The following is a 144,179-nucleotide window of genomic DNA, read 5'->3' on the forward strand; positions in this document are numbered from 1 at the left end:
GTGCACACTGTTTTTAAATAGGCTGAGTTCAGAGTCACCATCTGTTGCAGACAGAAGTTTAGCTTGTGTGTCCCTTTGGGAATGAAAGCAAGGAGAGCCCTGTTGGCACTTGCATTGTTGGGTATGAGGTTGTAAGCCCCAGCTAAATGCCACCACTTTGCCATGTACCTCTGTCTTGATTTCACTTTGGTCCATCTTGCGTCTTTTCATCAGTCTTAATGATTGTCATGTCAGCTTATTACCTTAAATATTCTGGAAAATGTGCCACTTTGTAGAATGGACTACTCTTCCATCCTCTATCCCCACATCCAGATATGATTCAGGGTAGATCATCTTGTTTCTCCTTTCTTTTTAATGGAGGTTGCAAATTGTGAGGTGCATCATTATTTACTCTGCCCCATTTATTCCTGCTGCCCACCTCTTCCTCTTGTAGGTGGGAGGGATCAGATTTAAGACCATGTCATATATCCTTTGTGCTCACAGCAGGGTAAGAGTAACACCCTCATTTGGGTTAGGACACCATGTCTCCTGAAGATTCTGGTGAGCTTGGTGGGATTCCAACTGATGACATCATTAGGTGCTGAGGCTGCTTCTCACATCCAGGACAGGCCTTTTTTTCTCCAGGGCTGAAGAAAAGGGTGGGATCCTGTTCATCCAGTTCAGTGATTTATGGAGCTGCCACTACTTTCATCCTTAGCTCCTCCTTTCTACCCACTTAATTCCCATTGGTGAGCAGTAAGAGGCTTCTATCTCCCCGAGAAAGACCAGGAGAAAGGGACTTTGTGCCTCAATGGCCTGCACAGTTACCAGCAGTCCTGGGAAGCTGTAGCATTTCCTCGAGGACTGGGCCTGTGACTGGTGTTATAGTGAGAATTGCTGCAAATGGACTAAGGAGGCTGTGAATAGAAGTGGGACACTGAGGTCTTACCAGCCACACCTTGGAAGAAAGTGAAGTGGGAAAAGGATGAGGGCATGAGAGGTGGACTCGGAAAGAAGCTGCCACTGCAGGTCTTGGGGCATTTTGGGCAGGCACCTGCCTGTCCTTTCTCATCTGGCATGGCAGAGACCATTACCCACAGATCAAGGGTCTCATGCATCCAAGTAACCTCACCTGGGGTGACATTTCGACTTAGCGGGGAGGCTGGACAGGTGGCAGCAAGGCTTATTCCCTTGGTGGCTTTTGTAAATTGGTGGGATTGGCAGCAGTGCGGCAGACAGCTGCTTGAACCTTCCTGGTCCCTTGCTGCTTCTGAGGAGGGTGGAGCCATCCCAGAGGGGGTAATCAAGAGACTCAACATCCAACTATCAAAATCCTCCTCATTCCTTAAGGCTCAGCTCATCTATCAACTCCTGTCTGAAGCCTGCTCTGAATCTCCCTGGTGACTTGGGCTGGTGTTTCCCTTTTGTTTCATTCTGCCATTGGTTGTGTATAACTGTTACTCCCATCAGGCCCAGCTCCCAAGGAGCAGGGCCTGTGTCTCCCACAGTGCCCAGAGCAGAACCAGTTCATTGCCGACTCTTGGTGTGTTTGATATTGAATGACCAACTAGAAGCTGATGTGCTTAGGCAGCTCTCCTTGCCCCGTTGCTCTTGGCAAGCTCCCTGGTGGGGGCTGTGTGCTGTGCATGTGGACAACACCCCGCAGCCCCTGAGCTAGAGGGTCGCCAAGCTTTGAGAGCATGGAGAAGAAGGGGCCTGGATATCCCAGCCCTCACTCCCCTGGTGATTCCTGTTTCTGTAGAGGGAAGGAGACTTGTCCTCACAGGTTCATGGACTCAGTGCCTAGGGCATGCTTCAAAGTTCTTGGAGGGGAAGGAGCTGACATGGGTAGGCTGGAGAATGAGCAGCAAGGGGAACACTCACTGTATGAATTCAAATGCCTCTTCCCCTTCGAGCCACACTTCCAGGGGTGCTTCTCCCTGGTGTGCCCTCCTGCAAGCAGAGTTCCTCACTCTTTTCTTTCTGCTCTCCCTGGGCAATCTGCTCATTCCCCTTACACCTGCCCTTACAGTGCTGTGCTGTGTGTCTGCCCTCCCTCCGCCATTCCCACCACTGGACTGTGAGCCCTTTGGGAGTGAGGACAGGCTGCTCATGTGCTGTGAACCCAGACACAACTCCCCAGTCTGTTTGTCTGTTTTTCTTTCCTTCTTTTTTGAAGATTTTAGTTATTTATTTGAGAGAGTGCACATGAGAGTGCATGAGAGAGAGGGAGAAGCAGGCTCCCCACTGAGCAGGGAGCCCTACACAGGACTCAATCCCAGGAGCCTTGGATCATAACCTGAGCTGAAGGCAGATGCTTAACTGACTGAACCACCCAGGCGCCCCAGTGTTTCTTAAGTGAGTGAAGAGATGAATGAGTGAGGAGGGGTATGCAGGCATGAATGAATGAGCTCCCCACTGCTGCAAAGATTAGGGAGGGAGAGAGTCGTAGAAGGAATTCTCCCTCTGAGTTAGATTCCAGCTCTGTCATACTAGCCAGCTGATAAGCTGTGGGCCTTGGCTTTCTCATCTATAACATGGGGATAATACTATTGACCCCAGAGGGCAAAGTGCCCAGTGCAGCGGCAGGTACATGACAGACACTCAACAGATGGCAGGTTCTAACAGTACTTGAGTCGGAGTGTTGCAGGGACACCAAGCCACTTAAGAAAAGGCCTCTTCTGGCATGCAGCAAGGAGGGAATTTAGGGGTGCCGACTGGCCCTCAAAACCCATAGTTATTTGCTGTGCTACTCTGATCCTAGCTGTGGCTCTCAGGTTGAGGAAGGCAGAGGAATGTACCTCTTTTGTTTAGGAATGAAACTCAAGGCTGAGAAGCCCATCTGCTGCATAGCTGGGGAGAAGTGGTTTCAGGAAATTGGGAAACATTTGATGTCTCAAGAGACATTCATTCATTATTTGGCACCTACTGCAGGCCAAGCCTGTCACTCACTTCTGCAACAGCTGCAGCGCCAGGCTGAGCCAGGCGGGGACTGAGCACAACTCATGGGCTAATCTTCACTGGCTTGGCCCGAGTGGCCGGAGAAGGCAGTGAGTTGCCATGCATCTTTGGCCTTCCAGGGGCAAAGGGCTCAAAGTGCCTGGTCAGGCTTCATCACAAGAGCATCCATGCAGGCAAATGTTCATTTTCCCAGTTTGTTGATGGGGAAACAGAGACAAGACATGAAATGGCTGGACCGAGGCCATTCTGATCAGATGCTGTGGAGGAAGGTTTGGGACCTGGGTGTCAGTCATCTGGGATCCCTGGGTTTCCCCAGAGCTATAAAGGAGGTCTAGAGGTGCCCCCTTCTCTGATGTTACCCAGTCTCATGCGAATATGTGGTTTGGAGGCAGGCTGTTGGAGCAAACAGCTTGACTAGGACAGCTGGTGGCATCTAGCAGAGTTTGCAGGACAGGGCCATGACCTTTCCCACACTCTATCTGTTCTTATCCTGCTCTTTTCTCATTCATTCCTGTCCTCTGCTCACTTTCACTTCTCCTTTACAGGCTGGCCTCTGCCAGAGGGCGCTTCCACATTTTCCCAGCAGCCTGTGGCTTGGCTATCCTCCGTCTCGTCCTCAGACACTGGGCCAAGTGGGCTGGCATGTGCAGAGGGAAATGTCCAGTCCCAACTTCCTTGCCAAGTTCAAAAGGCAGCAGCTGTATCCACTGGGCCCAAGGTGGTGCCACCAGAGCCTGTCACCATCACCGCACTGTCACTCAGTGGGCCTGGTGATGGCAGCTGGGGGTCAGGAGGGGCCAGTGGCTGGTGTGGGAATAGCAGCTGTGGGAAGTGGCCACATCGCTCAGTGGTAAGACTAAGGCAGCCCCCAGAGCACTGATGTACTTTGATCAAGGTGAGGTTGAGGGACTTCGTGCACCACTTTGGAACCTGTGGGCCTAAGTTTAAATCCCAGGTCAACCACTTCCTAGCTTTTTGACCTTGAGCAAGTTAATAAACTCTTGGACTTAGTTTCCCCATCTGTGAAGTGGGGATGATCATAATGTCTACCTGCAAGGAGCCTCTGTGAGGATTAAATGCATTCGTCCAAGTAAAGTGCTCAGTGAGTGTTCAGTAAACCTGACTGCCTTTTCAGGTCCCTCTGTTCCTGGCTCGTCTCCCGCCCTCCACTTGTGCCTCGCAGATACTCTTCAAGGCAATCATTTCTCATTACCAGTCCTGGCTGATTGCCCTAAGATGCTTCTCCTGCTTCTTATGCCTCTCGATGCTTCCACAATTGAATTTGCAATCTGCACTCACATGAGCTGCACGGAACATCTGCTCTAGGTCAAGGATACGTCCATGGAAAACAAGAGTGTGGAAAGCCAGCCACTTCTCAGGCCTGGCTACCATGAGCACGCGAGTGAGACGGGGCTCTGGTGTTCTGGTCCAGGCGCTCAAACCGCCCTCTTGCCCGGAGGCTCTGGGAGCAGAGGATGATGTATGAAATAGTTAAGAACTCAGAGGGGTCCTGGCCAGTGAGAATGGACTCTGGTCATGGTGTTGGAGCATGGCACTCTCAGGCCGGCGGCTCACCACACAGGCTCCTAACCTACTGGCAAGGAAGTGTTTTTAACAATTTGCATTGTTACACATGTTCTGAGTCTATAGTGGCTCTGCCAGTGGGAAGGGCCAGTGCAAGCAGCAGCCTGTGAAGAGTCTGAGTGGAAAGAGAACAAGTCTGTTCTTCCCCTCCTTCCCGTATGCAGGCACACCCTGTGAGCAGATAGAAGTTAGGGGGGCTGGTGCTAGTTGTTGGCTTTGGCATCAAACCATCCACTCATGAGCCCTGGCATCTTGAGCACATTTTTAGCCTCTGAGAACCTTGGTCATCTAATCTATAAAATGGAGGCAATAAAGCTCACAGGGTTGTAAGGATAAGTGTCCTAGATAAGTGTTCTAGAAAGCACAGGACGCAGAATGCTGGGCCTAGCAGAGCAAGTGGGAGCAATCCCTGCCCCTCTTCAGGAGGCCCTGGTGTTCTTTCCATTAGATAGGAATCCTCCCCACTCTAGGGGTTAATGGGGTGCACGTCTCCCCTAAAGTACTCGTGGGTCCCTGCAGCTCAGGCTCATGCTTTCATTCAGGAAACAGGAGTTTACTAAGCATCTGCGCTGTGCCAAGCACCATTTCAGTGGCTGGGGGTGCTCCCACAGTTTACATTTTGGAAGGGGAAGCAGGCAAGGCCAGGCATTTCCTCCTGGTGCAAGCACACAGAAATCCCACCTTCCAGAGGTGACTGACACAGCAGCAGCATCAACCGAACCCATCAGATGAAACAGAGCCAAGCCTGAAATCAAAGAACGAAAACTCCAGAAGCCGTAAACAAAAGAACGTCCTGCAAACCAGAGGCCTGAGTGAAGTTGCCATGGAAGATGTGCAGGGATTCCGGATCTGGGGCTGCGGCTCAGCACCCACTAGTGGGCTTCTAGAGATGTCTGGGGCATATCTCAAATCAATTGCATCAGCGTCCCTGTGAGCAGATCCAGGTACCAGCGGGTCTGAAAACTCGCTCATTGCCTGCAGTAGGATGGGGCTGGGGTTCTTTTTTTTTTTTTAAAGACTTTATTTATTCATGAGAGACAGAGAAAAAGAGAGAGAGAGAGAGAGAGAGAGAGAGAGAGAGAGGCAGAGACCTAGGCAGAGGGAGAAACAGGCTCCATACAAGGAGCCAGATGTGAGACTTGATCTGGGATCACGGGATCACGCCCTGAGCCAAAGGCAGATAGATGCTCAACTGCTGAGCCACCCAGGCATCCCAAAGAGCAGGGGTTCTAATGCCTGCTCAGAACAGGAATGAGTGGGATCCCCAGTACGGCAGGAGTCATGAAGTTCTCTGAATAGGTGCAGAGGGCACTAGAAAAACTCTACCCAGCAGCTCCACTAACAGGGTAAAACACTGGCCATCTACCTGCAGATGCAGGGGACAATATGTCACTCAGGAGAATTCAAAGCTGATCTGTACCTCCTAGGAGTACCAGGGAAGTGGTCTCATTGCCAGACTATTGCCAGAGCCCGGAGCAGATGCATGAACAATAACGTCGAAGGTGACCACTCCGCTGCCTGGGGCACAAAATACTACTGTAAGAAATCAGTTTCCACGGAACATTCTACTAGGGCAGGTGGACAATAAACGGGGAAGCAAACATGTCATTGTTTCTCAGTCTTGGCTGTGCATTAGAAGGAGCTTTTTAAAAGTGTTGATGTCTATACTATATGTTGGCAAACAGAATTTAAAGAAAAAAAATATTTTTAAAGATGTTATTTATTCATTCATGAGAGAGACACAGAGAGAGGCAGAGACATAGGCAGAGAGAGAAGCGATGCAGGACTCGATCCCAGGACCCCAGGATCACAACCTGAACCAAAGGCAGACGCTTAGCCACTGAGCCACCCAGGTGTCCCGAATTTAAATAAAATATTTTAAAAAATACTGATGTCCCTGATCATTTTCCAGAAATACTGATTAAACTTCTGCAGGGTGTGGCCTGGGCATCGAGGTCTTTCATGAAATTTCTCAGGGTTGAGAACTACAAAATAAATGAGGTAATTCAGATAGGTTCTATAGACCACCTGCCTAGCAGGATAATGTGAAAGATAATAGAGAGTAATTAGCTGAGGGAGACCAGGGTTGGACTCCTCAGGAGGTGACACTTAATACAAAACTTGAAAGATGAGCAAGAGACAGCTTGCAAGGAGCAGGGGAAGCGGCTTTCCAGGCAGAGGGAACAGCACGTGCAAAGCCTTGGAGACTGGAATGAAGTTGGAAAGTTTTAGGAGAAGCAAAAGGGCCGTTGTGGCTGGAATGTAGTGAACCAGAAGGGAAGAGGTTTCAAGACCGCATAGACCATGGAATGGTTTGCAGACTTGCAAACCTAAGCATTTTCTTCCAAGAGCAAAGGAAAGCCACTAACATGTTGAAGCAGGGCGATGACATGGGGAGAGCCCTGCAAACTCACAGCTGTATACACTTGATTTGCTTTATGTCCCTAACCTTCTTCCCACCCAGCTTCTCTCTCTCTCTCTCTCCCCCCATTCTTTATTTGCATTTTCACAGTAACTCTGTGAAGGAGGTAGGTAGGTGGCTTCTCCATGTTACTGATGAGATGACACCATGTTGACCGGCTTTCCTCGTGTCCTGCTGCTCTTGAGTGCAGGCTTCTGGATCCTTTGGATCCTCCCCCCCAAGAGCAGGTCCCGGAGCTCTTGAGGGGAGGTGGGTTGCTCCTGAGCACCAGCAGCCTGGTTGTTACTACAGTGAATTACATGTTTGCCAACCCTGGTTGGAAGGAAAAAGCACAAGGCTGGCCCTTCTTGAGCAAAACAGCTCGCCCCAGACTGATCTTCTTTGCAACACCCAACTTCCCTGAAGAGCTAATTATTCTGATTGCCAGTCGTCCCTTCACAGACTCTATCTAGCAGCTCCACTGTGACAACCTCATTTTGGGAATGAAAGTGCTTTGAACCAAATTGAAGGGCTGTTTTGTGGAATCACCTGCTCTGACTCACCTCAGTGTTTGTCACTGGAATCTGCACTGTTAGGATCCGTGCAGGCCTCTGGGCGTCGCCCCACTGCTTGGCTGTGGGCTCTCATTTTCTATTAATTCCCCAAGGACTGGCTGCTCCCAGCTGTTGCTGCTAGGTCAGTTTTGGAAAAACCTCGTTTTTTCTTTCTTTGTTTCTTTCTTTGTTCCTTCTTTCCTACTTTCCTTCCTTCTTCTTATTTTAAGTATTTTATTTATCTATTTAGACATAGAATGAGAGAGAGAAAAAGAGAGAGCACAAGTAGGGGGAGTAGGCAGTGGGAGAGGGAGAAGCAGGCTCCTCACTGAGCAGAGAGCCCAACATAGGGCTTGATCCCAGAACTCTGAGATCATGACCTGAGCTGAAAGCAGATGCTTAACCGACTGAGCAACACAGGCACCCAGGAGAAACCTCTTTAATATTAGAACATGCGGTTGTGGCTGGAGCATTTGGGTCCTTCCTGACACAGCTCTTGGAACCCCTGGAAGACCCGTTTCCCAACCGAGGTTCTGGAGAGGGGAAGGATGTTGTGAGAACAGGAGGGGCCATGAGGAATGTTCAGTGATCTCGTTGGATTGTTCCGTTGGGCTGTGGCTATACACAACTGGGGCGGGATTCTGGAAAATGATGTGGGGCTGGATGGCTCTATGCACAGTATGTGGAAACAGGCCCCACTACCTGGATCACTAAGGATGGAAATGAAACTCCTACCCTCACCATGAAGCCCAAGGGCAACAAAAACATTGCTTCCACATAGTAACCATGGAAACCACTACACTCACCCTCTGTTGTGGAAAACCTGCCATTAGATGAGAGCCCCTTGTGTTTTTGCTTCCTGGAGAGATGGCGTAGACTGCTCCCAATCTCCTCCCTTCCTGCCATCCCACCACATTACCCTAGTCAAGGCTTAGGTACCCAAGAAGAGCTGCAACCTAGGTCACTAGGCTCACCAGGTTCTTGGTAGATGCCAAAGGGAACAGCCTTGGGGAGGGGAAGCAGAAGGAAGGAGATGAAGACAGGAAGGAATGATGACATCTAGCAGTGCTGGTGAGAGACAGGCGGGCTAGGGCAGGCTGTTGGTGTCATTGGGGATGCTATTGAGGGCATTCATGAAGCAGCATGCACGTCTGGAGTCCCATCTGACCGGCATCAACAAATGTCCCTGTTCCATTCATTCTGGAAGGGGAGCTTTAATTAGGCATGAAGAGATTTATCAAACAGCAGCCCCTTGGAGCTGTTGGTCTCTTTGCCATCTGGACGGATGGCTTCGTACCCTGTGACAACAGCAGTGGGAATGATTTATGAGGTCCCACAGCTCCACCCCCTGGGCCTGATAAAACCTGAATGGCTTTTGTCTTCCTCCAAAAGGAGGGAGACTTTGCCTTTGTTGATGGGCACACAAGCTGGGGTTCATGCTGAGGTTTGTCTGACTCTGTGAAGGTAATGCCAGACCCATGACAGCCAAGACTGTGCTTGGGGTCAATTTCCAATTTGCAGTGACCCAGCCACAAGGATTAACAGAAGATGCCATGGAGTGGGGATAGGACCTGGGTGCAAATTCTGCCAGTGAGCCCCCTACAGGGGTTTCCTGTAGGTTTTCTGCCTCAATTTTATGACCCATCCAATAAGAATAATGATCTCTGCATCTGCCCAACTCATAGGATTTTTTGGAGGTTCTTATGACATTCCTGATGCAAAATGACCATTAATTACACAGTCCTCCACAGGCATTCAGGATTTAATCCAACAAACATTTATTGAGCAACTGCTATGTGCTATGCACCACTCCGGGTGCTGTGATGGATACAGATGAATAAAACACAGTCCCTGCCCTTGGCGAGCTTACAATCTAAGAACACTCATAGGACAAGTGCACGATAACTATAATACAAGGCAGAATATGGTAAGTGCCATTAGAAAGGCACAAATAAAGTGCTACGGTGGTTCAGTGGAGGGAGAGATCCCAGTGGTTGGTAGATCAGGGAGGGCTTCATGGAAGATGTGGTTTCTGCATGGGCCTTAAAGGGAACAGAAGAGAGAGTCCCAGGAGATGAAAACAGCAAGACCAAAGGCACAGAGACAGGGAAACCAGGCACCCTTTCCAGAAATGACGATTCCAGATGGACCGGTACAGGATGTAAAGAAGGAACGGGGCCTTATTGGGTGATCTGTAATGTCAGGGTGGAGACTTGTACCTTATTTTGTGGGCCAGGGTGGGGGTGACTTTTAAAGGTTTGTGAATGCCTGAAGATAAATGCCTACGCAGGTGCAGGACAGATGGGGGCTGTGCAAACATGCCCAGAGGGGAAGCAGGGGGGAGGAGAGGGCTGCTAAAATTGTGCAAGCGAGGGAAGCAAGGGCAGTGCTGGTGGGGAGGGGTGACAAGGGAACCCATGGAGAAGAGTCGAAGATGATTTTAGGGTCTCAGACTTGGGGGGTTGAGAGGCTCGCGGGGCTTCTAGCAAGAAGAGGGGGGATCGTGGAGTAAGGGGAGGCAGAGATGATAAACTTGGCTTCGGATATATGGAATCTATGGTGCCATGGGAGCAGGTGGGTAGGGGCACAATGGAAAGCGCCAAAGTAGGGAGTGTCTGTGCAGTGGGGCAAGGTGGAGGGAGGGAAATAATGGTCTGACCCACCTTGGGTCCTTTTTAAGATCAAGGAAAGGGTGGCAATAAATAAATCATAAATACTTAAATAAATAAATACATAAATAAATGATGAAGAGGCTCTGGGAAGGGAAGAGAAACACCAGGAGAACATGGCATCCTGGGCACAGAAGGGCAGGTGTCCAGCAGGTGTCGCTGTGGAGCCCAGCGATGTGGGGAGCTGGGTGACGACAAAGGGTCTTTCCATGTGGCAACATGGAGAGCCCTGAATCGCAGGTCCCCAGAGCAAGGAGGCCAGACAGGTGTAGGGGACGGCAGCGCAAGCACCAGAGACCCCTTCCCAGGGCTGGTGGTGGAGGGAAGGTGAGGGAAGAGGCTGTAGGAGCCGGGATGGGTGGAAGAGTGTGTCCTGGTGGAAGTGAGGACAGAGGTGGCAGAGGAGTGGCTGGGGTGTGTGGCAATATGTCACTGGCCAGAGGAGGATGTCACTTCTTCAGAAATGGGAGGAAGGAGAGGAGTGGGGAGGAAAGGGATCAAGAGATTTGGAGGAGAGTTGGTATTTCAGATGGCTCCCTCTCTTCAGCCAAGGAGGTGGCCGATGGCAAATGGTGGGCATTTGGGGGCTTGAGGAGCATGCAGGTCTCAGAGGCTCCAGGGTGAGTGATGGTGGGGCATTTGGGGACTGACTCATGGTCAATAGGAGGTGACTGAAAGGGTCTCCTGCTCCGAGGATGGCTGTGACCACTGCAGTCACAAGGCGGTGGAGGAGGGTAGCAGGGTGCAGGCTGGGACTCCTCGGGGCCACACAGGCTAGCTGGCCTGTGCAGTTAGCTACTCTCAATGGGCAGAGAGGATGGGCTGCCTCCTGCCTGCACACCCAGGTGGAGGGGCAGGAGGAGGTGGGAAGCCCAGGCCCCTGGAGCTCCTGCCATCAGATGGGAAGCACTCGGCAGCGCAGGACCTGTGAGTAGGGGAACGGAGGGATGTGGACGGTCCTGGCTTCCCAGCTCTTCTCTGGAGAGAACCTGAGGGCATGTTCTCAGGACTCCTTCTACTTCAGCAGCCACTAGTGTCCGTCTAAGGAACCAAGACCAATATGGGACTGAAGGAAAGCCATCTCTTCCACGGAGCTCTTGCTTTGAAGTGCCCTGCAGGGCAGGCTGCTGGCTGGTACACGGAGCGTGGGGCCGACTCCAGGACCTGACATCCCAGCTCCCCTCAGGACTCACCACTGGAACGTTCTGGAGTCCAAAGCCTTGGTTAATCCACCGAGGCCCAGGCAAGACTACCTGTTCCCCAGGGCATTGCCAGCTTCAGATATTAAATGTCTTCCAGGGCCTTTGAGATCCTCAAGATGAAAGGCTCTGGAGAAGCGTAAAATATGATGTTAATTATTTCCACTTCTTGCAAGGGAGTCCAAACCACTCAGTTCCCACAGAGGCTGTTAGGGCTGTTGCTTTTTTAAATATTCATTTTATGATGCAAATCCCAAACCTCAGACTTGAAGCATCAACTTGAAGCATCAGACTTGAAGCAAGGACAAGAAGGGAAGAAGCAGAGAGATGCAGGGTGGCGATCGCAGCTGTGGTTTGGAGCTGGAGCACCCACGTGTGGGGTGAATGGTTCTGAGTATCCTCCTAACGCCTCCGCTTGCTTCCCAGCAGCCATTAATTTAGAGCAAATGTCCTGTTCTGAGTCGCCGCTGATTAATTATGTCCGGTCTCGTGTGCTTAGGAGCAGATCTTGGTTACTTTTCTTAACTCCCTTCACCTTCAAGATAATGGTTTTTTACTTATCTTTCAAATATGTTTTAAAACACTGTTATTTATCAGGCAGGGGAATACATCCAACAAATCAAGCCTGCCAAGGCTCGTCTATATGTGACCTCTGATTCCAGCCCCTAAGTGATTGGCATGGAGCCCAGATTTCCCTGGGGGAGATTATGCCCAGTGTTTGGATACTGCATTTGGCTTTGGGTTAAAAAAAAAAAAGAAGAAGAAGTCTTAACAATTAATCTTAATAGAGGGCAAAAAGGATTTTGTGAAATTCTAAAATTGTTGCCTCTGGAGGAGGGTGGGTAGGTGGGGATGGGGGTGGACATTGGAACCTCTCCCTGCAGACTTGAGAAGCTCGGTGTTGGAGCTCCATGCCGGCTTGTGTGACCATCAGGATAGGAAGATGATGAGAAAGTGACATTGACACAGCAGTCTGGCTGCAGAAGCCCCGTGAGTGCACGATGCAGAAAGCAAACAGAGTGGTGTCAGAGAAATGGAGCTAGGTGCTTAACATATTTTCAGGTCTCACACTCTGGGGCTCTGTGAGGCACCCCGAAAGGCAATCATATATATTTTTAAAGGGATGACATTTATCTTGACAGAGCCCTTTCAAGCCTCTGCTGTGGCTTCCCTAGTGGGAGAAGGGGACAGTACCATCCCTCATGTGACATTCTAATAGAGCAGGAAGTGGGCTAACCCAGAGGGTGAGATCTCAGGGTCCCTTCCTCCTTGGGGGGGCACTAGTCTCTTTAAAGAACATCCATCAAACAACCACATTTTGGACACTCTTCTGCCCTGTTGTGGGGTGGAGTGCTGCCCCTGAGCAGGAAATCTCAATTTTCCAAAAACACCAGGGAAACATACCAGCTCTTTAGTATCATCTGTCTGCTCTGTCCAGGTCTTGGTGGTTCTTGCAAAGCCAGAATTTGGACTGTCCATGGATTCTTCGCTAGCCTTCTCTCCATAGCTGTGGAAGCCTGTCTGGGACAGCTGGGTCCACTGTGGATCATCCCTTGGACAGTTCAACTCTAAGTCTGCGGGGCCAGGCCCACAGCTCTGAAGTAGCCTCTGGTTCTTGGTATCCTTGTACTCTTTTGCCAGGCTGGACCCCTCAACCTCCTTCTCCTCTGTGAACAGCACCATTTCAGACTTGGGTCAGGTTGTCCCCTCTGGGTCTTGGCTCACCCAGAATCTGCGTATCTCAGAGGCTCGGGGCAGCTGCCAACAGGTGGCTCTCTATCCATCCATGAGCCCAAAGATCTCTCCAACCCAGGAGGCAGTTTGTCATCCAAAGTCATGGGACTGGCTTCTTTTCATGCCAAGTCCTTCTGCCCCTAAAGATGGACTGAGTCTCAATCCAGTTTGGGTGGGTTCTCCACACCTTCTTCCTGTGGCTTATCTGCCTAATGCTAGATGAACACCACACAGTTATAAATACTCAGGTCAATATATATATGCAGGTATAGATATATATATTCTGGTCACTGTTTTACACTTTAACAAAGAAAACCACTAGCCTGCTTGTTCTATAGTTTGTGCCACCCCGACTCCCATCTGCCTGTGGTGTAGCTGGCAGGAAATGTGAGCCACTGAGTCCCATGGGGTGCCCACCTTACGTAGCCCCGTCGCACTGGCCAACAGTCAGTTTCAAAGCCCCCTGCTCATGCAGGCTCTTGAGGGCCTTGAACTCCAAGGGCATGGTGTGGGGGCTGGCCTGGGAGGTGTAGCCATACTTGAGGCTGTCGTAATAGTGGTATTTGACCGGGTTCTGGTTCTGATCTAGTGGAAAGGGCCAGAAGCCGTAGAGGTAGATCTGGTTACAGAAACGTGTGGCCAGGGTATACATCAAGAGACCAGTGGTGGGTCTTTTGATGTGAACTTTGTTGGTCAGCCAGTATCTAGAAAAATAAAAGAAGTGAGGAAAGAAACAAAAAAGAAACATGAGTTTGTGAATCCTCCTTTCCAGGAAGAGGACAACTTTAAACTGTCCAGCAGCCTGCTCCCTGCCACTCCAAGAATTGTGGCGATCAATCGAGCCACTGGTTACCTATTCCCTTCACAGGGATTGACTACCAACATTTATTAAGCAACAGAAATGTTCCCTGTGCTGTGTTCTTTCACATATATGACTTTTGTGGGAATATAATGAGCCTGTTAGTAGGTCCAGATGGAGAAATGAGGCTCAGACAAAAGTAGCTTGTCCAAGGTCACCTAGGTAGAAAGGGCAAGACCTTGACCTGAGCTCAGGCTTGTTGAAATCTAAAGCAGGGGCAGGCAAACTTTTTCTATAAAGAGCCAGCTGGTAGATATTTTTGGCTTTGCAGTCATGCTCCCGGCCTCTGCTGTTGGAGCACGAGAGAGCCACAGATGACACATGTGGGCGTGGCAACTTGCTGCTCGGGCCACAGAATGCAGACCCCTGATTAAGGGGTGGCTCATGCACAGTGCCCACCACCTTCCCTTTGTGGAGGGTCCTGTGGTATGTGCCTTTGCCTGTCACCATTCCTGACCCCAGCAGAGATTGACTTCCTTGTCTCTTGAGCATCATTGGATTTCCTTCCCATCCCTGCCTGCAGGACCCCCAATCTCTCAAGCAGGCTGCCCACCTCTGACCCTGGGTGGCTTCCCTGAGAGCTGAGGGGACACCAGATGGTGCTCTGCCTGGTGAAGCCGGTTCTACTGTGCTCTCTTCTCACGGCCTGTCATGGCATTGGCATACCTCCCTCTGAAATGGGAGTTCCCGCTTCCTACCTAGGAATCTGTCGGGGGTAACAAGATGAGCTACAGAGAAGTGGAGAGAGCATGGCACTGGGCTCAGGGGCCCAGTGCTGGGCAAGGCATGGGCTATCTCTGCACACAGAGGGTCTCAGTTTCCTTCAGCCAGCAGTGAGGAAGAACCCATCTCCATTCCACAGTCTAGGAAACAGAGGTCTGGGGGAGCTACCAACTTTTTAGACTTGAGTTTCAAGTGACAGTTCTGTCCACAGCTACCTGCATGCTGTAGCAGGTTACTTCTCCTTGCTGGACCTAATTTTTCGCATCTATATTATGGTGGGCCATAGACCAGGGGATCTCTAAGTTTCAACACAATCTAGATGTTTCTCCAGAAGTGGGAAAACATCCATTCTATTTGCCACCAGTTTGACTTTCCACTGTGGTTCTTCCGCTTGGATTTACAACTCATTGGGATGTGTGGTTTACCCTCTTGATTCCTTGTAAGAAGCTTCTCCTTACCTTACACTGAGTCCCCTTAAATGCAATGGGTATGCCTTGGTAGAAAGCATTCCTTACCACCAACTCCTTCCTGCTGCGCGCCCACACCCCAGACACTGACCGCGTTTTTCTGCCCTCAAACTCTGTGCGCCTCATCTCACATGCTCCGCCTGCCATTGTGAGGAACATCCACTCCCCAGCGGCAGCGCAGCCTCTGATGACCCTCAGCACAGTGACAGGTGTGACTTTATAGTCAAACACACCAGTTAAATTCATGCTGGAAGTAAAAGTATGCCAGGCAGGACATTTACACATTGCTGAAAGTTGAAAATGTTTCATATTCTTCACAGCACTTTTAGGAAAAAAGTTGGGTGGGCAGGGGTAAGATTTTCTAGAAGTTCCAGTATGCCCTTCCTTTCACCAGTGGTTCTTTCTGCAGTCTCAAAAAGGAAACACCAAGACATTCCAGAAAGTTAACCTTAAATCCTTTTTTTTGGGAGGAGGTATTAGCCTTTGAATCAGACAAGTTAGAGATTCCTAGTAACCCATATAATTTTAGTAAATCATGTAATATGTGATATAGTGAAACATATCCCCCACCCCAATCCCCACACCATCCCGTGAGCATGATTCTCTAGGGCACCATGCTAGCCTCCAGGGCAGCACCTAGACACCCAGGCTTTTGTTGTAAGTCTTTCAGTTGAAGACCACTCTGGTTGCATCTCCTCCTGTTTCATCCTGTCTGGGCCAAGAAACTTCCCTGCAGCTGAACTTTTCAACCCAAAATCAGATGGAAAGGACAAAGATGGGGAGCAAGACAATGGCTCCGTTAACTACAAGCACAACTGGGAAGTAATAGGGAAAAGCCTGTGTGGACATCCTGCAGACCTTCATCATGTCTTCTTTCCTGAACTGCTGAGAGGCTTACTCCCAACTGACATGTGGGAGGCATGGTGCTGGCTTGGGGGGTGGGGGGCTTGGTGCTGAGGTTGAGGCTTAAGAGATAAGGTGCCCTTCCTGAGACCACCTGCGCACTATAGATTTAATGGGGTTGAGCTGAGCTTGGGAAGGTGCTGAGGGGTAAAGGCAGGGAGAATGGAAGGAGAAGAATCCTGGGAGAGTAGCAGCTGATGTTTGGATCACCCACACATCGTTGCAAAGTGCTCATCTGCCCTGGCTTAACCACCTCCTACAACAGGGATCTCAACACCCTCCTGAGCTGGTCCATTGCATTTTCGGTTCTAACTCAGTGCTTCTTGACCTAGAGCTTTAAGAAGACTGATCCTGAGTGCAACCCTCAGGTGCAGGCTGGACACTGAGGTTTTTAAAAACCTCCCCCAGTAGTTCAAATGTTCAGCCAAGGACAAGAAGCCCTGCTCTCACTGGTGGGTAGTTCTGCTAAGAATAAGGTATATTTAGAGAAAATATGGGAAAAGAGTAAGCCTAAGGAATACTCATTGAGTTTTAAAGATGGTTGAGTCCTGGAGACTCGTCTAGCCCAATGGCCTGGCAGGGGATGTAACCGAGTGAGCTGGGAGCTGGGACATGTGCAGGAAAAACCAGTGCCTGGCCTCAGGGTTGCCAAGGCAACAGGGAGTGGTGGGGACTGTGGTATCTAAGGGGGTAGGCAGTTTTACTGTTGTCCAGTGTGGTGGTGCCAAATTTTCTGATTGTTTTCCAGTTACCAGAGATCTGGATTTCTATGCAATTCCTTCAAATTTTTGAATGTTGGTAACTATTGAAAAAAATTTAAAAACACCATGTGAGGCCCTGTTGGGTGAATGAACAGGTTGTATTTGCAGGTAATCCATGGGCCTCCTAGATTGGATTTGTCCTGTTCTTTCAGGTTCCAGAGGAAAACGTGGGAGTCCAGGGAGATGTGCCTGAGCAGCGGTGCTCCTCATGCAGCTGGTTAGACAGGGCTTAGATAAAATGTAGCCTCCCTACTTCTGATTCTTGGACCTTTTCCACCCCATGGTGGTTCTGGAGAGTCAGGGTGGGCACAAGCTGGCTGTAGTAGCTGTTAGTACTCCTCAGGGGCATGCAAGCCACTGCAGTGTCCCTGCATGAGAGCATAGGGCTATTTGCTCCCTGAGCAAATTCAAACCCTAACATAGGTCACCAATGCCATATTAGGGATTTGTGGTTTGTTTATTCTCAGATTATAAGACCTTAGTGTGAGGAGGCTTTTGGAAATGAATTTCTTTTCAGGACATCAGTGCTGTGCTCAGGGGTGGGGAGGGAAGAATTTGATCATTAGGAGGTCTGAGGTTACATGGACACATGCTGTGCCCTCCCTGCAGATGTGACTTTCCTCCACATATCCCAGTGGTGAACTGTCTCTCCTCTGCCCCAAAACCAAGCACATGAATTACATCTTCCTGGAAATGTTCCTTCTGTTCCACCCTCTTTTTCCTGGTTCATGCTTAGGGAATCACTTCCACCTACTTTCATGAACTTTGCTTCTACTTCTACTGTTGTGCTTATCAATCCGGCCTGATAATCCATTACTCGGTGAGTGGGCCTCCCACGCAAAACTGTGCTGCCATCTCCTCAAGAGCAGGGGCCATGCCTCAGACTCCTGGTAGGGGGTTCAGAGGCACCTGGCTCAATGCATAGGGCAGCCGGAGCACTGTGGCAGGGACAGAAGTGGTCAACAAACACTCCATGTGCCCTTCTACATCTCCCAGCATCTCTTGCAATGGGACTGGGGTCATGTAACCAGTTCTGGCCAACAGGCTGTGACAGGAAGGGTGTCCCTTGGGGGGGGCCAACGTGCCTTAAGGGCCCACAGTCCTTCCTTCTCTTCTGCCATGAGGAACCTCAGAGTGTCCCATAACGGCCATGTCAGTCTAAGAAGGAAGGATCCTAGATCCCTGGATCACTGGCTGGAAGAGAGCTCATGTTGACCTGCATCACACTTTGCATAAACGAGAAATCAGCTTCTGTTATGCTAAACCACGAGGCCCTGGGGTCATTACTGCAGCACAGCCTAGAAACATTATTATCCTGGATTCCATTGTGGTCAGCAAATGTTTGACTTAGATGGAACTGAGAAATAGAAGTTGAAAAGGAGAAAGAGGGAGGCCAGGAAGGCACACAGCCTCGTACCTGTGGCCAGCAGGGACAGGGAGAGAGGTGCCCACCCTCTTCGATCTGTTGCCGGCTTTCCCCTGGAGAATCAATCACTGAGACAGGTGTTAACAGCAAAGGAGGCTCCAGAATGAATGGAGAGCTCAATGGCATGGAGGGACCCACTTATTTTCCATTCTGCCTCCACGGGTGAACAAGAACACTCTTGAGCAATGTCTGATGGGGATGCGGGGATGCCATTTAATGAGCAGCTTGTAATGGGAGCTGACTGAGTTATGTGGGAACAAATCATCCTTGATTTCCTTTCTATCCCCCCTCAGTCACTCTGGCCAATTTAGAGACTGTGTGTGTGGCCGACTTGCAGACGATTTCCTTCCTCAGGATAACAGCTGGGTGTTAAAACACAAACTAATTAATTTTGCCTTCCCAAATGAGGTTAGCTGGGTGCATCCGGGATATTGTATTGACAATGCACCTTTAATATCCCAGTCTTGAGATTTTAATTAGAAGGCAAAGTAATCTCAAAGAAGGCAGTAATTATTTTCCAAATTGGTTACCCCAATTGCCAAGACGATTAAGTGCCGTATTTTATGAGCATAGACAGCTATAGATGAGGATCGCCAAAATCATCTCCAAAGCACATTTATCCTTCTTTCTGGATTTCTGGGCTCAGTATGTGGCAAGCACAGTGGCTGCCACTGTTGGAAAAAGGAACCAAAAGGCTTTCTGTAAGATGTTAAGAGCACTTTGTGGGAACTAGCTCATATTGTCCCTTAAAAGCAGGACTGCCTTACAGGTGGTTGCCATGGGACACTTGGTGACACTTTGTGCAAGATGAGCAGCAAAGTCGGGGACAGGACCCTCTGAACCCTGGTCTCCCATTATCCACATCAGCAGCCTGGGCCCTGATCTAAGGGACCCACAGCCCATTGCTGTCTTTTCTTTGGGAACACTGCTGAGGGTTCTGGTATCCTGAGGAACATCTCAGGACAAGGCTGCTCAGCTTTGTGAAAATAGAGAGCTGGGGCTTTTGTCTCAAAATCTGGGGCTGGAGTGCAGGGCTGACCAAGTCCCGTGGATGCTTGAGGCTGATTCCTGGTCCCCAGGCCTTGATGCTCACCCATGCCAGTGCTCTACACTCATGTAAGCAAGGTTAACTTCAAGGATAACCACGCCACCAAAAACTCCCTAATGACTCTCGGAGTCCCCAGGACAACATCCAGTCACCAAGCCCTTGTGGCCTGGGCCTGGGATCCCTCTCACCACCCAGCATGCATAGCCACACTGCTATAAGGATCTTCTTGTTTCCTATGAGGACACAGCAACTCCCAGTTCTCCTGGCTGGTAACCCCTTTTTCTGGTCTCGGCTTCAGTGGCACTTCCTGGACCTCCCTCAATGGGTTTGTGCCCTGTGTGCTGTTCTTTTCTGATCACAGCACTTATCATGCCATGGTATAATTATTCATTTACTTGCCTTTCTCCTCCCTTACAATTTAAAATTCTGTGAGCAAGTGGACTGGCTTCCTGTTTCTATATAGCTCCAGATGCTAGCTAGGATAGCTCAGGCACAAAATGGGTGCATCACAAATCTCTATTTAATGAAGCCAGGAGTGAAAATGAGCAAGCGGGGGCTAGTGGCTCCCTGTGGGGGCACTGGAAGTGGAAGAGGCTGGCTTCCCACAGACCCTTCTAAGCTGCCACTAGGTCTGCCCATGTGAAAGGCAGGCTAACGTGGCCTTAGACCTTTGTTGCTGAAAGAAAGGAGGAAAACCATGACACCGATTACTTCAGAACTTCCTTCTGCTATAGGGCAGGTCCCTGGAAGAGTCAAGAGACTGTCACTCACCTACAGGGATCACCTCTGGCCCAGCAGGGATCCAGAAAGACCACCTCTTGAGGGCCAAAAACTTCTGGCTGGATTCTGGAATCTAAACTGATGCCGCTCCAAATAGGAAAAAAATTATAATTAACCTCATTCATAATTAAAGGAATCTAATTTCACACAACAATCAGATGGCATTTTCCGCTGGATTGGCAAAGATAACAAATGTTGGTAATTTACCATGCTGGTGAGGTTATGGGAAAGCAGGCATTTTCAATAATCATAAGTAGGAGTGTAAATTGGTACCTGCCTCTAGGGAGGGCAATTTGGTAACCTCTATAAAAACTAACAAGGCTTACATGCGTCTCTTTTTAGCGATGGCATGTCTAAAGAGCAAGCCTACAGAGGTACATAAGTGCAGATGTCGGTATAGATGATCACCGTAGCACTGATGATACTAGCAAAAGATTGGGAAAAACTGCAATGCCCACCATGGCTTCTGCCCCCATAAATTATGGTCCAGACACTGTGAAGGAGAACAGGGTGGTGTGTATTGATGTGGAAGGATTTCCAGAATTTAGCAAGGTACAGTGCCTAAAACATGCTCCCTTATGTGTAAAAAAGTGGATATTTCTGGAAGAATAAACACAGAAAACCAGTGTAACAGGCTGCCTCTGTGGAGGTGGACTCACTCACTTTCCACTTCAGATCCTTTTATATTGTTTGGATTTTTCTTTTTACTATGTGCATTGCTATTTGAAAAAAAATAGTCTATGAAAAGTGACAAAATGCCATCTGTGCCTTAGTACCACAGACTTCCCTCCTTTTCTCTATGTAGCACTGCCCTGAAATGTACTTCCATACTCCATGTCCCCTAGAGGAGACTGGAACCCAGCTACTGGACTGACCCTAGGGACATATTCTTGGGACCGTGATGGGCATGCTTGGGAGAGGGCACCTCCAACCTGTGCTGGTCTTGCCTCTCATTCTCTGCACCATGCTTGCTCCCTCACCCATCTAGCGCTTGGGTATCTGCTCCCTGCTGCCAGTCAGCAATGCCCACTCTGCTGATCTGCTGCTCCAGCTCTGGCAGGGATGCCCGCTGGATCACTGCCATCCTAGGGCCGACGTTCAGCACTTTTGGTGCCTAATTAAGCACCAATTCACAGGCTTCCTCCGCACCAAGCCCATGGTCTGGGCAGCTAAATGGGCCAGGCAGTGGACTGCTTTCCTGCCCGAGGGCCACCCTCTCTATGGGTCACAGCCTTCCCTATTGTCATAATTGAATCTGAGCCATTCACTACCATCTGCAGACCAGAGTTTTCCCCTTCCTGCAGCCATATTCAACTGCCTGGGTGTCCTTCCCCTGGGCTGTTCACCTCCCTTGCCAACAGCCAGCCAGGGCACTGTGCCACTCTTGCAGGCTGGCAGAGCTGGAAGCCCCCTGGAAGAGCTGTTCAGCCAGTAAGAGTCAAAGGACAGGCCTTCTCTGCACCACATTGTCCCCTCTCTGTGATACCCAGGCCCAATAACTGCCTCAGACCAGCAAGAATCAATAGGGTGGCCTCTATTCCAATCCAACTGATGTTCTTTTAAGTGGGAGCGGGGTGGGGGTGGATTTGGAGATAAACAAGCAGACACAGAAAATGATGGAGATGCTCCTCCACAAGAGGAAGGCTTGGAACAGATTCTAACCTCAGAGCTCTCAGAAGGACTTCCAGCCTCCAGATTTGTGAGACAATAACTTACTGTTGTCAATTGAGGCCACCTGGCCTGTGATCCTACAGCAGCCCTGGAAGACTGATACACTAACTCTGTATGACGCAGATTTCCCAAGTTATGGCCCAGCAAGGGGCATTCACTGCTGTCTGAACAAGAGGCAACCAAGCTCATTTCAGATGACCCTTATTTGTGGGAATGCTTTTTCCAGGGTCCAGATGACACCTGACTCATTGTAGATCCCTTCTCAGCCCTAGTTCTACACCTGGAGCCTTGCAGGCCAAATCTGTGAGCTCCTCAAGGGCAAAAGCCCTGTTTCATTGGTTTTTGTGTTCCCTCAACCCAGGCCTGGGGCCTTCTAGCTTATAGCAAATAAGTATTTGCTAACTGAAGAAAGATTGCTCTCATGCTCTTTGGAGATTTCTCTCCCAAAACTTTCAACTTTTGAATTTCTCTGCCATTGTGGTCCCTCTCCAGCATGGAACCCCAAATTTCTCCAAGTGGGACCCAACCAAGGTCATTGCTGACCTCAACTCTCAAAGTGTTATACATACATCACTGTGATCTAAGATCATCTTATCCCTTTGAGCAACCAACCACACTCCTGTTGCTGGTTGGCAATGTTCATTGCACCTATACAATTATTTAGAACCTAGGTACAGAATTTTGCATTTGTCTGTATTATATTTAACCCTTTTAAATTGGCTTCTTCTTTCAGCCCACCAAAGGTAGTTTGGATTCAACTCAAATATTAGGAATCCCCCCAAAGTCATGTCTTCTATGAACTGGCTAAGAAAACAATTGATGCCTTTGTTTAAGTCATTGGTAAAAATGAGGACAGCTGGTAGCATAGGAGGCTGGTGTTGTGTTCTGAGAGATCCGCATGAAGTCAACTTTTAATTAGTGTCTTTGGGTGTCCATGGTCAACAGTGGTCAGTCTGTCAAGGACATGAGAAGAGGGATGGCAGTGGAAGAGTAGACCCAACTGAAACCCATACACATGGGTTTTAGTCCCTCTCCTCCTCATCTGAGTGAGCTGGAGCACTTCACTTAACATCCCTGAGCCTGTTTCCTTATGAGTAAAATGGGGATGAAAACAGTATCTATTTTACTAGTTTTCTCTGAGACTTAACATTTGTTCCCTTTTACCTGCTGAAATGTCACTATTCTCCATGCTGCTCAAGAAATACTTTATCACAGTATCCGACCTAAACCAAGATATAAAATGACTACACTGATTCCACATCTACCTGTCTCCTACCCTTCCCAGAAGAGCAGACCAGGACAGTGTGCTCTGCTGTTCGCCCCATGAGCACACTGCTCTTGATGTTTGCTTCTTCATCTTCAGGTGTTCATAAGCCACTACACTGATAACCGTTTTGAGACTATGGCTTGGGGTTGATAACAAGCTCACTAGAGTCCATCTTTTCCCTGCTTTTAGAAAATTGGGCAAGGATGGCCTGCTCCAGATTGTCCTTCTCCAATTTTGTATGATTTGGGGAAGATCAGGGCCAGCTGCTCTATGGTCTAAGTGCATGATATCTCCTGGGATGTTAATAGGTCTTGGTTTTGTTGAGTGTAGAGGTTCTCAAACTTGTGCTGTGCATCAGAATCAACTGTAGGGTTTGCTAAAATGCAGATTTCTGGTCCCCAGACATATAGTTTCTGATTCAGTAAGTGTAGGGTGGGCCTGAGAATTTACCTTTCTAACAAGTACCCGGGTGGTGCTAATGTCACTGGTCCAGGGACCATGTTGAGAACCACTGGTTTAGGACAATGAAGCAGGACGGTAAATAATGACACCAAAGGCTTCATTATGCTATTCAGATAAAAGATAGCTCTCCTTTGCTGAGAATACAGGTGTAGAAGACAAACCAAGGTCCAGTTCCTATCTGTCTTTTGTAGCCTCTACAGTGCCTGCTCTTAACTTTTTGGTTCTTCTTACTTGAAACTAAAATGCCCTGTTTTTCTTTCTTTTTCTTTTTAGCGGGGAGGGGTAGATAGAGAGGGATAGAGAGAAGACTCTTAAGCAAGCTCCATACCCAGCTCCAAGCCTGACTCAGGGCTTAATCTCACCACCCTGAGATCATGACCTAAGCTGAAATCACAAATCAGAGGCCCCACTGACTGAGCTACCCAGGTGCCCCCTTTCTGTTTTTCTTAATATTTTCATAAGCTCACACTCTGACTTTGGCCTTCCTGACATTATTCTTCTAGGGTCCCTGTCTTTATTTGCTGGTTATTGTCACAGGGGCAAATGGGTAGTGATCAGGAGCAAGGGAGGAGTCCTGAATCTATCTCTTACCAGCCATGTGGCCTTGTACAAGTTACTTCCACCCGAGACTCAATTTGTTGTCTTTAAAATAGGATATTGGTACTAGTTCTCTCATTACATGTCATAATGCTTAGCATGGTATCTGGTATAGTAATGTTAGGGATTTTTTTCTTGTGCCCCTCATTTATTCTCCTACATGTCCTTCATCAATCTGAGTTCACTTGGGGACCCCCTGGCCAGTCACCAGATGCTCTCTCAGTATCAGGCACTGTGTAGGGGACAGGAATGCAGCACAAAGTGGCATTATCCTGGCCTCAAGGCACTTATTACTCAAATAACTTATTACTCAATAAGAAGTAGGCTAATAATCACAAATGTGTAGTAGGAGATTGTTTAACCAGGGGAACTAAAACCATGGTCATTTGGTCTCTTCACATGAAGCCTGGCTCTACCATGTGCCAGGTTTTAGTGTTAGATGGGCTTAATATGAACAGCATTGGGTTCTAAAGTGATTTGTATAAATGATCTCATTTGGTCTTTGTGACAAGCCTATTTGCTGTTACTAGAGCATCTCACAGTTTTTTTTCCCCATGAATGGATGGACTGGGGACACTAAATCAGCCCTAGGAGCACAATGACTTGTATATGGACATGTCTGGACATTTCAAGCCACCCAGCTGCATTCCGAGTGTGTGGATGCACAGCTGCTATCTGAGGATGGCTGCTTTTCTTCTGAATGGCTTAGATGTGAAGGAGCAATCAAGCAAATGAGGGAGGCAAAGGCCAAGGTGAGGTCAAGGGGCAAACAAAACTGAGAACCTCGACGGGAGTTTCCACAAGGCTCTATCAAGCCTCAGCTGCCAGCGGGTGTTTGGTGAGACTCTGAGGCGTTCTGAACTTTCAGCTTGTTCTGTCTGTTGGAAAAGCTGTCCCAGACTCAGAAGAACTGCCATGTACACAGAGAGTCTTCATACACTGCTATCCAATGTGGTCTCCTAACTCCAATTCTCAGGTGTGACAGTACTCAGACCACTGAACTCCCTGAGGCCCCAAATCTAGAACTGGCTACGTATGAATTTGCTGCATCTGGTGCCCTGGCTAGAGTAAAGGGCTGTGCTTCAGTTCCTGGATGTGTTCCTCCCTGGCTGGGTGTCCTCCTACAAATCACCCCACTTATCTGGGCGTCAGCTTTCTCTTTTGCAGAACAGACACTTGGATGCCTCAAAGGTGACTCCCACTTGACATTCTCGCCAGCAGACACAAGGTTCCAATTTCTTCACATCCTCACCAACACTTGTTACTTCCTCCCTTTTTTGATAGCAGCCATCCCAGTGGGTGGAAAGTGGTAACTCATTGCGGTTTTGATTTACACTTTCCAAATGATGAGTGATGTTGAGCATTTTTTCACGTGCTTATTGGCCATCTGTATATCTTCTCTGTAGAAAAGTCTATTCAAGTCATTTGCCCATTTAAAAATTGGGTTGTTTAATTTATTTGTGGTGTTGTTGAGATCTAGGAGTTCTGCGTATACTCCGGATATTAATCCCTTATCAGATACATGATTTGCAAATATTTCTCCCCGTTCTACAGGTGGGTTTTTTCCACTCTCATAATATATTGACTTTTTGGTTCATGAAAAGTTTGAATTTTGATGAAGTCCCTTTTATCTCTTTTTTCTTTTGTTTCCTGTGTTCAGGTGTGATACTTAAGAAACCACTGCTAAACCTAATGTCATAAAAATTTTCTGCCACATTTTCCTCTACCAGTACATTTCTTCTGATTGAACTGTACACTTAAAAGTGGTTAAAATGGGCTACTACCAAATAACAAGTGTTGGCAAAGATGTGGAGATGGAATAACAAGTGTCAGTGAAAATGTAGAGAAACTGAAACCCTTGTGCACTGCTGGTGGATCGTAAAATGGTGCAGCCACAGTGGAAAGTGGGATGGAGATTCTTTAAAAAAATCAAAAATAGGACTATCATACGATGCAGCCATTGAAAGCGGAGTCTCAAAGAGATAATCTGCACACCCATGTTGACAATAGCACTCTTCACAATAGTCAACAAGGTGAAAGCCACCCAAATGTCCACTGATGGATGGATGGACAGACAAAATCTGGCGTATACATACAACAGAGTATTATTCAGTCCTCAAAAGAAAGGCCATTCTGACACACGCTAAAGCATGGATAAACCTTGAGGATGTTATGTTAAGTGAAATCAGTCACAAAAAAGGCAAAAGCAGTATGCATCTACTTGTATGAGGTAGATATGAGGTATCTAAAATAGCCAAGTTCATGGAAACCGAAGTAGAAAGGTTACAGTATCAGGAGCTAGAGGGAGGGAAGGGGGACTTGTTTAATGGGTATAGAGTTTCAGACTTGCACGGTAAAAAAGTTCTGGAGATTTGTTTCACAACAGTGTGAGTATACTTAACACTACTGAGCTGCACAGTTAACTATGGTTAAAATAGTAAAGTTTAGGTTGTGTATATATTTTGCCACAATGAAAATGTTTATCACCCCAATCTCATAAATAGGGGGTTTACTGAACAATAGATTTTTAAATATGGAAACAAGATTATCCTGTTCCATATTTGAATGTTGAGGTGAAGAAATCTTGACAGATGTTTTTGACTTAATCCACCATTCTACTACAGAATCTTTGATCAAACTGAGCCTAAATATATATGCTCCTCCCTGTGGTTTCACTCTCTGGTCCTATTTCTACCGCTTAAATCCATAGGACAAATCTAATCTCTTGGTGGGTGGGTGGTGGCAGCTGCCATGGTGGCAGTAGGTATGACTGACTGACTGTGTGTCTCCCTTGGCCAGCACAGGACACACATTTGGATGTAGGCAGTGTTCCACAGTGAAGACACAGATAGCAGGGCTCAGGGAAACAAGGGACCTATTCAACCACATGAGTCATGGAAGTGGGATTTGAACCCAGCTGTCCCTAACTGCAGAGCCCATGATTCTCATGCTAGACCAGACTGCCCCGGCCAGGTTTTTTCTCAACTATCTTTTCTACGAACCCTTGGTCTTTTCTCTTGTGGCTTTGTTCTGCATACCCCCTAGCCCCCAACCCATTCCTCCTTTGGCAGCAAACACAGGTAAGTTCCCACCAAGTCCAGGCAAGCCCTCACTCTCACTACAGATGCTGCCTACCTTTCCTGTAATGCTCTACTGGACCCCACATCCTGCAGAGGGAGAGGGCTATTGGCAGAAATCCATTCTAAGGCCCCTGAAGCCTTCTTCCTCACCACCTTCTCCCCTTGCTAAAAGCAGAAGCCTGCCCTGTTCTCTCTCCTGCAGTATTTCCTCCCGGGAGTTCCTGCAAGGGAAGATGTTGCCATCTCAGGATTAACAGCCTGTTTGTTTAAAGGACTTATTACTGGTGCTTAATGCTATTTTGACAGATGAAAGTGAGTCAATTATAGCTGGAAATAGCTCTGACTGCATAAGTTTCTTCTAGGGAGTAGCCCATTCCCTGTCCAAGGGACTGTTTCTCTTTACCATGGGCTAGCCCTTCTCCTTCTCTCATCTCCTCTCACCCACAAACCATGTAAAGACTTTCCTCCTCTGGAAAAAGACAACATTTAAGGCACAGAGCCTAAATCTGTGAGATGGGGGCTGCTGTGGCAGACCCACGCTGTGACAGGGATAAAGTGGATGCTCAACGAAGACCTGACAGGTCAACCTCCAGAATAAGGATGTGGTTCCAGTGAACCTTGTGTCCATCAGGTGTCACTCTGCTCCATCAGCCACAAGTATGTCCACCTCTTACTGAAGGTTTCTCTTGGCTTTTCTTGGAGGCAATGGGTTTCTGTGCTGGCAACTCAACCTAATGAGACCAGTCAGTGCTGGTCGCGGGCTTGGGTGCTTCAGGGGTCACCTTTGTGAGATAGCAAGAACCCTTTGTGAGTTGGTCAGAGAGCTTCCCTGGGTCACACTGAGTTATGCTCAGGCTCCAGTAAAGAGCAAAAGAGCATTTTAATGTCAGTGGGGATCTGTACAATGAGCTTACTTGTCCCACTAGAGCAGGTCAGTAAACTGCCATTTGGTTGGATGGGCAGATGGATGCAGAGCCTGATCCCAAGCTGCAAGGTCAGGCATGTGGAGGGGTGTCTTTGTAACAGGCATCTTGAAATTAGAGCAAACTTAATACCCCAAAACATGCATGGGCCCAGACTCTCCTCTCACAGAAAATGGCACCACTGTCCACCCATGTGCTCAAACTTTAATCCTAACAGCCATCCTGGATGTTTCTCTTTCTCTCACTCCTTAAGGTCCTTAAATAGAACCCATCAGTAAATCCTGCTGCCTCTACTCCAAAGTTTTCAGCTGATCTGAGCTACCTGTTGCCTATCCTCCACCACTATACCAGTCTAAGCCACAGTCAGTTGTGACCCAGACTAATGCAAGAGCTTCCAGCACACATTCCTCCTTCCATCCTTGCCCCTCCTGGTTTATTCCCCACACAGCAGTTATGGGACCATCGTTCTCAACACAGCTCTCTGGGCAGATGAAACTCATCTGCCAGCCCTCCTCCTTTCTCCAGGAAGGGAGGCCTCAGAAAGGTCAGGGGGCTTGCTGAGGTCATACAACGAGTGAGTGGTAAGCTGAGATGGAAGTGCATCTGGGAAAGGAACATTGCCCACCAAGCCCCTCCCAGACTTGGTGATGGCCCCGCTGGCTTTGGAGAGGCGGCTCACCCGCGGACGGCGTGCAGCAGGCGCAGAGAGGGGTATGCAGTACGCACGTTGACGTGGTGCTTCAAGATGAGCTCGTTGACCCACTCAACCCGCTCCTTGCCACCCCTGGCCATGAAGGCGGGAATCCACAGGATGCTGCCATTGAGACTGCGCAGCCGCTGTAGCAGCTTCTCTCGCCAGGTGGCGTTGACCAAGTCCTCAAAGGCCCGTTGGATGACAGAGGGGTTCATGGTCACCAGGTCGGTCTTGAGCCCCACATCCCGGCCATACTCCTGCACGGGTGCCAGGTTGCACCTGTCAGAGAGAAAGGTGTCACAGTCCCTTTGGGAAAGACAAGATGTTGCTGCTTATAGATCATTTTATCCAACTTTTGCCTCCCTCCCCTCCTCTGCATCCCCAAAGACCCAGGGCATCTTCCAGCACCATCCCCACCCCCAATCATCCCTGCTTCTTCTTCTGTGACACATATATTTACTAGGCTCTTACCACACACACAGAGTTGTGCAGGTCTCTGGGCTATACAATACCTGCCTTCTGCAGTTCCAGATCTAGTAGAGGACAAAGGAGGCTGGTAAGTCAGCCTCAGCCCACAAGACAATCATGCTACAGGCAGGTGTGACCTGGCCACGTTAGGTAACAGTGAGGGCTCTGAAGGCACACTCCCAGGTTCAGAATTCAGCTCTGCTACTTTCTACCTGTGTGATTCTGCACAACTTGCTTAACCTCTTTGTGCTTCCCTACCACAAAGGAATATGCACAACAGTTTCTTTAGCTATGATAAAGATCACAACACCCCTTCCCAGGGATTAAAGGAGTCACCACATACCCAGTACTTAGAACACTGCTCCACCACACTAAGATCTCAATAAACGTGAAGTAGTGTTATATTACTACAGAAAGGAGGAACATTAGGTGGTATTCTTGGAGGCGGTGACCACTGAGGAAAATCTAGGATGGATGAGCATTAATCCCTTTGTGGATGAGGCAATTAGAAGAGTGTTTCTCCAGCTTGCCAGAGCAGAAGAATCACCTCAGGCAGTAAAAATACAGATTTGCCAGGTCTCTTACCTGGGGATCCAGATTCAGCCAGTGAGCCTAGGAACTGATACTTATTTTTACAAGCTCTTCAGGTAATTCTTATGACCAAGCAGTTTAAGAAACATCATGCTATGGCATTGCAGGCACAAGAAGTGTATTTAAGGTCATAGAGGTGTGAAACAGTGTCGGTATTTAGGGGGAGGCAAGTGATTTGCTCTGCTTGGGGCATATTGTGTGGAGGAGATGAAGTGGAGAGGCAAGCAGAGCCTGTATGTCAGGGATGCAGTTCCAAGGGCAAAAGGGAGCCACAGAAGATTCTTGAGCAAGAGAGTAACATGACAAACTTGCATTTTAGGCAGCAGATAGACAACAATAAGATGAAGTTGTAGTAGGTATTGGATTGGATGGAATTAGGTCTGGGAGGACAAACTAAAAAGGCCATGACAATCTCTTGTTGAACTAGCCAGGGACCCTGGGTGGGCAACCTCTGATATCTCACCAGAGGCCTGCTTTGTGGGGGACCTTCTCACCTTCATGGGTCCAGCTTGGGTGTACACACTGGGGCTTCTTGCCCATGCTGCAAGCTGATGGGACTGAGGTGGCCATGGGGTGCTGCTGGGGAGGGCTGTCTGCTGTCTGCATGGAGGATTTGATGGTGGAAAAGCCCTTTGACCAGTGGAATCAAGTCTGAGAAGCTAGAATAAGTGTTTACAGAATGGAGGCTGGAGACATAAAGACCAGGGCCATGGGTCATTGCCAAATGATGAGATCCACAGAGTTACCACTTACCCTCCTTTCAAGCCAGGACTTTCTTCCTTCAACATTTGGGTAGAAAAGGTAGGACAATCAGAAAGAAAACTAACATCCTTGAGCTCCTGGTGTGTGCTAGCCCCTGGTCCTTTAACTAAGTCAGCTCATTTTATTCTGACTCAGTATTTTATTCTGAATCAGTATTCTGACTCCATTGCCTTACAGATGAGGAAGCCAAGGCCAGAATGTGCAAAGTAACTTGCTGGAGTCCCAGAGCTAGTAGGAGAGCATCCAGGATTGTTTCTGATGTGTCTGACTCAAAAGCCTGTTTGGTGCTCAGACTGGACTCCCTAAAATAGCCACTGTCCCCATTCTCACCCTGGCCTTGCTATCTCTGACTGTGGCTACACATTGCAAGGGAGTGGAACTGCTTTGGGACAGCTTTAGGGGCTCCTGCCTCAGACCTCAGAGAAACGAGGTGTCATTTTCATGTCCACCAGTTTGAGACAATTACTCCTACTGTCCTGAAGCTTGGCTGAGCCAGGCTTCCAAGACATTCCCAAGAGCCTGGGACCTCTTCTGGGCAAACTTCCAAGTTCTAAGGGCATAGTGAGATGGATTCAATGCAGTTCAGATCTACCAAATCTATCATGGGCCAGTGAGGGCTGTGGGAGAGGCAAAGAAAAAGTGATGTGGAGCCTGCCCCCAGTAGGCTTCCAGGTTGGTCAGGGGAAAGGAAATGGGGAAGTGCATACCCAGCTACAATATTGGTCAGTTGGGGTGTCATCCAAGTGCAGTGCTGGAGACTCTGGGGGAACCCTGGGGCTGTAAGCAATGTGAGGCAGTCTCCCAACCTCACTCAACATGGGATCCGACTCATGGCAGGTATTCTAGGCAGGTGTTCTGTGAGGGCCAGGCTATTCCCATGACCATGTCCCAGGGCCACTTCTTTAGTGAGGATGATGGGGACAGCTCTGCCCTGACATGCCCCTCACTCACAAGGCAATTTTCTTCATGCGGATGGCCGGGGGGGAATCAGGATGGGAGTAAGCTTGATCTAACTGTAGGCCAGGCCTCCTGAAGCAAATTCTGGGTGGACTGTAGGTGGGCTGCCCTGCTTTGATGGGCATGGCTCTGGGCTGGAAAGGAGTCTGTCCCTTCCAGAAACAGGCACGTCCACAGGTATAGGGTGAGGAGTAATCTGCTGGGGAAGGAGGCAGCTCATGTTTAGCTCTGACCCATATTGCCTGGGCCCACAGCATGAGCCCGGCTGCCCTAGCCTGCCATGGACCTGTGGCTCTCTGCACCTCAGTTTCCTCACTGCAAAAGCCAGGGCAAAATAGAACATTCCTATCAGGGTTGTTGTGAGAATTATATAAGTTAATGAACATGAAGTATGTAGAATTGAACCTGGTACATGCTAAGTGCCTAATGAACATGACGATGATGGTGGAGATTTGTCTGTGAAGAGGCATTGGTTCATTAGGTGAGTGAGTGTGTGTGTGTGTGTGTGTGTGTGTGTGTGTGTGTGTGAGTGTGAGCACACAATGAAGTTTTGATCCTCAAACATCTGGGAATTTATTTTGTACATACATGACCCCGAGTGAGGCAGTCTCCTCACACTGCCCCTGAAGGCTCATGGGGACCCTGCGGGGACCAGCCTTCCTGTCCAGCCCCAATTCCCAGCAGTACTTGAGGTTGGCAACCTGTGGTCAGTCAAGCACCAGCCTCCAGGGTCCATGGATTGAGCTTCTTGCTTCTATACCTTTCCTCACGCTGCTTCTCCTGCTCACCTTTTTCACTTGCCAAAGTCAACCAAGAGGAATTATGCTTCTTCCAGAAGCCTGCCCTGAACTCTTCCAGGAGGCTGTTTTGCAAGCTCATTGTGTTTTGCACACAGGGCGTCTTCTCACTGTATAGTGTAGAGTGTTCTGAGAGGGGGGCAAGGTCTCAGTGTCTCCCGGGCAGAGAAGGTGCCCGATTAACGAGGAGCAAGGCAAAGTGATTGAAGACTTCAATTGACAGAGACCCAGAACATCCCATCAGGACCTCCTGGTGTCTGTTATCTCATGGAGACTGGAGCCCGAACTGGGAGCCCCTTGTCTGTGCCAGGCACAGGCTTGGACAGGTGTCCAGAGATGGATGGGAGCAGCCTGCTTTGGGGAGCTCATGGTCAGTGTGAGGCAGATGGGGTGGAGACACAGGCTCCACTGTGCACTCTCATTCAGATAGGCAAATGCTACAGGAGAGGTAGTGTGGAGTCGTAGGGTCACCTCCTGGCACCCCACGGAAAGGCAGGGGAGGAAATGAACACTCAGTGTGCTCTATTGTGGGAGACACCATCCAGCACACTAACACATGCTGACTCAGGCAGTGGCCACAGAATTGCACCCTATTTACTCTTTGTGGGGGCTTTGGCCCATAGGATCCCCTAGGGGGAAGGCAGATGATTGCCCAAGTGGGACTGAGCCCAGAGGAGTGGCCCTGGTGGGGCGGAGGAGCCAGTGCTACCACTCGGCATCGAGAAGGGTCTGTGCACAGTACAGTTTGGTAATTTTGCCCTAAAAGAGCACCAAGGTCACCCCCCAAGACACGCAGGTGTGTGCGAGAGACAGACCTAAAGGTCAACGGACAACTTCATGGTGCTCTGGGGAGCTCTCTTCTTCATGCCTCAGGGCCCTCCTTTCTAAGCACGTGTGGACAGGTGTAGACATGACCTTTGGGAAAAGGCAAAGCAAACTGTGGCTGCACTTCTCAAAGTGCAGTCCAAGCAGCAGCAGGAACGGTATTGGGAATGCAAAGTCTCAGGCCCCATCCCTGATGACTCTGCATGTGAATACGCTCAGCGGACTCCTGGGCTAGTCTGAGTTTGCGAGCACGGGGCCAGAGCACAGACTATTCCTAATGGAAGGATTCCAACAGGCTGAGTCCAGCCCGTTCGTTTTACAGGTGATGATACTGAGGTCCAAGTCATGTGACAAGTGAGCAGCAGAGCCAAGACTGGACCCTAACACCACATTGCTCATCTTGCTGTGTAAGTAGCCAAAAGGGAAACCGCTGGCTGGAATCTGCCCTTGCCTCTGGAAAATGCTAGGGCAGGGCTGGGTGGAGCATGCAAACCTCACCACTGAAGCTTGTGACAAAGCAAGAGGCATGGCTTACAGGTGTGACACCACGTCAGGAAGGCCTCCCATTCCATGTGCCTGGCACCCTTACTCGTACCCTCTGCCTGTAGCCTTAACGCCTCTGCCATCCCACTCCACCTTTGCTCTGGCTTCCATCAGACAAGAGCAAGGAACCCCTGCTTCCTTCCCCCCTTGCATCCCACTCCATCCCTGAGTCTCCAGACTGGGGGCTTTAAGAATGGGGGTGAGCCACTGGCTATGCCAGGTGCAAGCAGAATCCGGCAAGGCTTCCGAACTAAAACAAGTTTGGCTGCTAGGCAGCTGTGGCTCTTCCATTGCGGTGGATGCAGAAGTAAACACACCATCTAATCCCACGTCCTGAAGTTCAGGGTGTCCTGTGAGAAGGCCGATTCCCAAAGCCCCAGGACAAGGCTCTCTTTGCATCAGGACAGCCTCAGAGGAAACGTGAGATGCGGTATGCACTCCTGCCAGGGCTGGGGCACTGTTTGGTATGAAACTCGAGGCTCTGTGTGCCCTACTTCTGACGAGGGGACAGCAAGGCCTTGTTCTGAGTCTGTCTGGGTTGGGGGTCAGGTAGCAGGGCCATTGGTAACTGACTCCAAATGTGTCCCCAGGAGAATGAACAACGAGAGCTGATATTTCAGGAAGAATGATGGTCAAGTCCAAGTTTCTCTGTCCTCCCACCCCCCACTCACTTCCCAGATTTTGACTACAGGATAATAGTTACTGGCAGAGCACCACCTTCAAGAACACTTACAAGAGGTTTGCAAACTTGGACTGACAACTGGCCGGCTAAGGCTTTTTCTAGGGGTCAGCAAACTTTTTCTGTAAAGGGCTAGATAATAAATGTTTTAGGATTCTGGCATTTGTTCTCTGGTTGCAATACTTCAACTCTGCCCACTAATCTAGCTATAGAGGATATGAAAATGAATGGGCACAACCATGTTCCAATAAAACTTTATTGATAAAAACAGGCTGTGGGTCATAGTCTGCCTACCTCTGTGCCAGATTAGGGATTCTCAACCTTGGCTGTGCACCAGAAACATTTAGGCTCCCTGGGCCACATGCCAGGGCTCCAGATCCCTCAGATGGACTTGATTGATCTGGGGTGCAGTCTGGATACCTCAAGAAATTCTAATGCACAAACTTGAGAATGAGGACTAACCCAAAGCAATGTCTCTGTCTCTTGTTTCAACCTCTTGGGACAACTGGCCATGCTCAACTTAAAACCTGCCTGTGGCTTTGCGCCCAGAGCCCCTGCTGCGGTTACCTTATGACAAAGCTGTGCGTGTCAATCTCCTGCCCGCAGCCACTGTTCAGCAAGACCCCGGAGTTCCCCACGATGGCACAAGTCCGGAAGTGCTTGTTCTTCAGGGGTGAGGTTCTGGGGAGGAGATCGTAGAGGTTCTGGGACACGTTCATGGTGCTGTCGCGGTCAAAGATGTAATGAATAATGTCTCCGGGCTTCAGGGTCCCCTTGAGGACAGAGATGTCCTTTTCAGCATCCAAGAACTTTAAGATTTGCTTCCTACAAAAACCAAACACACGTGAGGAAAAAGTTTCCCTGTTGCTAGCTGCCTTTTGCCAACCCAGCTTTTGCTGTCCCCTGTCACCTGGTAGTGTGCTGCAGCCAGCACACAGGTGAAGCAGAGTTCAGGTGCCCTCTGAGGATGGGTTCTGGGGGGGGGAGCATCAGAGATGGCCCAGAAGGCAATTATAGCGGGGGCCAGTCTGGTTTTGGGGGGTTATGGCCTCTTCCTATGAAGGGCAATAACTGCCCAGGGAGATAACTCCATGAGGACATATCATGAACTCATCACAGAAGGCCCTGTAAAGAAGGGTGTTCCAGTGTTCTGGTTTGCCCAGGACAGCCTGCTTTTAGCATTGAAAATCTCATGCCCCAGGGAGCCCTTCCCCGTCTTGGACAAATCCAGACAGTGGTCACTGTACTGTCATTTCCCTCTCATGGGGTTCTGGGAGATCATCTGACAGGAGGTCCTGATCCAGGAATAGGAAGCCAGGATGACACCTGTCCCTCACTCCTCAGTCATCTGTTTGCTTCCACAAAGATCTTCTCTGGGCAAAGGGGTGAATGGGAGTGTGGATACTGTGAGGTGTGTCAACCCCTCTACCTTTGAGAGACTGAGAATGTGGCCTGCCGTCCCTGAACTAGTCCATTCCGTGGAGTGTGCTGCCCTGTCTTCCACTGCTGTCTAGTTCGGGGATTGTAAAAATTGATACCACTCTGGTCCCTCAGAGCAAGTTCCTCTGTGCTGTTTCAGAACAAAGATGAGCAAAGCATGGCTCTCTAGGCTCTAGGATGACTTTGATTGGGGTGGGGGTGGGGTGGAGTTCTAGAATCATCTAGCACAGTACACAACAGGAATGAGGTGTGGTCAGAAAGAGGATAGGTGTCTTCTTAGAATCACCTGGGGAGATTTACTCAAACCACCCAGGCCTAGCTGGGTGTTTATTGTCTGACTCTCCTAAAAGATCTTTAGAAGTGACTTAAGTCACAGAGAGAAAGAAATTTGGTACCCACATTAGCCTAAACGAACTTCATTTCCTGCAACAAGCCCCTATCTAGCATAGATGCAATGATGCCAGTCTTCTTTTCCACAAAACCTTCCTGCACTTTGCAAATGTGAGAATTTGCAAGATGGTTGCCCCATCGTGTGGATGGTAATACTGATGCCTGAGAGCCCATGTGACTGGGGATGTTGACAATCTGTGGTGTGTCCCAGCAGGGTGCCCATTCAACAACCCACCCCACCCCCACCCTTCGGGAAATTATAACAAATCCAGAAGCGCTGGGCTCACAGCTGAGAAATCCTGACTTTGAGAATGGTTCAGAGAATGAGAATGGTCTCTGCATCCTTTCTCAAGCTCGCAAGTGGCTCTAAAGTGTGCCCGGATTTGGGAGCACTCTGGCATAGCCAAGGGGCAGCTAGAATGCTGGGTGGGGCCCAAGGCTCTTCTTCCACTAGTCTTTCCTTATTAATGACCTGGGATCTATAGCCATCATGCAGGAGAGGCACCCCCATGCTGAATAATTTGTATCTCTGGATGGGAAAAGAGGCATTATACTTATTCACTGCCCTTTACCAAGGATTATACAACTTGACAAACTGATACAGTGTGGTAATTGCTAAAGCCTCCATAATAACTTACCCCAAAGTATTTAAAAGTAAGGAGAGTCCCCAGAAACTTCATAAACACCTCTGTGAGTGAATTAATTTATAACTAATTATGAGAAATTACTATCAATTATTAAACATCATTCCAAATCACTCACAGCATCTTTTATGAAGAATAATTTTGGTGATTAATTGAAAGAAGCTGAAGGAAATTCTTTTCTCCCCCTGGGGAAAGGCACATTGTTCCTGCCAGGGTGGCTGTGTGTTCGCAGGCTTCCGTGGTCTGGTCTCTGAAAATGTGTATGTGTGAAGTGTCCACTTGTCTACCCGGTGGCAGAGGAAAGGCCATGGGGATGCAGGGAGGATTTCACTCTCAGATGGTGTGGTGGGGGGTTCCCCCCAAGTATATATCTACTTCCTAGCCCTCAGAGCCTGTGCTGTGGCTTTATTTGGAAATAGCATCTTTGCAGATGTCATGAAATGAAGGATGGTCCTTCATCAAGATGGTCCTGGATTATTACCCTGGACCCTAAAGCCAATGACAAGTGTCCTTACAAGAGGCAGGAGAGGGAAACACCCAGACATAGAGAAGACCATGTGAGATGGGGGCAGGGATTGAAGCGATGAGGCCACAGGGCCTGCAGAAGGGTTGGGGCACCGCCTGCCCCTGCGGAGGGGGCATTTGGAACTCGGGCCTCAGAGCTTCGAGAGAATACGTTTCTATTGTCCTAAGCCACTTAGGGGGCGGGGATTGCTTAAGAGCAAGCCAATCCTGGGAGACTACTGCAGGTGTTCCGCTGACCAACCTAAGGGTGCTGCTGATCCAAGGGCGAGTGACATAGGCATGCAGCTGGTCCACCCAGGGGGCCTTAGAAGGGGCACTGGTGAGGGTGGCAGAATGATGGCAACAGGATTTAGTTCCTTCAGATGGCCTCTCAGCTCCTGGGTCCTGGGTCTCACACCTTTCTAGCCGCACTCCCCCCCCCCGCCCCCACCAGCCACCATCTCACTGACCTCGCCACCCACGTTTTCTACTTCCTACTTTGGGTTCCAGCAGCACTGAGCACAAATAGCAGACGTCAGGCTGTGTGTGCAAGCGGGACGCAGCTTGGCATGCCTGGCAAACTCCTAATTACCTTTCAAAACCCACTGCTCCTTTCCTGGCTATCCTGCTTAATCCCCTTACAAAATGAAGTGTCCTCTCAGTGTGATCTCTGGATTTCCACCTATTCATAAGATGCAACACTACCTAATGTGTGCATCACATGGCACTGTCCTGCCTCATAGCTGCATCTCCCCGCTAGCATGTCCGGCTCATGTCAGCACCCCAGGGCCCCAGCACGATGCCAGGGTTATCCTGACCAAGCTTTCCTGGGTCAGTCGTGGCTACATGAAAGTCAAGTACTCAAACTGCTGACACTGTAATCCCTTCTTTACAGCTCTCCGTCCCTGCCAGCCAGCAGTGACTGCAGAATTCTGAGACATCACGCTCGAAAGCTCAGGACAAGAGTGCTCTCTGGCTAAGCACACCTCTTCTCTTCATGTCAGCTCCTGGGTCGCCTCCACAGAAAGGCGGCACAGGTGCCGGGCTGGCGCAAGCAGGAAACGTCTCCTGCCAGAGAAGGACTCCTGCTTTGCATCCTCTGGGAGAAGCCACCTGTGGTCTCCACCCCCCAGGCTCCTGCTGCCACAGATCTGAGGGCCTTGCTCCTTCTGGAACCAAGGACCTCAGCAGGGCCACCTCCCACGCCCCAGTCACTGCACACATGTGCCGGGCTGCTGGGCTTGTCTCAGGCTTTTATTTCCAATTGATCACTTACAGATGACACTTGTCTCAGCGGGGGGTAAATATTTTATTTCTATCCTGACTTCTTTAGATGATGGAGAGCGACAATTTGCTGGCTTGCGCCAAAGAAGGCCAAGGCTGTCTCTTGTCCTATAGGTAATTACCACTACCTGATCCTCAGAGAGAGCGTCTGGTTGTGCCTCCATTTGGCCGAGGCTGGCTGGATGTTGTGCTTAATGCTTTCATTACTTCTGTCAACAACAGCTGGCGACGAGGAGCCATTTATTACAACTTCAGCTCTGGAAGGGAAAAGAAAAAAAGAGAAAGAGGGTAGACATGATCTGTTAGCATGCCGATGACAAGTCTAATAGTTTTGTTTTTGCACGGGCTTGGATGTAAACTTCGGGAGAGCAAAATTGCAGTTATTACCTGAGAAGGGAAGGAAGTCTATTTATCCTCTAGAATGCACAAACTCTCTCCCTCAGGTATAAGCTGCATACAGTTTGGAGATGGGGGAGGGGGTGGTGGAGAAGGAAGGAATGTTTTTCCTCCCGACATCCCCGCCCCAGTGTCTCCTCCCAGTGAAACCTAGCTGTCACTGTTGGAATAGTAATAGATCTTCAAGTGACTTTTGCAAAAGTCCGCAGTTGCATTAGCAGCTGGGTGTCATAAGATGGTCTACAAACTTAATAAAGAGTAAATAAAGCTCATACCAGCTGCAGCCTGCAGCTTCCCCACTTCCGCTTATCCCATCACTGCCTCGTTTGTACTTTCAGATGCCACCTCACACCCTGTTTCACAGTTCTCAGTGCTATGTCTCGCTCTCTCACTAGGCTGTAAGCAGGGGAGCTCCCTCATTCATTTCTTTATTCCCAGTGGTCTAACATAGCAGGTGCTTAATAAATGTTTGTTGAATTGGAATTTGAATTTCACCCTGGGGGAGCCTGGATGGATGAAGGAGCTGGTTGGCCCTGTGTGCCCGAGGCAAATCACAGTTCTGGCTGCACACCATTTCTCCACCTGACTCAGGAACACTAGGTATTCCGGGTCTGCTTGAATTCTGAGGTTTGAAATCTATGCTAGTAGGTTTCTAAGAAACTAGGTTACAATTACATCTCTAAAGGCAGCGTAGTAGCCAGCCTGCCTCTGTTAGACACAGATGCATGTGGGTCACATCAGAACTTCCTTTTGTCTGTGCTGACAGCAGATTCTCCCACTTAGAGTGATAAGTGGATTTGTGATGCCAAATTTTGGAGCTCTAAAGAATTCAAACCAAACATCTACGTCCTCAGCATTTATCTCGAAAGAGCCAAGTTAAAAAAGATGCAATCCTTTTAACAAGGTCTACAGCCGATGCTCTACTTTGCTTTTTATAGGTAGAGAAGAAATTCAGTTGGGGGTGCAAATTGTCTCTGCACATTCTCCCCGCATACCTTCATTTCTCAATATTCCTGACTCTTCTGGCTGCTATAGCTGGTCTTGGATTCAAACATATGTAACTTTTGCAGAGGACTAGAAGAGGAAACAGAGGACCCGACCTTTGGAAATGTTGCTGTTTCCATGAAAGGAAGCAGAAGGTGTGCATGAAAAGATTCCACAAGCTGTGTGACTGTGGATAAATCACTTTACCTCTCTGAGCTTCAGTTTCCCCATTTATAGAAAAAGGGTATAGAAGAGGAAGACATCTAACATTCAGGTTCTGGAATTCTATAAGGACCATGATGTCTCCTGCACCTCTCACTAACTGCCCTCTCATGAAGCTCCAGGAGGAGCTGCTTGTGGCTGTAACCCTTTGGTACTGCCTCCTTCTGCACAGGCCACAGGCAGGAGCAGTGATGCTCAGGACCACAGATCCAGCTGCCACACCCCAAGAGCACAAACTTCACTGCAGCTTAAATCTGGGATAGAAAAACTTGACTGCTTGTGATGGGGCATTGTCTTCCTAAGTGGCTAGCTGATGTTCCCATTGGTAATAAGTGACCAGAACCTGGCCTCTTATGGCTTGATGTGGATTTCAGCTAAAGTGAAGCTCCCTAGAAAGTGGGGCACATTGGGTGATCCCAGGCTCTCTGAGGCCATAAGGTTTTGCAGAGGTACCTATCCTGGATGCTTGCCCAGGGGATTTGCTTGGAAAACTCCAGAAGGAGTTTCTAGGCTTCTCTGGGACAGAGTGGAGGAGGCGAGGAAGGGAAAGAGGTAAACACTGGCATGACTATTGGCCAAATTCCATTTCTCTCTCCACTTCCTAGTGAAACTGTGGAGGGGACCCGGCACTGCCAACCATGGTCTTCCTGGATGTCAACCCTGGCTCTGTGGCTACTGAGGTAGGGGACTTGGTCAAATCACTTCAGGTCTCTGGCCTCTGCCTTCTTTTCTGTAAGATTGAGGGGATGGATTAGGTGACCCAGGAACCACCTCAGGTCACTGGTTTTACATGCTTTACATTGCACAAACCCAGCTGGATTGGGGAGTTGTCCTAATTCAATGAGGAAACAGCCTCAGGGGGAGAAATAATTTGCCCATGGCCCCAGTTAACAAGCACAGGAAATGAATCCAGGTTTGACTGGCTCTTAAGACTCTTTCTTCCTGCTTCTCATAATCAATTTTGATTAAGACTCTTCCACCCTCAAGTTACCATGGGGCACAGCTGTGGCAAGATCAAGGGGCAAGATCTTTTTTCTCCAAAAGGGGACGTTTTTTTCCATAGTAGAGGAGAAAGAAACTTAGGTCACATGGCCTTCTCTCTCTCTCTCTCTCTTTTTTTTTTTTCTGCATTTAATCAGGCATAGTGTTAACTTCATTTGTAGCTTCCAGGTAGTTAAGAGGTCATTTGAGATCTAGAAGCAATGATGTCAGGGAGAGAGAGGTCACTTTCCTGAATCATGTGGGGTTAGGAATGGATATATTGAATAGGTCTGATAGGGTCAAGAAACCTAAAAAATATCTATGGAAGGGCAAATAGCAGACTCTACTCCAAATAATTTGGATTTATCATTCCCAGACTGACCACGATAGGATATTTAGGAAGTAAAACAAGACCTTCATTTTCAGTAGTGGTTGCTTATGTCAAATAATGTGGCATTCTTTCTTCCTTTCAATGTTCCTTGAGTTCAGGCTCATAGACTGTAGGTCAGAGCTATGGGACAGTTGTCATCAGTGGACAATGGGGACTCAGAGGTATGGCCCAACTATAGTCAGTGGCAAGTGGGGTCTGTGGCTTGCAAAGCATTTGCTCACTCCTGTGTATTGAGCTGCCCCTGGCCAACGATCATCACAGGAGAAAACAGTCTTTTAGAATTTAGCTTGTGCATTCAACAATCAAGATAAATATTATTAGGTTGACTCCCTAAATATTTTTAAGAGGTTTTTGCGAAGTTCCAGAATGTTTTATTTTCCTTCTTAAACTCCTAGATAAGCCACCTACCACAATGAAACTGAGAGAAACTCCTGATTCTCTTTAGAGCTTCCATTGCTCAGCAAAAACACAAGTTATGAATAAGCACATTGGTGGCTCAAGGGCTTCAAAGTGTGTGGGCTCTTTTCCAGAAAGTAGCTCTTACCCATCTGAGTCTTCCATCTTTGCAGCCTCTAGACCCTGGGCCATTTCATGGGCTCTTCTATGGACAGCTCCTCCCCAAAAGTGATTAGGGAAATGCAAAGCCAAAGTGAAAGGAAACAGATCTATTTGCTAAGTAAGAAGGGCACCATCCAGCAAAGAGGAGAAGCAGATTAATAGCTGCCTTACAGCAAAAACAAATGAACACAAAATCTAATTTACAAACCTATTAGATTTGCTATGTAAGCTGTTCACAGCTGATCTGATTGTACCTCTGCCTCCAGAATCCCTGCAAGACAAAGGAAATGCATTATTTATAAACCCAGCTCTTCTTTGTAAAGCCCTCTTCAATCACCAGGAGATCCCGCAGCCGGCCTGGAGAACTATAGAGGGAGAATGAGATCTCACTCTGGCTTCTCCAGAATGGGCATCATCCTGGCCCAGACACAGACCCAAGCATTTTACAGGGAAGTAGGCCTCCCAGATCCTTCCCACCTCCCACTTGAACACTATTTTAATTCCTATCAGGGTTTCCACTTGAGACTTTCATTTGAGTCTTGAGACAAACTCCTTTGTGTTAATCTGCCCTAGTTAATCCCACAGGATAGTACCCCTCAGCATGACTCAGCATCTGCTCTAACATGACTCAGCATCTGCTCTCCATGACTCAGCAGGACTTGGCATTCACTCTAGCATGATTCAGTATCTGCCCCCAGTCTTCTCTTGCTCTCACATGTGTTAGAATGTTGTCTGTCACATTCCAAACCTGAGACACCAGAAGTTCAACAGAGGCAGCAATGATTAACTCAATGTGATACCAGATGTGATAATGATCTGCCTTTTGGTGGCAGGAAAAATAATAAGTCGTGTCACTTTGTAGGGGGGAGCAGGTGATCAGTGAATAATGGAGTCAGTCCTCTGCTTCTCACTCTGGAATATGTTTTTGGGGTAAAAGCCTTCCAAGGCCCTTTCTAGCCCCACCATCCATTCAATTCTGGAAAATTCCATTCTGAAGGGGGGCTGTAGGACCATGAAGTTTCACCCTGCTTTGTTATCACATTGGGCCGGGGGATAGATGAATCCTTTTACCCTTGGTACCTAGTCCACCCTGTGCACTGTGTTGGTTTTTAAAAAGTGGTGAGACTAATTATTTTTATTAAATTAAATATTTTTTCCCCCACTGATTTATAGGATGTGTGGTTGAGGAGCTATTTCTTCATACTTTTCTTATTTCTTAAAGTTCCATCTTGCCTTTCAGTCAGGGTATTGGAGCACTCCAAAGAAACAATTAAATCACTGGCAAAGCTGTGTGTTTCAAGGGATTCTGTGATTTAATGAAAATTCTTTGGGGGAAGTTAACACCTATCTCTACACTGGCTGTAAGTCTGGATTTTTCTGTCTGCTTCTTTAGGGTTATCATATCTGTAGTTATAACACTGTGTGTGTGTTGTGTGTATGCATGTGTGTGAAAGCATACATGTCTTTTCCTGATGGACTGAAATGTCCTTTCAGCATTATTTGGCAACAGGCAACATTCTCCTATTTCACAGCCAAATAGCCAGACAACAGGAAGTGTGCTATGTCCTGTCCAGAGTCTCCTCCCTCAGGTCTTTCCTCAGGTCTCAAATTTCCATCATTCCTGGTCTAGTTCATGGATTGGCTCTTCACATCTTAAATCAATGCCTACTATTTCCTTTTTGTCCCTCCTCGGTTCTCCCTGAGATGACAGAGCTCTAGCACTTTTAACTCAGAGATCTGGGCGTATCTGTCCAACTCTGGCCCTGTAACTATGTCTACTCAGATCAAACCCCAAGGGCTTTCTTGGGTGTACCACCGTCCACATGTCACTGACCTTTCACATCCCTGCACCCTGACCCCTGTCCTCAAAATCAGTATTCTTTGTGGGGAGGGAAGACCTGCAGAGCCAGATATTAAGTCAAGTGCAGTAAATAAAAGTGTGGTAATAGCTCAAGGCTAATGAAAGGTTAATGGAACAAAAAAAGATCATGCAGAAAGACTGCATATAAGAATTGATATACGGCTTTAAAAAGTCATGATCAATGAGAAATTCAATAAATGGTTTGGAGTAGTTGGTTAACAATCTAGAGATGAGGTGGAGGGGAACGAGTTGAGTGATACTTTATTCTACACAGCAAAATAAATTTCAAGTGATTTAACTAGTGTTTCCTAAACAACAGCCATTCTCATACTCCTACCATCAGTTCACCATGTTTCATTTATCACTCACACCATTACCTACTTAAGTTTTAAAATGGACTCATCTTTAAAAACTCTTTATCCTAAGCAATGCCATCTGTGAAAAATACAGATTTGATACCATGATTATATATGCATTTGAAAAGAACACAAAGTCATTAACAAAAAAATATTTATCAGTGGAATTCCTAAAGTCATATTATCCCCAAGAATACTTGTAGTACCATCTGGGAAAGAATGAATTGAAGAGGCACATTTTTAAGGAAGGTATCCCAGAAGAAATTGGTGAGAAAATGAAAGACAGATTTGACTTTATAAAAATCTAAAACTCTGCTTATACAAAAAAGCAATCCTCAGTAAACTCTGTGCACAGTGTCTTTCAGGAAATTGAAGCAGGGACCAGGTGAGAGAGCACTGTCTCTATGTAGCCCTCTGAATTAATGTGACCAAGCGTTTGGAGAGAACCATGTGCCCAACAACTTCTCTGAGTCTTTCTCACCAGGCCAGATCCCGAATGGCACTAAGACCTGATGTGGGCACTGCAAATCCAAGGCCTTTTTCTTTCTTTCTTTCTTTCTTTCTTTCTTTCTTTCTTTCTTTCTTTCTTTCTTTCTTTTAAGATTTTATTTATTTATTCATGAGACACACAGAGAGAGGCAGAGACATAGGCAGAAGGAGAAGCAGGCTCCTGCCGGGATCCTGATGCAGGACTCAATCCCAGGACTCTGGGATCACGCCCTGAGCCAAAGGCAGACGCTTAACCACTGAGCCACCCAGGCATCCCTCTGGGGCATTTTTCATATATCAGTTCTTCTTTTACCTCAGGACTTCCCAGCTTCAGCACTGTTGACATTTGGGTGGGAGATTTCTTTAATGGTGCGGTTGGGAGTAGGGTGTTCAGCAGCATCTTGGCTTCCATCACTTTATGCACCCACCCGCCAAGTTACGACAACCAAAAATGTGTCCAGACATGACTGAATATCCTCTGGGGGCAGGGGGGCAAAATTGTCTCCATTCAGAAACTCTGCTCTAACTCTTGCTTTCTGCCCATTGCCCTGGGAACATGGATTCCTCCCCCAGCCAGCCCATCTGCATCACCTTCTCAAGCTGAACACCAAGCCAACATCTATGCCTCCCTTTTAAACCATCCCCATTTTCACTTCTCTACCATCTTTTCCTTCTTTTTCCAGAGCATTCAATTGTCTTACAGCATTTGTCACTTTCATTCTGTATTTAATTATTTCAACTATTTCATGGACTCACAAATGGGGGAACTTTAAAGAAATCTTAGGTGTCTAGTCCAAACTCCTCTTCTTAGAGTTGAAACCAGGGCCTGGAGATTTGGTCCTGGTTGCAGCTTCCCCAGCTGCTCGCCGCTTTAGAATATCAGCCCCTGGAGAGCATGCATTAATCAGGTCTTTTATTTTCTGTATTCTGAAGGGCCTGCCCCTCTGAGGGTTAGCCAATTCCTAGAGACAATAAACAACTTATTTGGGAGTGTACCTTTACAGTCCACACCCCTGCCACCTCCCTGTTGGTGTCTTGCACTCTGGGCTACTATCCCCCTGCCCTAATCACCCCAGAGCCAGGTATTAGACAGCTAGGACCAGCCCCTATGTCCCAGAGCCTGCTGAAATTATTCAAACTAGCCAACCTCAGCCTGTTTGCCCTGCCTTACTCTTCCTTCCTGTGAGAACAACAATAAAGGCTCTAGCCCACAGTTTTCCCTGTCTCACTGCCTTCTGAGTGAGCTTCCCTATGTGGCCCTGTATGGTGTGGCATGCCCCTTGGGATCTAGGAGTATAACAAATCATCTTTTTTTTTTTAATTTTTATTTATTTATGATAGTCACAGAGAGAGAGAGAGAGAGGCAGAGACACAGGCAGAGGGAGAAGCAGGCTCCATGCACCGGGAGCCCGACGTGGGATTCGATCCCGGGTCTCCAGGATCGCGCCCTGGGTCAAAGGCAGGCGCCAAACCGCTGCGCCACCCAGGGATCCCACAAATCATCTTTTTAATGGCAATTGTCTCCTGACCTGTTGGCCTGACCATACCTAAATAATAATAAAACTAATATTAAAACAGGGGGGAGCTCTGTCTTGTTCACCTTCACAGCCTTGTGTAAATGGGGCTCAGGGAATCAAATCTAACTTCAAGGTTAAGTGGGACTTTTTTCCCAAATCTTCGCTTCCCAGTGTGCACACCGTGCATATTATTTACACTATACAAGACACAGTTTCACCTTTCAGATATCCATAGAATGGGGCAGACTGTCATGAAAAGAAGTAAACTGCAGATGTTTGGCTCAGCAAGAATCACATGAATTGACAAGGAGGGTTTTTTTTTCCCTTCTAATTAGGTTTTGCCTTCAATGTTATTAAAATGAATTTATATTCCTTACAATGGGAGACTACTGATACCTGCTTGGTTGAGTAACATAAGAAGATTATCAGGTGAGAAGAATTTGCTAGAGATAATTCACAGTGTGCTGAAGTCACAGAAACAAAGTTGCTTAGATCATCCAAAGGAAAAAAAAATATGGGAAAGCACTACGCACACATAAAGAACTCTATAAAATGAGGTATAATACTGGTAATAACCACTGTATATTTGACCCTGCTAAATATTCTCAGCCATAGCAATGATAGAGATTCACTGCTTTAGAGCTCTACATTTTAGGACAGTGATCTCCTTTCCACCACTGGCCCAATACTCTCTCCAAGTAGATTGTACTTGGTAAACTAAGACAATACAGAAAAATATTATGTTATTAAAAAAAACATGCACAATTAGTTCTGTTTTTGATGCAAAGCAGCTAGCAAACCTGAGAACTGCATTTCTATGTTGCCTTTTCACCCAAGCCCAGTTGTTTATGGGTAAGGTAACATCCAGTGGGTTGGAGTCTTGTAGCTGTGTTAGAATTCCTGTCTTCTCTGTTTCCCACTGGAGAATCAGGCCCAGTAAACAAACTGTCAGCTTTAATTAAGAGTCTAGACCCAACTTAAATAACTGACTAGTCTTGAGAATAAAAGATTAAATTAAAGCACAAATCATGAATTTGCAGATGTTCTTCCTTCAGAGTTTTGGGAGGATACTGAATATGTTTTTTTTTTCCCTCTCCAATTTTTGTATAAAACCACTTGGAGTTTGTACCTGTTGACATCCAAGGGACACACTATAAGTATATGGCCCCAGAGATGCATGTGGGGAGGACAGTAAGGAAAGGGATGATTCATTTGGGGTCAGTCACATGGACAGAGCAAGGGCTTCTTCCTACAGGCCTTAAGGGGGAGTTTTTTTTTTTTTTATTTTTTTGTGGCAAAATATACTTAACATGAAATTCCCATTTAACCCTTCTAAAGTGTACAATTCAGTGGCATAAGTATATTGTGTAGCCATTACCACTATGTAGCTCTAGAAGTTTTTCTTTAATCAACCAAAGTGAAACTGCACCCATTAAATAGTATCTTCCTAATAATCCCCTTGCCCCTAGACCCTGGTAACCTCTATCAACTTCCTATCCTCATGAATTTCTCTATTCTAGATATTTTATATAAGTGGAATCATACAATATTTGACCTTTGTGTCTGGCTTCTTTCATTTAGTATAATTTTTTTAAGACTCTTCCACATAGTTCATGCATCAGAAACCTGACTTTTGATGTGGCCCTTCTCAGGAGGCAGAACATCACAGAGACAAAAGAGGGAAAGACTCCTCCAAGATGTTTGTATCTTGATCCTTGAGCATCTCTGATTAGAAGAGGAGCACAGGTTCTACCAGCTGACCAGGGTTTGAATAGTTCAGGGGCTCTCCTCTGCTCAGGGCTTACTTGGCTAGGAGCTTCCTGAATTCGTTGCTGGAAAATTAAGCTTTTCTATCCATCTCCTCCTCCATTGGGCTAGTTTTACTTGGCCAAGGGCTCAGATGGGCAAGAGGCCCAGCCTCGTTGATCCACTGCAGATCCTCACCACGAGGCTGGCAATAAAATTATTTTCAGTTGCCCTAGCACAGTGGGAAACATGGCACCCTCATCCTTTGGACTAGGCCAATTTGCATTCCCGAGGAGACTCTGTCACTGGTTTCTGATTCATTCGGAGCAGAAGGCAGTAACATGTGTTGTTGCCCATAGGCTCAGTGATTCGTTTTGGGTTGGGCACTGTGAGACCATCCCCTACCACCTGTATATTACCTGCATTAGTGGGAACTTCTTCCCAGCTTTCCAGTCATCCTGATCTAAGGCATCTTCAGTAGACACCACTGCGTAGTCCCTGATGAAGGACTTGCACCCAGCCACAAGCTAGTCAGGAGTGATATAATGGCTGGAGTCATCAAGAGACCTGAAGCTCGAGGTCATATTTTCCAAACTCTAAGAACTAGAGGTTACTGCATTCATGCCATTCACAACCTTATAAGTGTAGCCAGCCTTTCTAGTCACATTTCATAGCAACTCCAAGGGGCTGCATTCTCCAGGATTATGAGTCAGCAAACTTTTCCTTTAAAGGGCCAGGCAGCAAATATTTTAGGCTTTGTGGACCAAGAGGAAAAAAGGAAGAGGAAGATTTTACAATGAGAAGAATGCAATTCTTTGGGGGAGGGGCAGAGATTAGAATTTGCTTAATTGAGACTTAAAGCTAGTAGTCCTGTCATCATGATAGAAAGGTGGTGTCATTCCTCTATAAAGCCTTCCCTTCCTTCTTTCCTCCTGTGAACTCATCAGAACACGTGTCTCGAATCTCTCTTTTGTTTTTTTTCTTTTTTCTTTAATTGGAGTTCGATTTGCCAACATATAGTATAACATCCAGTGCTCATCCCGTCAAGTGCCCCCTCAGTGCCCATCATCCAGTTACCCTACCCCCACCCCCCACCCGCCTCCCCTTCCACTACTCCTTGTTTGTTTTCCAGAGTTAAGAGTCTCTCATGTTCTGTCACCCTCTCTAATTTTTGCCACTCATCGAATCTCTCATTTGGACTTCTACTCTATCTACGCTTACAGGGTTGGAGAACCTTTCATTCAGGGATGCAGGTTAAGAGCACAAGGCTCTGTGATAAGACTCCCTGGGTCTGAGTTCTAGCTGAACTAGCCATTAGCTGTGTGATCTTTGACCATTATTTAACCTATCTAGAAGCTTTCGTTTGTTTCCTCATCTACAGAATGAGTAACAGTATCTACTTCACGGAGTTTTTGTAGAGATTGCATGAGCTAATGAATGCAAGGCTTTAGAGCACTGCAGGACATATTATAAAGCACTCGATATTAGTGTTACACGTCCTTTGATTTTTCCCCCCAACCTTTAAAAAATGTCAAAACATTCTTGGCTTGAGGGCCACATGATAACAGGTAGCTGGCTGGATACGATCTATGAGCCACACTTTGCTGACCTCTGCTCTAGGGAGTGAAGAGCAAAATGCCTCTCATCCTCCACGTGGGAGGCGTCTTTGCCGTATTTCTTTTTGATGACATCCTTCTGATTGAGCACAGCTTTCCTGAAGTCATAGCTCCAACAAGAAGGACCATGAACTTCACTGCCAGCTCTTCGCTAGCGTGACAACTACTGTGGATCATACTGAGAGCTGGAACTGGCCAGTCACTTCTGGACTGCCAGCCAGGACTTGGTGTGACCGTAAAGGTCAGTTTTATAGGCAGCGAGTGACACTTCTGCTATGGTAGTTCCATCAAATTTAGACTTATCCCCAGTGCCCTCATGCCTGTCACCAGTTTGTCTCTGGTTCCATGAACTCAGCTTCTTGCTCATCAGGTCAAGTTTAAAGCTTTACTTACGGGCTAACAGTCTCTGTGACAGCTTTCCTATACAGCGAGTCTTACTGTACAGGATCCCTTGAACCTCACAGATATTGAAACATGACGGGAAGAGAGCTCTGAAGAGACCTGTGTAGGGTTCTCCCCTGACAATGATGTTCTCATGACGATCGAGATCTCTGCTGTTGATACCAGGGACGAGGGTGAGGTCAGCAAGCTCATGGGTGTATCTGTAATGCCCCTGAGCTCTCCTCATCCACTGTTCAGCTCCTTTCTTTGCTGTTCTCCCTTTTTTCACTTTAAATATTAGCTTATTATTAAATTATAAAATATTACTCATTTGCTTTGATTTTAGGAAACTTTTGCTTGTTAATCAGCTTCTGTCAGTATACAAAAAGGAACCAGTTCACTCCTGGCTCTCCCTTCGCTCAACTTCAGAAAACATCTGTGTGAACTTAGGGCTTTGATTATATTCCAGCCAATTTCCCTAGTCTTCATATAAAAGTACAGATAGGCATCTGCAGATCAACATTCAAGTAAACAAGTCACTTGGATGCCAAACATTTTGTACCATGTTTATTGCTGATCCTTTGATCCTTTCTCATCATGAAACTGTCACCTCTAATGGGGTGGGGAGGAGGGGGCCCTATGATTTATCATCCAAACCAGAGCCCTTTCAGGGTAAACTGAGGCACTGATTGCCAATCCATGTGGGACTCGCCATCTTCCCATCTGTACCCATTTTATAAAGAAGACAGACTTTATAATAGAAAGACTTCTAAGAGAATGCTGTGTTCCAAAACCCTGACCACTCAAAAACCAGAAACCAAGACAGTTAAAACTCAGAGATGAGACATACTTATTCTGTTGCTTGAGCTGGAGACAGTGAGGTTCTTGGTAGAGAAGACCTCTGTTAGTCGTTCATGGCTATAGAGACATTTCTGAGTCCCCCTGACCCATTCTGAAGGCCCTGCTTTATAGCGGGCCAGTGTACTCGTCCTACTTCCATGTCCTGGTCCTACCTGCACCAAGGTTCTCCCTACCACTGCAGCGTCACTAGCCTGTGGCTTTGCCAGACTGTGGTCGAACATAGGACAGGGGCCTGCTCATTTCTGTATTGTGAGGAGTGGGGTGTGTTTCTCCTGTATGCCAAACATGCTCGGGAGAGGGCTGCTGAACGAATAGATGAGTCAGAAAAGCTGAAGGTGTCCTTCCATTTTAGAGAAGAGGGCTCAGCCTCCCAGAACCATGGCTAGGGTAGGAAGTAGGGAAACCCTAGTCTCACTTCCATCACCACTGCCCACCTACCCATGTCCCCATAGTGGTGCTCCAGCTGCAGAGCTTTTGCACTGGCTATTCCCTCTCCCTGGAACACTCTTCCTATAGATAGCTCCATGATTCACTCCTTGATCCTTCAAACCTTGGCTCAGATGTCACTTCCTTGGAGAGGCCTTTTCTGGCCAGCCCCTTTAACTGCTCTGCTCTGCTATTCCCCTCATCGTGGCCCTCCCCACTCCCAGCTCCTTTTGTCTTCTTATCACCATATTCATGTCTTAAACACACTATCTGACTCTGCTCCTGGATTGTAAGCTTCGTGACAGAAGCGTGTGTCTGCCTTGTTGACTGCTGCACCCCCAGTGTTGGGCACAGTGCCTGGACATCATAAGGGCTCAGTGAATATTTGTAAATAGAAGGAGCCTGCCTCCTCCCTTCCTTTGTTACAAGAGAGGAGCTAGCTGTTCTCTTATCCAAACCCAGCACCTCCACCTGTGCTCTGGATTGTATCCCTTCCAGCCTTTTGAAACTCTTGTTCTATCAACTATTTCTTCTCTCTTCCATATATTCAACAGCATCCTTTCAGCTTGCTAATACTTCTGATACTTATCTTGGACCTCACAAGAGCCCCGTGAAGCAGAAATGCTTATCCATTCTATGTGAGAAGACACTCAGGCACCAAGAAGGTGAAATACTTCTCTGTGGGCAGCACAGAAACTAAGTAGGGACACGAGGATTTGAACCCAGTGGACAGGCTCAGGAGCCCAGCTCCTGATTATCTGCCATGTAACTGGCTCATACCCACCAGCATTTATATATATGTTTGATTCCTCATCTTAAATAAACAACCCAACCTTAACTCGCTATTCCCCTCAGCATCTTCTCTATGTCTTGCCAGTACTCTGCAAACTTCTTACAGCATTGTCTACGCTAACCCTCTGTGTTCCTCATTCTGCCCTCTCTTGGCATCACTCCAATCTGGTCTATGTGCCTGTCACAGTATCAAACGAGCTCCTGTGTGAACATCTTGCAATGGATGCTACTCATTCCCCATCTTATTCGAATCCCAATCTTGTGTGATGACAGTGGCCGCTTCTTCCTTCCTGAATAGGTAAAATCAGGGTTTCCTGGGTCTGGCCATGGGACAGATCTCCCTCTGGAGGAAATAGGAAATATGCTACTATGGAGGGACATGATGAACGATTCCCAACAAAGAGATGGGTTAAAGTCCTCAGGGCATCATTACGATTCCTTCTGGCTCAGAAAATCCATTATTATATTAAATCATCTCCTCTCAACACTTTAAGGTTCCACTTATAATGACATAAAAATCCCTCCTTGATTCTCACTACTCCCTAGACCGAGAGAGCCCCCAATTAAAAGTCTTGATTTTTCACTATATTCACACCCAGCAAGATTTCATCCAGTATTACTTTCTACAGTTTTTCTTACAAAATATTAGTTTTATAAAATTTTCAAATACAAAGTATACCAGAATATGGCTTTTTTTTTTTTTTCAAATGAAACAGCCTCTCTTTCCCCAGCAAAATTTACTTCCTAAGAATTAGGAAGCAACCCAGGTGACAATCCCTGTCCCAGATGGATATGTTAATAAAACATATTTTTAGGAAGGGGATGCAGATTTCAAGAGAGCAGTGAAAAATATTAATAACCTCATTTGCTTGACCCCACCATGTGCTGGCTCTTTACCAGGGACATGTTAATTTCCATATTTTGGTTTTAGAAATAAGACAGACTCCAAAAGATTAAGTGATTTGTGCAGTGAAAACACTGGCAGAGCCGGCATTGGGGTTTTCTGTGCCTGCAGAAAGCTGGCCCCAGCATCCTGCCCTTCACCTGCTGCAGATAAGGATTTAATATACTGTCAGGGAGACACCAGGAAGTTGAGAGGAAGCAAAGGTTAACTCAACAAGTAGATGTGAGACAGTTGGTGAGCTAACTGGAGAAATATTCAAATTAGATTCTTCACCTGCACCGCACCAGTAAGGATAAAATGTGATCCAGGAGTGGTTTTATATGAAAAATCTTTCAATCTTACTGTTTCATTCCATTTGGGGTACTAGAACATAATACCATAGCCTGGCTTATAAACAGATATGTATTGCTCACAGTCCTGGAGGCTGAGAGTTTGAGATCAGGGAGCCAGCTTGGTCAGGTGAAGCCCTCCTCCCTCATCTGAATCTGACTTTTTGTTCTAACTTCTAGTGATGGAACAAGTGAGGGAGCTCTGTGGGGTCTCTTGGATAGGGCACTCATCCTATCATGAGGGCCCCACCCACATGACTGAATTCCCACCCAGAGGGCTCCACTTCCTAACAGCATCACAGTGAGGGTTAGGGTTCCGATATGTGAATTTGGGAGGACACAAACACTCGACCATAGAACCTCCACTGGCCAGTCACTTGGTGTCCATTTATTGGCAGTCCCTGGGCCTCCTGCTACAGACATAGTATTAACCTTGGCTGTCATTTTTTCCTTTTGTATCGCATTAGAAATATACTCTTGCAAAAAAAAAAAAAAAAAAAAACCTGAAGCAAGAGGTTGGCAGCTCTGAAAACTTCTCATTTCATTCATGTGGTCTGCTATGGATAAATCTTACTCTTTAAAAAGAAGCAGAATACCTGTCCAATGCGCAGTGCTTTGCTCTTGAACCCTCCTCGCCTCGCCAGCACTTGAAAGGCCTTTACCCTAAGCCAGCCTTTCTTCCCTCTCTTTTGTTCAATTCTTGATGGAGCCGCATTCAGAAACAGCATCCCCATTAATGTCAGCTGCAGCCTTTTCCTGAGGAAACTGCCCCCCCCCACAAGGGCACCAGTGTTGGAGTAAACTTTGAAGTCCTATTTCTTCTGGGTGTCAGATGTGTCCCCCACCCTGCCTTTGCAGCAGCCACCATGCAGGGAGAGTTGGCATCATGCAGAAAGAAGATAGCCAGGACCATCAGTAAGGAACTGGGGTCTGGCTCCTGATGGTTCTGGCTTTGCAGCTCCAGATGTCTCTAGGTCCTGATGTCCTTCTTGGTAAAGCAGGGTCCTATTGTGGGGCTGCAGTGAGACGCGCTGGACAGACAGGGATGTCAGTTGTGGTGTTCAGGGGATGGCTGCTGCCCTACTGATTAGAGGGCATTAGAGTCCATTGCTGTGCATGGACTCTGCCAAGGCGCCTTGGAACAGCTATCCTCAGGGAACCGGCCTTTCAGCAGTACAGCCCACAAGGGAGAAATAAGGATCAGCGGATGGAAGCAAATGGGTGTGTTCACCATGGCAGAGCCATGGTTCCTGCTGCCACTGCTCTCGCTGATGGTGTGCCAGAGATTGAATTAGTGCATTTCCTTTTCTTCCGCAAAGAAACTCTCAGATAAATAGCAGGAGGCACCTCTGAAGGTCACATTGTCAAGAGCTGGGCATGGTGTGTCCACTGGCTGCCAAGCTGTGCTGGACTGAGCCCCCAAGGGACTGTCTTGTGGAGATTCTTGAAGTGCCACCTAGTCCTTGGGCAGGTCTGACTGCCTAGCAGTTCTCTGTTCTCTCTGCTCTGCCAGTAAACTGAGCAAGACCCAAAATATGCTGAGAGCCACGGACATTGTCCTCTTCCCTTGAGTGGTCTCACTTCTCCAAGTGCTCCTTGAACCTTTCCCATTACTTTTTCCCAGCTCCTCCGCACCTGCTCTCCTCTCCACGTTCATAGCTCAGCGCCCTTCTGAGCATGGGTCACTTGTCCAAATCCCAATTTCCATCGCTTGTCTATAGGCCATGACTGCCTGATGTACTGGCAGGCATCCCTCACTCCTGGCCCCAGAATCATGCACATCCTGGATATCTCCACACAGAACTCAAACCTGACCAGGATGGCAGCCCACCCAGTTCATTCAGAATCAAGGTGGCATCTATACTCTCCACCTCTCACTATGTTCCCCCTTCCAAGACCACTCAGCCTTCAGATTATACACCTGAGGGGAACAGGTGTCAACCTTCATGTCCTTACCCTGGATCACTGCAGATGTAAAGTACAGTGTGGCACTCCCTCCTTGAAACTCTTTTGGGTACCCTCACAGACCCTCCCAGCTTTCAAAATAAAGTTCAGAATCCTTAGCAGAACACAGGAGACACTTTCTGAGCTGGCCCTCTCTGTCCTTGTCTTCCATTTTCCCATAGAGACAGCTGCTAACACCACCAAGCAGAGGGAAGTTTCTGGAATGAAGGTCGGATCCAAGATTGTGTTTTTGAGCCTCAGGCTCCGCCTCAGGAATCTTTTATTCTATCTCCATTTTTTAAATTCAGAATTTATGAACCCCCCATCATATCTGGCCTAAATACCTGGTTGGGTGGGGGTGGCTTGCATATGCTAGCTCTGATTTTAAAAATCAGACGCCAATATTTTAAAATTCAAGGGAATAGTTATTGTAAAGCATGGTAATATCTGGCTTCTTTTGAGCAATCAGAAGGTCTGGCCATACTGAACCATAGTCATTGGTTGAGTTGAGTTGAGTTGAGAAGCAGCCATGCAACAGGTTGGTGGGACTAGGGGTAGAGGAGGTATATGCTACATTTCCCCCACAGTCCTCACCACTCCCTCTTGTCTTACCCTGAGATACCTCACTTATGTATGTGCCCTGCTTGGACTTGGTAGTTTGAGATCCCTGGACCAACTCCTTGCTACTCAGGTAGCACAACCGTGCATGTCACCTTCTCTGTTAACTTCCCTGACTCAGAAACCCCTCTTATGCCAGGTATACCAAGCCTGCTGGACCTGAGGGTGGGCAGGGAGCAGCAGGGGTACTAGTTTCTTGTTCCTTCCCAGCGACAATTTACAAGATGCTTATTGATAAAGTCAACCATAAGCAGAAGAACACCCAGGGGCCCAGTCCTTTGCCCCCTGCAACATGTAGAAGACAAAGCTGCTGGAAAGAAAATCTGGGAGCTTCGTTCGTCTTACCATGCAGTGAGAAACTGCTCCCCAGAGCTTACTAATTGAATCACCAACTAACAGCATAGTAAGAGGAAGCCAGCCCCAGTTCTGGAAGGCTACTTAGCCCTGATGTCTTCAGCTGTCAGCCGTGGCCTCCATCCCCACCCCCACCCTGTGTTCTGTAGGAGTTTGAGGCTCTGAGGAGGAATTGTGGAGGGGTTCTGCCAATTGGGTCCTCCCTATGAGCCAATTCCTGATTGCCTTGGAGAAAAGCCCAAAAACAGTGCTCAGGATGGAAAACAGGACCTCCAGCCTTGTTGAGTTTGGGCATGGAAAATGACTTCACTCAACAAACATCACTGTAGCTTGTAGCTGGTGGGCCTGGGGTGGAGATGGGCATAGGGAGGATGGTGGCACCCAAGGCTGTGTCAGGTGGATGCTAGAAACAGGTGTCTGGGTGGGAACTTGAGAAGGACTTTGCTTGGATAGACAGAGCCCAGAGGAGTGACCATCCTGAGTTACTATTGCCTGGGCACCTAGCATGCAGCACTCGCAGGCCACACACTGGCTGTGGATTGTCTTGCTTCGTCTCTATCACATCCCTATGAGGTGGATGTTTTCGTATTCCCATTCAATTAAAGATGTTAAGCATTGAATCCAAGGATTTATAGCAAAGAGGGGCTGGAGGCAGAATCTGAACCCAGCTTTGTCTGAAACTGTCTCCAATTTGGAAACATGGTGCAAGGGGTTGGGGGTGGGGGCGGTCAAAGCCTGAGTGGAGTCAAAACTGGGGTTCTGTGTAACTGAAGCAAACCCAGAAGAGAAGCCGGAGAGCCAGGCCAGACAGCCATTGTACCTGAGACACTACACCTGACTCCAGACAGATGCTCCAAACATCACCTGGCAGAGTCAAGAGGAGGAAGCACGAAGCCACGTCCTATAGGAGGTGCGTGCATCTGACTAGATTGCTACTCTCTCATTCTAGGAGGATTTGGCCCTCATGCTTCGAATGTTTCTAGCAGCTTTTCAGGAAGTTCAGGCTGTGTGAAAGGCCAGGAGCCTGGTTTCTGTTGTGAACACACGAAAGTGAAAGGAGCAAAAAGAACGGGACAAGTGGCCCCTCCTTTGCTTTTACTCTTGCCCTGAGCATCGGTTTGGACTTCCAGGGAGAGTCTGCCTGTCTGCCTCCCAAGTTTGGGCTGGTGGCTTTGCACGGTGCTCTGGGGTCAATAGCTCAAGGTATCATTTTGGGCTTTGATACTGGGGCTGCCTCAAAGCCTTTACCCCCTCCCCACTTCTCTTGCCACCGAATTCATCTAGAAAACATCAAGGAAGAAGCTATGGTGAAGTGGGGGCTAGTCTGCCCCTCCCTGGACTTTAGAATAAACCAGAGGTGAAGAAAATTCTTTGCCAGCTGACTTCTTCATGTGACTACAGTGGACTGGACAAGTGGATGGAAATTTAACCCTTCTTAAGCTCTTGTAAAACACCCTGGCATGTGAAGGGCTTTGTGTGGCCACATCAGAATGGGGAGGAATGGGGAGAGGATGCCCAGAACCTACACACCCCCTGGTAGAGGGTTGGCAGAAGGATCTAGCATCTCTGAATTTTTATTATTTTTTTTGACAGAAATGCCTCTTTGATCCAATACTGTCAAAAAAAAAAAAAAAAAAAAAGATTGGCAGAAGAACACGGGCTTTGGTGTGATCCCTAGCTCTGTCTTCACAAGCAGAGTATTTAAAACTGAACCTCCTCACTCCTTAAAGTGAGTAAACTTTGAAGAGTAAATGAGGTAATGAATACATACAAACAGCTTGGCAGATGCTATTTTTGTTCTATTTTTATTATTGTTCTCATTAAATCATTTCTGAGAAGAGAGATAGGTCATGGCTGGATTCCTCTGCCTTCCCGTCATTTTGTTCCAGTTAGCGTGCACTTATTGAGCACCTACTATGTGACAGGCCCTGGGGGCACAGTGGGGATAGACAGATAGCCACCCCCTCCACTCCAGCTTGAAGGTGCTTAAAATCTAAATTTGGAGACCGGAAGCACACACATACAATACAAGAAAGGCAAATACCCCAGCAAAGGAAGAGTGAGTACCTGTTATTCAGGTACCCAGTGGCACTGAGAAGGAAGTAGGAGGAATGGTGACGGAGGTGTATGGACTGGGGGTGGGCTTGGCAGGGGACAGGGAATTGCTGCTGGAGGTGCCAGCATTCCATCAGAGTCTTGAAATCTGAGGAGGAGCCAGCCCCACAAAGGGCTTTGGGAAGTGCCCCAGGAAGAGGGGTCTGCTCAGGCAAAAAGAGCCCAATGGGACAGTGGATCCCAAATCTTCCCTCCTTTAAATTCATGTTTCTGGACCCTCCCCACTCCAGAATATGGTCTGTAAGGCTTCATTTCCCTCTTCCCCTCTCCACCTCTGGTAATTGGTCCTATTTCCCCCTCAACATTGTGGCTTTGTCTTATAACCTCTCCTTTCCTTCTCCCACTGCTTGTTTCCCTACCTTATTTTTACAAATGCACTCTTTCCTATGTAAATTCCTCCTGCCTGGTCTCCCCACCCCTGATCTGCTTCTCTTTCCTTCTCAAAACTCTGGCGTGGCCACGCTGTAATCAGGGACTTCTCTTTGAAATCTCCTTCCATTTCATCATTCTCCTAGATGTCACCAGGGACCTGCTGATGGCCAAGCCCAGTGGCTCTGAGCACTCTCAAACCTAAAATCCTCCTGCTGGGAGCACTTGCCTCTCTTACTGCTTTGCTCTCTTGGTTCCCCTCTTATCTCTTTGTCCATCCTTCTCCATGGTCTTTGCTACCTTGGCTTCTCCTTCCCACTCTCTAAATGAGGGTGATGACCAAGGCTTAATCCTGGGGTCTCTGCTTCTTTAGGGATTTTGTCTCCACTTAATGGCTTCAACTAACATCTCCCTACAAATGGATTCCAATTTCCATCTCCATCTTCCATGACTTCCTTCCTAAATATTATTCTCTTATGGATTGGTCCCTGGTTGCCCACCATCTATGTGAGCATGGACGATCTCTTCCCATCTCAAGGCCTTTGTTGCCATACTTGAAAAAATAAAGAGGAATGGGCTGGCTGGCCTTTTGTCCCTATGCTCCAATAACTGGTGATTCAGTAAGTGATTTTTAAATGTTTTCATTTCCACATAGATAAACTCCATCCTCTTATAATCATCATGTTTAAGACCAAACCATTGTCCTTGCCACGAGTGCTGTTGCTTCTTCTCTGTACCATGATGCCCTCTCTCTTCCTTTCCATTGACACGACTGCAGCCCATACCCTCCATGTTCCTCTGGCGGATTACCTGAGTGGTCTCCCTAACTTGTCCCCCCTGAGCAACTCACATATTCTCTGCACCATCCTGTTCAAAACTCTTCAAGGGTCCCTATTGTCCATAGCATCTTCTCTTTAGCTTTGTGGATCCCTTTGAGAATCCTTTAAAATATATAGATCTTTTGCTCAGAAAAATGCCTAAAATTTCAAGAGGTTCATGGATCTCCTGAAATCCATCACAGATTCTTTAGAGATTTTTGGACAACAGCTTAAACCAAAGTGGTTCCCAAAAGAACCAACTGTGAGATCCTCAGCACTGACAGCTTCACTCAGAGCTCTTTGTCCTGTTGTATTTCCCTTCACCTCCAGGTATTCCTGAAACTTCCACTCCAGCCAAGCTCTTTGCTGTCAAGCTCATTGCTTCTTTGCCTTGGGCCATTATCCCCATCTGGATTACCACCTTCATTCTTTATTCGGCTAAGTCCTTGGACCCTTTTTTGGACTTAAGTCCTACTCTGATCCCGCCTTCTCTGGAAAATGTCTTTCAGGTCCTCAGTCCTCTTTGCAGCTCCTATTGTCTGAATCATCAGTATCATTAGTACAACAATGTCACTTTCATTTTTATTACAAGGCAGGGCTCACTGCTGAGGACAGGCACTGCCATTGTGCACACTAGAGGTTTGTTGGTGACGATGAATCTTCCTGATAACCGAAGGAAGAAGGCTTCCAAAGTCCCCAATTTAGCTATGTTGATAATAGCTTCTTTATATTTTATTACCCACACTCAGGTGCTTTTCTAACACATGGAATATTGAGCATAATTTATCTGGAACACCAATCCTGCTGTAATATAATGATTCTCCAAGTGGTACTGGAAGATGGGAAACAGCAATGCTAACTGAACCTCTCTTGCAAGTTTATCAAGGCACTTCATTGAGATGTGAGAGTGTCTACTGCAATGTCTGGCATGTAGCAGGTGCTCAGTATGTTAGTTTGCCTTCTCGATGGTGGCCTTTTTTTTTTTTCCTGTTTAATGTAGAGCAGGTGGTGGGTGAAAATAAACCAGCACCTATTTTTTGCCCTGCTCTAAAATTTCAGGGCAAGGAATTCAGAGACATCACAAAAGGATTTGCTATTTCCAGTGAGTCTGGACTCCATACAACAGGGAAATTCATTGAGGGAGACATCCAGTTGTGATGCCCTGGAGCCAGAGAAGACCTATGGGTTCATCTAACACTCATTCTACAGATGGGGAAACTGAGGCCTAGAGAGCTTAGGGGCTGCCCATAAGGCAATGGCCTGGTAGTGGTGAATCCACAACCAAAGCCCAGATTCCCAAATTGCTGCTCACTGCAGACACATCTGTCATCAACCCCTAGGAAGTCTCTGTGCCGCCAGACCACAAAGGCCTTTAGCCTTTTCTCTGTACTGGGTTCAGCTTTGCATGGCACCAGTATCCAACACCGGGCTTGTGAGTACCTGTGTATAGTGAGTTGGATGCATTTTACTCATATAGCTTTGTGATGACCACATGAAGCTCATGGTAACTGTCCCAGAGACCAGGTACCAGGGAAGTTTTTCTCCAGGGGCACCATGAGTACCTTGTAAGGCTGTTGTTCTTGCACCTTATCGGGAGCAGATTAACTTTTCCAGTGGGCTGGCCCATGGCAGATAGCATGCGCTGGTCTCAAAAGCAACACCAAAAAGTTGCTTTTGAGAAACTGTTACTGAGCACTTACCACGTGCCATGCACTGGGGACACATTGGTAAACGGGACGGAAATGGACCCTTTCCTCATGGAGATTGTTTTATGGTAGATGAAAACAATAAGAACAAAAGTAAATACACTACCTTCCTAGTCCAGGCTGAATGATCCTCTCAGTGGCTAATCTCTGCCGATTTCCAAGACAGAAAATAAAAACAACGCTACACAATGGCACTCTGATGAGGCCTAAAAAAATCCAAAAGTCAACACATTTTACTTTATTTTCTCTCAATTGATCTCAACTCCCAAACGTTCCAGCTTCAAAAGGTAAGATTAGGTACCATTAAGCCAACCAGACTAGCATTGATTTAAAAACCCTCCTTGATGGTACAGGATGGAGGAGGTTGCAGACCCTTATTAATCTCCTTGTTATCAGCTTGATCTCAGCCTGCCAGGAACTAGCTCATCTGATTCCCAATTCCGGCCACATCCCTCCAGTCCTTGGGTTTCTGTGTACCAGGCCATGGAGCCTGTATAGAACCATGAGATCCCTGCGAGGAATACTTATGTTAATAGGGGGCTGGTGTTGCTTCATGGAAACAGGAAATGGAAAGGGTGCTTCATCTGTAAATAGATGGAACTCAATGGATTTCAAATCAGACTGTTCTATGGGGGCTTGTATAACCCAGCACATTTTCTCTCCTTTGGCTATGGAGAGAAACATAGACATGATCTCAGGGTGTAGGTGGCAGGGGTCTTTCTGAGCCTCAAGAAACGAATTCCCCAGGGATCCCTGGATGGCTCAGCAGTTTAGTGCCTGCCTTCGGCCCAGGGCGGGATCCTGGAGTCCTGGGATCTAGTCCCACATCGGGCTCCCTGCACGGAGCCTGCTTCTCCCTCTGCCTGTGTCTCTGCCTCTCTCTCTCTCTCTGTCTCTCATGAATAAATAAATAAAATCTTAAAAAAAAAAAGAAACAAATCCCCCCCTTTCCTGCTGTCTCTCCTTTCCTTCCTGTGTTCTCCAAACCAGCACTTAGTCTCTGCCAGGCACTGTGCTCAATGTAGCACAACTCTGAAATGGCTCCAGCCCTCCTAGGACTACCATCTAGTAGGCAAGAAAGGTACCACGCAAGACACACAAAGCGGAGGGAGCTGCACAAAAGAGTAGAGTGTGCCTGGAGACTACAAGATAGGGGTCTAATCTAGTGGTGTTGCTGGGGTTGAGGGGCCTCTCCGGCCTAAATTGCCCTTGCCTTTTGTGTCATTCACAAGACGGTTTCATTGGGCAATTCCTCATTTGTATACTGGGCAATTTCCCACGTACAGTGAGCAAGTATCTCTGTAGCTAGGTACTTTTGGGGAAGATTAACTCACTTCCTCTCTATAGAAGTTTTGCAAGAATTGTCATAGCTTTGCTACCAAAGAGGCAGAGCTTTGGTAGCTCTCGGGGAAGAAGTAAGACCAGCACATCATCACTGCATAGACGTTAATCTTCTCCTGGATCTACCTTCATGTGTTTTGTGAACTCCACTTCATTGACCTAACATGTTTCTTTGCAATGACTCACTAAAAAACTTAAATGAATTTATCATAAAAGGAATCTTTATATCATTGCCACAAATAGAATACCAATATCCCTTGCTCTAAATAGAAAGTTATGGCAAAAATAAATATAATTAAGTTCTTGGCTACCAGCCTGCCCAGAGGCTGTCTTTACCTGAAGGAGCAGGTTGGTTCTAAAAGGTTCCCTTATACTTGTCTTTTTCGATCATCCCCAGAAGCCTCCCCCATATCAATTCATCTGCTTTCTATAATGATTTCAGTTTGGAATGAGACTGCAGGCTGGGTAAGCCACCAGAACCTCTCACGAACCCCAGGAACTCCAGGGCACTGTTACTGTGTACACCAACTATAGAGGGGGGTCATTTGCTGTATGAATGACCACATCCCAGCCAAGCTCATGAGGGGGCTTAATGATCCAGCCAAAAAGTGCTTTGCTGTCTAGCTTCTCCAGAAATTTCAATCATGTGCTATAGTCCTGGGTCGAGGTTATTTCTGGTATGGACACACTGCAACCTCCTTAAAAACTGATTTCATAAATCAATTCAACCCTTGGTTAGGACTTCTTGTCTTGCCTCTGTCTCGAGCCTCATCTAGAAGGACAAAGAAAGAGAAGCAGGCTAATCCCTAGGGCTAAATCTCCAGCACCTGGGACATGGCCAGCTAGACCTTGAGAAAATTCGGGGGATTTTTTGCATGTGTTTATTCAGCAGTTACTTTACCAGAGTTTCAGTTTACCTCTCCATTAAGTGGGTTTTGTAGGGGTTTCATAATAAATGTGTGAAATAATGTATGAAAAGCTCCTGGTCATATATAGGCATCCAGCAGGTGACTATAATAACTATTATTAAGTTTTTCTGACATCCATTTGAGGGTCACTCTAGGCCAACTCTGTGATGGGTAACAGGGATCCTTGGACAACTCCTCCCTGGTCTGATGGGTCAATGTCACTGTCTTGGGCTGGGGCTCTGCGAAAAGCCAGGAAACCAACTAGTCCCACCAGTGGAAGGAGTGTGCATACAAATTACCTAATGATGCAGATTCAATTTCATTAGGTTTGGATCTGGGTGAGGCCTGAGATTTTGCATTTCTACCAAAACTCCAGATGATGCCATGTGGTTGGTCTGAGGACCACTCTTTGAATGACAAGGCTCTAGACCAGTGGTTCTCCAAGTACAGTCCTTGGAGGGATCAAGGGTAACAGCATCATCTGGAACTTGTTTGAGATTTCGATACTAAGACCCTGCTCCAGATCTGCTGAATCAGAAACACTGATGTTGAGGAGCTAGCACTGTTTCTTACAACCCTCATGTGAGGCTGAGCCACAGCTTTGGCACTTCCTGGCCCTGCAATCCACAGCACTTGCTCATTCCTCTTTCATTAGGGGAACCGTGTGGCCTGAGCCTAAAATGGAGAAAGACATCTGTATCTCAGCCCTTCCTAGACCAGAGACAGCCAAAACTCTGGGGATTAGCATTTGGGGGCTCTCTTCTCTTTTCAGATTCACCATTGACCCCAAAAAACACTAAACAAGGGTAGTAAGCAGGTAGTAAGGCAAGAGGCAGGTAGGCAGGTAGTAAGGCAAGAGGCAGCTAGGGACCTAGATCTGGAAGGGAGAGTGGTTTGGGCTGTCTACACCCCTACCTTACCTACTCCCCCACCATTCCATGTTTCTATGTGGCTTGGGCTTTTACAAGACCTCCTGGGCCCCTCCATTGAATTTAGACAGGCAGGCAGGCCAACAACTATTTACAGAGTGCCCCATAAAGTTATGTGTTTGCACTTTCCACAGTCCTAATTCCCAGGTGTTGGGTATTTGGGCCACCTCCAGCAAGTGGTTTGTATTTCTGTAAATCTAGGTCTATATTCCTTCTTCCTTTTCTCCCTCTACTTCCTTCCCACCATGATTTTTGGTACTATATTATTTTTTGAATTAAATAATACTCCCATTGATGTTGCTTTGTTAAGATCATAACTGCTCTCTTAAAATAAATCAATGTGTCTTGAACACCTGCCAGGCGCTTTTTTGGCGGTTCGCATCTGTATGTGTGTTTTTAATTGTGGTAAAATACACATAACATAAAATTTGCCATCTTAGCCATTTTTAACTGTAGAGTTCAGTAGTGTTAAGTGCATTCACGTTGTTGTACAACCAATCTCCAGAGTTCTCATCTTGCAAAGCTGAAACTCTGCATGCATTAAATAGTAACTCCTTCCTCCCCCAGCCCTTGGCAACCATCATTCTGCTTTCTGTCTCTGGGAATTTAATGACTCTTGGCATCTCATGGAGGTGGAATAATATAGTATTTATCTTTTTATGACTGGTTTATTTCACTTAGCATACTGTCCTCAAGGTCCATCCATGTTGTAGCCTGTGTCAGAATGTCCTTCCTTTTTAAGGCTGAGTAACATTCCATTGTAAGTTTATGCCACATTTTACTTATCCTTTCATCCAACCATCCATGGACATCTTTTGGCTATTGCAAATAATATTGATACGACACAGAATTGAAAGCAAGGGCTTTCAATTCTTCTGGGTACCCCCCAGGAGTGGGATTACTGGATCCTATGGTAATTCTAGTTTTAATTTTTTGAGGAACTGCCATATTGATTTCCATAATGGCTGCACCATTTTTATTTCTCATGTCTTATGTTTTATTTAATCCTCAGAGCACTGTGAATTGGCTATTATTCACCCCGTTATTTAGGTTAGGAGCTGGGGCTCAGAGAGATGAGGTCACCTGCCTGAGGTCACACAGGTAGTAAGTGTTCCTCCAGAGATACAGCCTCAATCTTCCCACAGTTACCCTTGGCTTGAAGCCTGGGAAAAATTTACAGTGAAGACCTAAGTGAGTTATTCTGACATTGCTAGAGGCTAGAGCTTTAGTGGGCAGCACCAGGCAGGCTAGGGAAGGGGCTGCAGAGCCTTGGCTGGACCATGCGGGTCTGTGCGAGGCCATTGGTCAGCATGCGGCCCTCAGGTACAGCGGCCTAAAAGGCATCCTGCCCAGGCCCAGATGGATTCAGCACTGGGGGTTTCTGTCTTGCTCTTCTCTTTGCTTCTTGGAACTCAGTTTATTGATCCAGGGATAGTCAGACATCCTACAGAGTCCTTGGAGCGTCAATTCCCAAGTTTCGGGAACCACGGAGGTACAGTTGGAGAAGCTTTGCTTCTTATAGGAGAAAGTCACCGGCCTTATCAATTTACCAACTCATTTTCTCTGAGATCTTTGGCCTCCTCGCTTCATTATTTAAGCCATGCTGGCATTTACCAAGAAAGAAAGTGTGAATTAATCCTGAGTATCATTCCTCCGAGCACTGCCAATGTTCCTGCTCTTGAAATTGGAGATGGAGATGGGGAACTAAGAACACTCACCCACGCCTCACTGGGCAGAGTCCAAGTGTGGCTGCCCCTTCCTAAGCATCTGCTGAAATGGGGCACCCGATGGCAGTGGCCACTGATGCGTTTGGGGGGCTCCTCTGACATGCCATGAGCCTTGTCTGCAGTCTTAGATGTCCCCAGCTGTCCTTTACAAACTCTTGGTGTGGTACAGAGGGTACAGAGGTGGCCTAGGGGGCTGGAGGGAACAGGAGCAGCAGGCCCATAATTCTAGTACCTGAAAGTAGCTAAGGCCCACATGGGCCATGGAGTCTGGGATTCTGGTGCTTCAGTTTCCCACCTGTGTGACCTTAAGCAAATCCTGGAATCTGTCTGGGCCTCCACTTCCTCATCTGCAAGAGGGCAAACAGGGTGGTTGTGGTGGTTAAGGAAGTGAGCTGTGGAGCTCCCAGCAGAATGGGAAGCATGGCGTCAGTCCCTGGGAAACAGGGCTCCCTGGGCACATACCCTCTCCCTGCCAGCTTCCTTCCTCTCTTCCTTCCTCCCTTCCTTCCTTCTTTCCTTCCTTCTTTCCTTCCTTCTTCCTTGCCAGGCCCCTCCCAGCCTGAGGAAGCTGGAAGCACTAGCCCTTTTCTCTTTCCCCAGAAGAAACTTCCTCCTGGCCTTAATCATTTGTGTTGTGTCCCTCTTTCTTCAGTGTGTATCTGTCTCTCTGGTAATGAGACAGTCACACAAATGCCATGCTCCAGAGCCATTTTGATGAGATGAGATGGGGACAAGCAGGTAGCTAGCAGAGGCAGCAACAGGGCGGGCAGAGTGGGGGCACCGCTGTGCAACAGGTTATTGAGTCACAGCAGGCAGCCCTCAGTGGCATAGGTCTGTGGGCTGCCAGGATGCCACCCTGGCCTGGTGCTGGCACGCTGCCCCGTGGCTCTCTTTCAGCACCACTGCTCCCCACAGACTTTCATGTTTTCCAGCTTTAGCTTCTGGAATGAGGACCATGCAGATTTCCCCACCCGAATGCCATTTAGTACATCATTTCTGAGTAGTTCTCCTTGTTTCTGGGTGCTTGGGTTCAAATCCCAGCTATGCAACTTACTTGCTGTGTGACTTTGGCCACTTTCTTTAGCTGCTCTGTTCCTCGGTTTCCTCATCTGTGAAATGGAGGTAACAGTGGCCCAGACCTCATAGGATTGCTGAGAGGACAGGTATGAAGAAGGCTAATGGGATTTGAGTATCGTTTGGTGCAGAGCAGACACCCCAAAGTGATGTAATATTCTCTGCGGCATCAGCCTCTGGGAGGAAAAGGTGGGTGAGGAGTGAAGCTATCTGTGCTTCCAGGAGCGATGCTCTCCGTTTACCCTTCAAAGTGAACTTGGAGCCTAGACTGTTAGATTTCAGGGATCAGATAACAATTCCCCAAAATTGAGGTCGGGGAGTTATAGGATCAACAGCCTCTTTGGCTATGGAAGATCATCACAACCACCATCCTAGCATCACCCTCTCTCAGGAAAGAGAGGACCCCTTTATAGGAAAAAAGAACATTGTCTCAGAACAAAGAAAAGTCATTCTCAGGAATGGTGTTTAGCAAATGAACATAATCGTCATGGACACATGGTGCTCTTTCTTTTTCTTTTTTCTTTTCTTCTCCCTTTGGGATCCCCGGCCTTCGGCAGATCAGCTTTGGGGACCACTGACCTTGGGGTCACCCTCCCCCCCACCGTTAGCTGCTAAGAGGCCAGAGGAGGAGGAAAAATTGTTGTCATCTCGAACCTCAGAAACAGGCTGGGAGGCAGGGCTAAGGGACTCCGTGTCTCCCCCAATCCCCCCAAGAACAAAAAAGTGCTGGGGAAACTCTCCGACAAAGTGAGAGCCTCCTTCTGGCAGAGCAATCGAAGAATCACACTGGCACACACACCCACACCACAAGGCGGGACGCCGGATTTCCAAGAGCAGCGGATCAGGATTCTAAGTGGACAAGTGTCGGGAGGAGCCACTCCTGCCGGCGCAAAACACAGATACAAGGCTTGTCACGGCCACTGCTCTTTCCCCAGATGGAGCAGTTCCCTTTGCCACTGTGAAGTCTGTGGCAGCTGAAGCTGAGAAAATGTTGGGACAAACAGGTCCCGTCAGGACACCGGGCGGCTTCCTAGCAGAGTGACGAATTGCAGGCGACTGGGGAGAATTTAAAACCAGCCCAGCTGCCACCCAGGAGAGTGACTAATCTCCACACTTAAGGACAAGCCCCAGACCGGCAGTCGTTCAGACACAGGAGACGGTTTTCCTGGACGCAGATGGCACCCAAGTGTCTCACCCTGTGGCTTCTCTTGGAGAAATGGACCTATCCCCCTCCCTGGCAGGAGACAGCCACCTGACAGGCATCCCCTTCCTGCCCCCTGTGGTGTTTATCTGCCTGCCCCTCCCACAATCTTCTCCCTATATCTTTCCATCGTCTCCAGAACTCACTTTTGCTTCAGAGAGCTAAGAGATAGGAGGATCTGGAGCTTCTCTAGGGTCCACGCAGTTGCCACAAGTCCTGACCCATCCATCACGATTCCCTGGTTTGATCAGTGTTTGAGAATCAAAACGCCACCTAAAAATGCTTAATAAAAAAAAATCTTGGAGATCACACACATTGATCTGACCTCCCGTTCCTTTGCTCTTGCAATGTTTCAAACATCCAACTTCCAGCATCCTTCCTAGGGACCACCAGCCCTTGGAAGGAAACAGTTGACTCCAAGTTAAGTTGACTCCAGTATGGGAGCATTACTGTGACAAAGGGGGACAGAGCTGACACTTTCTCTCCAGGCAGAAGGACGGTGGCTGGGGGGCAGTGGCACTATTAGCAGTGGCAGGGCTAGGAAGAGCTCTCTGGAGAAGAAAGGGCTAAACAGAGGTGTGGAGGTGGCTTTCTGCAGCTTTGGTTTTTATCTGAACTGACAGTTGGAAACATACCACTGGTCCTCTTCTTTTACAAACTAGAAAGGGCTTTTCCACTGGCCCGCCTCCAACATTCTAAGATGATGGACAATGCCCTTAATTGGGCTGTGCCCTCTATGTTGGATACATAAGGTGGGAAAAACAGGGCCTTCTGTGTAAGCAGAGGGTGTTTCCTTGTTATTAAAATAGTATAGAGCTTCCGGGGGCAGGAAGACTGAAATCTTATTTTGGCCGTGTCCTAGGCCTGAAAAATATATTATGGGTTTCAAGCACTAAACCATATGCTTATCACCAGGATCTGGGGGCAGGGAGAAATAAAACAGAATCGGTGAGCCCATCTCCATTGGCACAGATACCGGCATAAAGGCAGGCTGAGGGTACACACGGGAGGCGCAGCTATCCCAGACTGTCCAAGGAGGGTCTGGGCCCTGAGAATGCTTTACAAAGGAACGGCTACCAGACCTTAGCCTTGAAAGATGAGTTAAGGGAAGGCAGGATAGCGTGGGGTTGGAGTCAGGGAGGATAGTGTGTGGAAGGAGGTTTTTCTAGAAAGGAGGAAGAATGTGTGCAAAAGCGTAGAGGCATGGAGTCATGGCTCATTCTAGGAAACTGTGAGCAAAACAGGAAGGCTGGAGCCCAGGGAGGCAGAAACAGGAGACGGGGGCCAGATTATGTATTACCTTGTACACCGTGCTAAAAGCATAGGAGCCTTTCTAGAATTCCACTCTCTCTCAGAAGTATTTATAATTTGCAATTTACAACGTCCCCAATTTGTAAAACCTAAACAATTTTAAAACCTAGCAACCCTGCTTTATAAGGGGAAAGAGGCCCTGAGTGGTGAATTGGTTTCTAAGACGGATATCTATTTACAATTTAAATTTGATGCTAGGAACAGTTGGCAACAGGACTTGGAGCAAGTGAGTTAAAAACCAGAGCTTTCTCTCCTATTTTATCCTCCAGTCATGTTTATACGAGAGGGAAGTACACCAGGACTGGGAAGAAGAATGAGCTTTTCCAAAAAAAAAAAAAGAATGAAAAAAAAAAGATTGCATCTTCTTGAGCAAATATGTATGCTCCTTACAAAGTGCCTGTACTTCAAGTGCTCAAAAAAGGAGCTCCTTTTTTTTCACATCAGCCTGGACTCATCCACCACCAAAAGGTGCACCTCACCTCACTCCTGGCCAATGGCCACAGCTGCGGCCTGCTCACAGATCTGCTCACAGCCAAGGACCAGAGCTAGGCTGCCCCGCCCCCATCTTAACTGTTCCCCAGATGTGGCTTGAGGTCTGTCTGGGGTGCACTGGGGACCCCTGGCCAGGGTGACTGGATGGCATCCATTTTGAGGACATCCATTCCAATAGGCCAGTACTCACAGGGACCCATTACTAAATATCTCTACTATCACCCCTGCTGCAGGCCCCCAGATGCCCAATCAAATGGTATGCAGATGCCAGAATTCTCTTTCAATTGATAACCGAATCAGATTTGCAAAGGGATGGTTTTTCCCTCCAGAAACTTCAGCCCAAGACCCCACCTGTGAGTCTAGGATGCTCATGTCTGTGGCATGTGAGCTTGTCTGACAAGCCAGGGGGAGAGATGTGCCATTCTGTCCTCTAGCATCACGCTGAACTTGACTGGACCAAAGGGGCATTTCAGGGAGACAAGTCCTTCTCCTAGTCTCCTTCATTCATCTTCCCTCTTTGTAAGCTGCTGAGACCAGACCACGCTCTTAGGAAAACTGTGGGCCTGTCAGATCCCTGGAGAAAGGGTTAAGTCCTGAGACCCAGTCTGTAGTATTACCACAGTGTGGAAGAACCCAGAGGACAGGGCAGGTCTAGCAAGGCAGTCAAGAGCACAGGCTTTGGCTTCTCATAGAACCAGCATCACTTACTTGATCACCAAACCTCTCTGAGCCTCAGTTTCCTCACTGATAATCTGGAGATGGCCACAGTACCTAGCTTAAAGAAGTTCAGGAGGATTGAATGAAGTAGTACTTTAGAGCCATTAGCCTAGTGTCTGGCACACAGAACTTGTCAAATAGTAGCTCCTGTTGCCACCAGAACGTGACCACTGGGTTGCCATGAGGAGAACCTATGTTAATACCTATGAAGCAGTTGGAACAGCTCTTGGCTCATAGTAAGCTCTCAGCAAATCAATAAATGCTAATGACCATCATCACCTTCATCTTCACCATTATGATGATTATTGCTATTATTACTAGTTACATTCTTTTAAACCAGAGACTCTTCTATGTTTGAAGAGCTCATCTAGGAATAAGGGCATTGGGTTGCAAATAAGGAGACGTGTGCAGGCTTGCCCTCCCTTTTACCAGATCAGGGTGTGATATTGGATAGATAATATTGCTTCGCAGGGTCAAATTTACCCTCAGCGTAAAAAGAGAGGAAGTTTTCTAGTCAGAACCTTACACTTCCTTCCCATCCTAAGGCTCTGTGGGTGTCTGCTTTGCCCAATGATGCCATGTACGTCTGTCACCAGACCAATGCAATAGAAGTTTATTGGATGACTTTGTGCACCCAGTTCTGGGGATACCTCGGTGGGCAAGGGAGTCATGCCTCACACCCCTCTGTCGTAGGTCACACTCAAGATTAAAGCTCAGGGGACAATTGGAAAAATATCTTAGCTTGCAACTTGGTCTAAAAACTGGGGCACTGCATGAATTATTGGGGGCCAGTTTACCAAAGTCCCACCCAACGTCTGATGTAAACATCTGATGTAGAATTTGAATTTGCTCTTTGTTTGAGTGCTTTGCAGAGATCTCATCTTGCTACACTTCCTTTTCTCTTTCAGCCCCGGGGAGGCATTTCCATAAGCAAGTTAGAAGTTGAAAATCATCACTGAGGAAAAGAAACAAGTCTCCCAGAAAAAGCTTCAGGAAGAAAAACCTGCCCCTGGTAACCCACTGCATGATTGCTTGGGCAGGACAGGACCTCTGAGAGTACCACACCAAAAGCTTCATTTTATAAGAAAGAGGATCAAGGGCTTAAGAAAAGTGTGTCTCAGTTTTGTTCCACCAGACAATGCACACACAATTCTTTTCACTTCTCATTCCTGAATCATACATAGATGTTTACTCCAGAAAGAGACGTCTTCCTTCCTGCCTTCCTAACAGCATCACAGAGTCCTACCTTCCAGAAACAAGCCATCCTTTTATAGAACCAATGTTTTCTTCCAGGGACTGACACTGGCAGGTAATTTGCAATCTTCCCTGGCACAGGTTGAGATCAAGTTGGGGAAGGGTGGGTACGGCTGGTGGAGTAGCACCATGATCTTGAGTTTGAGCCCAGGTCTCCCAGGAAGGAATATGATGAGGAAGACAGAGCCCTACTCCTGGCACCCCTCACTGGCCACTGTGCCAGGACCCTTAACCCACTGAGCCCTGGCTGGCTACTCAAAGTTGGGGTGGTTCCAAGGATTAAAGCGACGGAGCTTGAAACCTGGCTTCTAAGCAGATATCAGACCTGTTGGTATTCTAGTCCTCTGCTCCATGTCCTTCCTTCTCCAGCTATGGCAAATCCCAGTTATACCTCCATTCTCCTTAAATATGTGTGGGACAGACCGGGAGTGGGACTCACAGAGGGATTGTGTGTGTGTGTGGAGCGGGGAGATGTCTCAAGCTGGAGTCAAAACTGGTCTAGCCAGGGGTCAGCCTGGGGACAGACACCGAAAAGGAAGGATAATGCCACAGATGATAACACATTTGACCCATCTGACAATTTTCTCCAGGGTCAACCCAAACTGGGACCCCTCTCCCCCCACCAATGAAACAGGTCCCAGGGGCATACCCATAGCAGAGGAGCCCTGGGTTTTAAGTACATATGTAAATGCCCTTCTTAGCTCCAGCCTAGGAGCTTACTTCTAGATACCCTGTTGGAATAACATGATGTGGGGTGGCGGTGGGGGGTCCCTACAACGCATTTGGCAGGAAGGTGCGACATTATGTGCAAAGTGATTTCCTGATTGCATTTTAAAAATTAAAAGTCCCTGGCCATGTAGAAGCTATTCAGTAAAAGTTCAGTGAATGGCTAAGCCAGGGATGCCTGAATGAGCTCCGCACTTCTTATGATTTTATAGCGGAACAATGGGCAGCTGCTGCTCCTTCCCGCTCACCTGTCAAGGTCAGCAAGTGGTCTGGGCCAAGCAGAGCCCACAGGTGGAAGAAGAGAGGGAGAATGGAGAGGAAGGCCCTCCCCACCGGGTCATGCACCACCCCAAGACTTGGCTTGCCTGATTTCCTCTCCCACCCTGGTTTTTGAGGCTAACAGCTATGGAAACTAACGTATTTCTCTATCTCCGCCTGGGAACACGTCATATATTAACTGAATAGTATTTGTGAAAGTTTTGGAGCTCTTGGGGAGCCCAGGATGAGGAAGAGGAGGAGGCAGACACAAGTGTAGTGGAGTTCACAGAAGGAATTCTTGCATTCCTGAGATGGGAAGGGGCAGGGAGAAAAGGAGAGAGCAGGAAGTGGCGTCTGCCCCAGGTTTGGGTCCTTTGGGCCTTGGGATCCTGGCATCTCCCTTTCGAGGGACCTGTCAGCGCAGCGGGCTCAACTCGCGCAGATAATGAATGAAACAAATGGGACAAAGGAGTGGGCGCACGCGGCGCGGGGCTCGAGCGGGGCGCCAGGCTCGGCTCTAGCCCCGAGGAGGGAGGGACCTAGCGCCCACTCCGCGACCTCACCTGTTCCCTGCCCTGGGCCAGGAAGCGCTCCTCAGGGCCCCTGAGCGCCCTGGCTGCCTCCCCACCTGCCCGCCGCGGGCCGGACGCTCTTTGTGGCGCGGAGGCAGAGACACCCCCGAGCGTGCGGGGGGCCGCCGGGCGGGCTCGCTCTCAGCCTCCGGGGCCCACCGCAGGTGCGTCCCGCGCCGCAAGTGCGCGCTCCTCCAAGTCCCGCGCGGGGGCAGCGGCTCGAGGTCCCTCCCCACCCCTGGAGAGATCCGGAGAGAAGCCGAGGCGAGACCGCGCGCCTGGGGGCCCCGAAGACCACCGGCGGCGGTTCACCTTTCCCCGAAAGGTCTGGGTCTCCGCGCTGAGAGCGCACGGGAATCGGGGGCTCAGGGGCCGCCGCGGGGTTAGCCGAGCGTCCAAAGCCAGGCGAGGACGAGAGTCTCAGCCCAGCGCCGCGCGTGCCGCCTCCAGCGCTACCAGCCGGCGCCCCAAGCCCGGGCTCCCGGGCCGGCGGGAGGTGCGTGTGCCAGTCCGTAGGTACAGGGGACACTCCCCTTCCCGGGAGCCAGTGCAGAGCCCCCGCCCTCCGCTCCAACCCGGGGATCCCCTCCCCCAGCGCAGAGATACCCGCGCGCCCCCTGCCCACTTTGCCAAGGCGAGAAAACGGCCGAGCTGGAGACAAAGAAACTCCTGCCTCCTCCACTCTCGGCCCCTCCGCCCACCCCAGACACTCCCCGGCGCCCTCCCTCGACCCGGCGACAGCGCTCGCGGACGCACTGGGGAAGGGGGGGTGGGCGAGTCTGCCCCCCGACGCGGGCCAGCCGGAGGCTGCCGTGCTCCCCTCTCGGGGACACCCCACGGCGGCCGCGCCCCCAAGCTCCGCTCCCCAAACCGTCCCGGTCCCTCGGCACCGCCTCCCGGGCCGAAACCTTCCCCCACTTCTCCGGCGAGCGATAGGGGGGCGCGGCGCACACAAAGCGGGTGTGGGGGGCGGAGTACGGGGAGGGAGAGATCCCGCCGGGGCTCCGCACGGGCCTGGGCGCAGCTATTTACCCGATCTCTTCTTCGATCTCCGAGATGTCTGCGAAGATGAGGAAGACCACGAGCAGCGTGAGCGCAGCCAGCATCCAGCTCCGGAACTGAAGCTGCATGGTGGGTTCGCGCCCGCCTGGACCCGCGCGGGCCGGCGCGAGGAGCGGGGCTGGAGGGCGCAGCGGCGGGCCGGAGCCTCCGCGCGCGGCGCGCAGCGGGGCAGACACCCTGCACTCGGGGAGCGCGGGCCAGCGGCGGCGGCGGCGGCAGCGGCAGCGGCAGCGCAGACGGGGGTTGCTCAGGCGCGGCGAGCCCGCTCGCTCCCTCTCCGCTCCCGCCCGCCCCTCCTCTCCCCTCCCCTCCCCTCCCCTCTCCTCCCCTCCCCTTCCCTTCTCCTCCCTCCTCCGCCCCGCGCCGGGCTCCGAGCGCAGTTTGACAGCTTTGCTCCGCGCCTCTGCTCGCCTCCTCCCACCCCAGTCAACTCCGGCGTCCAGCCATCCGCCTCTGCTCCTCCCGCCTGGCTGCTTTCAGCTCCCGAGGGCGCCGGGAGGTGGCCACAACCCGCCACAACCCGCCACAACCCGCCACTCCCCGCCTAGGGAGGCCGGGCCCGGGGCACGGCGGGCGTCCGGGGAGCGAGCTGAGCCCGGGGCAGAGAGCGCAGCGCCCGGCGTCCCCCGCCCGCTGGCAAACGCCCTGCCGCGCTCCCTCTTTGTCCAGCGCCCTCGCTTTCTCGCAAAGTTTTGGCGACACAAAGACCTACACCTGGGGACAGCCCCCAGCGCTCGGCGGCGAGGAGGCGGTTTCAACCAGGCAGATGTTTCAGCGGTTGACGAATTAGAAGGGGTGGTGGGGGAAGGGGAGGAGAGAAGAGAGATCCAGGATAGGCCAACTTCAGCGGAGATGCTGATCGCAATCTCCGGGCGAGGTGCTCAGCCCGCGGGAAACCACCCCCTCGGGCCGGTCGTCCTGGTCACCACTGGGAGAACCCAGACTGGATCCAGAGAGGCTCCCCGACTTGTCTGAGGTCTTGCAGTCTTGGCTAGAACTCTGGGCTCCTGCTGGAGCGGCTGCTCTACCCACAAAGGCAGACTCGGCGGCGTCCGCCCTGCCCACCCTGGGCCCTCACCCTTCTGACTCTGGACTGCGCTTGCCTCCCCAGCTTTTGCCCTCTCCTTGCAAAATCAGTACCCACCCTGTCTTGATCTAAAGGCCTGCTAGAAAATATGGCTCCCACAAGGGGCAATGCCCCCCATGCTGAATATTTTTCGCTTCCCCAGCCTTAGACAATTTAATTCAAATTACATTTTGCACCAACCATTAGCCTGGGAAGGGCCCCATTAAGTTTTACTGGAATTAGATAATTACCAATTTTTTTTTCTTGCACTAATTGTAACAATCCTCAAATCAGGAAACGTAACTTCCCAGAAGTGGTCATCGGGTTTATGAAAGGGTCCTTGAGGTCTGAGTTTGGGTAAAAGGGTCCTGTTCAAGAAGCCATGTGGAACATCCTAACTGCCTGGAAAGGACTCAAGAATGAAGGTGGGGGGCAGTGCAGATTGACTGTTTCCTCCAGGACCACCCACACAGAGCCAGTTCTTAGAGGGGTTTGGGGAGGGGCTGGCAGTGGCTAAGTCCCTTCATGGGTACCTTGGGGGGATAAGAGGGCTGTCTGTGCCCAGAGTCCTCCTACTTTTTTTTGTGTAGGAAGGAGGGACAGGTGGAAGCCTTCCAAGCTAGGGGGCTGCTGGACAGCTCTTGTTGGCCCTAGAAGCCAAGATCAGTTCTCTCCTGCAGGAGGTGTTCCCAGGGGATCCCTGGGTGGCGCAGCGGTTTGGCGCCTGCCTTTGGCCCAGGGCGCGATCCTGGAGACCCGGGATCGAATCCCACATCAGGCTCCCGGTGCATGGAGCCTGCTTCTCCCTCTGCCTGTGTCTCTGCCTCTCTCTCTCTCTGTGACTATCATAAATAAATAATAATAATAATAAAAAATTTAAAAAAAAGGAGGTGTTCCCAGAACCCTGCCTAGAGAGCAGGAGAGGGAAGCAGCCCAGAGAGAGACGGGAAAGCTCTGGGTGTGGGGAACAGATGTCTCTTCCCCAGAGGAGGGGTGTACCAATCTGCGTGACAGCACTTCATTTCTTTCCTAGCCCCTTGCAAAATCTGTGTACCTCCACTCCCACAGTGAGCTCCTCCAGAATACCACATATTTTTATCGGAGTGCAATTTTGTGATGTTGAGTACAATGTTAAAATTAAGTCTCCCAGTCCATTAGAGGTGGTAGCAGGCATCAAAAGAGGGTTTACCATCAGGGTGGCTGGCCACGCGGTATAACCTTTGTATCTCTAAGTTTTCTGCATGCTTTGATCTTTCCCTCATCTTGCTTCATGAGTGGTTAAGGAGTTGTAGAATTGTATTTGTTGTTGCTTTGTCTGTTTTTTTCTGAGATGAATGGTTGTGATACCTGAACAGGGAGAGGTAAGAACGAGGTGCACCTGTTATGCTGCCTCATATTTCAATCATTCATTGACTGCATTACTCAGCAATGTTTATTGAGCACTTACCCTGTGCTAGACACTCTGTGCTTGGGGCTAGAGCCACAAAAAGGAGAGAGAGAGAGACAGAGAGAGAGAAAGGGAGAGAGAGAGAGAGAGAGAGAGAGAGAGAGAGGCATTTCCTGCCCTCTAGTGGCTCATGGTTTAGAAGAAGGAAGACAGATGTAATTATGGTATGGGATGTGAGCAAGCTACAGTACAGCTGTGGTCTCCTGTATAACTTGTAATTGGTTAATAAGACCATGCAAGAGAACAAGAAGAAACTGACTGGCTGGCCTCTCTCTTCTCTGCTCTCTGCTTCTCTACCAACCTCACTTTTACTATGCTGAACATCATGGAGAGGTTGCTGTACCCATTTCCTATCAGGTGACCCAGTTGTTATCCCAGGCTCAGGGCCTCCCTTCTTTGGACTCACTTGAGAAGAGTCATTATGAGTGGACAGGAAACGTGGAAATCGTTGAACACTTCTATCCCTTATATAGAAACCCTTGTAACCAGACCCACAGAACAACCTCTGCCAAGTACACCTGCTGAGAAAGAGCTAACTTTGTCACGTTGAGGCTATCCTTGCACTGAGAGTCACTGAGACAGGATTTTACTTGGAGAGTGGTAGGGGATCCTTGTGATAGTTGACCACAGAATGCTGTCCGGAAGCACTTGCGTTTGAATCTGCATGGGCCAGTTCCTTTTACAGTGGTGTCTGCTCACACTCACTGCCTCAAGGCTGTCTCTGAAAACTGAGTTTATTCCTGGGGTCTGGAAAGAGGGAAGATGATTGGATGGGCAGCAAGTGTCATGTCTGCCAATGCTGTATGAATTGCCACACAGGCACACAGCCATCCTGATCTCTCCCCTCTTCTGACCCCTCTGTTTAAACAAGTCCCCTTTCCTGCCTTGGTCTTTCCAAAAAATTGGGAGAACCCACAGTAATCACTTCTTTAGGTCAAGTTTCTGTCTATTTGGGTTAAAACATAAGAGTTATATGGGAGTGGTAGCAAATTAAAAGTCATTACCACTCGTTAACATTTTAACTCAAGTTAATAGAGTAGATTAGTTATTTGGCCACTGATAAGGCTCTGGAAGTTCATATTAATGAGGGATAGAGGAGCAGGAAGCTCTGCAGAGCCCAGAAGGGGTCCAGTGGAGTCACATGCAGCAATCAGGCAGTCCTTCCTCATCTCTGACTCGGACTAAGGGTGTATTTCTCCTTCCAGGTGCTGACCTGAAGAGTTGAAATTCCTAAAAACCCCAAAACCATATGTATCATTTGCACATCAACTAAATACTCCGTGCCTTCTCTCCAGAAGTGGAGAGTTTTCATCTCAACTCTTCAGGTCAGTAACTGGAAATAAAGACTCTTCTGGCATTCTTCTTACACAGATACCATCAACTTCATTTTACGTTGGAGGCAACCTAGGTCAAGAGAAGCTCAATTGTGCAAGATAGCTTAGTTGGCAGGGAGGGAATTTTAATGCAGCCGGCCTCCCTTGGGCCTCAGCAACTTCTGGGATCCTGGGAATGCCAAGGTCCCCTCCAACACATTGGGCAATTCTGAATGAATTTGTAAATAGGGACCACCTTTGACTTTTACCAAATCCCCTCCACTTTGGTATGTCAGGATTTGGGGAACAACTTTATCTTCACTCACTGCACACCCTCCATCATCAATGAGACCATAATCATAAATCTCAAGTTTCATTTCTCCACATAGAAGATACCAATCCTTTTAATCCAATCCTTTTTTTAAGAAAAAAAACCTCACCTCAATAATAAATAATAATTTTCTTATCCAAAATTCTGAACCAGTATCGACCACCCTTTAACTCACTCTGAAAGCAGTTTAGAATGTTTAAGAAAAAAACTAGAGTGGTTACAGCCTTGCTTTATCATCATCTCTGAATGAGGAGCTGTGAATTGCTCAGTGTGGGGTGGGGGATAGAGGGGTGTGTGGAAAGAAGGAGAATAGCCTAGTTGGAATAGACTAATAGGCTATTGTATTTCTGCACATCCCATAACTGAGAGAACCTGCCTTCCCTTTTGAAATTTACACTAAATTTGAATGTTCTCACAAATGCAACGTTTCCCCCCTTCAAAATCAGAATCCAGCGATAACAATATGGGAAAATAAACGGGCACATTTGCATTTCATTTGTAGCTTTTGTAAATAGCAAGATTGTATATTAGCTGAAGAAAGAAAAGAAATATACCCAGGGAAGTGCTAAATGTTTCTGGGATTATCTGCAAGAGGCCTTGGGAGGGACATGGGAATGAACTCCATGGGGAGCTGGAAGTGATAGCAGAAGGTGGAGGGAGAGGGCAGTGGTTCAATTTTTTTCCTGAGATTTTTCCAAATTCTTCAGTCAGGATTAAAGGTGGTTTTGAACCAAAGCATGAAGTCAAGGACCAGATGGCAGAGATAAATGAAAAGGAATGTCCTCTTTCAAACTCTCAACAGTGCTTCTGTGAAATTAAAACTGGGATATTTGAATCAACTCATCCAGCTTTGCCCAGACTCCAGCATGACCTCCTCCCCAAGAGCATCTAAGGAAGCTGGCCCTCCTCAGCCATCCCTGACTCTCCCTCTTGTCTTGTGTCACCTTCTCTAGCCTCTGTTTGGATCACGGACTTCTGGGCATTCTCAGAGCTGGGAAGGAAGTTGGGTAGAGAGGATGCACCCCTGTCCATTCACTCACTCAACTATGGTGTGTCTGGAATCATGCTAGAAGGCTGGCATGCAGTGGTGAATGTAGGCACAGTTTCTACCCTTGTGGAATTTGGAGTCCCATGGGATTTTACGGATAGAAAACCCTGGGACCCGGAGACCAAGAGCTGGCTCACAGGTCTGTTGCTAGTTTCAGAGCCGAGAGCAGAATTCTGTCTCTCCTGTCTCCTAGCTGAGGTTGGAGCCAGATTTCCCACACATACACTCTTTCATCTTTTTCTTGACAGTTCAATGAGATTGTAAACTCCCAAGGAGTAAGGGAGCTTTATTCTTCTTCTGGTCCCACATTACCTAGCATGGTAGAGACCCAGTGAATACATGTTCCCACCATGGCTAATTACAAGCCACCCCCATCATGTCACTGACATGTGCACGGGCCTGCCATGATGTAGAATGTCCACCACTTACATACAATAAATGAAATAATCTCGAGAGCATGGATAATGGTAAAAGGTAGATAGTCATATTAGAAAGCGATGAGTTCTGAGTATGTGTGGTCTTTGTTTTTAATGAATTTTTGTAGTTGGAAGTTTTTATGCTTCCATTTCTAATAATGGCTCTGTTTCACCATCAGCATGAGCCACCTCCAGCACAATACTGGTGATCAGGGGCAACGGGAATTTGGCACAATTACAATTAACTTGGTGAGCATGGTTGGGTGAAATACAATTTCTAAAGGAAACTCCAGATGGGATAGTCTCCAAAGCCTCAGTACTCAATGGAATGTCAACTTCCTAGGATCTTGGCATAAAGCACGGTCAAAGGAGCGTGCCCTGGGCCCCAAGTAGGCTTCTTGTGAAATGTCCCTTTGGGAATCCTTTTTTTTCCTCTCCCTGGCTCAGACAGGGTCCCTGTGGCTGTTTCATACTCTCTTCCCAGTTCCCCCAGTCTGGTTTGACAAACCAGACTGAGAACCTGCAGGAAGAAGGGAATCTGTGGAAGAAGGGAAGGGCAGGTGTGAGGGACATGTGGCGGGCTCTGGGATAGAAAAGACCACCATAGAGTTTTTCTCTCCTTGTTAGCCCTGCCTTAAGATGATTGTGTGGACTGACCAGAGACACCCGAGTCTGTTCCTGAAGCCAAGTTTCATATTGTCATATCTTCCTATTTCTTTGTGCCCTACTTTGCCACACTATTTAATTGTTATCACCCTAGGGAGGCAGCATAGTGATTTGTATTAAGAAGATTCTTTTTTTCTAATGTTCTGACATCTAGGGCTTCGCTGAGCCTGGAAAGTACTCTCCTCGGGCTAGTCGATCCTGGAGAGAGTAAAGCATTTGCCTGGGAGTGTTCTTTTCATGTGTAAGCCAGCCAGTCCAGGTCCCATACCCCATCCAAGACTTGGACTTTTTTTTTTTTTTTTTAAACTTTATTTCTGCAAAGCCAATCAACAAGTGTTGGAGGGAAAAAGTGTAAAAGTTATTCTTGCATATTTGGGAACAGCAAGCACTTAGTTTGAGAAAACAAGGACTTAAAATAGTTGAATCAAAGGCCTCTCACTCTCTAGGCCACTATCCCCTCTTTCCTAATCCCCCTCAACACCTGGTACCAGACAGGCAGGGACAGCCCCTGTGCCCCGGAGCTGACTGAAATTACACAGAATGAATCCTAAGCCTGTTTACCACGATCGCCTCTTCCTTCCCATGAAAACCACAAGGAAGCCTCTTGCCCACATTTTCTTCCCACTCCCCTGACTGCTGACTGACCCTGGAGCCTCTCCCTGTGTTCCTGTATGTCATGGCCTGTGACCTTCTCTTGGGAGCTATAACAAATGATCTTTTCAATGGCTACAGTCTCCTGATCATGGGCTTCACCATAGCTGAATTACAACAACACCTACATTTAAAAAATGGTTTGGAGCAGAACTTCTCAAATTACTTGTCGTATAGGACCAGAATTTTTATTCGTTTTTAAATCTCAACCATTGCAGAGCCACGAGTGTCCTACCCCATGACCAGTATGCAGTTCACGTCATGTGCTACTCACCATGCTTGTGGAGAATCTTCAGACTCTTCATCCAGGAGAGTCACTGATCACATACTCAGATGCTGCAACATGTGAAACTGTTATGAATGTTTCTAAACGTTTCTTGTCTTCAATTTCTGTACTTATCTCAGCATGGACCACAAACGTCCAGTTCATACATTGGCCCCTGGACCATACTTTGAGTAGTTCTGGTTCTGAGCTGATTTTGAGACCACAGAGATTGCTGTTCGGAACTTAGCTTTTTGTGTGGTCTTGATCTAAGTTCCAGTTTTCTCTCTATTAAATAGAGAAGATAATAATGCTTAGCTCATGAGTTTTGGTAAGAATGAACTAAATTATATAACCCAAGTACTTAGGAGCATGCTGGCATAAAGTAACTGTTCATTACGTGTGGGCTTCAATTTATTATTTAGGATAATGCAAAAATAGAAAGGATGTATATATACAAAATACAAACTGGTTATCTCTGGATGGTGAAATTTGGGTTGATCTTTATTTTTCTCCACACTTTTCTCCATTTTACAAATTTTCTACGATGACCATAAATTACTCTGTAATCAGGAAAAAAGTCATTACAATTTGTGGTGCCTATTTCCTCTGTACTGAATTTTTTTTTTTTTCTGCTGGAGTTTAATATCCTTTCTTAATAACCCAATAGAAACACACATATTTAGTAAAGAAAATTGGTTTTGCAAACAATTTCCAACCTTTCTTTGATGTTTTGTGAGCAGCTACCTGATATTCACACTGCAGTTTTTGATGAAGGAAAACACGGTCTACAAAACTTTGCCCACTGGCATCAGAAAGCCCTGGAGATTCTTCCCTCCCCTATTTTCTCACTTGATGTCACCCGATCATCACCTAGCCTGGACTTCTCTGTTGATTGCTCTGTGTCACAGCCAAGTCCCAGTTTCCAGAGCAAAGCGGTGACTCAGAGAGCTGTGTGCAAGGAAAGCAGGCAATAGCTTTATACCCACATGGCACCCCAACCCCACCCCAGCCCCCAGGGCTGAAGGGACTGACTCTCCCCTCTTCCTCACCATGGCTCAAACTCTGCTGCTGATAGTTCTGTGCAGGCAGTGATACTGAGGACATATTAAAATGAGGGACCAAGGGGATAAGACAAACATGAGGGTCATAATGAAGAAAACCTTCCTCTTCAAGTCCTCACATAAAGTCCTTGGCCAGACCATCAGGTCATCTCACTATGCAAAGCTCTCTTTGAGAAAATGATCCTTGTCTTGAATGCAACCATGTGACCGTTTCATATTTTGGAATACCTGCCCCCCCCCCCCGCCTTTTTTTGGTGGGATGAAATTCATTGAGATGAAAAAGAAGGCAATAATTTAAGTCTCCCCAATTGTTTATTTTTTAATTCAAGCTGCAAAAAACAAACTCTGAAACTTGTCCAAATTCTAAGAGGGCATTATTACTACCTAACATTCATCATCATTAACATTTTTGCGGGAAAGATGATCTTTATGATGTAGTAGTATTGTATTTTTTTTGTTACAAATATTTTTCAGAGAGCATTGGGATACCGCACATAACTAAAACTTAGAAGGTACCTGGATGACTCAGTCAATCAAGTGTCAGACTCTTGATATCAGCTCAGGTCATGATCTCAGAGTCCTGAGATAGAGTCCCACATAGGTCTCCACGCTGGGTATGGAGGCTGCTTAAGAGTCTCTCTCTCCCTCTCCCTCCGCCCTCCTTCCTTTATCTCTCTCCTTCTCTCAAAATAAAATAAAAGTAAACAGTAACTAAAGTTTAAATGTTTACCAATAGGGAGATAATTTTGATAATTCTTAATGATTATGGAGATTTGTGGCTGCGTACCTGCCTTTGGATCAACATATTATTGGTAATAGCTATGTTTTATTTCTTCTAAGACTTTGATCAGTAACAGAACTCTAGTTATAGAGTTGATCCAATGGAGGAAACATAGTCCATTTTGCAGTTTTCTGGAAACTCATCGAGATGACAAATAAGTGCTGGGTCACTCTTTCAGTCTGAAAGCAGTTTAATAAATTTTCTTGAGTGGCCCTGGGAGCAGCCGTGGCCTCCAGCCATCTGATATCACGAGAGGTGGATTGGGCACATAACAGCAACCCCTGTGAGCATTTAGTTACTCACATATTGAGTCAAAAAAAATGCTATGTGATTTTCCCAGTACAGCAGAACATACATCCAAGAGAGATTAGGAAGTATGATCTTTCAGTTTTATTCCAAAAGGAATGCCAGGGTCTCATATCCAAAAAGGCTCCATAGCGAGTTATTATACTTCTCTAAGTGCCCATAAGATTCTTGGCCAAACTCTAAATTTTACTAGAGGGACCCACTGGCTCATGTCCGCTGATTCGGCTGTGTGTGTAGATTGTGGTTCTTGAGTGCGCAGGGAAGGTGAAAAAGGAAGAACCATTGAAGGTTGGACTCAAAAGATCTTCTTTACAATGTCCTTCCTTTTCTCTTGCTCTCTATGTGAATAATCCCCAATTTGGACCATTTAAGATGAGTCTTGTAGTATCTATTTTGTAGTTTAAAAACATGAAAGGTATAAGGGACTTCATCTGGCTTTTTCTAAGGACCTTTCATGTTTCTAGCATTGCCCTTCTACCTTTCCATGTGAATTGCTAACTTCCTGACTCTCATGTATTTCAGGAAGATTTTACTTTCTGTAGTGAGGCTCGTGTCAAAGGATAACATTCTCTTATAATTCCAGGCCCAGCAAAGGGGAACACATCTTCCCTTCCCCTTTCTTCCTTCCTCTTGGCCATCTCTTGGGAGGGGCCAACACCCTTCCTGCAGAATGAGGGTCCCAGGGCTCTGACAACAGCTGGCCCCTGGCAGGCATGTGCCCACAAAGGAAAGAAGCAAGAGCAATGCTGCATTCATTTCAGGATCCATTAGGGGCACGTATGGCACAGGGAAACCAATAGGAAAGATGAAGCTGGCAAGAAAAAAACGATTTCTCTGTTTCTAGAATTGAATTGACCACAAATAATGATGGGGTGGAAATCACTAAGCAGCATCCACTTTAAAAGGTGAAGAAATTTAAAAATCACACCCAACACACATTTTTGTTGTCATTTCCAAAGCATAGCTAAAAGAAAAGGGATAATTGCCGCTTTGGTTGTGTGTGTGTGTGTGTGTGTGTGTGTGTTTCCTGTTTATGGGGCAGACTACCCACCGGGATCTGGGACTGTAGCACACAGCTAGCCATTGTGAGAGCCCGTGGCCTCCCGGGAAGCAGAAATTATCCTTCTAAGGTTGCTGCAACCATTTGAAAGGATAATCTCTTTAGTATCAATAATATTGATGATTCATCATAATTTGCTAGATAATAGAAAACCATTTTACAGTCTTGCTTTCAGAAGCCAGTAAAGAGAAGGCTTCCAGAGGGAGTGGTTACCCACTCAAAAGTGATCCTTGTCCTCTGACAACATACAATAGGAAAGGTATTTTGAGAGAAGGCATGGAGAGTATAGTTTCCATGTTTGTAAAATAGTCTCTGTAGAATCAGTCCTTCCTGTGCCTTCACACAACTTGGGAATTTATGGGCAATTCCACAAAAGGAGGAATTTCTCTGTCTCTTCTCTGTCTGTCTCTCTCTCTGTCATTTGATTTCTTGCATGGGGTCAATCCTGGGCTGGGTGTACTCAGGCTCACCTGAGGGGTGGTCTTTTCGCGGCTTTTGTTGTCCTGTTGCGATAGTGGAGAAGGGCCACCAGGTGGCACTGTGCTAGATCAGGGTCTCCAAAATGAAGCGGAATTGCAGGGCTGAGCGTGCCAGGTAGATACTGGGCAAGGTAGGGTCAAAAGAGAAATCGAGACAATGCGAACAGAGAAAGGAAACAACCACCCAGAGGACAAAAATCTTGCATTTTGCTTATTGACCTGTGTTAGACCCACGGAAGCCAGTTTCCATTAGCCATCAATTTCAAGCATGTAACTGGAATTGAGATAAGAAGTAGACACAGTGTCTCCGGAAATCAGTATTCAAGGCAAACAAAATGGGAGATGGGTGTGAATCACCAAAAAATTGGTTGGATAATCCCAGTTATCCCTGCAGAGGGGTCCTTTTCTTAACGCCCCTTCTAGTCTTGGTGAAGAAATGAAATTTGAGCAGTTCTTCAGATAATCAGTAATGGAAATCAATAATAGACACTTTGCACTATCAGTGAAAATCAATAATAGATTAATACCTTGCACTGTTCCTGATTTGGGCACAACTATAATAGATGTGCGTTTTTAGTTGTTTAAACTGAAGAGTTAGAAAAATATGAAATGTTTCCACTTCCTCAGTTATCCTGACATATAATTAGACCAAGAATCAGCCTTTCTCTAGATGCCCCTCCCTCTCCCCCAAGGCAGGTATATGAAACAGCAAACCCACTTCCTTGGGGATGGAGGAAGAGGGTGATATTTGTGCAGCATCTGTGTCCTCACAGCTCATGCACCAGCCACGAGGCACTATATACAGTATCTCCCCTTTCTGAGCCCAGAACTGTGCCCACTGCTCTGATAGTAAGAAATAGACATCAGCCCTGCATACTCTCCCTAGAGTCTTTGGAAAAGATCCCTGCTTCACTTATGGGGTGATGCTTGTCACATGTTGCACAGATATAGCTGCACCCAACCCCTCATTAACTTAATGGATTCATGTAGTCAGTCCCCCAGGGATGTGGAGTTGAAGCGACTGCGATTCACAGCGAGTGTGGGAGTATTTATAAGAGCGTCTCCCACTGCTCCCAGGTTCTGAAAGCGGGTGAGCTCTGCTCCTGCAGCAGATAAGGAGGAAGTGAGCACCGTACCCAAAAGCTGTCATCGTTTGTTCATTCATTTATGCTTTTTTATGACACTCAGTTTTGCTTCCCAAGAAGAGAAAGCTTATTAATTTTTGTGTACTTCACCCATCTTGCAGTCCATACTGGCCCATTTTGTATGAGGTTTTTCAGTTGTTGCTTTTTTGTTTTTTTGTTCTTTGTAGTAAGGAAATGACCTGTATGAGGCAATCAGCTTTACTTAGGCAGTGCTTTTTTTCCATGTTCAGAGGCAATAACTGTTCTTCACCAACTTTCTCTCAAGTGTAAATTATGGATCATAAACTCATAGCCCAAGTTTAATCTGAGCCCCCTCAAATATTTTCTTGGACCAGCAAAGTATTTGAAAATGTTTTTGAGTCTGGAAAACTTTAGGGGACCACAGATTTCCCAGCTCTCAATAGACCCCACCACTTGTTCTTTTACATCTGGTCTGATTCACACACTTGTGAGCTTTGCCTCACTCCATGGGCATCTAGGAATTAGACCAACACGAAACCCATATTAATGGGAAAAAGAACCCAGAACATGTGTACTTCACTGATGATGGGTCAGCACCTTCTCATATAATAGATTTTAAGTAAATGGGGGAGAATCCCACATATTGTTCACAGGAGGGTTAATTAGAACACCTTCTCTGGAGGGCAATTTAGTGATATATGGAAGCCCTGTTATAGGAGGCGCTTGTTCTGTAAGGTGAATTGATGGTCAGTGAGAAGTATGCAGACCCACCAGGAGGCCTGCTCCTCCTGCACAGCCGCATGCCCTGGGAGCAGTTAGGAGTATGATTTACAGAGAGGAATGGAGGCCTCTTGTTAACCAAACAAGTCCATTAATTGGAGTTGGAAACATCTCATAACATAACAGAAGTCTTTAAAAAGGACATGACCTCAACACCCATCTAAATTCCACCCATCTTTAGAAATTTTTTCCTCAGGAAATACATAAGTGAATGTGGCTATGTCTAGATACAAAGATGCTTATAACAATATCATTTATAGAAATGAGATATTGAGAACAATCTAATGGCTGGCAGTAGGCCATCATGAACAAATCATGTGACAGTTATTCAGTGTGGTCATTAACAGTCATAAATTGGTGAAATTTATATATATAGAAGTCACTTTGCATTTTAGTAAGTTGAAGATTATAAAACAATATGATCCCATTTTTTCAAACATTAACATGTATATATTTGCATGGTGTGGTGGGCATCCTCCAAGATGGCACCCAATGATGTCTGCCTCCTGGTATTTACAGCCTTATATGACCCTTTTCCTGTAAATAACTTGTTTCTAACCAACAGAGTACAGGAACTTTGAGGGGATGTCAATTTCATGATTAGGTTACAAAAGGTTGTGACTTTTGTCTTGCTTTTGGGCTCTCTCTGTTGCTTTTTTGGCTTGCTCACATTGATGAAGGCAATCACTATGTTAGAAAAGCCGTGTGGCAGGGAATGGAGGGTGGCCTCTAGCCAACAACCAGTGGGGAACTGAGGCCCTCAGTCCAGTAGCCCATAGGGAACTGATTCTTGCCAACAACCATTGAGAGAGCTTCTCCCACTGACCCTCCAGATGAGACCCTACTCTGGACAATATTTTTGATTGCAGCCTTTGGGAGACTCTAAAAAAGAGGATCCAACTAAGCTGTGTAACTATACCTAGATTCCTGGCCCACAGAAATTGCGAGATAATAAATGTGTGCTGTTTTGAGCTACTACATTTGTGGTGATTTGTTACATAGCAATAGACAACTAATACCCAGGGTGAGAGATCTGGAGGTATATATAGGAGAATAGTGGATGTCAGTGTGTCTTGATGGCATAAATGTAGCATTCTTAAAATGTTTGGGGACTACACATCACTTAGATGAGGTACTGGCAGGCTTTTATATTTTACTCTGATGAAAACATTGAGATTTTGACACTGTCATTGAGTAAACAGAAGGGTGACTTAACAGTTTACAATTTATTTGGCTGATTTCATATACTTATGACAGAGAAAACATTATCATGTCTCTGAGACACACTCTGTATTTATGGTGGGAACTGTGATTTGGGGTGACTTTAATTCACATTTACCCCTCTTTGTTGCAGGTTGGGTTCTCTGAAACAGAATTTGGGTTGCAAGATGTTTACCAGGGATCAGCACCTGTGAAAGGAGGGTAGGGGGAGCAGGATTGAGCAGAAAGTAAATTGAACTGCAATGCAGTCTAATACAGCCTCATCTAACCAGGATCGAGGGACTCTGGAGCAGATATTGTCCAGTAGATGTGTCTTGAATGGGGCTAAAATGGCAGAGCCTCTATAGCCCTGCTTGCTGAGCCACTGAATGCAGGCTGCCCCCAAAAGAGGAGTGGCTTCTGCTTGGTGGCTTTCTGCCCCTGACAAAGACCTGGAAGGTGCTGACACTGGAGGCTGCTGACTGCACCTTCCACACTGGACACCACGTCCTTCCTTGAATGGGATTCTGGGCAGCTCATTTCTCTGTCAACCACAATGGAAAATAGGGAAAAAGAGCAAGGCTGGGCTGAATGGGAGGGGGGAGTGGAACTATTGCGTGGACCTAACAAAAATTTTGGCCAACCACATGGAGAAATCTTGACTATATTTGGCCAGAGTTTTTCCCCATTGAGTGGAAAATGCTAGATATTTATATTCCCCACAATGGGTCATTGGATGTGTTATCCTAGGAAAGACATGCCGTTAGGTGAGGTCACTTTCTGCAGCTGAGAAAACCTGGAGGAGTTGACAACCAGAAGTTGTCCTCTGGCAGCACTTCCCACAGCTGTGACAGCAAGTCTTCTCTCCTGGAGGTATCTTGGCGGATGTCTCTGTGATCATAGTCTACTATTAGTATCACCAACATCCACTTCTTCATATACATTCTCAAGACCTCAGTGTACTCCCCCCTTCCTGTGGAAACGTAGATTAGAAGGACCTATAGCAGTTGGTCTTGGGGCCCCACCTGGAACTGATTATTCTTTAGATTTCCCTTACCATCACCTAGCACCTCTGCTAGTCTCAGTGGCTTACCAGCTAAAGTGATGCGGAGGTCTGAGTCCCTCATCACTGTGCCTTCCTCAGGCCAGGGTTGTGCATTTACCTGCTCACCTTCACATTTGAAAGGGAGGACTGACCAAGAGGCACCGAGTAGATCACCTGGAGCTCTACCTCACATTCAGGGACCATATTTTCTGTTGAGATAGTGATACCTTTCTTCACCTGTTTGTCTCTTGACCGAAGGATTTTGAAGTGCCCCATGGCAAGCACAGCTTATAATTCAATGAAATTCTTGCTCTGGCTCTGGCAAAAGTATAGCCCCATTGGGAAACAGGACCTCTAACTTTGAAGAACCCAGTTACAGGAATGGAAAACACAAAGTTGTCCTGTGGGAGGGGTGTTCTGGATGAGGGCTCTTTTCCTGGCTTGCAGATAGCTGCCTTCACTCTGTATCCTCACATGGCAGATAGAGGGAGTTTTGGTGCTTCTTCCTCTTTTTATAGGGACACTTATCCCATCACAATGGCCCTACCCTCACAACCTTATCTAAACCTAATTACCTCCCAAAGACGCCCCCAATACTATTACACTGGGGGTTAAAGCTTCAACATATGAATTTTGAGGGCACACAGCATGTACCCTATAGTACTGATCCATCTATAAGCCAAGGTTTGGCTTTTTCTTCCCTTAGCTAGTCATACATGGTTCTGATACAGCTACGGGCATGGACTGAGGAAGAAGTCATGGACATCTGGGCTCTCTGTTCATGCAGCTTGTTTGTGCCTCCCTGGGTACACTGTTGTTCAGTCTTATCCTTTTCCATTTTATGATGGGCTGCTACTGGGCCAATCCAACCTTAGGGCATAGAGGGTCTGACAAACTTAGATCATAATGGAAAGTTCTGGACTCATGACCACATGTGATGTCTCCATGGTCAAGTGCTCCACCTGTACTAGAAGCTGTTTTCAAAAGGTATACAATTCTCCACTGCAGATGCCAAGGTCTTGCCACAATCCTAGCAACCTGCCCTGTGGTTCTTTAACTAGAATGGACCTTTTGCTTCACACAGCACCTTTCCCCACCAGCAATAACTCAATATTATAGGTCCTCCTGGGTCATATGGTGGAAATAGCCACATGTTTTCACTACAGCCCAGCCCAGCTGCAAAATCCTTTTTGGTTCTGGGCTCCACTCAAAGTATACAGTGTTTCAATTTACCCCCAATATGGGCTGGAACCATACTGCAAGGTGTGGAATATGATACATCCAGGACTTCACTAAGCCTACCAGACACTGTGTTTCCTTCCTTCTTCATGGCCAGAGATATGAAATGTATTATCTTAGACTTGGAAGGAGATGTCTTGGCATACCTCTGACCACTGTCACCCTAAAAATTGTATTGATGTAGCATGACCTACTTATACATAGCTTACCTTCCAACATCAGGAGCATGTGTCATACCAACTCAACCAGTGTGCTAGCCAGCTCTTCCTTGTCTGGCCCAATTATCACACTTTCATCAATGTAGAAGATAGATGTGATGCTCTGTGGTATGTCCAAATCATCCATATCTCTTTTATCAGGAGGGTTCCTATATTCATGGAAGAAAACTATGACTTTTTTTGTTGCCCATTCCAGGTGAATGCAAACTGTTTCAGATCCTCTTTTCATACCATGTACCTGAGACCACGTTAATGTGCCCTAACAAAGTCAATACATCTGACATAACAGCTGCTATTAGGGCTACTTCTTGATTGAATTTGTGGTAGTTTATTGTCATTTTTCAGGATCCATTTGGTTTTTGCCAGAGGCCAGATTGATGAATTCATTTGAGGTATGATGGGAATTGCATCCCCTGCCATCTTTAAATCAAGGTTTAGCAAACCTTTAAAGCACCAGATAAATATTTTCGGCTATGTGGCCACATAATTTCTATTATAGCTGTTTAACACTACTGCTGTAGTGCAAAAACAGTCATAGGCAATATATAAACAAATGAACATGGCTGTGTTCCAACAAAACTTTATTTAGAGAAACAGGTGGTGGGCTGGATTTGGCCTATGGAATTTGCCAATCCCAGCTTTCGGTCTTTAAGAGTGTCACTAATTTCTGCCATCCTAAGAAAGATTTGCTATGTTGCTGTGGAGAAGGATGTGTCAAGTCAAGCAGTTCTTAAAATTTGCTTTCCACATTTCCATAAATTTGGTAAGAGAACAATGTGGCAAAAAGAATTTAGATAATCTATTAGTCATGACACAACATATTTGCATGGATTTTCCCATTACCCCCAAGTTCCATGGGTTGATGTGGAGTGGGCCTAGTGGATGTTGCACACACAGATCTGTGTCACAGCCAAGAAACACTGAGCTTAGAGAATGCTAAATCTTATAAGGGTTGTTGGCAAACATACCCATCCTTCTCTCCAGAGAAAGATTAGACTTATTATCCTGGAAGGTACAAAAATCCTCTCCTGGGAGGAGGGAGATTTTATTTTCCTGGAATGTTTCCTAGGATTTCTATCTTTAGGGAGACACTCTTTCTAGCTTCGAAGGCTGTCTGTTATAGAAACATTTTTTTTTCTTTGCAGGGCCTTAGGCTCAAAAGATAAGCAGAAATGTCAGAGTTATGGAGAATCACCTCCAAATAATACCATTCTAGAGGCTTCCATTTGGTGTTCCCCATTAGGATAGTTTTCACCCCATAGATCAAGAACCCAATATTTGGCTTGCATCGATTCTTGAGTATGTAAAACTCTAAATATGCATTTGGAGTTCAGAAGTGACTAATAGGTGGGTCCATGCATGGAGAGGATCTACTATGAGCCAGAACTTGGCCAGACCTCACTTATCTCCTGGCCCCCATGTGCTCCCCACTTTAACAGAGCATGAGAGGATAGTGATACTTTAGGCTTATGAGTGTCAGTGCTAACTTAGTCCTGTGTCCAATAGTCCTTCAAACATTTGAGTATTCCCCTTCCCCTGGTATAAGCTATATAAATTAATAGCTGTAGGTCCCTTATGAAGGACTGGAGTAAACATACCATGTAAAGCCAGGAGATTCAATAAATGTTCTAAGGAAGTCTCAAAGAAGATACCATTTTCTAAGACCAATGGTGAGGGGCACCATGACCACTAAGAAGTTCAGTGGTATCACTTTTCTGTAAGCCAGGGGCTGGTGGTAGGAGGAGCTATCATGGAGCTGGGCACACTGGCAGCAGTGGGGATGATAGGGTACTGGAACAATGAAGACCAGGTGGGCACATTTATCATGATGAGGACCAGGGCAGGAGTGACATCCAAGAGGCTTGACCCACAGAAAATTAAGAACTTTATGGACACAGGTAGTAGAACCAATGGAACTAGAAATGAAATATATGAAATCCAACCAGGGTACTTCTAAGCAGTACAGGCAGAAGAAATTAAGGATGGATGAGTAAAAGGCTGCAGGCAATCACCTCAATAAAATATTGTACCCCCTTACCTGTATTCTTGGTTTCAGCCAGTTTTAGATTAAAGAGGTGCCTGAATCCCGGGAGGAAGGACCAGGACCCTACACCATGGCAAGCATACACAGTAATGATTCCCACAGCCCTGCCCAATCCAAACTTATGTCTGGCTCCCTTGATAAAGCACCCACAAATATTCCCCCAGCTTCTGCAGGTGCGTGTTGGCTGGCACTCACATCCTTCTTGATCAGGAGATAATTTTAAAACCTTTATGGAACCCTCTGCTGGTTTTCAGCCTCTCTTGAGTTGACTAAATCACGTGCATTTTGCATCTACACAAGATGAATTCATATTTAATGGCCCATCTGATGGCCCCGACCCTAGGAGGTAATGGCATCTGATGTCTTTAGGAAGACAGTGAGTGACAGGCAGATCATGACCCCATCTCAGTGTGGCATTGATTTGTCCATGTTGTGCTCATTTTTGGAGTAATCTTTTTTGGCAGGGTCATACTCATGTGGCCATCAGAACCAATCCGTTTGCCCAAATACTGGCTTATTAACCTGAAACAATCAAGGAGAAGAAGTGTGGATCTTTCTTCTCCCCGTTATGTCTTTGAACGTTCCCCTTCTGTGAAAGTACTTAGGGAAGGAAATTAGTAGAAGGTCTTTCTTTGCTTTTGAAGATACAAAGACCTGCCTAGGGACTCATCCCTGTTTCTGTCTAACAGTATCACTTTTCTAATTAAAAAAGTCATTTCCTGACAAGAGGCTTTGAGGGATAACTAGGGGACTTAGTTTGTTTCTCATAACTATAGGAAAACAAACCCGGAGGAAAAAAAAGCATGCTGAAAATTTGTGGAGGGTCTGTCTGTGCAGGGAAGACAGCACAGGATTTGGTGATGGGTCAGCCTCAGGGAAAAGGGCTTAAATGCCACTGATTTGTATGAGACTTTGGTCATTCTTGATTATTCTCAATTCTCTTCTTTTCTTCAAGGGCATGGCCAGGATCTAGACAGATCTTTTTTTAGAGGAAAAAGCTGAATTTCAGATAGTTTATATGGCTTGGCCAAAATCTCATGCTAATATGTGACATTTAAACCCATTTACCTTTGAGGCTGACTAGCAAATCCTATGCTGTTTTCCCTTCCCATGATAGATAGACCTGCCACGATTTTTTAATTGGGAAAACTAGTTTGTATCCACATTTCTTTCTCCTTGAAGACTGAGGAGGGGTCTCCAGCTAAGTTGGAGGTTTAAGAAGTCTGGTGCCCATTTGATGCGGTCATCTAGAAAAGCAGGAAGTCATGAGACCAGGAAAAGAATGGTGGAATCTCTGAGCAGGATCTGGGTTTCTGGTTTCCTGTTTGAGATTTCAGGGTAAACCTAAAGGGAGTCCAATCTGTACAGGCATGAGATTTTCTCCAGCTATGTTCACGTGGGCCACTGTAGCTCTGAGAAATCCCAGGAACAGAACTGCTGAATCAAGGATCATACACACTTTACATTTTCGTGGCCATTGCCAAAGAGCTATGCAAATATACTCTTCCATCAAAATGTTTCTCCACACCTGTTAATATAGCATTGTATCAAACTTGTTGATCTTTGCCATCTGCTGGGTGGAAAAAAATTGGTATTTTGTTGGTTTAAATGCAAATTATTTCATTATATGTGAGAATGAACATATTTTCTTATGTTTCTTCTGTGAACTGCTATTCATGATGGAAACTACTTGTGAATTTTAGAATACTCAGATTAAAAGGAAAATATAGCGTCTGAGCTACTGAGCAAAAATACAAAACACTAAGGAGGGGGTCCTAATACTTTAGGGCTAAGTCTTCCTCTGCCTTGGCTAGAAACATTTTGGCTGTGGCCACAACTCTCCTCAGAAACATCCTCAACCCACCCAGGTGTAGGTACCAGCCAATGGGAGACTGGTACCCAGATTCCCAACTCCCACTGCTGTAATCCCATTTCTAACCCGCAGCTGAAATTTTGCCCATGACACATCCTAGGGAAACACTGAAAGGAAAAGTAATGAATAAAATGAAAGGATAAAATAAATCCTTTTCCTTATAGGTTCAGTGGGAAATGTGAGTCAGAATTATGCATTCAGCAGCATAGAAATGATACTAATATATGCAAAACTTATGAATCATACACTTTTTAACCTGCTGTACAACTCCTTAAGAGAAAATAAGACTCCTAAATCTAGTAAGTTTGTCTACACTGAGACCCATGGTACATACACACACTGTGCTGTTCCAAATTTTTAAAACTGGAATGTGAAATAAATAAATCTTTTGGATTCCTCTTCTTTTTCTGTGTGTGTGGGGCATTAAACACAAGTTGAAAGGGGGTGAGAATCTCTCTAAGTGCATGCTTGGAGAGGGAGGCATAGTACAGACATCGAAGAGAGAATATAGGGTGTTGGTGGTACAGACCTGTTTTGAGAGTGTGGATTTGGCCACAGGAGTCTAGGCTTGCCTGAACTATGACAGTGTCTTCACATGAATATGCGTTTTATATTTAGAACCCTGGAAGTGAGGGTGGGTTCACCACCCAGCAGATGTGGTGGACTTGTGCCAGATGAGTAGTTTTGAAATGATGTCCTTTGAAGCCCTGGGTCTTAGTGTTGTTTCCAGAGGGAAGTGAGACTCAGATGGAAGGGCTGCCTGAACAGAAGCAGTTCTGCCCTTATTACCTGCGTAGATGGTGCTTCTGTCTATGAAAAAAGTATTCTGCACCAATAACATATGTGGGATGCTTTCTATGTGCCATGAACTATGTTGAGGTTGTCATTTAACTTGGAGAGCTGTCCAACTTTCCCAGTTTTGCAGGTGACAAAATTGAGACTCAGAAAGGTTACTAGCCTGCCCAAGAACCCCTTGCTAGTGAGTGGTGAGCCTGAGTACTATGGAATGAATGTTTGTATCTCCCCCAAATTCCTATGTTGAAGCCCCAACCCTCAATAAAATGGTACTTGGCAATGAGGCCATTGGGAGATAATTAAGTTAGGATGAAATCATGAGGATAGGGACCTTCCTGATGGGCTTATCACTCTTATAAGAAGTGACATCAGAGAACTTGCTCTTTCTTTCCTGCATGTGAGGACACAGCAAGAAGGTGGCTGGTCTGCAAATGAGGAAGAGAGTTCTGACCAGAACTCGATCATGCTGGCACCTTGATCGGGACTTCCAGCTTTCAGGACTGTGAGAAAATAAACGTCTGTTGTGGAAGCCACCCAGTCTATGGTATTTTGTTATGGAAGTCTGAGCTGACTGTGACACTGGGTTTTAATCCTTGTCTTTCTGACTGGAGCAGCCATATTCATCCCAGTGTACCCTGCCACCTCTCTGGGATGATCCATGATTCTACTATGCCATTCTGCTAACATATCACACAATAATGATAAAATAATTTAGGACAAAGCACATGTAAACTGTCCTGAGAAATCTGTAATATTCTTGGGATATTTTTTGGTCTTTAAACTTGTCATAAGGATGCTGTTCAAAAGGAGACATTTAATTTGCTTCCTTTGAAAGAAAGGACTCTATAATCAGTGATTCCACCATCCATAGAAATCCATCTATCATATATGGTTCTGGGTTGTATAAAGCTCTATTTTCAGGGCAACCCTGGGTGGCTCAGTGGTTTAGTGCTGCCTTCAGCCCAGGGTGTGGTCCTGGAGACCCGGGATCGAGTCCCACGTCGGGCTCCCTGCATGGAGCCTGCTTCTCCCTCTGCCTGTCTCTCTGCCTCTCTCTCTCTCTCTCTCTCTATCTCATGAATAAATAAATAAAATCTTTTTTAAAAAACTCTATTTCATAGAAATTATTTAAAAATCCTAAACAATAAAATTTACCCTTACAGAGAAGTCCTTCTTTCACTATTCTCTAATTTTCGCCTTTGAAAAATAGACTGAGTTGAAAGTGCATACAAAGCTTGTTCATGGTCGAGCATACATTTCATCAGAGCATGTAAAGCTGAGCCATACTGAGAGCTTCTCAGGGAACTCATCAGATCCAAAATACCTAAGACAAAAGGAAATCATGCTTGATATTTTCTCCTGTGAGTGAAAGGTGGGCTGCGCATCATTCTCTACCTTCTTTCTGAAATAATCTTGGTTCAAGGCCCTTCCCTGCTAGTGGCCTCATCCTGGGTGCACTAACTCAGGGTGGTCAGACCACAGGAGTCTTTGGCCTTTGTCGGTGAGACCCCGCCTTAGTTTTGATGCCAACCAAAACACTGCCCAGTCCCACCAACCTTTCTCTGTTCCATGTCCAACTCCTTGCTTAAAAAATTACTTTCATTCTCTAGTCTCCTCTTGCCCTCCAGCCACTGAAGAACTAAATGAAGTTCCCTATCAGACATCTCCAGAGCTCTCCTCCCACCTCATCACAGGTAAACGAGGTATGGTTTTCCCTTTGAATAACAACATAGATTTTTAAAAAGCGTAAAAGTACCATGTATTTGGAAACTATTTTAAACATTACTTAAAAATCCGCTACTCAGCACAACCACTTTATCATTTTGGTTTAGATTAAAGCTTTTTCCTATGTACAATTTTTAAAAATGTGGTAAATGTTAAGAAAGCATACATACATGTTTGTACCCTACTTTTTTTTTAATGAGACATTACAACATGGTAATTTCCAAGTTGTTATGGAAACATCCTACTATAGTTTTAAGTTTCTGCATAGCTAGTGAAATAAGGAACAACTTGGTCTTGAGAGAAGACAAAAGGCTCTAGTGTCAGACAGACTTTTCTTCAAATATCTGCTGCCACTTACCAGTTGATGTGAATTACTTGCTCTCACTGTTCCTTGGTTACCTCATTTCTAAAGTGAAGTAATGTCATCTAACTTTTATAGAGGAATGAGGATGCAATGAGGAAAAATACCTTGAGGGTTGGCACTTTATACCTGGTTGCCACGTTCATTACGATTAAAGAGTAGATGCATGATCCTGAGCTACTCTCCAATTCGTGGGCATACCATCCCTCTCCTCTTTGAATTTGTGCTTAGCAGGTCCCATGTTTCTCCATGAAACTTTGCTGCAGGTTTAAAGAGCTAATGGAGTTCTCTTTGCTGCCTAGACTATTGCATCTCTGGGCAGCTTATTCTGTTGTTAAACAAATAGTGATGTGAGCAAAGGTCCAAGTTCTTGGGACCTAAGGACTTCCTAAAATGTTCCAGGACAGTGTGGTATTGAAAGCAATGTCCCTGGACTCTAGTCTGTGATTGGAGAAGAAAAGACAGCAATTCAGTTTACCTAAAATAACTCCAACAGAAAATACTTACAGAATGTCTTCTATGCACTAGACTTTCTTCTAAATAGGGGATAAGACTAGCCCTCTGATCTCCATATAGAAGGAGGAGACAGACAATAAGTAAATATCAGTCAAGTTCAGCATATGGTAAGTGATAAAGTGAAAAAAGAGATGCCTAGGTGACTCAGTGGCTCAGTCAGTTAAGTATATGACTCTTGATTTTGGCTCAGGTCATGATCTCAGGGTCATGAGATCAAGCCCTGCATCAGGCTCCATGCTCAGTGTGGAGCCTGCTTAAGATTGTCTCTCTCCCTCTGCCCCCCTCCCCCCACCCCCTGCTTATACATGTTTTTTCTCTCTCTAAAAAGAAAGTGAAAAGAAGTTAGGTGGATCATTTTATAATGGTAGTCTACAAAGTCTTCTCTAAAGATGTAACACTGGAACAGAGCCTGATGTATATGAAAAAGCCATCCACATGAATATTTAGGATAGTAGGGTGGCCAGGACTCTTATTTGCCAGAGACTGAGGCATTTCCTGGGAAGCAGGAACTTCAGTGCTAAAAGTGGGACAATTTTAGGCAAATCAGGATGGTTGGTGTAAGAGTGTTCCGGGCAGAGGAAATAGCAGTCATAAAGGCTGGTGAGAGGTGAAGAATGAGGTATATTCTAGGGATATCCAGGAGGCCAATACGATGGGTCAATGGTAAAGCATGGGGAGAGAGGAGACAAGCACAGGGTGAGAGGTAGGGCCAGGCCACAGATAGCCTCATTGCTTAGAATAAAGGCAGTTGGAGGAATGATCTCCACATTGTTTTCTGAAGACCACTCTCATGCATGCATAAGCCCATACTCAAGTTTAGAGTAGTAAGGGCATGGCTATCTCCAGACATCCCTTTTTCCAGATGAGGAAGCTGGGCTCAAGCTGGGAGGAAATGACTTATCCAATGAAACTCAGGGAGTCAGAGGCAGAGCTGGGCATAGACCCCAAAGGGAGGGCAACTGGCTGAGAAATTGGTCTTGACAGTGAGCCAGCTTTGCTGTACTTGAGCTGGGTTGGTGGGTGATGCCCCCTCCTTGCTGGTCTCACTTGAGCTGAATTAATAGGAATTTGGTCTTAAGATGAGGGGAGAGGCTATCTAATTTATCTCTGTATCAAGGCCAGAGTAGAAGCACTGTGGGATATTGTGGGAGGGGGCATCCAGGATTTAAGGGGTACACATATATAGAGTGAATTCGGAGAAGAGTGAGGTCAGATGGTGAGGGGAATTGAAAGCATGGCATGTGGACAACAATTGGTAAAACAGGCTGTGTAAGGCTCAGAGTGCAGAGCACTACATCCAAATATATGAAGGGGGACATGGACAAATAATGTACTTGGCTTGATTTTTATTATTTTCTCTATTATTAACAATTATATTGCCATGGTGCTACTTACCATGTTTTATTCCAACTACATAGCCCTGTAATTCCTTCATTCAGGGTTAACTGCCTATCTGTGGGTTGGCCTGGGACCTGAATCATCCTTTAGAAGGAAGAATCCAACCCAGCTGCACATTTTAGGAGACATTTTCATCGCCCATACCCTAACCCAGAAATTGTTATTTAATCAGTCCGGGATGGGGCCCTGTGATAGTTTGGACCATTGAGCAGAATATTTTTTCCCATCCTATTGATAGCATGTTTGTACATAGGACTTGCTTTGGCCAATGGGATATTACTGGACATGATATGAGCAGAAACTTTAAATGTGCTTTGTTTTGCTTGTCTCTTGTATTCCAATGACCTGTCATGAGAGCATATCCTAGGTAGCCACTGGTCTAAAGACAATGAAATATACTTAGAGCTGACCTGAATGCAACCTGCACTCTGTAGGGTTTGCCCAGCCGAGCCCAGCTTAGGTACACCAACTCCAATCCAGCCATAGACCTTCAAGAGAGAAATAAATGTCTGTTGTTTTAAGCCACTGAATTTTGAGATGTTTGTTCCACAGCATCATTATAGCAATGTCTGACTAATACAAGGCCTCAGCCCTCAAAGATTCTGATTTAATTGGTTTGAGTTGGGGCTCAGGCATTAACGTTTTTCAAAATGCTGCCTAGGTGACTGTAATGTACAACCATGATTGATGACTGCCCGTTTGGGATATTGCTTTTCTGTTTGGGAATAGGTGATGATATCATTGCTTGAGCTGGAATCTCTTAGAACCTGGCTCTGGAACCACATACACCAGAAATCCCTGAGGTAGTAAGGCATCTCACATGTTAAGAATGCAGATTCTTGGACACCTGCCCAGACTTACTGAATCAGAGTCTCTGCAGTGGGCCCAGGACTTTACATTTTTAACACACTCTCCCCTAGGACACTTTTCAAACACAACAATGTTCAGAAAAGACTGATTTAGGGTTTCTCTCCCATTTCTCACTATCCTATAAATAGCAGAGTTGATGATAACTGAAATTTTCTTATTAATATTCTAAGCCATTTGTGCTTGTCTCTATGAACATCTGACTTGAGTCTTTTAAGTCTTTATAATGGAGAACCTGGGGAGGAGAAACAGGCTCTGATCTCATTTTGATGTAATGGAGGAGGTCAGACTACGTTATTTCTTGGGGCTCTAACACTATGCTTTTATGCCATTGTATTTGTCATTATAATCGGTGTAGCAATGTCATGAAGTGGGTTCAATCCTTAGCTACCATAGGCAGAATGGGGCCTTAGAGGTGTGTATAAGAAGTCACAGACCTCCCCATGGGTCCTGCCTCAGACATTAAGCCAAGCTGACCCAGTGGGTCTCCAGACACTTTGGCTGGCCTCTGAGGCTGAGCTCTGGGTCCCACCAGGCCACAGCTCTTGTAGAAGCTGCTGTAGGTCCTTGTGGCTCTCGTCTGGTTGGCTTTTTTTTTTATCCTGTGCTTCATTTGTGCCCCGCTTCAAACTCTTGGCTTTGCATTGTGGACTCCAATCATTTTGCTAGCTTTTTGGACATGAGGTTGAGCCTTGCTCCCCCCGAATGTGAAGCTGGGCTTCTTGCTGACTCTGATTTGACTCAAACTTGCAGTCCGGTTGTTCTCAGTCTCACCTGAGGAATTTGAAACAATCAACAACCAGGTCCAGGTTCTCCTCTTCTCCAGTAATTCAGTCAGTCTCTCTGGGGTGGGATGGAGGTGTCAGAATTTTCAAATGTGCTTCAGGGGATTGCAATGGGCGGCTCGGATTCAGAGAACCATTCTCTGGCAGAAACCACCCCTCTCTGCGGCCCCCACCTTTACCTCCGTCCCCACAGCTTCCATTAAACCTCTGTTACCAGGGTGCTGCTTCTACCAGGAGAATTTTGATACCAAGTCACCGTGTTGCCATGCAATGGAAGAGCTCTTTTAGAGTAGTCTGTCCCACACTGGTAGTTACCTTCCCCACCCTCCAGGAGTAGAGTTTGAAATATGCCGGGATCATCAGGTTGCAGGCTGAGCACAGAGGCAGCTGGCCAAAGAAAACAGCACTCAAATGAGAGAGACACAGACAGCAAGCTGCAGGGCCATGCAAAATAGGAAGCGAAGCCATTCCCCGTAATGAGTAACCAGCGGCAGGCACTTTGCAGAGCAATACAGTTGATAAATACTCTGTACTTAAAGTGAACTTTGAACAAATGCATAAGCAGAGATTGAGTGTTTTCTGCAAAGAGAAGAAAGCCAGGGCTGCACACAAAGAAGCCACGTCCCAGCGCAGACTGAAGTAGAACAAGAACGGAGTTGGAGACTCAGTGGAAGCAAAGGAGCCAAACAGAGGCAATCATAAATTTCAAAAACCCAGATAAATCAGATGGCAAGCAAGCTTCTAGTAATACCAAGGGGGGGAGGAGAGTTTGCCCTCGTTTTGTCATGAAAATAAACTGGAAATTCATATCAGGATCTCACTGTGTTATAGTTTGCTGTTTGTACCACAGCTTAAATGGACTATATAATAAGTGGATTATCATTTTTCATTCTGTAGGGTGGGCTCATTGTTTTCAGTGAATTCTTCTGTTATTGTCTTCTCAAAGGCCAGAACTAAGGAGTGCCATCAGGATCTTTTGCACCTGGACTGTGGGGCTGGAGGTCCAACCTAGGGGCAGACTGGGTGAGGAGCTCCCCTGAGAGAATGGGCCTTCAGCATTGGAATTTCTCTCTAGAATGCGGCAAGTTGTGTCAGCACCAGAAGCCCCCAGAAGAGAGAATAAACACTGGCTGTGAGAAAGGAAGAATGGGAAAACCCTGGGGATGATGCGGTTGGGACATTCTTCAGCAAGATGGGGAGCCAGAAAGCTCTGGAACAGGCACTAATTGTCAAACTGGAGAGGTCGAGGGAGTCAGGGCGAACGTTTCGGAGCAGCCTTGACTGCTTTTCATTAAGATGGAGAACCAGATACGCCCTATCGTCATGGGACGCCAGCCGATCTCAATAAGGCAGCCCAAACCCACTGCCCATCAGCTCCGACAGGGGCCAGCCGATGAGAACAGGATCTGCCTCCCTTCTTTGCCAGGACCGGATATTGATATGAGATTCTGACAGGAGAAAAAAAAAAAAGCAGAATTTGCTTTTCTCCATGATTTAAATGGATGTAATTTAGAAAAAAACCATCCGGGCTGAAGGTAGAGCTCTGTGAACAGACTTCTCCCAGCCCTCTGGGTAGGCACCTCTCCGCTCCTCCGCTACTGCTGATTCTCTTTGTTAGAGTTTCTGGAAACTCTACAGAGGAGATGTTTAAATGACATTGCCATTGAAAACAGATTAAGAGCAAATGATTGCTTGGGAGCTGAGCTGAAACTGAGCCCTGCCCTGGCAATATGCTCCTGATAACAGCATGCAGCTATGGGGAAGGTCTCCTTGGATTTTCATGGAAAAGGGCAGATTAGGCAAACAAATGGATAAGAAGCCCAAACCTTAAATAGCTAGACAGCAGCCGGGTGGTAGGAACAGCCCTTACCAGGTCCTGTCTTTTGGGACCTTTGAGGCCAAATCCCATTTCACACCAGATTTAATGGAGAATTCTCAAAGTCAAAATCCGCCCACTGCCTTTGAACATCTTCCTTTAAAATAGTGTTAATGAGCTTGACTTTTTCTGGACCAGGAGCCTCCACTGCTGCCCCTGTGGGGTTGATACATACCCAGGCCCTACTACCTGACTTCTCTCATTTGGGAATCCAGGTTCTTCACCGATTTTCTTTTTTTTTTTTATTCTTTTATCTGAGAAGAAAAGAATATTTAGACATTTAATTGGCATGTAACGAGATAACTATAACAAGTTAATTAGTTCTCAATTAAGTTGCATTTACCATACTTCCTGAATGTGTTCTTAGCAATTAAGGGCATCTAATGAACTTGCAGGAGTTGCCTGCTTCCCACAGCATACAGAATGTTGAGAATATTTTTCTTGGTGTCTGAGGCAGTGCAGCATTGTCTTCTTGAAAGCCAGCATCCTGTACACATCCAACCTGTCTTAGGATCAATTGAATGTAACAGCTGGTCAATCAGCAAAACAATAAGCTGGACAGATTCTGTGAAAATGGAAACAAAGGATCATGGGTTTAGTGTAATGGTAATTGGGATCCAAGGGACATGAGGTCAAGTCTTGACTAATGCTTTCTAATAATGTGGCCTTGAGCAAGTACCCCTAGGATCTCTGAGCCTCAGTTTCTCCATTCCTATGCTGGGTATAAGAAATAGGGAGCTCATTAAGATTTCTGGGTAGATTGGTGAGAAAGTGCAGGTAATGCCTTGTAGGTCTCGTGTATAGTAGACATTGCTATTAGTTTTTAGATGTTTCACTATGATTTTGAAGGTTTTGGTCAAAAAACACTACTTGGTTACTTGGCTAAGCACTTGGGGGCTTAGTTGTCATTTTAAATCATCACAGAGCCCTAAGTCAAACTTCCCTACACTGTTAGTGGAGAAAGCTCCCTGAAAGCATTACCAAAATATTATAGTACAGCCAGGAAATGTAGGTGGATAAGGTTAATTATTCATTTTATCCTGGTATTTCCCTTAAGATAACATTGTTCAGTAAGCTGGAGATCAGAAAAATGATTGCATTTATCAGTTAAGCACAGAGGGACAGTGAAGATGAAACCAGTCCCCTCTGGGGAGCAAATGGGTGATAGAAGGTTGAAGAGAGGGGTAAGGCTCTCAGAGAATCCTTCATCCTGCAGCAGTGAGAGGGGCTCCAGAGTTTTGGCTCTCCCTCTCTATTCCTTCCTAGCTACAGGTTCACCTCTTTTTCAGAGCCAGCTATGATTAAAAAGCCATGTTGAGGAATCATCAGAAGGAGGGAAAAAAATTTACAAACTAATTTGCATTTTAATGAATTTTTAATTGAACCAAAATCTGTTGTTTCTGTTTAAAGATGCAGTGCTGACTTTGTGGTCTCTGCTGCTGAGGGCCAAGTGGGAACTTAATGTGATAAAAACAATGATAATGCTAAGCTTAATTAGGTTTGAAAACTCGTCTCAAAAGGCTGCAAGGAGTCTAGGAATGGCAAGCAATTTGCTAGCAGCAGACTAGGAAGCTGGATTAGATGGGTAGATGCCTTCTCTCAAAAACCACCAAGAATGTAGCCCATATCAGCCAATTGAATTGGTCCTACCAATTGCAATATGATGGTAGAGCAGTGTATCCTCAAACTGTCCTTCCTGTCTTCATGCTTCTGGGTTTCTACCTATGGGTGCCAGATGAACTCAGCTAGTGGGAGGTAGGTGGTAGCTTTCTACCATGGCTTTGGTTTTTATTATCACCAACATCATTTTCTTTATGTCATTTAGCAGGATCTTATTGGGTGGGGATCATACTAAGACACATAGATGGTGGTCTCAGTGGCTTCATAAGCAGTGTGTGCAGTAGGTTTGCTTCTTTACTGGAAAGGAATAAAGAATTTGTTGAAATTATTGCCCAGGAAGTCCTTGATTTTGAGTCTTTAGGTGGTGGGAAAAATTCTGGAGCATTCACCAGTGAATCCCTCTCCGCTCTGAATCTCCCCACTTGCTCCTCAAGGTCTTTTTGGTGTTTTCACCTTTCCTCATCTGCTCTTTGCCTCTTAAACCCAGCAGTCAGATGTGAGCCCACTTTCCTGCAAGGTGATGACCATAGCAGAGCCAGAGGAAAAGATATCATATAGTTGGTTTTAAAGATTAAGGAGCCACTGCCCAATAGTGCAGTGGGAAAATTTTGGAAGGCTGTTTGCCAAGCAGCTCTTTCTCTTCTGTAAACACAGACTCCATAACAACTCCACAGGCTGAGGGGAAGAGAGAACAGTCAGAGAGGAAGTGAGAGGTGTAGGTCCTTGTGCGCTGATTCCTTCAGGCTGAGTAGGGGGATGCCTACTTGATAGTAGATAAATTTAAGTACACCTAGATAAATTTAAGTACTAACTACAAGAGAGAAAAATGTCCTGGAAAATGTGGTAGAGAGGACCTGAGAAATCCACAGTTTCCTGTGGTATGCAAAACCAGCTGTATTTTCCCCATGCCCTAAAGTCAGCTTCTTCAGGACACCTGTTCATCCGAGTTGACATAGGTTTTAGTCCATCCTGTGAGTTCCAGCTTTTCCATTTTCTCCCTCACATTACAACCATCTTCCCTTCCCAATTGCCTACCCTGAGGACATTAAGTGCAGCATCAGATAGGAAGACAACATCCTATAGGGACTTACAGTTGTATAAGACCAAATTCCTCCTGTAGCAGCCCTATCCATCCATCCATCCACCCACCCACCACCCATTCACCTATGTACTTAAGTGGTTCTGCTTCTCTGTGATTTCTAAAGGTCATTCTCATTACACATACAGTTGACCCTTGAACAATGAAGAGGGTAGAGGTGCTGACCTCCCACAAAGTTGAAAATCTGCATATAACTTTGACTCCCACAAAACATAATTACAAATAGCCTATTGTTTACTAGAAGCCTTACCAATAACACAGTTGATTAACACATAGTTTATGTATGTTACATGTATTATATAATATATTCTTAAAATAAAATAGGCTAGAGAAAATGTTAAGAAAATTATAAGGAAGAGAAAATACATTTGTAATACTGTATTGTATTTATTGGAAAAAAATGCATCTATAAGTGGACCTGTGCAGTTCAAGGGTCAACTGTAGAAGGAAACATCTGGAAGGTGGTGGTCTTGTGAGCATGGGGAGGAGGAAAAGCATTCAAGAGAAGCTTCTCTGTATTCCCTTCAATTACTGAACTTTTACCTTCCCCAAATCCTTTGGATGCGTACATCCTCTCACCCTGTAGAAACTAAGATGGAAGAGGGAGACCAGGCCACTTTTACTGTTGTGTAGACTAGAGGGTAGTGCCATGTCAGGGGTCCTCTGTGTGAGAGGCAGGAACTTGTCTCAGGCAGGGAAGGCTGGCAGCCTTCCTCATCTGACAACTCTTCAAAATGTATCTTCCACAATAGTTAATCCAATCAAGGAATAGGCTTCACACCAAACCTAATTATTTTCAGCATCTGTCTTTTTGTAAGGTTAAAGAACAAACCTTTGTAATTTTTTACTGGCCAATTGGAAATTGTCAAAGATAGGTCTAGAAAATACCCTAAGCATTTTATTTTTTCTAAATTAGTATCTAACCTAGGAAAGGCAAAATCTAATGAGTTCCCAGAGAAGAATTGGATACTTATGTAAGTCAGGATCATTGGGTGCCTGAAAAACAATAATGGGCTATCTATTTCTAAAAGTGGCTAATAAATATTTTAAAATAATAGACTTATTAAGCATTTTAGCTGTTTCACAAGTCATGAACCTTTTTTTAAATAATCAAGGAAATAATAAATTAAACATAAAGCACAGACAGAAACACAAAAATTATTCTGATAAGACAAAGAATCTTTGCTATCTAGGTAGATTGCACAAATGGTATAGAATATTCTTTTATATTGTAGATAAACACATTGGTCAATAAACCAAGGAAGTTAACCCTTCAAAACGAGACAGGTTTGCCAAAATGTTAACAGTTTTCATGGCTTCTCTTCAGATTCAGGTATTATAAACGAAGGCAAATAGAATTCACTTTCCATATTTTGTCTTTCACTTTCTCTGTTTCATATTCTGGAATAGACTTGTTTGAAAAATGAAAGCACAGAAGCACTTCTCATGATGGCTTCTAATATAGTCTCAACAGTCCATTTTAATTATGCCTTGTAACTAAAGTAACTAACTTCTATTTTACAGAGAAAATGGGGGATAGATAATTGAGAGCTGTCTGTCATATATGAACATTTAGCAGACTAACAAAGCTTGTGATACACATAATACAATTTTATTTAGCCACAGACATCATTTTTAGACATTAAGATGAATTTATTTATTAACATGACCTGAAGATATAACGGTATAGCATATAAAAACAAACAAAAGTACATAAACTTTGTTATACTTTGTAATTAATGTCTCACTATTCTATTTTAGATAATATCTAGGTATATAAGAACTATCTTTTAATTAGCCCAGTTTGATATTTTTCTGAAGTTTTAATTCATCTAAAGATGTTGGAAATTATGTCCAAACTGGTTCAATATAAAATATAATTACTGTAGATATGAAAACTTTGTAAGATAATGACTCAATTTAGTTGAACACAAATTTACATTTTTTATCATCTTAAACATCATTGGGTGTAATGGTAGCTTACTTGGTTGGCAACCCTGTATAAATTTAGGAAACTTAAGATTTTTTTCTTGCAAAAATAAATCCAAGTAAGATGAAATGTACTATTGTATTATACTTAACACTGATAAATCAAAGAAAAGACATAGCTGGTTTTTCTTGAAGTAATGTGATTTGCCAAAATTGACCATAATGTGAGCTTACATCCTCAGAATGTTTCTGAGCTAATAATTTGTGTAAGCAGGACATTTTTCATGTGTAATACATTAAAGTATCAGAAATTTCGTGTTAAAAAAAAAAGAAATTCCGTGTTATAATTTGGTGGAATTTTTACGAATATTTCACTTATATGATTATTTATGTTTATAAACAAGTCAGAGGAGTGATCTTTTAAATTAAGAAACAATCTAATTTAAAAAAAAAAAAAAAAGAAACAATCTAATTTATCAGTATTCTCCAGAAGTAGGAAACCATTTCACATTCTTACAGTGAGATGCCAAGGCCTTTCTCAGTTATGGTTATATAGAGAGTTTGTAGCTTTAGTTCTACAGCTTTAGCCAGAAGTTAAAAGTAAATATGAGACACAAGACTTTGCTGGCCCAGATTTCAAAGAGTTAATCTCCTTCCCTATGAACATGAAGTTCTTAATTGACCAGAACTTAACAGAAGTTAGTCTAACAGACCAACAAATCAGATAATCTGTCATCTCTTACCCATTAATGACTAGATTTCCACCATTCCTCTACAGATTACCACGTGGTCAAACCATAAAACAAAAACCCTAATCATTTTTGTCACCCCAGGGGATTAATTTATTGGCTCCAAGTGAACCAGAACCAAGACAAAGGCACCAGATCAGTAAAAAGGGGAAACCTTCTCTTTTTACCTTCCCTCTTGACTTCCCAGCATGTTCAGAGAAAGCTTCCTGCTGCTGTGACCCACATCACACAGGCAGATCTGGGCTGAGCCAGTGGTCCAGTGTGGTTCTTTGTGATGTAAGGCAACACAACTGATCTGATTCTCTCAGTGTGATGCTCCTAAAGTAACATAGCAAACACCACACTGGGAGATAATTAACACGTATCTAAGACTTGAAGCATTAGAAAAAGAGCCTACAGTTTTCCCATGACTTTAGAATTGGCAGAGAGTTTTGTCATCTTTCCCTCCAGTATTCTCACTTGCTGAAAGGGAAATTGAGTCCCTCAGAGGGCAAGACTTTATTGCTCAGGATCTCATAAGAAGTCACAGGTAGAGCCAGGACCACAAAATGCAGGCTTTCACTACCAGTGATGCTCATAGTAAGTTATATCTTATAGCAGTGTTGTTTTTCTGGTGATGAAAACCACTAAAAAGTCTTCATATGTATTCAACATCCTGGGCAGTTATTTCACTGCTTGTGTTATGATGAGGGCTCTTTGATTCTGTAGCAGTTTTAGAGGAAAGCCAGGTAACTACATTCTCAGTAATGGTCTTACTCTTTTTGGGATCAAAGCAATGTAAATTAGACACTAGGTAAGAAGATATGACCATCAATGTTGATTTAAAAGATACTATCAATTTATCAAGGCTGTTTGACCAGTCAGTTCACTTTTCCTTATACCCCTAACATGTGCTGGTTTATGTACATAATTGCATAATGAAGGTAAAGTAGATGTTGAGGGAAGGGAACATGAATTAATGCTAGCACTAGATACTTCATGTGTTGTCTTCCTAAGTCTTTGTAGCAATTCTATCAGAACCCGCATTTGAATATATAGACAAGGAACACACTTATCGGACATCACAGGGCCATCCTTCTGGGGAAATGGGGTTCAAGGCTGTCTGGCTACAAGGTGTAAGCCCATTTCACTGCTTTACAAGGCAGGCATAGACCTAAAAGCCACACTGGTTGGGGGGATTAAGTTGCCCTCATAGATACAGAAACTAGGTGTGAAAGGAATGAAAAAGGCCTCTACTGATTCACACAGCAGGGAAGCTGAATATGTGATTGCCATTTGCTTGTGCTATGAATAATGGAAAGGGGTTTTGATTCATGGAGATGGGGAAGAGAGAGAGGCCTTCCATGTGGAAGTGCTTAGAAATTTGGACACTGTAGCACAATATTTGGAAAAAGGCAAGTAGATTGTTTGGAGTGAGTCACAGCAGGTTGGCAAAGGGACTTTATAGGATAATTATAACAATAGAAATTCCATTCATTGCGTTCTTTTCTACAGACTCGGTATTCTACTATGGTTTTACATACATGATCTCATTATAATCCTTTATATAACCCTTCAGGGTAGGTGCAATCATTGCCATTTATAGATGAGGATCCTGTGGCATAGAATGGAGGAGTAATTAAGTGAAGGTCAAATGCAATTAAATGCCAGCATTGTGATCTGAACTTGGATTTTTCTGATTTTTGGCCCTGAACTCTTGCCACTATTGGAAAAGAATGTCAGGTCAAAATTTTGGAAGGTTTTGAAGATCAAGTTACAGAATTTGGATATTATCTTTTAGGCAGACCTTTTCCAAACCTTGCTCTACAAGATGTAGTATAAGATTTTAGCAGATATTTAAAGAGGGCTAAGTACATTTCTGTAGTCCAATTTATTGAGGAGACCCCAAAAAACACAGGAAAATAAGTCTCTCCTGTGCTTTGTGAAACACATAGAGGTCTGGTTTGCAGCACTTCCCTAAGATTATTTGGCCACTTTGCTATGCTCAGAACATGATCCGTCTCTGGACAGATTATAGCAGGCAGCAGCATGCTGCAAACATAGATCTGTGTTTATGAAGCATCTTAGGAAGTGGATTCAAGTTTGAACACAGTGGTCCAGCTTGAAGACAGGGAGAACTAGTTAGAAAGCAGCTAATTCTAGTGAAGGAGAAAGAAAAGGAAAAGGAATCTCATTCTTTCATCTGATAATGAAGTCTCAACTCCAGTGACCCGGATTACCATAATGTCTTCAAAATTCTCATCCAATTAAAAAGCCATCGTGTGTGAGAGAGCACTATGAAAACCGAGACACACACACACACGCATCCACACATTAGCAAAGGTTGGACAACCCAGATATGCTGGGTGAGCATATAGACAAACTCCAGGCTGCAGTTCCTTCTGGGGTGTGCATCTTAGGCCATCCCCTCTATGTTGATGCTGATTGAAGACACGCAGAGTCTAGGGATATGGGCTCCTACTGTATTGATCTGGCTACCAGCCTCACCATGAGCATTCATCTGCCTCATTGCTCACAGCTCCCTTCTACACCAAGGGCAAGCCTCCTCATTCAGGGCTGCCATTGATGGCAAAGCATATGTTTGGCACCACCCAATTCTCCACCCACAGTGGAAGCACTTGAGGCAGAGAAAGGCCTTTGGTTATCACTGGTCCTGTCAGCCCAAGAACTTTCCTTGTTTCCCTTGGCAGCTGTAGGTGTGCATGCTTTATTCTCTGCATCTCATTATACTTTGTTCCCATCATTATAGACCTTGCTGGCCTCTCTGGCTTGTGGGTGGATTCTATTAAAAACGTGTCCAATTTGGAATATGTGAATATTTGGATCATTACTTTTGTGATCTCCTTGTAAAGGGTCTGTTAAAACAAACCACAGCAGTGTATATAGGGGATACCTGAGTATGCAGTGGAGGGGTCAGACTAACTGCCTTAGAAGGAGATGGTATTGGTGGGATTTTTGACTCCATGTCTTGATACCTGTGTGACTTTGGGCACATTACTACACTTTCTAAACTTCAGTTTGCAAACATAAAAAAGAAATGGGAATACTATCACTCTGCCTATAGTGGGTGTGAGGATTCAAAGAGGACAAAACTCTCAGTAAATGTTAGTAGCCAATATCCATCCATGGGGAGGGCTTGTGGGAGTACTTTGGCTTTTGCTTTTGGCACAAATCTCTTTCCTATTTCACTTTGCTTTTGCCTATCAGCTAGTACCCATTCAGGTCCAGTGGTTCTGATGGCCAGGCAATTGCTCCAATTCTAGCCACATCTAATTCATATCTCCACTTCGGGACATAAATGAAAATGGCTCTACTGTTGCCTCTTAAAAGAATGTGTCAATTCTATCAACTCTGGGAATTTCTGGGCTCCAAACTTCCCCTCAAGGGAGCGATTTAGCAACATAACTTAGATTAAAGTGGAATTAATGTTTAGTGAACACCTGCTATGTGGTAGGCAGTATGCTCTGTGCTTTCACACAAGTTGTCTCACTAATGTTATAGAAAATGACTATTATTTTATGGAACCATCAGTAGCTCAAAGTAGTATTATACATATATGTTCAATCCTGGTAGAGTGAGAAACTTTTCTTTTCCCCTCTAGGGTAATATTCAATATCCATAAGTATGGCTTGGACACCAGCCAATCAGAATGAAGCTTTGGTGGGCTTGAGGACAGTAGTTATTTACCAACTGGCATAGAAATATTTTAACAATTCAGTTTTCTATATTTTGATAATTGGTATGACTGATCTGGGCGTAACCTAGATGAAGATCAATCCAGTCCTCTTTCCCAATGGTTCAGCCCCTGGAGAGATGGCGAATCAGTCCTTTCCATCCTCCAATTGCTGTTAGGGGGAAATGCTGAAGATGTTACCAGAAACACAGAGTAAAAGCTAGGTCTATGTCTTCTGGGATTTGGAGACGGACAGAATCTGGGTGGGCTAGTAGAGGCAGGGTAGCATAGTGGTGAAGATTACAGGCTCTGGATCAGATGAACCTTGGTTGAGGCTTCCCTCCCTCACTTACTAGTTGTGTGATATTGGGCATGTTATTAGGCTTGCCAAACCTCAGGCTCCCCTTTTGTGGAATGGTGAGAACACCACCCCCTTACAGGCTCTCCATGCAGCTTTATTAAACAATATGTGTAAATAACTTTATTAATTAGTATAAGTAGAATAACACTTTCAAAGTACCCCTCAAAGTTATCTCTCTTCTCAGTAATCCAGTTTTTTTTTCTTTAACATTTCTGCCCTCATTGCCTGAGGAAGGGAAGAACACAGATGAAAAGGAGAGAGGACTTGTCAGAGGGATGGCTTGTATCAGGCAGAAAGGGGACGTAGAAGGTCCCAGCATTGCTGGGGAGGCAAAGAAATGGGAGAGCATTTGAAGTTTAAGAGGTCAGACAAGTGTCCTCACTTCTTCCGTCAACTCCTCCAGGAGGTTGAGAAAAATTTGTAGAAACATCCAGATCATTTGGGTAAGTCACAGAACAGGAGAGCTTGCTCCTTGTTTCTCAGAATGTCCCCTGGGGAAACCGCAGGTCACTCATACAAGGCCTGCTCGCAGGCTAGTGCCAGGGCAAAAGGTGCAGCCCTGATGGTAGGGATGTTTGTGCTCCTAAGTGAAGGCAAAGGACCTCAGACCACCTTGAACCTTGACAAGATCTCCAAGAAATAGTAGCAGTTCCCCTGCAGCAAACATTGGCATAGAAAACCCAATGAGGAGGTGAGAGGAGGGTCTGCCTAGCAGAAGGCACAGTGACCCTGAGGATATTGGGTGACCAGAAGTCCTGCTCCTCTTGCTGTGAGGTAATGCTGGCTTCCCTCCCCAGCTCAGCACCAGCTTGGGAAGGAAGAGAGAGTGAGAAAAACCCTTGAAAGGGAATGAAGGGCGAGGTAGGGAGTAGGGAATGGAAAGGGAGGAAGAACAGAGAAATTGCTGCCTTCAATAAATGATACATCTTCCTTCTTCCCACTTCCCACCACTGTATCTAAAATACAGGCTCAAATGAGGCCATTTATAGACATTGACTTCATGGGGTATGTAGTTTAGATTCAGCACACCAGCTACTATTCATAAGAGCGACAACAGTAAAGCAAGCTTGACTTCACTGGCCTCCAACACCATGTCTGACAGTGGTCATGGACAAGGCAAGAGTAGCACAGGGCCTTAATACTTCCCAATCAAGAGGGATCTCTCCAGCACCACACTGGACCCCTCTGAGCTCAATGACCCAGCTCCTCTGATCTTCACTCCAATGCCTTTACCTGGAGCTGTTTGAATGGCCCTGACCAAACACTTCCTCTGAGCATATCTCTAATCTGCTTCTGTTAGAATCACAGCCCTATCTTGGTTCACATTTATCACTAGTTATAGTCACCCTTGTTCCTTGACACTTGACCTATCTGTGTTCCTTGCCCCTCAGAGCTAAGCATCCTTCCTGCCTGCCCTGTCCAGCTTCCACCCAGGACCCATCCACGGTATCAGCTACTCTGTTGCCAGCATCCCCAACTCAAGCCCTTCCACTTCACCTTGCTGACAAAACCTAAACCCTGTGCCACTTCCATTCATAGCCCTTTCTGCTGAGAATTGTGGAAGACAAGATAATCACACAAGCCTGCAAATTGGGGCTATGATGAATTTCCAACATTTAGCCCCACGCGGAGCTATGGCATTGCCCAGAGCTAGCACTTTTCTTTCCAGTCAGCTCTCTGTCCCATTGTGCACAGTGGCCTTTACTGAGCATTCCTATCCTCTCCCTGTCTCAGCAGGTGACCTTATACACCACCTCCAGAGAAAAGTTACACCACAAGCAAATGTCTTCAAAATGTCCTCAGGCTTCTGAAAACCTGCAAAAGAATTTATACCTGAATGCAACTTTCTACTTTTCTTTTGCATCCAGGGCCACCCCATCTCCCGTGCTTTGGACTTCATTCCCTCCTGCCTCCTCAGCACCCAGGCCTATCTCCCTTTTGTCCTGTTTCTTCAGCTTCTTCTTCAATCCTGCTTCCTTTCCCTCCACAGTCAAAGATTCTGAAGTCATTCCCACCCTAAAAAATAAAAATAAATGGGACAGTCTCCCTTGGGTCCACATCTCCCCTCCTAGCAATCGAGCCCAGCCTTCATCAATATTCTGGAAGTAGTGCTTTTTTACTTTTTGCTTCTACATTCTCATTTTTACCCACTTCTGGGCCTCTGTAATCTGTCATAATGGATTTCAGACTTTACCCCAGATGTTAGTCATGAGCATCAATCTATATTTCTTTCCAACCACCCTCTAGACACCTACTCTCCAATAGCTCACAGAGCTCTCACATTCAACATGGCTGCTTGAGCCCACTGTTTCCTACCTACTTTCCTTTGGGCTTTGTTATTTCCAAGGGGGTACCACTGTGCTTCCTGTCGCTGCTGCAGCGAATTTCCACAATGTGGTGGCTTAAAACAATAGAAAAATTTTCTCTTATAATTTGGAGGCCAAAATCCAAATTGTGTTTCACCGGGCTGAAACCAAGGTGTCTGCAAGGTCATGTTCCCTCTGAAGGCTCAAAGGGAAGAACCTATTTCTTGACTTTTCCAGCTTCTGGACAGCATTCCTTAGTTTGTGGCCACATCTCTCTGATTTCTGCTCCATGGTCACAGTACCGTCTTCTCTGTCAAATTTCCCTCTGTCTCTTTCTTATAAAAACTTTCGTGATTGCACTTAGGACCCACATGATAATCTGGGATAATCCCCATTTTAAGGTCCTTAATTCAATTACATCTGCAAAGGATTTTCTATATAAGGTATCATTTATAGGTTCTAGGAATTAGGGCCTGGTATCACTGCAGGTCATTATCCAGCCTATTGCAAGCTCCCTTACCCCCACACTTCCATCATCGATTAATATCCAAATCCTACCCATCCTACCTCTGTAAGTGTCTCTTAAACCTTTGTACTTCCTTCTATCTCCATTGCTATTTTCAAATCCAGGTTCCATCATTTACTGTCTGAATTATACAGTAATCCCTTAATTGGTATGCTGTCTGCCATCTTGTTACCCTCCAGTCTTTTCCATAAGGCAGAGTAATTTACCCCAAATAGTGATACTGTTCCCCTGCTTTACCTCCTTCAATGGCTTCTCATGATTTCAATGTAACATCCATTCTCCTGATCCTGACTTTGAGACTCCACTCTGGCCCATACCTACTTCACAGCCCAGCCTGGGCCCTTCTCTCACTGCATCTGTGCCAGTCGCCAATCTCAGAGCCCTGTATAATCTTGCCTCTGCCTGGAATAACCTTCACACTGCACAGCCCCACACTGGGTCCCTGGGGCAGGTTTCCCTGGCTACCCATGCTTCCTCAATAATAGTTACAAATCACCTGGCACAGGTCTGTTGTAACTATGGCTTAATTTTCTGTTTCCCAACTAGACTGTAGGCTGGAGGAGGGGTTGGGGGAGAAGTTGCTCAGAAGGCTTATGTTGATATTGTTTTCCTCTTGATGTCTAGCACGGTGCCCATCTTAGAGTAGGTGTCGAGCAATATTTATTGGGTTGAAATGCCATGGCCCGTCCCCCAGCCAGTTGCCCTTAGGGCCTCAGGGATACCATTTGGACTATTTAGACATCACTAGCACCCACTGAAAAATAAGCTCCTTTTCTTAGAAGTCCCAGGTGAATATTTCTTCACATCACTGGTGGGGCTCACCTGTGTATTCTTTCCATCATATCATTTCGGAAGAAATCAAATTGGCATGATGTTGGTTTCCTCTGATTGACTGGAGAATGATTCCATATCTATTCCAAGCCCTGCATCTTGCCTCCACACTCCCCATTCAAAGCCGTTGAGTGGGGCCAGACCCTACAAAATCCATAACCATTAACCCAGAAAATCTTGTACTTGTAAGATTCAGACTATATGCCCCTGGTAGCTCAGCCTGCTGCCTTTCCAGACACTAACTACTGCATGCAAGCATGGGTCAGGGGCACAGGGCTAGTTATAGGTAATTAGAGAACCATCAGCCATCTCACTGATATAGCATAAGGTGATCATGCAGATAGAAAACCCTGGGCATAGTAAAGTCCCAGATGCTCTCACCTCTTGCTCAGTTGAACTTCTTTCTTCTCATCCATTGTCTTCTTGCAGATCTTTCAACTTAAAACTCCTGTTTCCAGCTCCTTGCCTCTGCACTGATCTCAGAGTTTAGGATTTATCCTCTGCCTCTTGCTAGCCTGGATATAGTATTAAGCATGTAGCACCTAGAGCATCATTCTCCCAGCCAGCCCTTCTCTAGTCCTGTAAGATGGAGATGGGGAAAGATGTGTGTATGTGTGTGTGTGGTGTGACAGAGCATTTTAATGATTTTCTCCTTGTCTCTTGGGCTGCAAGCTTTCTCTCTCATTTTTTCCCACTCCTGCCTCCAGGACTGTTGGCATAAAGACCTTTCTTATCTCTCTACTTCCCTGGCTTATTGCCCTACATGTTCCTTCACCCACACCATGTTTCAGGACTCTGCTTGTCATGTGCTGTTCCTGTTCCTGGCATGCTATTCCCATCTTCTCTGCCTTGCAAGTTCCTGCCCATCCATCAGAAACCAGCCCCAATGCCCCTTCCCTTCTGAAACTTCCACAGTGCCACAAGGCAGAGCTAGACATTCCTTTGTGCACTCACAACACCCAGTACTGATCTCTATTAGAGCATTTGCCATATTGCATGGCCATGCTCCATTTACAGGTCTTTCTTCCTGACTAAAACTTGAGCTTGTTCACTAGGTCTCATTCATCTCTGGATTGCTTATGCCCAACCCATAATTGGTTTTCTGCATTTTTTACAATAGTATGTGGACTGAGAGAAGTCCCCATCCAGCAAGCCTTGCTCAGCCTCAGGCAAGTGGGGTAAGTGGCCCTTGGAGAATCAGCAGCAATGGCCTCCCTCCCCACTCATCCTCTGGCTGCTCCCACTTCTTTTGTGATTTAATTGGGATTTGGCGCTTCAGACTCTTGGCTGGCCCCTTTAGAAAGAGAGTCATCAGCGGTGAAAGCTCTCCACATCACTCACACCTACAGGGCTGGCTGCAATGTCGTCCCTGCCCCTCCTGGCCTCTCCAGCACCTGAGCAAGCTTCCCAGGGACCCCACTATGGCTTAGATTAGTGGGCAAAGTGGTTTAGAGAAGTCCCTGCACCTGGCAGTGCATTATCTCAGCTACGTTGGAGCTTAGAAAATTAATGAAAAAAGAGGGGGAAGTCATTGGGATTTTGGACTTGCAATCAGGGGTTCTGCGACCCCTGAAGCTGGCAGTATTAAAAGGGAGCTAATGTGCCGACTGCGGAAGCTCAGCTGGTCTCCGTTTGCTGATCTCCTCATTGCAGGGGGAGATGGGCACTCTTTCCTCGTGCCAGACAATGAGATGCTGGCAGAGAGGCAGCAGGCACAGTGCTACAAATGCCAAGCAGGGGCAGCTGTGCCAAGATTTGGAGGCGCAGATGATTCCCCGGCAGCCCAAGAGATTTAACCCATCCGGCTGTCCTCACTGATTCAAAAGGAAATCTGGAAGGAAAGCAGTGCTCATTGGGCACCAACCATGTGCCTGATACTTTATAAGGTTTACTCTGTTCAATCTGCCCAACAAATCTGGAGCCTCTGCTTTGCCATCCCATTGAACAGAGGAGAAACGCAGGGCTCTTGAGGGTAAATCACTTCTCACAGAGGGACTATCTCTTAAGTTCTATAGGCTGTGTCCTGTACAGGGTGTTTGGCCACATCTAGTCACATTCTGGTTGTCAAGCTGTTGCCCAGAGGCTGCCTTTACAAAGGTCTCCCAGTGAGGGGCCACCACCCTTGGCTGTAGTTGGGTAGGGTAAGGAGGCAGGAACACATATCTTTGCCTTTAAAAAAAATCAATCAATACAAACACACGTTTAGTACCAGAGTTCTGGGAGTAAGGCAGCTAGCTTGATTGGTTTGCTCACAGCTAATCAAGATGGGGCTTGGAGGTCAGCATCTTGATGGGATTGCTATATATAATACAGTCAAGCCAGCTCGAGCACATCCCAAATGCTGGTCTCATTCCCATCTTCCCATGGCCTCAGCCTCTGCCTCCATTTCCATGCTCTCTAGCCCTCCCTATAGACCTCTGGCAGATGGAGCCTTCACAAATCAGTTCATTCACTGGTTTTCTTACCGACTCAAAAAGTTTAGGGGGTTCCATGTTGCTTAGAGGATAAAGGCCTAACTTCATTCAAAAGTGCATCTCGAAGTGTGGCCCCAGATCAGCAGCACTGATATCACATTGTTAAAAATGCAAGTGTTCAAGGCTCTGCTCCAGATCTATGGAATCAGAAACCCTGGGCATGGGGTCCAGCAATCTGTACTGAAACAACACTTGGAACAAACAGGTACTTCGGATTCTTGCTAAAGTTTGAGAACAACTGGCCTATCCTAAATCCTGACTTGCCATCTCTTTGTTACCTTCCACTCCAACCAAATTGATCTCCCTGCTCCTGGTCACGGGCTATTTATTGTCCTCTTCATCTGTGCTCCTATGGTGCCCACTGGCAGGAGCAGTAGCTGCTTGTCACCCCAACCCTCATCCTTCCCTTCTTTGTTACCAATCAATCTGTATTATGGAGACACCATTTTGCCTAGCTGACTACTTTTCCATTGCAAGTAGGTGTGCATGCTAAGTTAAATTGTAGCTAATAATTTTAAGTGGAGTGACTTGAGAAGGAAGGACAGACAGCTGGAGTAAGCCCCTTTTGTTTTTCCACTTTTTCCTCTTCTTTCTGACTGTTGCCTGGAATATGGATATAATGGCTGGAGCTCTTGCAGTCTTCAAGGACCTTTGGAATAATCTTGACAGGAAGGCTACATAGTCAAGCAGAAAGACAGAAAAAGCAAGAGTCCCATGGAGCTGCTATGGCAAATCTAGAACTTGATCTCTGAACTTTACAGGTGAGAGAAAATCCCCGTGTGTAGAGGTCATGGAAATTAGGTTTCTGTTAACAACTCAAAGCAATTTCTAACTCAAAATGCCTTCCAAATTTCTTACGTTTTTTTAATGATTGGTTTGTTCACATGTGATTCATTTAGCAAACACTGGGGCATCTACTCTGTGCCAGGACCTGGGTAGGTCCTGGAGATGCAAAGACAGATGAGCACAGCATATTACATGATGACGTAATTGTGCACTTGTCTCTCTTGTCCACCATTTTGTGAGCCTGTCTGTCCTTTCAGGGCAGAGACTCTGACTCATTCATCTTTGGATTCAGCCCTTAATATGGAACCTAATGCTTTAAAGGAGTCTAGTAAAGTTTTGTGACATATCACAGATTTCCCTAGAAGGTTTGCCTGAGTTCTTTCATCCACGTTGATCAAAAGGGAAGTGATGCTTACTAAGCACCTACTACATGCCAGGTACCATTTTAGATGATTTTTTCCACTCATGATGTCACTTTTTCCTTCAGGGAACTCAATGACATTTAGGCTGTCATCCTTATTGTGCATTTGAGGAAACTGAGTCTTGTTGAGATGAAAATGACTTGTTGGCTTATAACAACACAGCGAGTAGCCATAGAACACTGGGATGTTTTTGGTTGTAAGAAACAGAAAATCCAATTTAAACTGTCTTAAATAATAAAGGGAATTGATTTATTTCCAAAACCTAAAAACTTCTGGGTTTGGGCTGGCTTTAGGCAAGAGTAGTCCTAGATGGTTCCTTCTTCCACAATCTGTAAAATTCCTGAAGTTCACTCTGAATGAAGTAACTTTGCCTCCTCGCCTACTCCTGAGTCATTTCCAGGGTTGATGACAATGAGGTATCTTAGGCTTGCACTAACCATTGTGGGTTCTAGGCAAGCATACAAACAGAAGCTTTTAGGCAATAATCCACCTTTGTTGTTGTCATTGTTCAACCTGTGCTCCATCCCACACTGCAAAGGGCTCACATGCATGCCGACGACCCTGCTCTAGTGTCCAAACTCCACATGTGGACTAGGCATGTGCCCACTGCCAGCACAGTCTGCCTTTGGGAGGAAATGGAAAAGAATCCAGTGCCAGCCTAGCGAGTGGAGTTTAGGTATGGTCAGTGAGGGTGTAGTCTATCATAGGAGATGTAGACCTCTTATGGATCTGCCCCCTCAGTCACTCAGACTCTCACCTCATACTGTAATGCATACTTGAAGCAGGTGTCAGAGTTAGACATTCCAAAATGTGGGGTACAGGGCGGGGACCCTGTTGCCTGATTGTAGTTCTGGATTTTGTAATTAGCCTCCTCTAATGGGGTCCAACTCCAGATGCAAAAGTACTATCACACCCTCTTAAAACCCAGGCCTGAGTAAAGTGGAGTACAGGGATAGAGTAACGGGCTATAGAGTATGGGGGGGGGGGTGTGCTGATGGGGTGACCACCAACTATTCCAACAGTGGCCTGGGCCTGACTGCCTACCATGTGCATGCTTTCCCTGCTAAACTATCTTACTCATCAGCCCCGAAGAGCTTGCAGGGAACATTTTGTTCATCACTGAGTTTCCATTACCAATTGCAGAGCCTGGCTCAGAGTGGGTGCTCAGTGCATATTTGTGAAATGCTGGATATATGAATGAAAAAGGATGTTATCCTCATCATCCATGGCTTTTGTCATGTATCTTGCATACAGTCTAAAATCTTCTTGCCTTTGGCCACTTCAGGTAAACTCTTTAGTTGCCCCAAATTAAGCCCCTGAGACTCCATCTTAAAGTTAGGGCCACAGAGGGGGTGCCTGTTAGGTCTCCTTACTCAGAAGAAGTGGCATAAATCAAAGCTGGACCCACAGTTCAAAGTGGGAACTTGGTGTCTGCCATATGTGCCATGTCCTCTGATGCTGAGGATATGAGTATGTGGTGCGCAATTGCAGTCTGTTTTCTAGACTTCAATATGTTGACGTGAGAATTTCATTACATCAGAAATATAATTTGGCCTGCCACCATGAAACATTTTGCTTTTGTCTAATTTACCATTGTTAATGGCCATCCATGGAAATAACTACATATACTTTGCTGCTCAAAATAGCCAGCCCTGTCTTCACTCCTGTCTCTATGATCAACAAAGGTCAGCCCTGTGCTCATTGCATACACCAGCTCCTGGCAGTGCCTTCTCTGAAAGGGAATTTTCTTGTCCCTGTGATGAGAACAAAATGTATTTTACCTCCTGCCTTCGAGAGATAACACCACATTTTCTGAGACATGAATTTTGACCTGTGATAATGGCCATCCTCAGATGATGGCCTATTCCTGGACAGCTGGGTCCAGAGCTCTACTGAAACAATTGTACAAAACACACTGAACAGGAGGCTGCTCTGCAGATGGATTCAATCTGATTATTTTAATCTTCTCAGTAAGTGATTTGAATTAGCACATGCCTAACCCCAAAGGGTATGATATAATCCACATATCCCAAAGTCCCCTTATAGGTTCCATGGGTGGGGGAACCCATGTTTCACTTGACTTGTTCTTAACTTGAATCCTCTCCCTGCTCACTCCACCCATCAGTTCCTCCTGAATCAGAGGACTGGTATAAGTTCTCTAGGGTATTGGTTGGAGGACGTTAAGTATAAAAGCTGCATTCCAAATAATTCCTCTGTGTGGCTGGCCCATAGCAAGTTCTAAATAAAGGATAGCAAGTCTCATGTGACCATAAATCCATATCTACAATATTGCCTCTTATCTCTCCCGCACTGGTACAGTGGTGGGTGCTATCAGACTTGTAATAGTAAGGAATGAATGATTGTTTGATTGAGTGGAATTTACTGTCTTTGGATCTAGTAGGCATAACCTAACTAACATTCTCTAGGGCTGATTTCTTCATTGTACTGTAGCCCACCCAGAAGGTACAGTACTAGCTACTCCCTTACGGTTCGAGGGCATCTTGGCCTCAGGGAATTATCAGTCCTGACATGTTCAATATTGTCTGGTTTAAAGGATTTACCTGTTGCAGTCTCTGGTATGGAAATAAGCACTGTGAGCTGAGCTGGCATGCCTAATATGCAGTTGTAACAGTGCTGATCTCTGTTCTGATTCTCATCACTGCTATAGTGGCTAGAGGTGATTGGAAAAAGAGTTGAGTGTCAAGAAAGTCAAGCCTAATTTAAGCATTGTGCTTAGAACAAATATTCTTTAATTTATACTGAGACCCTGTTCACAAAACGCTATTTACAGTTTTCAGTTTCAAAAATGAAGGGGGGAAAGAAATCAGCAGTGAAGAAAGTAACTCACACAAATTACAAAGGACTATTTAACAAACTTCTGACCAATGGCTGAGTCTTGGTTAATGGTGTTTTGAATGTGACAGGATCTGAAAAAGGAGGCAAGGAAATTATTGGAGAAATATTATTCTTGAGTTTAGATGCTCTCTGGTCAGGCATTGTGGGTAGGTTGAATAATACTTGCTTAGATAAGTTTGTGTCCTAATCCCTGGAACCTGTGAATGTTATCTTCTATGGCAAAAGAAACTTTGTAGATATGATCAAGTTAAAGGCCTTAAATTGGGGAAATGATTCTGGGTGATTTGGGTGGCCCTGACATAATCACGATAGTCCTCATAAAAGGGATGCAGGAAGAGTCAGTTAGAAGAGAAGGTGACATCATGATGGAAGCAGAGATCAGAGTGGTGTGCTTTGAAGATGGAGCAAGGAGCCACAAGCCAGAGACTTCAGGTGGCAACTAGACATTGAAAAGAGCAAGGAAACAGAGTCTCCTTTCAGAAACTCCATGAGAAAATGGTCCTGCAGATACTTGGATTTTAGTCCAGTAAGAGTGATTTCAGACTTTTGATGTCCGGTACTATAAAAGAATAAATTTGTATTATTTTGAGTCACAGAGTTTTTAGTAACTTGTTATAGCAGCAATAGTATCAACCTTGCATTTGCAACTGGTCTCATAATAAGTAATTTCTTGTGGGTCTGATATCCTATCAGTGGAGGACATACCAGTGAGGAAGGTTCGTATGGCATCAAAGTGACTCAGTGTAGAACATGTTAATGATTTATCACTATTAGGGGATTAGAGAGAGGGCAATTCCATGGTATCAGTTTGTAGAGCCATTTTGCATTCCAGGCATTTGAGGAATGAATCTCAGATGTGGTGGAGTGATAGCCAAGGGTAGCTTCCACTTCCAAAGAGAGGCTTAGGAAGCAGAAATGTGGTCTATGGAAAATAATCTTCTCAGGTTGGATCTTTCTAAATTGTTCACCATAGGTCTTTTAGTAGTTCATTTTCAGTTTCTGTGGTCAGTTTGCCTAGAGAGATTAACAGCATGGACTTTCAGGTTAGAGACACTTGAGTTCAAATCTTAGCTCCACAGCTCTCCAGCTTTGTGGCATGGGGCTAGTTAATTAATGTCTTTAGGCAATATTCTCATTTGTAAAATAGGACTAATAAAACTGACTTTATAAAGTTATTTTGCATATAGGTAAATAGGTTAGCCTGTGGTTTGGCATATAACAATCACTCAATAAATGGGCACTAATATTATTTAGTAACATATAATATATATTATATATGATATATAATAATAATAATTATTAATATCTCTCCACCCATAGAAGAGCCATGACAATCACCTACATGAATGTCACAAGGGACATTAGAAATCTATCTTGGGAAGCACTTGTCATCTTTTGATCAGTGTATTAGGGCACTCCAGAGAAATAGAACAAATAGGATATATACATATATATGTGAAGAGGAGATATATATATATGAAGACTTATTATGAAGAAATTTTTTAAAAATATATATTTTTTTTATTCATGAGAGACACACAGAGAGCTAGAGACATAGGCAGAGGGAGAAGCAGGATCCTTGTGGGGAGCCTGATGTGGGACTTGATCCCAGGACCTGAGCCAAAGTCAGATGCTCAACCACTGAGCCACCTAGGCATCCCTGAAGAGATTTATTATAAGGAATTAGTTCACACAAGTATGGAGGCTGAGAAGTCACAAGTCTGCAATCAGTAAACTGAAGACCCAGGAGAATCAACGTATAGTTCCTGTCTGAGTCCAAAAGGCTGAGAACAAAGAAAACTGATAGTGTAAATTCTAGTTCAAAGCCAGCAGACTCAATAACTAAGCAGAGGTAATTTTTCATTTTGGGTCCCTCTGCCTTGCTTTCAGTTTGGGTCCAAAGATAGGAAAAGACTGGTATCTCAGCTCAATTAGCTGCAGGAAGATGAGCTGACTAAGGAACTGAGGTAGGGAAATTGGCAGTGCTGATAGTTTCCTTGAGGTTATGAGCATAATTTCAATGTCAAACAAGTCTGCCTGCATGTTTCTCTCCAGTTACATTCAGCTCCTCCAAGGCAAACATGATGCTTTTAAGTGGGGTTGGAATTTGCTAGGCAAGTGCAATGGTAGAAAGAAGGGAAGAGAGTTGAAGATGTAACAAAGAAAGTGTTCCTAGTGGTAGACCACCAATGTAAGCTGAGAAAGAAGGAGAGTGAGAACTTGAAGAAGCAGATAGCAAGAGAGTGGGGTTGGAGGCTCTTGTGGGACCAAAGAAGTGTTGGAATTGGAATATCAGAAGGAATAATGGCAGGAGTGGTGGTGGTGGGTAATTTCCTGTAAAGTTCAATCCAGATCATGATCCTGGCTTCCTCTCCAAACTCTACCTCCTCCCACACTATGTGTTAGTCCTTAGCTCAGCCACACCAGACTCTTCCTTCAACCTGCCTGACCCTCCCCTCCCCTCTCCATTGTTTTATTCTTTTTTTGCCCTCCCTGTTTTGTCTGCCTGGAAAACTCTGCTCCAGTGAAGAGTTCTTTCGCTGGCTCTGTCTTATCATTCAAGCCTTCCCCGACCTCCTACCTAAAATAGCAATGACACCATCTGTCACTGAGGTTACTTTTGATCGTGTCAGCCATATACTACTCACTTTACCCTGAAATGATTCATCTGTTAACTTGTTTATTGTCAATCTGCCCCTCTATCTGGAAGGCAAGCTGCATGAGGGCAGGAATCTTGTGTGTCTTGCTCACTGTTGATTTTCCAGTACCTAGAACAGTGCAAGAACAGGGAAGGAGCCCAACAAAGAGTGGAATAAATAGACAAAGGCATGAATAAATAGATTTTTAAAATAAACTTTATCACTTTAAAAATTATTGATCTACAGACATTTTTTCCTAAGTCCAGTGTTTTTACTGAAATCACTTGGAAACCCTTTCCAGTAGAGGGAGCAGTTCTCAACTGAGGGCAGTTTGTCCTCCAGAGACATTTGGCAATGTCTGCTGACTTTTGGTTGTTTGACGTACTCTTGGCATTTAGGAGGTGGAGATATGGATACTGTGAGAAATCCTGCAATGAATGCTAAGGACAGCCCTCAATAAGAAGAAATTATCTGGCTCCAGATGTTAATAGTATCAGTTGAGAACACTGTAGGAAGCTAAGAGTCATCACTGCTTGAGAATTGTGGGTCAGACCAAGCCCTGTGTGAAGCATGAAGGTAACTCCAAGGTACTCTAGAGAAGTGAAGCTTTCCCATGAGCTTGGAACTCTTGTATAGGCCCTGCCTGTGTAGTGTCTCTCTCTCTAGAAAGACACAGTGAAGGAGCCACTATACCCCCAACAGCTAAGATATATAATCCACAAAATATATCCACTTCTTTCAGGAAAGGACACAACCTAGAGGGCAGAACTGCATTTGTAACTGCTTGTTATCTGCCAACTAGGGCCCTGGAAGCCTTGAAGTGGACAAACACACAATTATGTGAAAGTGCAAGCATACATTGCAGGCCTTGATGGTCCCAGCATTGAGGGTTTCTCAACTCCCAAAGCCTTTCCTATTCATCAGGAGAGACCCCATTTGCAAAACATTTATTCAAGGCTTAATTACTAATAAATCCCTGCATGAAGCCACTCCATTGAAAGGCTGCACAATAGCTTGGCCTGGTAATCAATGCCCCATTCATGCACTAATCAGTGGAGACAAATGGATTTAAGAGGTGTGGGGAGCAGGCCCATGGACCAGAAGAGAGACTCCCTCTCTTATTCCCTTTGGGGCTCTTCTCTAATTAAGGCCCTGTTCACATGCTAATCATATTGGGATCCCTGAAAGTTAGGGAGGGTACTCTCCCATTCCGATCTGTGCTCTTATATAGGCAGAGACGCATTAGTTAATGTGGATTTTCTCTCCTCTGAAACATCAGCCCTGCTTTTGACCAGTTGGTGTCCTGAGTTCTATTTTTAAATAGGGTAGGGAATTATCCCTGAGCTGCCCTCCACCCCTACATAGGTACCATCATGCATCAGACCCTGGGGTTGGGCTCCCTACATGCATTGTTCTATTTAACCCTTATTACAAATGTAGGACATGGATCTGTCTTATTATTCTGATGATAGAGATAAGGTTCCTGAAATTCCCCAAATCACAAAGCTAGTGAGCAGAAGGACAAGTCTCCAACTCACCAACAAATTAAATATTTATTTTATGCATACGTGTGCCAGGTACTGGAAATACAGTTTAATAGGGAGGATGAATACAAAAACAGTTAATGGCAATACCCCACATTGGGGCTCCATTCCAAAACCCAGTGTCTTTCTAATCCTCTGCATTGAGTTATCTTTTATGGGTAATCCAAGTGCAGAATAGTGGTGATGTACACCAGGGTATAATGATAAGAAGCCATCAGATTCTTGTAAGGAACAATTCCTGTATTATTAAAGTTACTCCAAATAAGGACAATAGGAGAAAAGAAATTTATAGTCCTATTTCATTTATCATTGTAGGTATAAGAAGTCTTACAAAATATTAGCTAACTGAAACCAATAGTGTATTAAAAATAATGTATAAGGAACTCCTTGTGGATAAATAAGAAATCTAGCAACTCCAATAGTAAAATAATCAAAGCAATGTGAACATATAATTTATGCATGATGAAATCAAACATATATGAGATTTTTCAATTATTGATAATCAAAGGCAAATTATAAAATAAGGTATTACTTCTAGTATACTGGCAAAACTAGAAAGCTGTATAATGCCAAGTGTTGGTGGGGATTTTGGAATGGAAGCTCTTTGGTACTATTGTCAGGAAGGCAGATGGTGCTTTTATCTTAAGTAGACGCACACAGAATTACTCAGCAATTCTACCCTTCTCTATGTCGTCTAAAGAAATTCTGACACAGCTCCCCAAGGGGCATGTGCAAGACTTTTCATTGCAGCATTGGTTATGGTGCTGGAGACCACTTGGGTGTCCATCCATTATCCAGAGCTTGGATAGATAAATGTAGAGAGTGTATGTAGCAGAGCAGGGGTAGCAGTTTAGAGACAACACATTAGCTGTAGCCATAGCAATGAGGATGAACTTCAAAAAAATATAATTAGTGAGAAAGGTAAGAAGCAGAATGAAATCTATAACTCAACATTTATGAGAAAATTCAAATATGTGCATGTAAAACAACACTATTTTGCAAGAACACATATAAACAGAAACACATCAATGCACATGGATGGTTTCCATCGTGGGAAGAGGATGAAAAGTGGGGTGTACAGTGATGTTTGCAGCAGGAAGTATATGGCACACCCAAATTAAGATAATTCAAGATAGGTTTGTTCACAAAGGTGTGGGAGGTATAGGAAAACCACAAGAGGTAGTACAGAAACCCAGAGTTGGTGGAACTTGAGCTGTTATTTCAATCCAGCTTGGAGGGACTGTAGGAGGGGGCAGGTACTGAGACTTGGATGGGAGACATTTGTGAAGGTTTCCCTACCCAGGAGGAATCTGGGCACTGGCTGTAAGGGAATGAGAAAACTTCTTCATGAAATTTTTTTTGATTCAAAAATACTTATTTCACTCAGTGTCATATACATAAGAGAAAATAAATAAACTAAGGCACACCCCCCCACACACATTCTTGATATCCTACATTGTATGTATTATGTGTTCAACACAAGTAAATTTAGTTTGTATGTTCACATTTATGATCTTTACTGTAAAGTTGGCAAGTTAGCAAACAAATTAAAGCACCAGTGGTCCCAATAATAGCAAAATTTTGGAAACATAACCTTTGAATATGCAAGTTTTTATTAGGCCTTTTGAGAACCAGGTAACTATAGAATTTCTAAATCAAACTTGTATGGAATCATTGCAGACCCAAAGCACCCCCATGGGACCCTAGTGTCTTAGGACTACAGATTAAAAATTACTTTCTTGAACAAATGCATAGCAGTCTGTGATTATCTAACCCAAATCATCAATCTCTATAATGTGTTCTCTCTTCCAACTCCTGCCTTTGATTAATCCAAATTTCTCCTAGTTTCTTTTATTACAGAGTATTAATGTTTAAAATACCATAGTCTATAAGAGTGCAATTAAGTGGTTTTTGGAAAATTCCATTCCTTCCTCCACTTGAATGATGAATCCTCTAAGAATGACTTGACCATAGTGTGAGCAGATGTTAAGCCTTTTTTCCCCTGCTTTATACTATAGTGGGACATTGGCCACTATTTCTGTGTTGTATGCAACACAGAAATTTTCTAGGTGAACCACAGTGAAATCTAGGCTTTGAGAACAAGAATGACTTTCCACAGGTCCCAAGACAGTGGAGAGGAGCCCCAAAGTACAATGGATGTTCTCTCAGATACTGGAAGGAGGGACTCAGTGCTCAGGAAGATCACTAATTTACGAAGTCTAGCTTTGTTCAAGGCTAGAATTTGGCAGCAGATCAGTCAATGGTTCACAGAAACCAAATACATTGACTTGATGTCCCATGGAGAGGAAAAGACTGTCCTTAAGAGTATCAGCTATAGGACACAGACCTCAGGAGGAGGAATGGAGGCTTTGTGAAGAGGCATCAGGTAGACCATAAGCCCAGCACTGGGTTCTTTGATGGTAAATAGGAATAGGCCTTAGGCACAGAGATGCCTTGGACAGGAGAGCAACTTCATGGAAATGCTAGGACTTCTGAGGCCATAAGTACAAGCCTGGGGTCTGAATAAGGATGGAAAGCAGGTCTGGGAGAGACTTGCTTCCCACCAGATTTGAGTGAGCACGACCACCTTTGCGGGCTGTTGAGATAGTGGAAACATCTGGGCTTAGGAAGCATTTTCCTTGCTCATAATTCTATCCAGCTCATTTGCTTGATCCATGGTTTTCCATGACATTCTTTAGTTTTATAAGCCTTAAACGTTTGGGTGTCTTTCCAGCAAGATGGGTATGGATAGAGGGATAGAAACTCTCAGGGGTTCTGCTGGTGTGATGATAGAGGGCCTAACAGCACAGAACCTAGGAATATCTGGGAATCTGATGGCCTGTGGAGGCTGGCAGATTCCCAAGGTACAGTAGGGTTCCGAAGGGGAACATCCAACCCCAGCCCAGCTGGTCCTGCCTTCTCAGGCTCTGCTCACTCGCCAAGCATAAGCCACTTAGTTAAATGTGCCTACTATATTTAATTGAGCTCTGGCTATGAAATATTAATGTGCCAGTGGTCTTTACCTTGTCACAGAAGTGGGGTCTTGGAAGTCACAGCATACCTTATTAGAATCAGAATACATACCTTATTCAGAATACATCTCTTGTGGGGAAAGCTCTATTGTATCATTAATCTTAGCTGTGCCTGGCATGCTAAATAAATATCTACATAAATAATGCTAATATTTAGTAAATAATAAATACCTGTGGAAAGAAGGAAGGAAAGAAAGAAGGAAAGGCAGAAGATAAGAAAAGGTGATTAACTTAACCAGAGGGAATGTTCTCTGGATGTTATTTTCTGATCATATTTTAGAGATTTTTCATTATTAGTTGGCTCTTATGTTTAATCATTCAATTGCTTTATGAGCACTTGCTAGCAAAAGAAGTCAGTTGCAGGAAACAAATCTTAAGAAAGCATTTTGAAGGAAAAATTTAAAACAGAAAATTTCAAATTCCCCTGCAAATTAGAAGGCCAACTTTTATTGACCTCCATTTTAGTCATGCTCCATTTTGGTTTAGGTCAAGGCTGAGTATTCTGTAGGTGGAGTTGGAGAACTACTATCACTGGATAACCTGACAACTGAGTGAAGCTACTGCTCAAATTAAGTCTACAAATATTCGTAATATTATACTGTATGTGAACTAATTGGAATTTTTAAAAAATATTTTATTTGTTTATTCATGAGAGACACACAGAGAGAGGCAGAGACATAAGCAGAGGGAGAAGAAGGCTCCCTGTGGGGAGCCCAGTGCAGGACTCAATCCCAGGACCCCAGGATCACACCCTGAACCAAAGGCAGATGCTCAACCACTGAGTCACTCAGGTGTCCCATGAACTAACCGGAATTTAAATAAAAATGTAAAAATGCTATAAATATTCACTTGGCACCTATGTTGTATAAAGGAGTGTTGGGGGGTGGTCATTGAGAGGACCCAACCGCACCGGTTGACCCATAAGATGGATCCAGGCAATTGGAGGATCCTCAAGCCCTCTCCTGTTCTTGGAATGTCCACTCTCCCTACTGTTCACACCTTGAGAGCCGTTTTCAATAATGTAGCCTTGAGAGAGTAAGGTTTCTGTTGAGACCATCTGGATGGTATGTGTGACTGAATCCCATTAAGGCTTCTACATGGACTTTTAAGATTCTGGTTGGCAGGTGTGGAGATCTTATGGATGCCCAAGACCAGCCTTGTCTGTAGGTTCCATTGTTTTTTAAACCTACCAATCTGGAGTGGGCTGCCTCTTCCCTCTTTTCTTGCCCTGAGTGTATGGGTGCCAGTTTACAAACCAAGAAGAGTTGCATTGCTAGGGGTGTGGAGTTAATACTTTCCTTTCAGTAGTTAATTCTAGCAGTAGAAAGCAGCTTAGGATTTTTCCTGAGTAACACAGCATCTGTCCATCTTTCCATTTTTCCTTCCTTACATTCATTTATCCATCCATCCATTTATTTATTTATTTAGTCATTCAATAAAAATTTAGTTATAACCATCAAGCAAAGCTCTCAGGATTCGAATAATAACCTGAACAAAGTAGGTAAAACCTTGAGGTGATTCCAGAACAGGTGTTGTCAACCTTGGCAACACATTGGTATCACCTGATACCAATGTCTGGATCTCACCCCCAGAGATTCCGATTTCATTGCTGTGAGGTGAAGCCTGGGTATCTTTGAATGATCTCCATTTGATTCTAACTTGCTGCCAAAGTTGAGAACCACTGCTTTAAGGAGGATAAGTTTGAGTTTGCTGGACAGATTAGGGGAGAGAGGTTAGTCCAGGAATGAGCATATACAAAGGTACCAAAAACACAATAGAGAAAGTTGCCTTCAAGGAATAACAAAGATTCTATGTAGCTGGAGAATAAAGGATTAGCTGATTAACTGGGGCCCAAGAGAGGATGTGCTGGGTTGCTGTAACAGATGAGAACAAGGTGCAGCAGGAGAGAGCACAGGGCACATAATCCTCTAGGCTGGGAGGATTTGGAAGAACTACTTCCAGAAGTTGAAGTCCCTCCCTTGAAGGACAGCTAGGATTTGACAGGTAGGGAAGGGGCGAAGTCTCTCCAGGTGGAAGGCATTGAATCAAAGGGATCAAGTTGTGAAATGTCTGGTAGAGCTGGAGCCTAGAGTTTCCAAGCCATTAGTAAGGGAGTGACACAGTGAAAGATAGAAAAAAGATTAAGGTCAGATCTCAGGCTAGGAATTTTGGATTTTACCCTTAAGGCAGTGGAGAGCCATGGAAGGTTAGTCTTTGGAGGAGGGGAATGCCAAGATGAAGTCTGAGATCCAGAACTCAAGAAGCAGTAGCGGAGGAAGGCTGGCAGGTGAGAGAGCTTAAAATGAGGCTAATAGATAATTTCTAGGCAGTAGACTTTGCATGCCTCTAACACAGCTAATGGGCACATTATTTTAGTCTAAATGAGTAAGAGACATTTTCTTACCCTTTAAAACTCAGGATCTGATTTAAGTGAGGAATCATTGCAAAGATCAATTTTGAAATTGTTGGTGGTAGAAAGCAGCTTTTGAGGATGGGGATGAGGGTGATTGGGTAGAAACAGTTTTTATGAAAAATCCTGCTGCGTAGAAATATAAAGCAATTAGCAAAGCACAAGTGGCATAGCTTCCCCGTTACCTGTGCCAGGAAGGCAGCTTCCTTGTTACCTGTGGGACTCGCCTGGGCCTGCCCCTCAGTCCCCGTCGGGACCCCCAAACAGCTATCTGATCCCCACACATATCTCAAAGCAGGAAACAAAAAGCAGACAACTCTCACCCTCTGCTTTACAGACTGAAAAATTTAAAGACAGAACAGAGGAGAACAGGGTCAGCCCTACCTTTTGGTATGTGCGGCTGAGGCTCTGTGCCTCTGTAAGATTAGGCCCTGCTCTTTCCTGAGCCTTCTGAGCAGGACAGGCCCTCTGGCAGTATATACCCACAGTGGTAGGCACAGTGTTTGGAGTTTAAGTGCAGGCCTGACATTTCACCAGAAGGCACTGGTACAGATATGCTAGTCGCTAAAATATTGAAATGTTTCTTTAGTAGTTGAAAACTTGCTGCTATCATCTAAATGGCTTTGCGTTGCCTTGCTGTCCCACCCATTTCCCTGAGATCCCCTTGGATACTCAGACTTCTTCATGGTCCAGCAACTAAAGGGTCAGTGTTCCTGGGACAGCAGTGTCTCCAGACTACTAGTCCAGCAAGTTACCTGCCCAGGTGGCTCACCTTATTGGTTGTGTGATGTCTTGAGTAGCACTCTGTGTGTGTGAGTCTAGGCATCTCTTTTTGTTTTTTGTGGGGTTTGAGGATCTATTTATCAGAAAGAAAGCAATAGCACGTGGGTGAGGGGGAGGGAGAGAGAATCCTTAAGCAGACTCCCCCCTGAGTATGGAGCCCTAGGTGGGGCTGGATCCCAGGATCCTTAGATTATGACCTGAGCTGAAATCAAGAGTTGTCTGCTTAACCAGCTGAGCCAGCCAGGCTCCCCTAGGCATCTCTTCTGATAGTCTTGTTTTTGCCCCCTGGTCCCCAATAGATAGGAGCCATCTTTGAAGCCAAGGTCTGCTGTCCTTGGCTCTCCCTGTCCTGCTCTCCCCTGCCTCTTCTTCCTGAAACCTGTGCTGTTTCCAATCCCCATCTCCCATCCTGCACTCTCCTACTGCTAAAGAGGATTTTGCTTTGAATTTAAAGAATGAACCTTCGCCAAGTATCACTGCCAGATGTACATACTATTATATACACCTATTCTGTGTTATTGCAGATCTCGAGTGTAGTGTAGGTCTAGTCAGCACCTTCCTTCTGAGAACTTTTTCTTGCCAGGCCTCCAGAACACTGGTTGACCTCCCCATCCAGACCCTGCCTAAAATCACAGCACACCTCTGGAGCTAAGTACCACTGAGTGAGGACAAATTCAGTGTTGCATAGGATGATCTCAGGTGTCCAAAGTTCTTCACTCAGTGCTGAGGACCAGCCCTCACTCAACACTGCCCATGAAAACCTCAGAGGCAGAAGATCAATGTCAAGGCCTTGGGTAACTGATGGATATGTGGTCTAGGACTGGTGCTACCACAACAGTCTGGGTGACATTGGACAACTTATTGAACAACTTAGAAGCTCAGTTACATCGTCTGTAAAATGGGGATAATACGCTTTAAATAAGATAATGGGTGAAGTACTTGGCAGGTAAAGGTGTTTAGTATGTAGAACCTCTTATTATTGTATTCCTCTTTTCTTCCTATAGTTTCTAGGCCCCACTCTGACTGAGCCTCTGGACTGATAGACTGCTCTTTGTTTCCCAGCCTCCCCCTCCCCCAACCCTGATGAAGGATTTTGTTTCAGAGAGCCTTCTGACACTTCCCTCTCTTGGCCACCTCACCTGTCAGACTCAAATGCTGCCCCTGCCCGTTTTATTGACTGTGGCAGACATGACTGAGCGCTTCCCCAGTTCCCATTCTTCCTTTCCTACTTGTTAACAAGGACCTGCTTTTGTTCACAATAGTAATATACCCAGCTAAAGTACTTGCCTTCTCAGACTCCCTGCAGGACGGTGGTCAAGTGTTCATTTAGCAAACACTTTTGTTGTACTTATGATGGATCAGACATGATTATAAGCATTTTGCAGTTAGGTTCCCATAATATTTCAACGAGATAGGTACTGTCATTTAGGTACTATTATTCCTTTTTGACTCATGAGAAAACAGATACAGAGAGGTTAAGTCAATAGCCCAAGAACATGGCTATTAAATGGTGGATCCTCGATTTGAACCCAATTAGTTTTTAGAGTCAGTGCTCTTAACTATTATGGTTGGCTGGTTCCAGCCAATATAAATTGGATTTCAGAGAAAGTCTGTGCTTTTCTGACATTGTTATTAACTCCTTCCTTCTTCTGGCCAGGGATGCTGATGGGAGGTGTGAAGTGAGAAGCATGAGGAATAAAAGCTACACTTTCCAGATGATGGATCCTGAGACAGCAATGACACTGTGGACTGCTGTATCACTGCTGGACAGCCTCCTCTGGGCTCCTGCTTATGGGGGAAATAACCTTCTATTTGGTAAGTCACCATGGTTGGGTTTCTGCAGCTCAATAATGAACCCTAAACGTCAGCCTCCAGCAAGGAGGATTATATATTTGCTCACTCATAATGGAAGCTTTTTGAGGACACGGCCTGCTTTGGGCTTACATCCAGTGATGGAAAGTGCCCCTTCAGTGGCTCAGCTGCAGTGCTGCTTGTCCATACAGTGAGCTGAGAGGCTTGCAGCCTCATCTCAATCTTTCCCAAGCCCTCTCCACACCAGCTGCCAGTGAGGGTAATGGCAAAGCTCAATTGGGCCTCTCTGTCATGCCAGGAAGATTCTGGCTCTACTCTCTCTCTCTGCCTCCCGGGCTCTGAGTAGAAGAGGAGCACTGTACAGTATAAGGAGGGCCCATTTAAGCAAGATATAGATGACCAGAGAATATTTATGAAGGTCAGCGTAGCAGAGCTTGGCCAGGAAAATAGCATGGCTTCAAACTTTTGTCTCCCAATTAGCTAGCGCGATGCCCAGGATAGTGCCTACTCACTGTGTTTTATTCATTCATTAGTTTCCATTCTAGGGTGGAGGAGGGAGAGGGGCATTCATACATGGGCTTGCTAAACAAAATAACAGTACAACAAACAAAAGCATAAAACCCTACCCACTCCTGATTCTACTTCTCTTTCTGTTGCCAAATTTTTGTTTATCTTTTCAGAAATAACCTATGAATATATGTTTAATCAGATGGAATAGAAGAGGACACACTAGCCACAACCCACATAATAGTGGCTCAAAATTAAAAACAAACACAGTTTACTTCCTACTCATGCCACATATCCATTATAGGTTGGTAGGAGGCTCTAATCCCCAAAGTTGCCAGTCACTGTGCCAGGGGGAAAGAGAACTGGAAGGTTTTGCATTGGCAGTTAAATGCTCTAGCCTGCAAATGACATGCATCACTTTTGTTCAAAACTCATTGGCCAGACTGAGTCACACAGCATCTCCCAATTACAGTGGAGCCAGGATGTCCAGCCAACTATGTGCACAGGACAGGGAGGATGAGGGGTTTCTGGAGAATAGCAAGATTGAGTAACACACACATTGCTTTGCACTTAGTTTTTGATTTGTCTTATAGTTTGGCAATAGGTAAAGTGTTTAGAACAAAGTCTGTCTTATAAATAAGTGTCTTCTATTATCATTTTAACCTATATCATGTCATATGCAATAAGATGTATTATAATATTTTTATCAAAAGAAGCTTCTCATTTAATAGATGCCTTTTGAACAAGAGAATGTTAAGTTAAGCCCTGCTTCTTGTGTCTCTGATGCTATGGGGAATGAAGAGGAATGAATGGTGCAGCTTAGGAACTCAGTAGCTACAGCAGAGAGCGCTACAGAGGAAGTCTGGGTCAGTTCAGGGCAGAAGATGTGGGTATTGGACATTCTGGCACAGGTCTTGCATTGTGCAGAGCCTCAGGACCTGATGCCAGTCTGCACTTGATGGCCTTCTGGGTCCACATAATGAGGAGTGCTACCAGGCTGACTTGTGCTTTTTGCCTGGGAAAGGACAGAAGTTGGCATGCCACCAAAGCCCTGACTGCCTTTTGGATCAGGTTCCTCCATCTATGCAGGACAACCACACAGAGCCCTTTAAAAGGCACTTGTGATGATTTAATTAAATCTGACAGATTTTTAAAAAACCACTAACTGGAGACCTCAACCTTATTTCCCATCTATTTTTTTCCTGTTTCTAAAGATTAACAGCAAGCTTAACTCTTTCTTTCACCCCAGAACTGAATTCATAATCAGCATCCCAAGGGAGCATACCTTTCTCTCCCTTTGAATGAATCTACTTGCTCTACTTTGCTGAAAGAAGGGTGGTACACGCAAGCAGCAACCTGCTGTCATCTGACAGAGAGCCTGGAGTATCTCCCAGAATCAGCACTAAACTCTGAAGCTAAAGGGCATTCAGGCTGGCATTCAAGGGCAAAGACATTGCCACTGCACTCCAAAATGTCCTTATCCTCAGAATATGACTAACTCTGAGGGCTTCACAGTTTCTTGAATAGAGACACCTAAAGCCACCAGAGTTTGATGGTGGCAATGGCTTTGGGAAGAAATTGGTAATCACTGGGTTACCTGTAGAAAAAATGACATAAAAACCAGATTGTGCCTACACTGGATTTAGCCTGATTTCCACTTCCCACCAGGGACCATATTATTAATAAAACGCTCATCTAAATCAGGGAGAGGGCTAGCAGGAAATTAATTGCTTAATACAGAATCGAGCAACTTAATATAGAACTTTTTCTCCTGATCCCCAGGTTAGTTCTGACTAGTCAACCTTGCACTATGACCTCCCTGGGGTCCTGTTTTCTCAGGGGAAGCTGAGCACCACCACGTGACTCATAAGCAGCCGACCTTGGGCTAGGACTAGGGCCTTCTGACTACCTGCCCAGTGTTTACTGCACTTTTCTCTGTGGTCTCTCTGATCCTACTTCCCCAAAGCCTTATCCATACCTGGAGTATTTTTATGCTGCCCTGTATCTCGGCTGTGCTGCGTTGGGAGGTCTCTCTATCCTATAGGAAATCCTCCCAATCAGATTCAGGCCTCCATCCCCCAACACCAACCCACCAAATTTATCAGCCAGGACCCATTGTCTCAAGACCATCTTCTCTAAATTGAAGGGAAGATCAGGATTTTAAAGCTCTGGGAGTAGGGATTTTCGTGGAGCAGGAAGAGGAGCACTGCGCCCCCTAGTGGGGGGATTAGAATTCCCAGGGCACGGGGCAGAGTCCTATAGATTGCAGTCAAAAAAGTTATTACTTTGCCCTGTTTTTTTTTGTCATGATATTCTATTTACTTTGAAATTCCAAATAACTCTAAATAATTCCATGAGATTTTTAGATTTGTCAAAAGGATATTTGCATGTAAATAGTGGAAAATCTAGATGTAACTATCACTGGGTTTGCAAGGCTCTCATTGGTGTCTGTATTTGAAGAGAGTCAAGGGGATCAAACCTCTCAAAATAAGCCTCTAAAATGGGATTTGGGGCTCTATTGGGAACAATATTTTTTATTATATTGGCTCTTTTCTCCTTTTCAGCTATACCTGGGTGGGCACCCAGGTCTTTGGATAGAGGTATGCTAATCACACCTTTCTCACCAACTGTCTGCAAAGCCTTTATGAGGAGGGCCAGTTCTGCAAAGGTAGCATGCCTCTCATCTTTATCTTCACTCTTAGTAGGGATTTTCAGAGCCACAATATCTTAATGGTGGTAGAAAGCTGAGAAAACTGTGAAAATCAAGAGAGTCTCATAAAACATTCTGAAGTCAACATTTGTGTGTCAGAATAACATTGAGAAATATGTGGTTCCATCCACATCCATTTCTGGGGGAATCTTCTCTCCATTCCTGCCTCTGGACAGAAGACATCTGTTGCCCCAAGGAAAGGGCACTTCAGAATCTGTAAAACAAAGGGCATCAAATTCCTGGCTTTTAAATGAAACAAACAAACAAACAAACAAACAAAAAACTGCTATCCGTGGCTGAGAGAAGAAGATTCAGTAGAACAGCTACCAAAAGTAGTATTTTCCCCCACCTGAAAATGAGTATAAGATATCTTTGGGTTGCAGGAGAAGGAAAAGTTGGAGATCAAGTGAGAGAAAAAGTCACAGGGGATGCCATCTGGGAAGGGGTTGTGATTGTGAATCAAATTGTATCTCTCAGAAAGATATCCTGAAGTTCCTAACCCCCAGTACCTGTGAATGTGACCTTACAAATAAGGCCTTTACAGATAAAATCAAGTTCAGATGAGATCACAGTGGATTCAGTGACTGGTGTTCCTATAAGAAGAGGAGATTTGGACACAGAGACAGATACAGAAGAGAAGTTCACATACAGGTAAAGGCAGAGATTAGAGTGATGTATCTACAAGCCAAAGAACACTAACAATTGCTGGCAAATACCAGAAGCTAGGAAAGGCAAGGAAGGACCCTTATCTAGCACCATCACACAGTATGTCCCTGCTAACACCTTGGTTTCAGACATCTAGCCTCCAAAACGAAGTATATTTTTGTTGTAAGCCATCCAGTTTATGGAAATTTGTTATAGCAGCCACAGGAAACTATTACAGGTGATAATCTGAAAACACACAATTCCCAGAGGAGTTTAGGGATCCAAGAGTAGAGAGAAGCCTGGGAAGCAACATTCTTGTACCACCATGCAGTGGGAGCAGTAAAGAGAAGGGGGCTGTCAAGGTGAGGAAGAGCCCAAAAGTTCTCAGTGGGGTGGAAGGAGGAATATGAATTTTCCTGTGTCCTTGAGAAGGGAGATAGCCAAGAGAGCAGGCTCGTGGTCATGATGAGACTTTCATCAGCTGACATTGGCTGGGACCCCCTATGACCAAGGAGCAGAGGGGAATACAGACACATCAGCAGATTCCTACATGGGCAGACACCACCCTTAAGGATTTGAGGGTGCTCATATATAACATCTATGTTTATCACCTAAGTTCAGAAATAGTTGACAGGCACATAAGTTGGGCAATTATGAATCCAAGTGTCATCTTTATAAGTGAGAAAGGTAAGGTAGGAGATTGTTGCTGCTTGATTGTTGCTGCTTGTTGTACTGCATGCTAGTGTTCGTGGATGGATTCATTCACAGAAGGCACAGGCCACAGCAGCCCTTCCCTGCAGGGCAGAGTGAAATGATTGCTCTCTGCAGACAGATCCCTAACAGCGGGAATCATGGAGAGGGGCAGGACTAGCTCCCTTTCTTAGATACTTCAGGGAGGAGAAAGGAAAAGATCCTGGAGTATTACCCTATGAGTGTCTCCCTACCTAGAAATGAGGACTGGGAAACATGAACTCTTTCCTTTTACCCAGGGCCAATGCTGTGATGCTGCAGGAGGCCCCTGCTCTATGATGTTACTCCTGGGAAATGAAAGAGGATGAGAAAACTTGATTGCTTGAGTTTAAACCTGAAATGCCAAGTTTACCTAGAATTGACTAAGATCACATTTTCTGCCTTCAAACAGAACAGAGCTTCAAATAAAATGTAAGTTGAGTTGTAGCAAAATAAAGTCATGTTTCTTGCAAACCAGAGTTTTATGAACTGGATTCATACCCACTGTGTAAGCAAATAGAAAGCTACGCTGGGAAGGATAAATAAATCACAAACCATGACCTTCTGGGTTAGGTCAACATGGAGCTATAGTCATCCTGTGCTTCTCAGAACTCTCAGTGCCCAGGGCTTTCCTTTCCTTGAGTGCCACAGTGGAGACCCTGCATGCTCAGGGGCTGTCCTCCAGATCCTTAGGCATCCTGGAGGAAGTTTTCAGGTTGTCAAACCACTCTGCTAATTCATGCCAGTAGCAGCTGGAGGAGCAGGAATCCCCAAATGCACCACTTCCACTTTATACATAAAGCCAAAGGGTTAGTATGGAACTTAGTACTTTCCTTACATCAAAGGGTTGGCCAGGGACTGGGCTGGGGTTTAGACCCAGGACTCTGCACACTCAGAAGGCCCAATCTGCCATGGTAGACTGTCAGCTTCCTGAGAGCAGGGTTGTTCTGTAGTTCTTCCAAAATTCCCCATATACACACCCTGCTCATGGCAATGCCAGCCAAGTGGAGGCAATCTAGTTGTAAACAGCACTGATATGCCCAGAGGGATCTTTTCCAGAAGGAGACAAGCATGCAGAAAGTCCTAGAGTATTGTGTCCATTTGTATTTCTACCTAATTCCATTGGGAACTTTGATTCTTCTAATTGTTAGTCTTTCTTTTTGGTGCTAAGTAGTTCATCCCTGCTCCACATGGACACATAGACTGTTAGGACATGTCTGCCATGTGTTTTGGGAGTCCCCAAGGGCTGGTGCCATTTTGCACCTTCATCTATGCTCACCTTCCATCATCTTCCACCTCATGGGTGGGATGTTGCTTCTGACTCAGAAAGAGAAACACTCTTTTTAGGTTCTCACACCAAGTGAGAGTGATGGTATAAGAGTTAAGGAAGAGTTCACTTCATTTGCAAAAGTGACAATTTTTCATCCAAGATGGATCCAGAAGAGCATAATAGGGTGTTATCTTTCTTGACCCTTGGAATAAACTCTGGCTTTCATATGGCATTTGTTTGTTTTATGCTAATAAGCTGGTTAAACATATACTTTGTTTATGGTTCTGATACATTTTGACTAGCATTTATGGAGTACCTGCTTTGTGCTGGATATTTACAGGGGCAAGTTGCTGAAGGACTTTTGGTTTCACCTCCAGGAAACTGCAGGAGAATCCCTTTGCTTGAATGCTTGTGATGTGCCTTCTCTATACACACAGTTACCCACCTTTGCCTTCACAGAACAGAAGGTGAGGGACATGGCAGGTGCCAGTGAGGAAAAATAGCACTTCCAGAGTCTGTGTCATTCTAGAATTCTTAGTTGGGAGCTAGTAACTATATCTATTAAAGGCCCCCAAAGGGGGAAAAGAAAGATTCATGTCACAATGTCTAAGGACATCCCTATTTCCATCGATGGCTCCTCCCAAACCAAGTGGAGGGATCAGACTCCAAAAGCAAGATGAAGGAAGTCACGATAGGTGGATTTGACAGTTAACGTTGAAACTTGATGTCTGGAAACATTCCTTTTGTCTTTGTTTGATAACATTTACCCAAGGGAATAAAGAGTAACTAACATTTAAATTTTTTATCTGGATTTTTTTTTATGCAAAGCATTTTTATTACTACATAGATAAAATCATAATATATGTTCAAAATGCCATGGTCTGTTTTTATTACTTAGCTAGATGCATCTGTGAGTGCTTTCCACATTTACTGATCCTCATAATTCCTTTTTAGAAGTTGATTGTTGGATTAGCAGGTTGTCCCCAATTTCTCATAAGAATAAGTAAAATGATTAAAGACAATTTTCTGCATAGAAATTCTCCTCTGGATTTGCCTTTTAATTTTGTACCTGTACATTTTTGATGTATGGAAATATTACATTTTAGTTTGTTATATCTACCAATCTATTATTTTATCATTTCTACACTTGGTATCCATCAGTACTACTCCAGCCTATGTTACAGACAAATGAAGACATAAACTATTTCATTATAAATTGTTATTTGTTGCTAAAGCCATTTGTAAGTGTGTTTCCTAGCAGAAGTTCCAGTATGGTTCTAGAATATGGTTGTTTCTTATCTTGACTTTCTGATATTTTTGTGAGTTATGCCCTGTTCCATCAGGGAATGAGTTATTGATTTTCATTCAACCTCCTTGTTCATGGGGCACCAATGGAGAGCCCAACCATTTTTGGAACATTTCCTCTTGTTTTCCATCACTCTTTCACATCTTTCTTGCCACTTCTCATGGCACCTTCTTATTGCTTTTGGTGGATGCCCTTCAGTTCCCTTGATACATTTGCTCTCCAAAGTACTCTTTCTAAGAGGAGTTTAAAGAGAGGCACTAAGCCAGGCAGATATTTTTACTTTGACATATGTTGGGGCATTGTTGTGGGGATCATACAGGTGCCAAGCCATTTGCTGAGATACCATTCTTTAAATCCACAAGGAAAAACAGACTTTTCCAGTTAAGATACTCACAACAACATATTTCCTATGGGAAGCATTTCCTAAAATTATATGTCAGAGGGTTAGGGAATGCCCAATGTGACCATAGTCCTGCTCATGATCCTCTGGGCTCCCTTTGGCTGAGGAGTAAAATCTAAACCCTTACCTTTGACACAAAAAGCTCTCCAGGTTGGACTCCAGCTACTTTTCAAGGACTTGTCTCATGCTCTATACTGCAGCAGCCCCAGCACATTATCTACTTTCACATCAAATATTCCCTTTCCTACACCTATAAACAGCCCCTGCTGTTCTCTCTGCCTGGACTATTCTTCTCCCACACTCCCACCCATAGAAACTTTACCTACTTCTGCCATGGCATATCTCATGGTATACTTGGTTATTTAATTCTTTTTCCTTTACTAGATCATGGTACTCACAAGGGTACAGTTCCTGCTTTCTATGACCTATAGCATCAGTGCTAGCCGAGGCTCAGCCCACTGTGGGTGAACAGCAAATGCTTGTTGAGTGAATGAAACTATAATAATAAAAAGAAAAGAAGGAGGCTCTGTAGAGAATAAACATATAATTTATATGGTAGAAAAGAATAATCTTATAGGAGGTCTACATAAGTTTACTGTGAGTTATCAAGCATTTTTGAGCACATTTTGTATGTATTGCTAGAATTAAGCATTTGCTTTGACACTTGCAGTGCCTTTAAATGGGATTAGGAAAGACAAGATGGCAGGCAGCTAGCTGATTCTTTCAAATTCTTTTCCTATCATCAATGCCTAACATGACAGCTTATTTAACCAGGCTCTGAAGGGCAACCACTGGAATTTAAGTAATTCCCACACTCAACCTACTGTATGCATGGTTATCATACCTTGAGAAACTCAATTTTGTAATCAAGACTCTAAGAACCTCTCAAAACACCCACAGATATCTGCATACTGCTCCCCACCCCATTTTGTCTTCAGAATGACTCTGGGAGGTTGGCAGCATGGGTTTTTAAAAAAATAATTTTCATCTCCATCTTATGAATTAAAAAACACACTTGGTGATGTTAAGCAACTTGCAGAAAGACATACAGCTAAGAGAGGTAAAGTCAAGACTCAAACTTGAATCTTTCTGACTCAGATGTACTTACTA

The 144,179-nt window shown here is 45.6% G+C and overlaps 1 protein-coding gene across 1 annotated transcript; it reads right to left on the reverse strand.

The window, feature by feature from the left end:
- Positions 1 to 9,233: 9,233 nt before the first annotated feature.
- ST8SIA2 (ST8 alpha-N-acetyl-neuraminide alpha-2,8-sialyltransferase 2) lies at positions 9,234 to 75,205 on the reverse strand. The gene is made up of 6 exons (XM_026001470.2): positions 74,903 to 75,205; positions 42,367 to 42,429; positions 38,755 to 38,883; positions 34,932 to 35,189; positions 28,728 to 29,021; positions 9,234 to 13,785 (listed from the first exon to the last, which is right to left on the reverse strand). Exons 1-6 carry the CDS (start codon positions 74,998 to 75,000, stop codon positions 13,500 to 13,502), a joined length of 1,128 nt encoding a protein of 375 aa, XP_025857255.1. The 5' UTR covers positions 75,001 to 75,205; the 3' UTR covers positions 9,234 to 13,499.
- Between the last annotated feature and the right edge of the window lie 68,974 nt (positions 75,206 to 144,179).

Source organism: Vulpes vulpes, chromosome 14 (genome assembly GCF_048418805.1).
Source record: "Vulpes vulpes isolate BD-2025 chromosome 14, VulVul3, whole genome shotgun sequence".
Classification (NCBI taxonomy): domain Eukaryota; kingdom Metazoa; phylum Chordata; class Mammalia; order Carnivora; family Canidae; genus Vulpes; species Vulpes vulpes.

Bases quoted from the DNA above. Each gene is read 5' to 3' on its own strand.
- ST8SIA2 (XM_026001470.2), bottom strand. From the start codon at position 75,000: ATGCAGCTTCAGTTCCGGAGCTGGATGCTGGCTGCGCTCACGCTGCTC. The intron at 29,022-34,931 runs GTAACCGCAGCA...TCTCTCTGACAG, and splicing joins ACGCACAGCTTTGTCATAAG to GTGCAACCTGGCACCCGTGC. The intron at 13,786-28,727 runs GTGAGCCGCCTC...TTATTTTTCTAG, and splicing joins CTGCTGCACGCCGTCCGCGG to ATACTGGCTGACCAACAAAG.